Consider the following 144,179-nt stretch of genomic DNA (forward strand, 5'->3'; position numbering starts at 1 on the left):
GACGGTGTGCTTCAGTGCCATTAAATACACAACAGTGTACATCTAAGTCACATATGGAGCTACATGTAGCTTGTCATCACCTTGTTCGCACAATGCTGGCTGTTGAGCGCCACAAGCCTCACAAGAAGTGACTCTCTGTGCATGCAGTGTCAGAATCCAGCCTACTTTGATTTCTGATAATTTTACAGCTCGTCACTTCTAGCATTGAGTGCAACACTCATGACTCACTCACATAAAACACTTCAACACTACACAGGACAGACAAAATCACACTTACTGGATACATCTAGGTCCTCAAATCTGGACACTTTGCCTATGGTGTAGGGGGCAGCTCCACCTCAAATATATGGATGGAAAACAGTGGGTAGTATCACATCACTGTCACTACTCGTGCACTACATGTGGCAGTATGTACTATTTCAGAGGAGTGAGGTAATTATCCAGGTTGTGGACAGTGCAACAGACATACCACTGCAAACTCACAATGAGACTGACACTCATGTAAATGAAAGCCATACATCTGCACTCTATCACTGCGCCTGAGACTCATGTAGTGCTACACCTTGCAACACCCATTTGTGGCCAATCTACATAAGATGGAACTCCATGGAATGAGGGGGAGTTGGGTGACAGATAAATGACACTACCCTTGTGCTCTGCAAGACAACTGACTCAGGTATTCTGGCTTGTCCTGCAAGGCACACAAAGGCACTTTGTGGAGGACAAGTGGCTAAATAGTTAATCTACAACTTTCATGCATTGAGTAATCCATGAATGATGTGTCACTGTTGGGTGATAGCATCAAATGCCCCATTGCCAGTGGCCCCTAAGGCAGGTATGCCCCCTTTGTAAACATAATGGCAGAGATGATGTATGTAAAAATCTGACATTGTTGCACCATACATGGATTGTCGTACTTTGTTATCACAATCCACTTACATATGGTATGCTGGCAGTGTCTGGGCTTATCATACTTGACACAATGCTGGGGCACAGATGTTGCCATGGCCCATGAATTGTGTGACTTAGTGATGGACGTGCATGACTCACCTAACATCTGACTTGCATTGGTAAAATGGTTGGATTTGTGAAGCCCATGTCTATGCTGGCAAGGTGACACTTCATTCTGGTTGCATGCAACCTGTCCACAAGCATTGCATGCAGCACGCCAACACATCAGCTACTATTATTGAAGTGCAGTGAACAGTAATTAGGTTTTCAATGGGGGACTCACCAACAGGGCCACCAATCACCACACCAAGATTATCCAGAAGATCCTGTTCCCTGGCCACCAATTCAGCCCAGCGATGCTTGAGCTGCTGGTCATTGTGCCTGCTTCGGTGCACCCTCTTCAGGTGGTAGAGCACCTTGTCCCACCGCAGCCACCTCGCCCCCGTCCGGGAGCCCTAGTGCACATGGCCACCCATCTCCAGCATCTATGGGAGATAGTGGGCTACCAGCCACACAAATCTTCCCAGCTCCTCCTCCGCTATTCTGGTCTGCCTCCCCCTGCCAGACATTGCACTGGGGTACAGGTTGAAAATAGTAAAATGTTGTAGTAATATATAGAATTAAGGAAAGGAAACTTAACACCCAAAAAATAACTAACCCAAATAACCCACCTATAGAATTAACCCAGACAGACACCCCACAGCATAGGTACAAGTTACAATACAGTAGACACACAAATTCACTGCCACTGGGACAAATAACAATCAAATAAAACAGAAACACAACAGGAGGGACACCACAAGATACAAAAAAGAGCAAGAAGACACCACCAACACAAAGACACAACCACACAGTCAAAAGAGGCACAGACTGTAAAGGGAAAGTGAAAGTAAACCCACTGTACCATGCCTGTAAACAGGATATCCTATTACATCACATCCTGTGCCCTTGCATTACATTTTCTGTTAAGCATGAATTGTTTTGACGCATCTGATAGTTTTTTTCAGGAGCACTAGTTACATGCATCTTTTTATATTGAGGCATTACCTTAATGAGTTGATTTTACAGTAAATCAGCATTGCAATGTGTGCTAAGGTGTAAATCACGCTAAGGGCCCATGGGTCATGTACTTTGTATTTGTAGATGTTTTCGACGCATTATCATACTTTTTTTAACTCAATTCCTGATTGTGTGATTTTGTCAGTTGTTGATGAATGCACCCTGTATCAACATAATAATTGAATGGGCAGAGCTTCAGTTTGGCATTTTGTGTATGGCCACATGTGATATTCCATTGAACAATGTGATTTGTGTGTGATTGGTCTGTTATACCAATGTGTGTGTTACAGAATCAACAGCATGCAAATGTATACAAGTCATACATTTGTATGTATGTGTGACAACAGTGTATCCACATATGTATGGCAGTCAGTACTATGCAAGAGTCATGGTATGTGATTGGGAATTGTGTTAACGTATGTGCTGTGTGTTGTTGTCTTATAGAGCATCACAATTCAGACAACATGCACAGCTCAGACATTGATGATGGCTGATGAATACAATCTGGCAACTGTTACCCGACATATGTCTCCATATGTTGCTCTAGAGTATATGGATGACTTGTGTGTGGACTACACATATGTTGGACATGTGTACATATTTGTTAAATACTGCGATTGACACACTCTACCTACATTCCAAACATATAGGGGGTCATTCCAACCCTGGCGGTCATCGACCGCCAGGGTGGACGACCACGGAAGCACCGCCAACAGGCTGGCGGTGCTTCCTTTGGTATTCCGACCGCGGCTGTAAAGCTGCGGTCGCCCAGCCGGGTCCGGCGGTTTCCTGCCGGATTTCCCCCGGCTGGGAGAATCCTCCATGGCGGCGCTGCAAGCAGCGCCGCCATGGGGATTCCGACCCCCTTCCCGCCAGCCTGTTTCTGGCGGTTTTCACTGCCAGAAACAGGATGGCGGGAACGGGTGTCGTGGGGCCCCTGGGGGCCCCTGCACTGCCCATGCCACTGGCATGGGCAGTGCAGGGGCCCCCTAACAGGACCCCACCATGATTTTCACTGTCTGCATTGCAGACAGTGAAAATCGCGACGGGTGCAACAGCACCCGTCGCACCCCTACAACACCGCCGGCTCCATTCGGAGCCGGCTTCAATGTTGCAGGGCCTTTCCCGCTGGGCTGGCGGGCGCTCCTTTGGCGGTCGCCCACCGGCCCAGCGGGAAAGTCAGAATGGCCTCCGCGGAGTTCTGACCGCGGAGCGGCCATTTGGCGGTTCCCGCCAGGCGGGCGGCGTCCGCCGACCCGCCCGGGTCAGAATGACCCCCATAATGTATTGAACACAATGGACAGTTGAAATTCATAACATTTTGCATTGCAATAAAAAGTAATTTGCGGTGGACCTGCAGCCCTTGCTGCATATGTTCTCATCTATTCTGATGTGCATTCCGCAGATGTGTCCGTCCAAAGTGTGAGTACCCTGTAACAGGATTGCTCCCCATCGTAATGGCAGGAGTGATTTCCATGGATGTACTGCGTAGGATCCATTTCTCCCATTGCTTGTCATACCTGTCTAATCATGTTGAGCATTGTCACCAATGATGTCTCCCCCTTGTCACACATGCTCCATGCAGCCATTGAAATTCTCACACTGAGTTGTGTTAGTGCCCTGTTCAAACATTACAGTCTCACCATATGTTGACATCCACTGCCTCATGTGTGCCCCCCTTGTGTTCCTCCTATTTGGATATGTTGTTGTTGTATGTGATGAGCTATTGTTGTACACGTTGGCAAGGTGGATGTTGTGATCCATAGACTGTGTCCTTCAGTTGTCAAAATCAAGTGATGTGGCTAATTGTGATGTGTGTGATAGTAGCAGTTCGCTCTTACACTTCACAGTTACAGTACTCTTCAGATTAGTGTTTGTGACATGCTGCCTGCGGTGAGACTCATAAACCCTAAAGTATATGTTTAAAAGATTGAAGACACCAAAGCCGGATTGTGTGAATAAGTGAGGTGATTATTGACAAAATGACTATTGTGTTTGTCTCAAGGACCTGGAACATATAATTTGGATTCCACACTGATAGGCATTATGTATGTACCAGACGTAGTGTAGTGCACCTTTGTATCAGTGTGCTTTCACTAGAGGGGACATGACACATCCTCACAACACAATGGGGTCAGATGTGTTGGCAACATGGTAGTTCTACAGAGCCTGGCCATCCCATCCCTTTTGACATGTGTCATTGAGGATGAGGTGTGACACTATGGGCCTCTGAAACTGGTCTGCGAGAATGCATGTTTCACTGAAGATGAGGTCTGACACTATGGGCCTTTGAAATTGGTTTGTGAGAATGCACTATATGTCTCCAAAATTGCCTGCACTGTCCTGCAACATTTCAGCTATGCAAGAATGCCCCATGTGTGACATGTTACTTGGCAAACCTTTGTTGTCCCCTGCAGCAGTTGTTCATGTGTAGCCATGCACCAACACTACCTAGCCTGCACCAGGATACTTGGCTAGCTGCCTTGTGGAGGTGGATATATCTGTGCAGGACAGTATACCATCCTGTACATATGCTTTATGGATGGCCAATTGGCTCTTTCTGTGTGTGCAGCTGCAGCATGCATTTGTGTGTCATTCATAGTACAGTCTACTTCCTTTTTACAACCTGAATACAGCACCTCTGGGGCAGTATTTGTTATTGGCACTTCCTCAGGTTTTAGGGGACAGCTACATGTGAGTCTGCATCATCATGCTATGTATCTTGTGGTGACAGACCTGCAGCGAGAAACATTGCACACCCCTTTCACGCTACATACAGCATGGGAGGGTGGCCAATTTACAATGTGGCTTGAAGTCATCATGAAATGGTAATCTGCCAAGATGTACATACAGAGCAGGCCATGAATATGGAACTGTGGCCGATTACATTGTTCCCTTGGTGTTCTTGAGTGGCAGCTAATGTTTGTGTCAGCCATGAGGTGTCCAAGGGTGTCTATCCTATTGTCACAGGATGATCAACATAACTAGCAGTGTGTCCCCTATCTTCCTAACCCTTAATGTGCTTTTATTCTGTTGACTCATGCACAGTGCAGGCTCTGGGATGGAGCTCAGCTACTTGGCAAATGTGTCCCTTGGCACAGTGAATGTAAGGTCAGTGATGTCTTGTTTTCTCCTACAGGGTCCTACTGTGACATCCATGATCTGAACTGTCTGACTGTGTCTCTGCCCCCTGTTAGGCCATTTATCGTGTCTGTTACAGACATGATGGTGTTGTGAGTCAGTGAGTGTTGCATGTGATGTTGCACTACAGTAGGTGTGGTACCACTTTTAACACATCTGGCACATGGTATGTGATGGGCATTTATCTTGTATTCCTATGTGTGTGAGCCAATGCAACAGGCAGATGTCTCTGCGCACCACAGGCAAGTTAGGCATTTGTTGATTTGCACAGCATGACTTGAGACATCTGTGCCTATTTGGAAGATACATGAAATGTGCATGGTGTATGCCTTTGACATTTCTGTGCTATTCTTGTCTGGTGTTGTGTGTGTCATGTGTGAGTAGTGGACAACCTGAGGGCACTTGTAGTGGTCTGTGTAGTTCTGCTATTGTCAAAGGGTACATGTCTGCACCTGTCCTTCCCGTGGTATGCCTGTCAAGTTGTGGGTGTGTTACATACATGTGGGTGTATGTATTAGTGTTGTGAAGTGATTGTGCTGTACCGCAGCATGGTGCATATGTGCTATCACCTGTGCATTATCACCTATGGCCATATGTCACTGTAGTGGTGTATGCATTGTGTCTGACAGGGTTGGTGTGTTGTGTGTACATTACTAGATTTGTTCACTTACCCACAAGTCGGCCATTTCCAAACTGTCCATCCTGGAATTGTTCATTGATCCTGCTGTGCCGGAACATGAAGGCGTCATGGACGCTCCCAGGATACTTGGCCAAAATGTCTATGAATGTTCTGCGGTGGTCCACTATACCCTGCACATTAATGGAATGTGTGTGCTTGTGATTCCAGTATAAGTGCTCTATTGCTGCAGGTGGTACAAGCCTGACATAGGTGCAGTCAATTGCACCTAGCACATGTAGAAAGCCATGGATTTGATAGAACCTCTATTTGTTCTCCTGCTGCTTTTGCTGGGTTTTGGGGAAGCTGATGTGGTGGGGTGTCAGGAAGATGATGGCGTCTAACACCTTTGGCAGATATACAGAGAACAACGGCTGTGAGACACCAGCAACCAGTGTACCTGATGTTTGGAAGGAACCACTTGCCTGCATGTGCAGGACAGCGAGCAGCTTTGTCATGGATGGAATTTTGTGTGGGGTCTGCATGCTGGCTGCAGTTTGTGACTCAATGTGGTGCAGAAGGTGCAGTATAGCTTGCAGTTGAATCTGTAGGTCCTAATAATGTCCAGGTCCCCGAGGCCAAGGAGGGTTGTCCTGGTTCTGAACACCCTCTCCTGCCTTTGGTTTGCTTTTGTGGGCCGCGTTGTTGTAGTGGTGTGTGCAGGAGTTGTTGCTGTCCTCTGCGTCGTCTAGCAAGCTGTATCCATGTCACCTCCATCTTCTCCTGTAGGTTGTAATGTTGTTTTGGTGTGTTCTCCTTTAGTAGTGGTATAGTTGCCTCATTTTAATGCCGGCCCTGGCCCAGGCATTACATTTTGGCACAAATCGGAGTTGACATCATTTTTTGGGTCCGCCTCCCACCCGTGTGTCATTTTTGCCCAGGTGGTTAAATACGGCGCTAGGGTGTTTGAGTCATTTTTTGGACGGGTACGCCTACCTTGCATCTCATTGACGCAAGGAGGTTTGAAAAATGACGTTAACACCAACATTTTGATGCTAGATGGGTCTAGCATCAAAATATGAATATGGCGTTGGCTTTGCGCTGAATTAGCATAAGAAATAATGACGCTAATTCAGCACAAAGCAAGCATAAATATCCCCAATAGAAGTGCTTTCCCAAGGCTTTTACTGCAAATATTTTTTTCACATAATGTTCTTAATATTTGATCCTAATCAGTCAATCATTGAAGGACCAGATGCATATCTGCCTACTCTCTCTCATAAATTTACCTATTTGTCTTTGTCAATTGAGGGTTTTTCTGTAGATGATGAAGACCCACTCTCTAACAACCAGTTCTTAACCCTTCCCTACAGAGTACAGCTTGAAGCCTTCCTCTGCCAGGGTGTACTTGTGCTGAGGAAGACTCTGAGTCATCTTCATACCCACCAGTTTTGGGGGTGCTGGCACTTCCCCATGGGCCCCCTTCAACCTGCCCCCTCCAGGGATGGTAGTGGAAGGGTTTTCGCTGCCACCCCTGATCCCTTCCCCGGTGATCTGATGATGTCAGCACGCATGCCAATTGTCAACATCATCAAAACATGCCAGGGATGTGGGGGAAGCCACTTGCTCCCAGCAAGTCGAAGGAGGAAGTTAGGTTTTCCTCTGGGGAGGCATAGGGAAGGGCAGAGAGGCAACATGGGAAAGGAAAGAGTTTTCTCTTCCCAGGAATCACAGGTGGGAACCACAGTCACTCAGCAGGAATGCATCCAGTAGCCTCCAAGGATTTTCTTTCCTTTTGTGGAGTGGGCCATTAGGCTGGGGTTCGCCCCCTTTTATTGGGGAACATATTTTGTCTGGTTCTGCCCCCCGGGGATGGTGGGTTGGCTATTTTGATTGGCTGATATGCCCCCAAAAGGGGCAGAAAGGCTCTAGACACCAGAGATAATTTTATATGCATGGCAGGGAGTGGACCCTTGTGTGAGGGTTGGCTTCCTATAATGGAAACACTTATTTTGGCCATTTTCTGCCCCCCATGGGGTCGATCTGTCTTATTTTTATACCGATTTGCTCCCAAACAAGACAGAAAGCCACTAGGCAACAGGGATTATTTGATGTACATGTCAGGGAGTGGCCCCTTGATGAAGGCTAGCTTCCCATTATTTGGTCACTTTTTTCTCCCACCCCCTGGGGACAGATTGGACATATTTGTAGGCCCATCTGCCTCTAGGGGAGGGCTGAAAACCACTAGACACTAGGGTGTAATTTTCTATGTGATTGTGAACTGGAGTTTGGCTGATGTACTGCGTGTAGTGGCGTGTGGCTGGCTGTGTGTGTACTGGCATCTGGTTGTCAGTGTGTGTGAACTGGCATTTGATGATAGTTTGTCTGAACTGGGGATTTAGCTGGCAGTGTGTATAGGCTGGCTTCTAGTTAGCAATGTTTATGACTGGAGTTTGGATGGTGGTGTATGCGAAGTTGAGTTTGGCTGCAGTAAGGGTCACCTCTCAAGACAAGTCAATTCCTTGCCTTTGCTTTGTGCCCCTCGTGGAGGCGGACTGGATGTTTGTGATGCTGATATGCCTCCAAGGGCAGAATTCATAGTGCTTTATAATGTTAACTGTTTTATTTCTTGTCATTAGTTCGGTTTGTGATCTTAAAGGTTTTTTTCACTTTTTTATTCCAGTGCAAAGCTTTTAATTTCCTTGGTGGCAGCTCCTGCTTGCAGTTTAAGCACTGGTAGCTCTAGAGTTTATGTCGTTGTATATGTTTGGTAAGAAATCATTTTTTGCACTGTTTACCTCAAATGAGTATCACTGCCCTCTATAAATGTGTTTTATTTCAAAGGATGTAACAATTGCAGCATATTTAGCTTCTGTTTTAAAATTCTATTTGAATTTAAAATTCTATTTGAATTTGTGCAAGGTGTGTATTGTGTTGTCCTGTTTGAAATTTCCTTTGGTTTTTCATTCCAGTGGGCTATAGTTGGTGCTTGCTGTGTCTGTGCAGACTAGTTGCCGGTGATGTTCAGTCTAGCTGTCTCTGGCAAGTGAGTGGTATCATTTTTGTGTATATAAGTCTCTGCATGCTTTGTATTGATTGACTTTCCCTTCCAGATTATTATAAGCCACTAGTTTTACTTTGTGTTTTATGAAGTTGCACTTTATTTATTACTTATTTCATACAGTGTTAGTTATTTTGACTTATTTATCATGTTACTTTTATTAGTATGGATTATGGCTAGATGCAGGATTACTGCTCAGCGGGTTGTTGGTTTGTTTTTTTAATCTTCCTGTGACAAATTCAGGCAGGGACTTTTCTGTCTGAGAGGAAGGAATCATCTGATGACGAATCTAATCTCAGTGCAGAGGAAGTGGCCTTTTTAGAGGTGGACATTGATATGCTGATAGTGCAGCAGGAGAAATCTGGATTGCAGCTTGGGCTGATGGCTTCCTATTGGAAGTACTGTACTCTGGGTTGCCCTATGCAAGGTGCAGCCTGTGTTGTCTGCCTTTAGTGGTGTTGCAGGGTGTAGAGTCAAAACTGAAAAACTTTTACCTATAAATTTCTTTCAGTTGTTTATGGATAGTAGATTTTTGGACAAGATTGTTGACCAGACTATTTTGTCCTTGATAAGTTTGTGAACCACTTTTGAGAGATCAATGTTCCAGGGAAAGAAATGGCTGTGGATGAGTCTTCGGTCCTGTTCAAAGGCTGTTTGTTTTTTAGTCAGTACATTCTTTGCAGTCGGCCACATTATCGAATTAGGATGTATGTGCTTCCTGAGAGCAGTACTGGATATGGCCATAATTTCAGAGTATAAACTGGTAGGGATTCTTCTATCGAACCGTCCCCCAGTTGTCCATACACTCTTGGAGTCAGTGAGAAAATTGTGCGGGACCTTGTCAGAGGACATTTTAACATATTTCACCATTTATACTTTGCTAACTTCTACACTGATGGGCAATTGTTCAAAGAATTGTTCAAAGTGGATATGGTTGCTTATGGCACAATCCACCCTAACCATAAAGGTTACCCTAGAGAGCTTGTATGTACCAAGCTTTAGAGGGGATAGAGCAATGGCTTGCATAGTGATGAGCTTTAAGCTGTTAAATTTTCAGACAGGAAAGCTGTCCACATACTGGCAACCATTCATGATGAAAGTTCTTTACCTATGACTGTTTCAGGTTAGGTTGCTGAGGTTTGCAAACTGTGTGCATTTTAGACTACAATTTGCACACGTGGGGTATAGATAGAGTAGATCAGAGGTTGGAGCCGTACACTGATCTTCGTAAGTTATACATTTGGTATAAGAAGTTGCCTGTCCATTTGTTTCATTTAGCAACCTTCAATGTTTCTGTTGTATTGTTGTATTGTTGTACAGATTCTAAGATGACTTTAGGTTAGTTTCAACAGTCCGAGATAGGCAGCCTTGGTGTAGTGGAGCAGGCAAGCATTCCTAGATTTGGAGTGGTGGAAGATGTGGCTGGATTGAAAGATTACCACATTCCTGATTGTAGTCCTCCCATGCCCCAAAAAAACTTTCCCTATAGGAGATGTGGAATCTATATCCTAAGATGCATGCCAAAAGACATTCATATGTACTGCTTCGAGTGTCTTCCTAATCCTGGGCTATGTGCACTTGTAAGCTTTAAATTGTACCAAACGCAACTAAAGTATTTGGAGCAACCATGAGTGTAAAAGTTGCTTGATTCAGAGTGGGTGGTAGTTTGATGCATTTAGATAGACCTGTTGTGTTTGTAGTAATAGTTGGTTTTTCATCTCCTTCAAATTGGTTTATGTTTTCTTTTTGGTAAAGAAAAGAAATTGAGAGTGGTGTGTGTGGCCTGTCACTTGGCTGATAGTGTGTGTGGGCTGGCATTTGGCTGTTGGTGTGCGTCTAGTGACTTGCTGCTGGTCACTACAAATAAATTACCAGCCAAATGCCAGTCTACACATTCAATCAGATGACAGGCAGTGTGATTCCTGTGTCAGTCCTGTGGGTGTATGAAAGTGATGGGCCCTTGAATGGCACTGTCTGTTGATGCAAGTGTTGTAATGTGCTTGGCCCACAGCTAGCGGTGTGAATGGTTTTGCATGTGTCACTCATGAAAGGTTTGTGAATGGCCTGTATAATGGCTGGTGCCTTGTCATGGTTTTACAGCTCACGAGCTGTGGGTCATTGTTTTTGTTTTTTAACTTTAACAGCTTATTCATTTTTGTGAAATCTTTTGTTGATAAAATTTGCATTTTGAGCCTTTCACTAACCCTTGTGCCAAATCTAGCCAGTATATGCGTGTACTTGAGGAATAGATGGTTGTGCACTAATATTTGTCTTTTATGTCTTTCCCTGCCAGGGTGTACATTGTCTCTAGGGAAAATCTACCAATGTTTCATAAACTAGTCTCCAGGGGCACTCAAGGGTGGCCTGTGTGGATCCCTCAAAGTACTGGAATCTGCTGGGAACCACAAACTTCCTTCCACTCAACATTGCCCTTATTCTTCTTATAAAAATGGTACCTCACCTCTGTGGGTTGGCCTAGTGCTCCCAATTGTGCAGGTCCAAGACGCAATGTGGCAACATTAACAAATAGGGGAGCTGCAGTTTTGGGCCTGGGTTGGACGGGTGCCCAGAAAAACCTACCAAACTTAGGCATTTCTGAAAACTAGACACCTAGGGTAATACAGGGTGATGTATTTCTCATGGATCCCATACATTTTTCTCACCAACAATGCCCTGCAAACCTCAAAATGTGACCAAAATCACACATTTTCCTTTAATTTCTGTGTCAAATTCTTTGAGAATCAGAAGGAATACACAAAATCCCTACCAACCAGCATTTCCCCACTTGTTCCAGTGAAAATGATGCCCCACTTATGTAGCTTGGTTTAGTGCCTGTGATATGAACAGATCAAACTAACATCAATGGGAGTCCTAGTAAGGGGTTTCTCATCAACTTCAATTTGATATGTCATTTTGCATGCACTAGGCCTAGCCACACAAGTAAAGTACCATTTCTATCAGAAGACTTAGGGGAATGCTGGGTGAAAGGTAGTTTGATGCTCCCTACAGATTCCAGAACTTTCCGTCACAGAAATGTGAGGCAAATGTGTGTTTAGTGAAAGTTTGAGGTTTGCATGGGAATTATGGATATTACAACCTGGTGAGAGCCATCTAAGTCACCACGGCCTGGATTCCACTCTATGCATAATTTTCTAAAATGTATAGGTTTTGAAGGGATCCCTGGGTGCTGACTGAGCTAGGGCCCAAAATAAACAGGTAGGCACATTACAAAAAAAGGGTTAGTTTTCAGTGGAAAAATGTGATGTGCCCATTTTGCAATTTGGGCCATTCCCTGAAGCATGCACTAGGCCTACCCACACAAATGAGGTACCAGTTTTTATCAGAAGACTTGGGGGAGTGTTGATTGGACAGAAATGTGTGGCTCTACACAGATTCCAGAATTTTCCATCAAAGAAAAGTGAGGAAAATGTGTTTTTAGTTAAAGAGTGAGGTTTTAAGGGTTTCCGAGTAACACAATTTGGCGACAGCCACGCAAGTCTCCGCAAGTCACCACCATCCTGAAATCCACTAGGTGTCTAGATTTTCAAAAATGTGAAGGTTTCCCTAGGTGCCAGCTGAGCTAGGGCCCAAAATACAGAGCTAGGAATATTAAAAAAGGGTCAGTTTTCAGTGGAAAATGTGATGTGTCCATATTGTGTTTTGGGCCTTTTCTTACTGCAGGCACTAGGCCTACCTATGCAATTGTGGTACCATATTTATCAAGAGAGTTAGGGGAGCAGAGAACAGTAGAACAAGTGTAGTTACACGTTGTATTTCTCTGCATTTATGTTTTCCAAATGTAAGACAGTATGTAGGAATGAAGACATTTTGAGAAAAGCCCTCTATTTCTCATGCTGTTATGGGTAACGACAAATTCAGAAACAGGCACATAAACACTGCTTTTAAACTTCAAATCCTTTGCCCATTTTGGAAATACATACATGTCTTTGATATCTATTTTTCACTATTTATATTTTACCATATGAATGGCTCTACACCCGGTACATAATGGAAAAGTATTCTAAGTTGTAGCTCAGTTATTAGCTCTGGGTACTCTGAGTTCTTGGAAAAAACCCAAACCCCATATATTGCTACAACCAGAAAGGTCGAGCAGATGTAATGGTATATTGCTTTTGTAAATAGCCCATTGTGATGAAAAGTTACAAATGAAAACGTTGTCACAAATGACAGTTTTATAATACAATTTTTTTTTATTTCAACACTAAGGCCCTCATTACAAGTCTGACAGATGGGAAGCCTGTCTAACTCCTGAATGAATGGCCACCGCCGTAGTGGTGACCACCCTTTCAGACCTATTAGGTGTTTCCTGCTAGTCTGACAGGTGGAAACTGTGGTTTCCACCTGTCACTCCAGCGGGAAACAGGCAGCAACATTGTCTCCTGCTCGTAAAATAGCCAGTGGCAATGTTTCCACTGCAGGGTGCACAAGCACCTTCCCAATGTGCATTGCAATGGTGCTGGGCAGAGGGACCCCTGCACTGACCATGCCAAGAGCATGGGCAGTGCAGGGCCCACCCTGTGGTCAACTGAATCTGTTCTCTGCCAGCCTTTTCATGGCAGTGATAACGCCATGAAAAGGCTGGCAGACGACAAGGTTATAATCAGCAGGCTGACTGCGATCTCTGCCAGGCTGGTAGGATCATGGATCCCGGAAGTGCTGACGGTACCCTGGTGGTCTAATCGCCAGAGTCTTAAATTGGCAGTCCGACCATCACAGCTGCGGCGGTCCTGACCTGCATTGCAAGACTGGCAGCCTGAAGACCGCCAGCCTTGTAATGAGGCCATTTGTTTCTTTGGGAAACCTTGAAAGATCTACACATATGACTTCTTTCTGAATTTAGACGTGTGCCTAGTTTTCAGAAATGTGGAGCTTTCTGGAATCCACCATGGTATTCATCCATGTTTTCTCCACAAACTGAAAAGAGGCTTAAAGCACACAAAAAGGGAAAAAGGGATATCTCCCAGTAAAGTGTCAAATACTGTGTTAAAAATGTGGGTTTCTGAATCAAGTCTGCCTGCTTCTGATGGCTGGGAAGATGGTGATTGAAGCACCACAAATTTTCCATTGATTGCCATTTGCAAGAAAAAAAGACATGTTCTTCTTCAGCAGCCTTGTACGTATTTCTTTCCCTAAAACAACTAAAATTCAGTTATATTTTGGCTACATTTTCAGTCCCCTCCAGGTAAATCCGAAAACGTTTGTACCTTCAGAATCCCATGGATGTTGAAGAAAAAAAACACAAAGTTTATGTGAAAAAAGCTTATGGAGCCCTAAGAGTGAGCTACCCCTAACAGCCAACAGAAGGCTTAGCACAATATTCTTCAAACTAATAAACACTTTGTAAGGCCTTCAAAGCATAGATGAGAGAGGGTGTGTGTGTCTTTGTCCTTGTGGGCACCTAAGAATCACAGGTTAAATACGCCAAACACTTCATATTACAAGGCTGAAGTACTTGTCCCCAACTATTTAGAATAGAATACATTTTTAAAAGAGGATTGCACCCCAAACAACCCCCCTGGAGCTATGCTCATGCTATTACATGGATTATGAGAACCCAGATCTGAACAGGTTCTCAGTATCTTTAGTGAAAGGTCCAGTCACCTACTTGAATTGTTCATGGTCTTTTCACAGGCAACCCAGTCAGCAGAGCACTCTAGCGGTCGATAGATCAAGCTTATTGTTCCTTCTTTATATTACACACCACAATAGGAGCAGTACAGCATAAAAACACAATGCAAAGCAACAACAATGCAATACTAACACATAAATACATCACAATAGACTGCACCACTATAGTGCAAAATACCATCACATTGACAGCATACAATTCAGTTCAACAATAAAATGGACCAATATAACAAGGCAAGTCAACAGAATACATCTACATAATAACACATCACAGCAAAACACCTCCACTAAATAACACAAAGGCACAAATTTGCAATTGTGCTGCATTAGGTTGTGTTAGGGTTTTGAGGATATGAATACAGAAGATCATCCTAATAACATAGATGGGACACAATATCGAGAACAAAATATCAAAACAAATATTAAAGGGTCTAGCTTTTCTGTACCTAACCAAATGCTTATGCACCTGTGCGGTATATATATATTTAAAGTACACATATGTGGAGCTGGGAATAGTAATTCAATACTTCACTATATGCATTTAACTTTCAATATTTTGTATCTCAAAATTCTGTCCTTGATATTCTTCTATTAAGGTATTCTGGGTTGATATTTATTACTAGAATCTTTTTTGACTTCTAGTGTTATGGACTGCTATTGTGTTGTGTCTTTGCTTTCAGTTGTTGTGTGGGGTTGCTTTGCAGAATATTTATGCATTTTTTCAAAAGGGTGTTATTGTATTATTGTGTTGTTTTGTGTTGATGGGCATGCCATGCTATTGTTTTCTTGGTTGTTAATGTTCTGGGGGTTAACTATGTTTTTGTTTTATAAATCACCATTCCAATGTATTACTTTTGGGCTACATTGTTTTTTGTGGCTTATGATTTGTTGTGCTTTAGGATATAATGCAATATTCTTTTGGTTGTATTTTGTTGTTTTGTGATGTTTTGTTTTATTTGTTGGCAGTGCTCATGTGTAATGCAGTTGTGTGTGCTGTAGTGTATGTGTGTTGCATGATAGCATTGTGTGTTTGTGTTGTACTATTATTGTGTTATGTTGTTTATTACTATTGCTGTTGTACACTATCATGCATTCGCTGTATAGTTACTTTGTTTATTGTTATGCTAATATGTTATGTTGTCCTCTTTAGTTCCTTTGGATATGTCAAAAATGCTGCTGCATTTCCAACCAAAAGCAGCACATTCTGTTACGTGCCAGAGACGTACAGACATTTACTACTTTCAAAGGTGACAATATGCCACTGCACCAGCTGTTTAAATGTTGGATATTCCAAACCTTTGGCATAGAGCTTTCTTTAAAAGAGGACTATCGGTTTTCACATTTTATGATCTGGATGCTTGTTAGACCTGACAGCCTTAGGGTAGTCACCCCTAACTTTTTGCCTGCCTCCCTCCACTTTGTGGACACTGTTTTTGCTGGTTTTTAGACTCTGCGCACTTTCCACTGCTAACCAGTGCTAAAGTGCATATGCTCTCTCCCTTAAAACATGGTAACCTTGAATCATACCTGATTGGACTATTAATTTACTTATAAGTCCCTAGTAAGGTGCACTTTATGTGCATAGGGCTGGTAAATTAAATACTACTAGTGGGCCAGCAGCACTGGTTGTGCCACCCACTTAAGTAGCCCCTTTTCCTTGTCTCAGGCCTGCCATTGCAAGGCCTGTGGGTGCAGTTTCACTGCCACCTCGACTTGGCATTTAAAAGTACTTGCCAAGCCTAGAACTCCCCTTTTTCTACATATAAGTCACCCTTAATGTGTGCCCTAGGTAACCCCTAGAGCAGGGTGCTGTGTGGGTAAAAGGCAGGACATGTACCTGTGTAGTTATATGTCCTGGTAGTGTAAAACTCCTAAATTCGTTGTTACACTACTGTGAGGCCTGCTCCCTTCATAGGCTAACATTGGGGCTGCCCTCATACACTGTTGAAGTGGCAGCTGCTGATCTGAAAGGAGCAGGAAGGTCATATTTAGTATGGCCAGAATGGTAATACAAAGTCCTGCTGACTGGTGAAGTCGGATTTAATATTACTATTCTAGAAATTCCACTTTTAGAAAGTGAGCATTTCTTTGCACTTAAATCCTTCTGTGCCTTACAATCCACGTCTGGCTGGGCTTGGTTGACAGCTCCTTGTGCATTCACTCAGACACACCCCAAACACAGGGTACTCAGCCTCACTTGCATACATCTGCATTTTGAATGGGTCTTCCTGGGCTGGGAGGGTGGAGGGCCTGCTCTCACACAAAGGACTGCCACACCCCCTACTGGGACCCTGGCAGACAGGATTGAACTGAAAGGGGACCTGGTGCACTTCTTAGCCACTCTTTGAAGTCTCCCCCACTTCAAAGGCACATTTAGGGTATAAAACAGGGCCTCTGCCCTACCTCATCAGACACTTGCTGGAGAAGAAACCTGAACCAGAAACTACATCCTGCCAAGAAGAACTGCCTGGCTGCTCAAAGGACTCACCTGTCTGCTTTCTACAAAGGACTGCTGCCTTGCTGTTGGCCTGCTGCCTTGCTGAACTCTTGTCTGGCTGTGAAAGTGCTCTCCAAGGGCTTGGATAGAGCTTGCCTCCTGTTCCCTGAAGTCTCAGGACCAAAAAGACTTCCCTTTTTCACTTGGACGCTCCGTGCGCCCAAAATTTTGATGCACAGCTTGTGCCGCGGCGAGAAAAACGCCGCACACCGACGCTGATCAACGCAACGCTCTTGGGACGACCAGAAATCCGACGTACGGCTTCGCAAGGACAACGCCGCCCGACCTCTAGAGGAGAAATCGACGCGATGCCTGCCGTGAGATCTTACTTTCAACGCGCAGCCCTGCAGAACGACGCGCAGCCGGAAAACAAGCAGGAAAATCCACGCACAGACCCGGGACATCTGGTAATCCTCGCGATCCACAGAAAGAGACTGTCCGCGTGCCGGAAAACGACGCACGACTTCCCCGCGTGGAAAATAACGACGCAAGTCCGTGTGTGATGAGGAGAAATCGACACACACACCCTTTTTCCACGCACCTCTTCTTTTGTGGCCCTCTAAGGAGATTTTTCCACGCTAAACCAGGTACTTGTGCTTGAAAGAGACTTTGTTTATATTCTAAAGACTTAAGACACTTTATATCACTTTTCAGTGATATCTCTACAATTTTCCATTGCAACTTTATTCTTTTTGACCTACAATTATCCTGATAAATATTATATATATTTTTCTAAACACTGTGTGGTGTATTTTTGTGGTGCTATATGGTGGTATTGTATGATTTATTGCACAAATACTTTACACATTGCCTTCTAAGTTAAGCCTGACTGCTCGTGCCAAGCTACCAGAGGGTTGGCACAGGATAATCTTGGATTGTGTGTGACTTACCCTGATTAGAGTGAGGGCTTTTGCTTGGACAGGGGGTAACCTGACTGCCAACCAAAAACCCCATTTCTAACAATGCCTAAAATACTAACATATGTATTCGCTCAGTGACCTAGAAATTAGTTTCTATCCATCTTTTTGGGTATGTTCAGGTTGATTGTTTATGGTACTCTGTATGTAAAACATCCTGAACCAGATATCATGAAAGGGTACTAAAATGTTGTATGTTTTGTTGTGCCAGCAATTTTGTGATGTTTTGTCTTTACTGCAATGTGAAATTTCAAGTGCCATTTAAGTTACAAAACGCAAGGACAGACATTCATTAAGATTTACATTATCAGACCTGAGACAAAAATCTGAAATATTGTTCTGTAGGAGTTGGATTTGCCTTTTTAAATAGTGGGTCCTTGTTGTATGGATTCTGTTGTGTAAAGTTAAACTCTGAAGAGCACAGATAGACATGTAAACACGAATGCTTCTCTCCTGTTCTCAGATTCTGTTGCTAATAAGAATGGGGAAAGGGGTGACCTGGACCCTGCTCGCAGAACAAGCTGAAAGACACTACTCATTTATTACACAGTTGGATCTGACAGAGAGGGCAGGCAGACATTCACAATATAACATGGTAAAAAGTAAAGCTGTTGGTGCTAATGATATAAAGCTAATGATGCTAATGATACAAAGCCCAACTTTGGGGTTGCATGTGTAATGGTAAGCATTAGGACTCCCATTTATGGTTCATATCTCTACAGGAAGGATTCCTTTATTAAAAAAACATTGGCAAAACTACATATTAATTTGTGATTCCAATTTACTATTTATTAGTGATGTTTCCGTTCCTTTGGATTTTTTTCTCACAACGATCTTTGGTACTCCACTATCATTATTACTTTGCAATAGGCTTGGCTTCAGTGAAGTAGGAAACTTTAAATAATAATGGGTCTAAATTTAATTATTAAGCATTATGAAGTGTTATCCTGATTCTAGATCGAGAAAAGCACTTCCCAAACTTGTGTTTGAAAGTGAACTAAAACGTAAAGAAATCTTTTGAACTGTGTTCTGCTCAATTCATTTTGGACAAGTTGAGATATAATTCTGAACTGAGGTATTGTACTGTGAATTTTAACAGAAGTACAAACGTGTTCCTGAACAAGTGTAAACAAAGAGTTGGCAAGATAATCAGTGCTGTGATATGGTATCTTTTTCTGCAATATTACTAGGAGAACCATAACACAAAGCACTTTTTTCTCCGGCCTTAACTTATTTATCAGAAGAAGAAGAATGCACAAGAGTTTGTAGAAATCTTTGACATTTTGCTATAGGAAGTATTTGGTAATAGTTGGATGATTTTGTGTGTAGTGCCTCAGCTTTCCAGGTTGAAATAAGATCCTAAAATTAAGCAACATCTTGGGCTATAACAATATGGAAGCTGAGAGTAGGACCCTTCTGATGAAAGGACTGAATTTGCAGAATGTAAATTGGCAGTCAGATCAGAGGAAGCGGAAACCCAACTTTAGTGATGCAGAAGTGTGTGTAGTGGGATGTTTATTACCATTTTCAGAATGATCAGGGATATCACAAAGACAAGTAGGTAGCCAGTTCAACAACAAGACTAATATAAATAATCTCAGATAGATTAGCACCTTGGGTGCGGTCGTCGGGCACTGGCCGACGCCCACACTACCTCCCTGGTGCGGGTCACGACCAGTGGCCGACACCAGGGAGGGGGTTAATAAATCATAATTTTTTTTTTTTAAACCCCAGGAGGCACGGAAGCTTTTCCGTGTCTCCCCCCGTACCCCACCCGCCCCACGCTGACGTCACTTTGGCCATTTTGGCTCCCAAGGAAACCATACAACTACAAAAAGAAAAATATATATATATATATATATATGTATATATATATATATATATATAGATAGATAGATATATATATATATACATATATATAGATATATCTATGAAGATATATCTATCTACATGGATATATCTATATATATATATATATATATATATATATATGTATATATATATGTATATATATATATATATAGATCTATCTATAGATATATCTATGTAGATAGAAATATATAGAGATAGGTCTATATATATATATATATATGTATATATATATATATATATATATATATATATATATATATATATATATATATATATATCACTTTTGTCAATACGTGTGCGGTTTCCCTGGGGGCTGCGATCGCCCCCCAGGAAAACCCAGACCCACATATAAAAGTGATCTACATATATATATATATATATATCTATATGTGTGTGTATATATATATATATTTGCCACCAGTTGTCTTGCAGTTGCAGCTTGCATCTTCAAAGCAATGCACATACTTCAACTGACGCATTTCAACTGCAGCCTTTAGGCAGCAATAAAAAAGTCAAGTAAGTATTGTGATTATGTTTCTGCTACAAAAGGATCAGACTTTTGTCTAGTGGCAGTTTTAGTGCCATAAAGAAGCGCAGAAGGTTTATATGCCTACTGCAAAGAGCAAATCTGTATTGTATGTAAATAGCTGAGTACATTAGTAAAGTCAGCCATTACCTGTCCTATAATACAAATGAAATGTATGTGCAGGGTGGAGGGCGGCTATGGAGAGATGAAGGGTGGTAATGAGGGAATCCGAGGAGGAGGGAGTGGGAGCACCAATAATGATTGTTGGACTGGGCACAGAGGGTGCTAAAGACTGTGACGAATGGTATGTGACAAGGTGTTTTTTTAGTGTCTTGAAAGAACGTGCTGATTGAGGGAAGAAGCGCAGGTAAGGTCGCCTCTACTGTTGCTCGTATCTCACACACACCATCAATTTTGTAACTGTCTACGTAGGCTAGTGTTTTAGAGCAACAGTTTAGCCAATAGCAGAGATGGCATCTTGATGGATGGCTGCTGCCGTCACTCGGGTTGTAGAGGACAGCTCTGACATAAGATTAGAGACTGAGACATCAGATACTGAGACAGCATCTGAGGGATAGGACAATTGCGCAGACTCTGGGAGTGATTTTTCAGTCAGAGGAATCCCATTCGATAACTCCTCTTCCAGTAAATTATGAGGGAGGTGATGAGGACAGTCCTGCTGTCCCTTCGCAAGCACAGTCTGTGCAACGGGGTAATAGTGGGTTAGCCCAACCCAGAGAGCAGGTGAATGCGGTGGCAAGCAGAGAGAGAGAGAGAGTGCTCTCTTGGGAGCTCCCCAATTTAGTTCAGCCCCAAATTCCACCGCCCAAATCATATTGTGGAGACATCAAAATTATCTATCACAAAACAAACTGGTTTTGTAAGGCAGGCACCTGTGTTTTTGGTCCAGGGTTCGGTGGCCATATAGAGAAACATACTAAACCCAAACATTTCTGGAAACTAGACATTCAGGGGAGTCCACAGAGGTGTGACTTGTTTGGATTCCCCAAAGTTTTCTTACCCAGAATACCCTGCAAAACTGAAATGTTGAATTAAAACTCTATTTTTCTCGCATTTCTGTCACACAAACTACAGGAATATGCTGGGATCAACAAAATTCCTACCAACCAGTGATTCCTCACCTGTCCTGATAAAAACACTACCCCACTTGAGTGCCTACACCTAGTGCCTGCATCAGGAATGGATCACCCCAGGGTCAACAGCTGCCTCATGTAAGGACCAACATTGACCGTTGTGTGATCTATTCCTGTTGCGGGCACCAGCCCTACCCACACAAGTGAGGTACCATTTTTATCGGGAGACTTGGGGGAACGCTGGGGGGAAGGAAATTTGTGGCTCCTCTCAGATTCCAGAACTTTCTGTCACCGAAATGTGAGGAAAATGTGTTTTTTAGCCAAATTTTAAGGTTTGCAAAGGATTCTGAGTAACAGAACCTGGTCAGAGCCCCACAAGTCACCCCATCTTGGATTCTCCTAGGTCTCTAGTTTTCACAAATGCATAGGTTTGGTAGGTTTCCCTAGGTGCCGGCTGAGCTAGAGGCCAAAATCTACAGGTAGGCACTCTGCAAAAAACGCCTCTGTTTTCTGTCAAAAAATGATATGTGTCCACGTTGTGTTTTGGGGCATTTCCCGTCGCGGGCGCTAGGCCTACCCACACAAGTGAGGTATCAATTTTATCGGGAGACTTGGGGAACGGTGGGTGGAAGGAAATTTGTGACTCCTCTCAGAGCCCCACAAGTCACCCCATCTTGGATTCCCCTAGGTGTCTAGTTTTCAAAAATGCCAAGGTTTGCTAGGTTTCCCTAGGTGCCGGCCGAGCTAGCGGCCAAAATCTTCAGCTGGGCACTTTGCAAAAAACAAGTCAGATTTCAATGTAAATATGTGATGTACCAATTTTGCGTTTCCTGTCGCGAGCACTAGGCCTACCCACGCAAGTGAGGTACCATTTTTATCGGGAGACTTGGGGTAACACAGAATAGCAAAACAAGTGTTATTGCCACTTGTCTTTCTATACATTTTTTCCTTCCAAATGTAAGACAGTGTGTAAAAAAGACGTCTATTTGAGAAATGGCCTGTAATTCACATGCTAGTATGGGCACCCCGGAATTCAGAGATGTGCAAATAACCACTGCTTCTCAACACCTTATCTTAAGCCCATTTTGGAAATACAAAGGTTTTCTTGATACCTATTTTTCACTCTTTATATTTCAGCAAACAAATTGCTGTATACCCGGTATGGAATGAAAACCCTTTGCAAGGTGCACCTCATTTATTGGCTCTGGGTATCTAGGGATCTTGATGAACCTACAAGCCCTATATATCCTCGCAACTGGAAGAGTCCAGCACACGTAACGGTATATTGCTTTAAAAAATCTGACATTGCAGGAAAAGTTACAGAGTAAAACATGACTGTTTTTTTCAGCTCACTTTCAATATTATTTTTTTTCAGCTGTTATTTTCTGTAGGAAACCTTGTAGGATCTACACAAATGACCCCTTGCTGAATTCAGAATTTTGTCTACTTTTCAGAAATGTTTAGCCTTCCGGGATCCAGCATTGGTTTCACACCCATTCCTGTCACTAACTGGAAGGAGGCTGAAAGCACCAAAAATAGTAAAAATAGGGTATGTCACAGTAAAATGCCAAAATTGTGTTAAAAAATGTGGTTGTCTGATTCAAGTCTGCCCGTTCCTGAAAGGTGGGAAGATGGTGATTTTAGCACGAGAAACCCTTTGTTGATGCCATTTTCAGGGGAAAAAAACACAAGCCTTCTTCGGGAGCCCTTTTTTCCCATTCTTTTTTAAAAAAAACGAAATTTTCACTGTATTTTGGCTAATTTCTTGGTCTCCTCCAGGGGAAACCACAAACTCTGGGTACCATTAGAATCCCTAGGATGTTGGAAAAAAGGATGCAAATTTGGCATGGATAGTTTATGTGGACAAAAAGCTATGAAGGCCTAAACGTGAACTACCCGAAATAGCCAAAAAAGGGCTCAGCACTGGGGGTGGGGGGGATTGGGGGAGGCCCAGCAGCTAAGAGGTTAAGAATTACATTAATGTACAGCCTAGTGCAGAGTCTGCTATCCAGTAAGTAAGCAAAAGTTCTGGTACATATCCTAGGAAGGACACATTTTGTAGGTCTCAGACCTTGATAGCCATACACTTGACATAGTGTGATCTGACAACATAGGGCTTTATTAATAATTTTGCATTCACATAAACCAATAGCTTTTCAAGAAAATATGATATATCAAATAATAAACATTTAGGAATGCCTACTTTCATGCATAAATAAAACAAGAGGTACAGAGCAAATTAAGGAAATAACATGACATTTCTGTAACAAATAAAAACAATAAACAGAACAACTGAAGAATGACTCCTAGAACATACTCAGATAAGAACCCTTGAATTTGCTACAAATAGAGAAACATTCCGCTCATTGCCTTCTTCTTGAGGAGCACAAATTAATACATTTCAAATTAACAAGCATCATGAAATGAATTCTATTTTGCTCATTTTCTGAAATGGAAAGACACAGAAGGGAAACATGCATCGAGGAAGTTCATTCATATATTAAGAAAACTTTGTCCCTGTACATTGAGTGCCAATACAAGCAAATTAGGCCTAGCCATGTCACCTGAAGCATGGGTATGTTCAACAAATCTCATTTAAACTAAGCATTATTTTCTATCAATTATGTGTTCACAGTAGGTTTTTGAATTATCACTGTAATCTTCACTTTCAAGTCTCCAGTATACTACTAGTAATTATTAGTAGAAACGTTTGTAAATACACCTCCCCTCCTTACACATTGTGCCTTGTCCTTTTCTTTGGGCTGTGCATTGGATAAGGTTTTTCTTTTCTTCTCCGTCAAAGATGTGCTCTGCAACAATTCACTTCTTTTCTCAATTGGATGATCTCCCTACAATTACATTTTTGAATGCAAAGGAAACACTAAGAAGCCAAAATGATGATACCTTATAATTATACTTTCCCTGTGAAGCCTTTAATTCACTATACCTCTCAATTTAATGGATACTTACAGGATGTGTCTACTGTGTCTCCCAATCCTCTTTGTCCACACTTAGACATTCAATTCAGTATTATTCCACTTGCATTTGAGTTACTTGCCTGTTCTATGAGCCATCCCTGTGCCACTATCTCAACTAGGCTGGTTTTCTCCTGGTAGCAACCCATCTTTCAGCTTTTACTCTACTTGTTATCCTTGTCCTGGGTCTCAAAATTATCTTTGGTGGGCTCTGAAGCCATCCCATGTGTGGATTACTCTTCAGTACCTGACAATGCCCATTCTACAGGTAGGTAGCTAGCACTGTTCCCTCTAATCTGGGCACCTGGGTGATTGTATCTTTGAGATATATCTCCCATTCAGTGGGCTATGGGCAGTGTGCAGTAGAAACGGTCCTTAATACTAAGGGCCAGATTTAGATATTGACAGGGGTTACTTTGTCACAACAGTAACTGATATCCCGTCCGCTGAAATCTAAATGTCATTATGTCCCATGGGATTTAGATTTTGGCAGACGAGACACCCGTCACCATTGTGACGGAGTACCTCCTCCACCAATATCTAAATCAGGCCCTATGTGCTGAAAGTCCAATTCTAAAGGAAAGTAAAACACTGTGATAGCAGAAACATGACAAATCAACATGGAAGTGTAGCTTTCTAGTTGCCTGAAGTACTTTAAAAAATCTTGCGTTTCAATTGTGGGAATCAGTTTAACCTGCTGCATTTCTTGCTGGATTTTATAATTTTCTCTGCATATTTTTCTTTTGTCAGACGTGCTACAGCTAAGATCAAAATAGAAGAGGTTGGAGTACTGTAAATTAGAAATATCTGCTTAAGAGGGTAACACATACATTAAAATGACTAAGGTCCTGATTTAAGAAAATCGAAATTACTGATTCATAATTTGCAACTCATACTGAATCACAAAAATAGTAAACAATATTGATTTATAAATATTCCTTTTGTTCAAATAGGGATTCAGTATTTAAAATGCTGATTCAGTAAATTTTATTTAGCATGAACTGCAAATTACGAAAATCACAACCAGACCACACCCAGTTCAGGAAATGTTTCTTACGGGAGGAGCAGAGCACAGTCTTTGTTTACTTTTCAGCTACATACTTTCATTGTGGAAAATGTCAACACAAGAGCTACAGGAGAAAGTACAGAGGAAGCGGAAACCCAACTTTAGTGATGCAGAAAATTACTACTGTCTTTGATTTGCTGCGACCTATAACACACAAAGATGACCAAAAATAAAAGAAGGATAAAAAAATAAAAGAAAAAAACGCTTGCATATGAAGTATTAGCGCAGCAACCTTGCCAATAAAGATACTTAGGGGCATATTTATGAGCTCTTAGTGCAACCTTCCACCACATTTGCACCATTTATTTAGGCGCAAATATGGCATTAATGTGGCATTTGCCAAGCGCCATATTTACAAAGTGGTGCAATGCTTGCATTGTGCCATTTTGTAAACACTTGCGCCACATTATGCCTGCGCCAGGCAAAATGTATTCAAGGGGGGCATTCTTCCGTTAGAGGGGCTGAAAAAATGGAGCAATAAATCTGTAAGATTTCCTTGCACAATTTTTTTCAGCACTTTTAACGCCTGCTCAGAGCAGGAGTTAAAATGGGGCTCCCATTATTTCGAATCGGCCCTTATGTACTTTGCAGGTGTAGCGCCAACATTTTGGTGCTACTCCTGCAGAGTACATCAATAGCGTCACATAGAATGACGCTATTGCCCCCTACCATGGGCCATGGTGCGCCGTATCTTGAATACAGCACAGACATGGTGGTGGTAGAGGGGCGCTGGGAAAAGTGGCGCTGCACTCAATGCAGCGTCACTTACCATAAACCTGCACCTTATTTCTACGAGAATGTGCATGTCATCAAGCAAATTCCGTACCGCACACTAAAAGGGAGGCAATGGCTGAAGTAGGCTGATTCATTGTCCCATGGTGGATGAAGTGTCGGGCGGAAGCAAGATGTGATTAATGACTGAACACACAAACGTACTAAAAGTCAAAATCTTCACTGCAGTATGGAGCAAAACTGGTAACACTGCTCTAGGGCAGACCTAAAAAGGGTTGTTCAACTTCCTTTCCTTAATAATAATTTAAGAATTATTTAGATTGGTCTTTATGACTTTGTACGGGGTGCGACACACAAATGCCACCCATGTGAAAACCCCTACCGAGAATTCAATGCCTAAATATGTAGGATCGCTATAGCATTGTAAAAAGTACATTTTTCAAACAGAATGTATTTTGGTAATGTCTGTTTGTGTCAGTAAGAAGGAACATACACCCAATGCTTTTGAAGGAGGACATACATCCTTTTTGTTTTGATGTAATTAAGAACATTGCCAGTTTTACTGTGAACATTTGAGCAGACTTTCCTTGAAGGTTGACAGGTAACATTTGAGGGAAGGTATACATTAGCGTATTTCCATAGTCAGTTTTCTTGTACAGTGTAGGAGGTTGGTCTGGCTTATAGTGGGTACCTTGTGGTACTTACACCTTGTGCCAGGTCCAGTTATCCCTTATTAGTAGATTAGTAGTGTTCTAGCAGCTTAGGCTGATAGAGGTAGCTATAGCAGAACAGCTTAGGCTGAACTAGGAGACATGCAAAGCTCCTACTATACAACTTATATCATATATCACTATATCACAAGAAACACAATACTCAGTGTCACTAAAAATAAAGGTACTTTATTTTAGTGACAATATGCCAAAAGTATCTCAGAGGATATACTACCATAGGAGGTAAGTAAAATACACAAAATATACACACAAACCAAAATCAAGTAAGTAAAACACTTAGAAAAGTAGTGCAAACACTGTAGAACACAATAGAATGCAATAGGAGTAAATAGGCCAAGGGGCAACACAAACCATATACTCCAAAAGTGGAATGTGAACCACAAATGGACCCCAGGCCTAGTGTAGTGTGTAGAGGGTCACTGGGAGTGTAAGAAAACACTAAGGGTATCCAAGATACCCCACCCTAAGACCCTGAAAAGTAGGAGTAAAGTTACCCTACTACCCCAGAAAGACAGTAAAGTCGGGATAGGGGATTCTGCAAAGACAACAACTGACTGCAAAGCACTGAAGACGGATTTCTGGACCTGAGGACCTGCAAAGGAAGGGGACCATTTCCAAGAGTCACGCAAGTGTCCAGGGGGGCAGGAGACCACTACACCCCAGATGAAGGTGCAAAAGGGCTGCCTCCGGGTGGAAGAAGCCGAAGATTCTGCAACACCGGAAGGAGCCAGGAACGTCTCCTTTGGTCAGAAGATGTCCCACGGCGTGCTGGAGGATGCAGAGTTGTTTCCACGCAGAAAGACCGCAAACAAACCTTGCTTGCTGCTAGAGTCGTGGTTGAAGATTTTGGGTGCTGCCAAGGCCCAGGAAGGACTAGGAGGTCGCCCCTTACAGGAGGAGACAGAGGGGGCACTCAGCAACAGAACCCATGCAGAAGCAGGCAGCACCCGCAGAAGCACCTGAACAGGCATTCAGGAAATCTGAGCATGGCAGTCGTCTCAGCACAACAAAAGAGGGTCCCACAAAATCGGAGGTCAACTCAGCGAGTTGAGTAATGCAGGATGGAGTGCTGGGGACCTGGGCTATGCTGTGCACGAAGGAAGTCTTGCAAAAGTTCACAGAAGCCCTAGAAGCTGCAGATCACGCAGTACACAGGATTACTGTCTGGCATGGGGAGGCAAGGACTTACCTCCACCAAATTTGTACAGAAGGACCACTGGACTGTCGGGGTCACTTGGATCCAGCTCCTGTGTTCCAGGGACCATGCTCGCCAGGATGAGAGGGGACCCAGAGGACTGGTGATGTAGAAGTTTGGTTCCTGCATTGGCAGGGGGAAGATTCCATCGACCCACGGGAGATTTCTTCTTGGCTTCCAGTGCAGGGTGAAGGCAGACAGCCCTCAGAGCATGCACCACCAGGAAACAGTCAAGAAAGCTGGCAGGATTAGGCGCTACAATGTTGCTGTTAGTCTTCTTGCTACTTTGTTGCAGTTTTGTGGGCATCCTGCAGCAGTCAGCGGTTGATCCTTGGCAGAATTCGAAGAGAGAAGTGCAGAGGAACTCTGATGAGCTCTTGCATTCATTATCTGAAGAGAAACCCACAGGAGAGACCCTAAATAGCCCTCAGAGGAGGATTGGCTACCTATCCATGTAAGAGTCCATCAGGAGGGGTCTCTGACGTCACCTGCTGGCACTCACCATTGTGCCCTCACACCTCTGCATTCAAGATGGCAGAGGTCTGGGACACACTGGAGGAGCTCTGGGCACCACCCCTGGGGGGGTGATGGACAGGGGAGTGGTCACTCCCCTTTCCTTTGTCCAGTTTTGCACCAGAGCAGGGGCTGGGGGATCCCTGAACTGGTGTAGACTAGTTTATGAAAGGCGGGCACCATCTGCGCCCTTCAAAGCATTTCCAGAGGCCAGGAGAGGCTACTCCTCTCAGGCCCTTAACACCTATTTCCAAAGAGAGAGGGTGTAACACCCTCTCTCAGAGGAAATCCTTCGTTCTGCCTTCCTGGGACTGGGCTGCCCATACCCCAGGGGGGGAAAAACCTTTCTGAGGGTCGGCAGCAGCAGTAGCTGCAGAGAAAACCCCAGAGATCTAGTTTGGCAGTACCCAGGGTCCATGCTGGAGCCCCGGGGATGCATGGGATTGGCACCCTAATACCAGATTGGCATTGGGGGTACAATTCCATGATCTTAGACATGTTACATGGCCATGTTAGGAGTTACCATTGTGAAGCTACACATATATATTGACCCATATGTAGTTCACATGTGTAATAGTGTCCCCGCACTCACAAAGTCTGGGGAAATTGCCCTGAACAATGTGGGGGCACCTCGGCTAGTGCCAGGATGCCATCACACTTAGTAACTTTGCACCTAACCTTCACTAAGTTACGGTTAGACATATAGGTGACTTATAAGTTACTTAAGTGCAGTGAAAAATGGCTGTGAAATAACGTGTATGTTATTTCACTCAGGCTGCACTGGCAGTCCTGTATAAGAATTGTCTGAGCTCCCTATGGGTGGCAAAAGAAATGCTTCAGCCCATAGGGATCTCCTGGAACCCCAATACCCTGGGTACCTAGGTACCATATACTAGGGAATTATAGGGGTGTTCCAGTGTGCCAATCAGAATTGGTAAAATTAGTCAGTAGCCTGACTCTGCAGTTTTAAAAGCTGAGAGAGCATAAACACTGTGGTTCTGGATAGCAGAGCCTCAGTGATACGGTTAGGCAGCACACAGGGAACACATACAGGGCACAAGTTATGAGCTCTGAGGTCCTGGCTAGCAGGATCCCAGTGACACAGGCAAAAACAAACATACACACAAGTAAAAATGGGGGTAACATGCCAGGCAATATGGTACTTTCCTACATGCAGGGCAAGATGTCAGCCAGCACTATTCCCATCTTCCATGCGGCCAGCCAGAAATTAACAGAGCGTAGTGACAGTCGTCCATCCCATTACACCCAGCAAACATACTTGTGATGTAGAAGAAACCTTCAACTTAAGAACTCCAAGGGCGACTGTTTTAAATAAATACATGGTTACTGTTTTAAATCAGTACATGGCAAGAAGAATGTACATACATATTTATTTTGCTGTGGAAATTAGACTGTCTCTAGAGCAAGTTTCCAACACTTTGCTGTCAAGTTGCTATGGGAGCACCAAGAGCACTCAAAAGGCCATGCCAAACAAGACTAGAATCTACCCCGGTTTTGTCCCCATCAGCTGCCCCCACACAAGAAAAAAGGACCGTTTATTCTGAGTCGTCTTTTGAGAAGGTTGTCAGACAGGCACAGTTGTACACATCTCCATGGGGGTGAGGGATCATGAAAAATGGATTATGAAACAGGGAGTTCATAGACACTTTTGCACTGCTGGACCTTGCACAAAGAGCAACATATGCTCTTTAATGTAGCAAGAAATATAGGGTAGAGAGAGTAGACATAAGGTCAAGCCTTGGAAGAACATCACAGATAATGTACACGCTTTTGGTATGTTGAAGACCATCACTGTCAAGAAATATGTATCAAGAAATACCCAAAATATGGTATTGCATCATGACGTGGTTACAATACGAGCAGGTTTTCAGACAGCACATGTACGAGGTAGCAAACATACCGTAGGATCACAAGGATTCATACGAACATGAAGACATTTTCTGCCTCAGAGCAATAATATCTGGGAGATTTTTTGACAGACTTTGAAATATTGGATTATTCATTAACCAGGATCACCCAATCCGGAGTATTCTATAAAATACATTGATATCAAAAATTACCTTTTATCCACTAATTTAAATAAATAAAGTTTGTTGTTTCGTTTTGATCACCCATAAAAGAGTTAGCATACCTGCATTCATGATGACTCAAGTTATATATCAGATCCGCAAGTAGCACGGACGAATTTGCACAGAGGCAGTGCATTACCACACATTCTTTCCTTACTCTTGGCTCTGGCGTCTTTCTACTGGGAGCAACCTCCTTCGATGTGGAACTTGTCTTCCTTGGGGAGTTCTCCATCGACACAGGCTTCTCCCTCTGGAAGACATTTCCCTCTGTAGCAACACTGGCCTTTTGAGGTTCTATTGCCCTTCTCTTCCACCTAGAATTATGGTCGTGCTTCCAGGTGAGATTCCCAGATCACTTTCTGCTCTGGATCCTGCCCGGTCTGTGGCTCCTCAGAAATAGATAAAATTGAAGTAAAGTGTGTTACCCATTCACAGTTAGATATACTCTACCCTCACATAAGATGGTTATGAAGAAGGGTCATAGGATAACATTTGATTTAAGTGATGAAGCTAAATACAAATACAATAGTGAATACGTTTGTTTGAACTGCAAGCATCACCTGAAATAACGTGTACCGCCACTGGAAATATTTGGTGAAACACTATACTGAAAACCTGGTAATTAAATAGTTAATAAAACTGAACTTAATACACAATGTTGTGTGTCTTAAGTGTTTCAGTTTTTTTCACATCTGTTCCAGGAACCTGAATAGGCGGTCTGTACATAGAGGCCGGCAGGGAAAGACGGAATGCTAACTTTGGGATCTTTGTCTCGTACATGCATAGACTGATTATAAACGAAATTAGTAAATCCACACAGGCAAATGAATCTATGTCCTAATATAAATGTACTGTTTTATGCAATTCGGTAAACGCCTCAGGAATTTGCATTAAATGCTGCACCAGATGCTGGTTTCCATGAGAATCAAGGGCCAGATGTAGCAAAGGGTTTTTCCCATTCTGTGTCAATGGGAAAATGTGTTCGTACATATGGCCCCAAGTTCTATTGGGGGTGACTGAACAGAAAGGCCAGCTGCTCACGCACCAAGACCTTTTCCTCTCCAGCTCACAATTAAACCAATGTACAACAATTAGGTGTGAGGAGCATATAGTACAAAAAGAAACTACTGTACCATAGTTAGTAACATTATTTCCTTTGATTTGATCATCTAATATTAAACATAATAAAATATAAAGCACCATGCAATGAACTGTAAAAGGTGTGGAGTCACAAATTTGGTCTGCATAAAAACATCGGGTTAAATGTGTACAGCGAGATTAGGGATTCTGATTAAGATCTTCAACATGAATGATTCATTATTGTTAAATATAACACAGTTTGGGGCTACTTTGTGAGAAGTCAGTGAGGACAAAAACGGAGGAAGGAACTGTGTGGATCTCTAGATTGGGAGATAAGTAGGGGTCGAAGCTGAGTCTCAACAAAATGCAGTTCATTTTGTATTCTTTTAATTTTGGTGGTTTATATTATGGTTTATTTGGTTTATTTCCTTGGTTGTCAAATTCGAATGAACAGATCCAATTATTCAACTATTCGATTCTCTAATTCAGTAAAATATTGTTTCCAGTATGCTTCCTTTGGTACCTTTAAACTTGGTATGTGGAGGAAAATAAACTATTCAACAGATTCTCCTCATTTCAGTTTCTTTTTTTATTTCGGTTAATGTGAGATTCTAGATTTAATGGAAATGATGTTTAAAGCAGTGTTTAAGAGGTCAAGTTACCCTGGGTTCGGTATGCAGCTCTTTTTTTCTTATAAGATGTAATAAGCACTGTACACAGGTGAGAGTAGAGAATCTTAAATATGGAAGTTGGAGAATTTTAGAGGTATTTCTTTTGGAGAAAAACACATTTGCCTTGGAACTCAGAATAAGTGTAATTTCAGAGGGTTTTGCAAAATGAACGTGTAACCACTGTCGAGGAAAACAATGTAGCAAAATGTTTATGAGTGATCCAATATGAGTATGTTGGTGGGAGGGGCATGGCCAAGATGGTGGGGTGTACCCTTCGTAATGACGCTCTGCATTTTTCTGGGCCCAGCCCTGTCCTTCCTGCATGGATTCTGCCCACGATGCGGTGGAGTGGTGTCCAAGTGGCCCCATGGCAGCGGGGGCTGCGGAAAACATGGTGGTGGCCTTGCTGAGGGCCTGCAGTTGCGGAAAAGTGAGGAATGACAGCGGTGGCCTGGGCCATTGGGTGGGATGCTGCAGCCGTGCCTGCTTGCATTGCACGAGGAGTGTTGTGCCTGGCGGAGATCCTGCCTAGAGAGAAGATCCTGAGATGTGCGGGAAGTGCTCCCCCAGAGCCAAGGAGTTCATCTCTTTCCCCACTGTGGAGGGTGGGCCTTGGCGCTTGAGTCCTATGCATCTCGGATGCTGCTCCTCCCTGGGTCCTTTGGACCATTTTGCCTACCCTGGCTGAGCGCTGGGATTATGGAGGGCCAAAACGTATTACCCTCATGGCAATTTGAGAAATCGACTGAGCGCTGAGGGTTGCAGAAGCTTACTGAATGGAAGCGTGGACAGACATGGTGCTAGAAGGTATGTGAAAACTCTGTAAACACAAACATGAATCCATCATATACCTACACCCTGTGAACTTAATTAATGGACATTCCACCTGTGTCTGCACTCCTCCAGATATCACTGCACATCATCTGGGGACGCGGACCTGCAGACTACCAGAGGTGTGTACACCTAGAAAGGGGTCTGCCCCAATTCTAGCCCAACTGCAGAGGCCAAGTGCTGTCGGTGTGGTTGATTGCTGAGCCCACGACCCTGTGGCAGCCTGTAGCGGTGTTTCACTGTCCCTGTTCATAGACTGGCAGCCATGTAGAGGCATACTTCCCACCTCAGGATACTCTGACTGCCTGGGGTGCAGATTTGACTATAATTTATCAGCCTATGTGGGTGTGAGTAGAGTCCTGGTGGTGTTGCTGTGAGACATACCTTTTGGCCCGGTGCGACCTACACACGGGTGAAGTGGGACCCCCTGAGGCCATGCTGCACTATAGGCCACGTGGGCCTGCCACAGAACACTGGACCATCCTTTACACTGAAATGCTCTCAGTGTTTATATAGACCACCACCTACTGTGCCTCCTGCTGAGAGACCGACCTGAGCACTGCTGCATCTTGGTAACATGCCTTTGCTAGTAATGACCATGATTGCAGCATGAAATACACCTCGAGCACTGTTGACTGCCATTGACTGGAGAACTACGAGTGGTGCCTGGGGTAAGACCCCCCTTGCCCCTTTCCGGAACACAGTGTGGGAATGGTGTGTCCTAAGTCCTCGAAACCAATGCCTAAAAAATCCATTGTGGCCTTATTGGTGGCCACCCCAATGCAGACAGACCCAATTCGCCAACCGGAAAGTACCCTGGAAAAGCATATATGGAAGTTAGACAAAATTATGCAAGCTACACAGGAGTCCAAAACTGCAATCAAGTTGCAGCTGGGTGTGATTCAGGAGGAAACTAGACTGCTGAGAGCTGATCATGCTATACCTGCTGAGGGTGTCGATGAGACGGAGTCATCTCTCACAGCACTCTGGCTCACATTGCTCTCTATGCAGGACCAAATAAACACCCTGCAAGGAGAGGTGCAGATCCTACAAACACATGCAGAAGGGTGATCCTGCTGTAATGATATGCAATTCCTGGGTTTCCTGGAAGGCACAGAGGGCCTGAACACAGAACTCTTTCTGGATAAATGGCTGATGGACATGGTCCTTGCCTACAGGATTCTGCAATTCGTTTCCATTAAAAGGGCTCACAGGATTCCTGGCTGTCCCCCACCACCGGGGGTGCCGCACCACCCAATCATTGCATGCCTGCTTATCTTTCGAGACATTGATCTTTTCTTACAGCTGCTATAATGGTCCCTGGGATTAAAAGACACTCACAGAATGGCATCCCCAGACTACACAGCCAAAGTACAGCAGAAACGTGGCACGTTTGGAGCGGTTACGGCACAGCTGCACACCTTGGGACTGGCATATGCGTTGTTATTCCCAGCTCGACTAGTTGTGGTGGATGCTGACATGACCCATTTCTTCTCATCCCCTAACAAAGCTCATTCCTGGCTGTGCACTAAGGGGATCACTGAGCTCAGCGGCCTTTATCACAGGGAGATGATCCCTCATAGTAAGGAGATGATCTCAGTGGATGGTCGGATGGTAAATCCCACCATCATCGCAGCCAGTGGAAGCCAAAATCTCACCTGACAGTTGAGCAAGCAGCTCTGGAATGAGAACGGAAAGTGGCAGAAGCCTCCACATCCATCTCCAATAGGTTCCAAACATTGGCCCAGGGCACTGATCTCGACTCAGAGCGAGAGGAACCATTTCTGAACTTTGGTGGCCTAGCAGTGCCCCCCCCCACATGGGTAGTTTGTGGCCCTGGTCACCATGCTACAGCAACAAATAAATCCACTAAACCTGATATAATACATGGCTGGCCTCAGTGAGGTCTTCACGGCAGGCTGTTGCAATACTCTTTGTTGTCTCTGGCCAGCCCCCACCAGTAATGCCCGTAAGGAAATGTTTTGGTTACAGATATGTGTTAGTTGCAGTTTCTATGTTTGGGGAGATATAGCACGATGTCAGTGAGCATTTGGGCCTGGGGTAGGAGTGTTCTTCTTCACTTGTTGTTCTTAATTGTTTTTTTCCTGTCTGCAACAGATATGGGCCGGAGGCTGTGGGTGGATTGGGGTGACAGGGGAGGGTGCTCTAGGGGAGGGTAGCAAAAGGGAATTATGTACAGGCCCATGGATACCACTAACAGAGCCATAACCTGGAATATCTGGGGCATGGCAACCCCTTTCAGGCAACATAAAATGTATGTCTACCTTAGACACAGGCATGTTCATTTCGCCTGCCTCCAGTAGACCCATCTCATCAAGGGAGAGTTAGAGAAGGTTTGCAGGTGCTGGAGTGGTCAGGTCTTCTGGACCTGTTACTTCTCATGTGCATTAGGGGTGCTGATTTGGGTGGTCCCAGAGATGTCAGTTGTACAAACCAGGTGACTCGTCGATAGGGAGGGCCAGTATGCGGCCTTGGAGGGGACTTTAGATGGTTGTCCCATTTCAGTAGTTTCCCTATATGCACCCAACATTTGAGAGGGAGAGTTGGAGAGTTCTTGGATACCCTCACACCATTTCTGTTACATGACCCCACTGTCTTGTGGCTATGGGGAAGCAACTTTAATTGCATACACAACATTGACCTAGATCACTCATTGCCTCCTCTCCCGGGTTCACAGGGAGTCTAAGCAACGAGATGCTTCCAGCTTTGGTTAGGGGATTCAGACCTGTATGATCTTTGGCATTTTGGGGCACCTGGGGGAGACGGAATACTCAGGCCGGGTGCACACCAGATAATATATCTCCAGCTCTTCTTCTGTGTATAGGGGCACCAGTCAGGATTTCTGTCGATCACCCATCCTTTTTATTCTCACCATGGAGCCCTTGCAGCGGCATTGCTATTGAATAACCCAGTCTGGGGTATATGAATAGGTATGGACTGACAAACAGTCTCCCTATATGCAGGCCACATAATGGTATATTTAAAAGACCATGCTAACTTTTTTGGATCTCTGTACACTGGTGGATCAGTTTGAGGACCTCAGCATTAATTGGGGAAAGTCCTGTGTCTTTCCCCTGCAGCAAGTAGAACAAGAACATAGGGATGAGATCCCACATAAGTACCTTCCCTGGAATTCTGAGACATTCAGTTATATAAGGGTGAACATCTACCAACTGACAAGGAACTCCTCAACGAGAACCATGGCCAGGTACTGACCTCAATTAGACAGTATATGCATTTTTGGACACAGTTGCCACTCTCACCCATGGGCCGAGCATCAATTGTGAAGATGTCGGTCCTTCACAAGCTCCTTTATTTGTTTGTGCACTGCCAGTACAGCTGACAAGAGTGTACTTTCGGGGTCTGAAAGGGATGGAGTCTGACCCGTTATGGGTAGCTGCTAGGACGTGAGTCTTGGTTTATAGGCTTTAGCGTCCAGTGCTCTAGGGCCGCCTGGGGATGCCAGATTTAGAGTTATACTTTGCAGTTGCACAGCTACAATGGCCCACGCGCTGGATAGTGGGAGATTGACTGGGTGAGAATAGACTGCTAAGGGTTGACATTGCATTTTGGATGAACTGGAAAGGCTGCTCACACAGGGGGATCCGAACCGTGAGATGGGGAGGTAGGATCATGTAGCCAAGCAGGTTTGGAACGGATACATGCAACCTCACAGAGCGTGGGTCCCCTATGCCCCACAACATCCTCTCTAGGGTATACTGGCTTCCAGGACACTGATGGGAGCCCATGACCTGGTGCCCTGGTGAGAAGCAGCGATACAACAAATGGGTAATCTTTATGCGGAGGGCACCCTGCTCTCATTCCAGAGCCTAAAGGAACTCTATGGTCTTGGCCCTGGCTTTTTCCTGGCAGACACTTACTTGTGCAGATGATTGGTGACAAATAGGAGCTGGGTCAGAGTGAGCCAGCAGTGCACCTAGGCCTCCAGTGTCTCCTGACACATGAGTTGGGCTGCAAGGCAGTTTCTGAGTTATACCCAGCACTGCAGGCAGAGGATCAGACATACATACAACATGGTAACTGTAGATGGGGCGATTCCCAGGGTACGCAGTTGACTTCCAAACAGTGGGTTATGACAGCGGAACAGGTGAAATGCATTTCTCAGAAACCGCGGGTAAAGTTCACACAATTTAATTACTTCCACCAGACTTACCTTACACGCCACCGCATACATGCAATGTTTCCAAGAATTCCTCCAGTTTGCCTGTGCTGCGGTTGTGCTAATGCCACATTTATACACATGGTTTAGGAGTTCCCACTGCTGTCCCACACCTCCACCAAAGTGATGGACCACATATCCACAGTGGTGGACATAGAACTACCACCAACCCACTTCCCTGTCTTCTTAAGGGTTACTAAGCGCACTAAGCACAATGAACTCAATCTCAAGTTAGTAGACTTTGCATGAGCCCTTTTCAAACACCTGTTTGCCATTAGCTGGAAGGCCTCACAGCCCCCAGTGATTGATTGCTGGCTCTGATATACATATAAGTGGTCCCTGGCTGAGGCAAATGTTATGTTATATCCTGTGGACACACTTTAGAACACATATATTCCTAAATTGCACAATATGACGCACAACCCCTAACATTAGTGCCTAAGCCCTGCAATCATGGGGTAGGTACTAATGGCACAGCGTACTGGATGTCAGCTGGTGAAGATGACCCTTGCCATAGACATCTCGATACACCTCAGAGTGCATGGCCCAGGGCTGCCCCAACACCTGGCCACCTATCTCCTGCATTTGACTGTTACTTGCCTTACTACATAACACTCTCTAAAAGCCCTGATCTCTCACTCACCAGGTACCCGCAGTCCCATCTAAGGGCTTGTTCTTGTTCCTCGATTAATTGTAGGAATGACATCATCCCTGTCAGCAGTCCATTCAACTGGAGAGACTCAGGTGTTGTGACCCAGAGCAGTTTTCTTTTCCTCCTCCTACCACAAGGACATTGCTTTTACGCTGATGTTATGCTATGTTTTTTCTCATCTGCCATGCTGGATTCAGTTTTATGTATGGAAGTCTCTGTTTTAAACGCCCATAAAGAAATGTAAACAAAAAAATAAGCATATTGGTGGTCTATTGTAAAAAATTTGAAATTGCATAGATGCTGATGAGTGTAAGGCTTGACATCTATTACTTGGCAGGACATTCCAGGTTTTGCTTAAATAAGTTGATCTATAGCAAAACCTAACACTAGAGTGTGTTTTGAATCATGTTTGGTGTAATTGAGAGATACTATATAAATATTTTTTGGTAGATTCATGTCTTAGATAAAGTAGGTCTGTGGAATTTGACTAAATGTTATTATATAAGATTATAGGAAAAGTGTAGCTGAGCATTTGGAACCAACTCAAATTTGTGCATTGAATTGTGTTTTAGATGTAGAAATACACTAAAGGGATTATTTAGGAGAGGCTTGCGCCGCCGGAGTATCACTTTTTCTGATGCTGCAGAGGTACATACCTCTGAACTATATCTATGAGGCCACGAAAAAACTCTTTGCATGGCTTTAAATGGCCTCATAGATATAGAGAAAGACAACACAGCACAAGTCTCTGCTTTGTCTTAATCTGCACCAGGGAGACATACCATGGATGTTGTGGTGAGATTTCCCATGCAATACCAATGGATTTTGATGCTGTCCCCAATTTACTTAATCATGTAAACCTTGGGAAGCACCAAGGGCCAGATGTATGAATCTGGCCCATTGCGATTCGGTAATTGCGATTTTTAAGAAATCGCAATTACCGACTTGCAAAGGGCCATGTATCACATTTGGCAAATTGCGATACTGGCCCCATTCGCAGCTATGGGCCTTTTGGCCCATAGCTGCGAATTGTTTGCATTTCCTAAATTGCGATTTCTGAAACAGAAATCGCAATTTGGGAAATGCAAAGGGCCAGGGTGCTGGGGGCCTAAGGCCCCCTCTCCTGCACCCCAACATTTTTTTTTTTTCCATGTAAAGTACACACAAAAATGCAGTTTTACTGCATTTTTAAATTTTGCACCAGGTTACCACCTGGTTGCAGACAATGGTATTTTACATGTGCAAAATACCATTCTGCGAAAAATCGCAATTTGCGATTTTTTGCAGAATTGTCTTGCGACCTGGATTTTGCGAATCACAAATTGCGATTCGCAAAATCCAGGTCGCAACGCAGAAAATCGCAATTTTTGCGATTTTCATTTTGTGATATGCGAATACCTTTGATGCATTGCAGACCACGATTTTGCACTCACATACGGCCGATTTCGCAGTTTGCGAGTGCAAAATCATTTGATACATCTGGCCCCAAATCTTTATGCCACTCAAGGTGATGCACAGAGGGAAAGAGGAAAAGGCCTTTCAGGATTATTTTTGTGCAGGACAATGCCTCTTTCTGCACAAAAACCATCCTGCATGCAACACAGACACCCTTGTATCATGGTGCCTGCATTGGCGCTAGGCAGCTAATTGTGCGCTAACACAGTGGGAAAGGGCAAGAATGCACTGTATTACATAAACACATTGCATTCCTGCCCTTTCACATTAGTGTAGGGCAGTGCAGCAAAAAGACTTCAAGTGCTGCCCTACATAAATTCCACATAAATCAGCCCCTAAGTTGGGAGCATTCATGCAACTTCAGCCGCTGTTTAGAGACTTGACATGGATCTTGTTTGAAGTTTATTTTAAAAAGTGGTGTAACAACCTAGGGGCAGATTTACTAACAATTGACGCAGTGTATGAAAGGAACTTGTTGTGCTAAATTGCATGAAAGGGAGACATTAGAATATGCCATATTTACAAAGATGTGGCACATTTCTGCTGCCTCCTTCTGCTGGCGCACTGTACGTAGCTCAACGAGCAGGATCGTTCTTCAATCCTTAATGGATTTTCCTTTTTCTATGTATCATTCAGAATGCATCACAGATAGAAAAAGAAAGTAATAGACGAAATAAAGATATTTATCCTTGTTACGCCTGGGACTGGGATGCGCACCATTCAGACGCATTCCCAGGTTTACTACTCTTTGTAAATCTGGGATTGCACCAAAATCCATGGGTGAATGTGTGGGAACCCTCCACCCATGAATGCCTGACTGACTCCATCAAGGTAACGCAAGGCAGCAAAATGTGCTGTCACCTTGATTTGAAGTTACCCTTACTTTGATCGGAGAATGTCGATGATGGTGATCAAAAATATTTCTTCAAACATAACCCTAAGTGATATTATCCAGAAGCTAGAAATACACTCATGTAATTATGAGAAAAAAACATTGGTGTCCTTCCTTACCTACTAATCCCCATTCAGCAAAATCGGGTCCACATTTGCTAAGGGCTTGCACTGCCCTTGGATAACACAAGGCGACACAAGCCCTTAACTGGTATTTAGCAAGCCAAGCAAAGCCACCTTTCATGGCTATGCATGCTTTAGTAAAGCTAAGGTAATGTGAGGCAGGTCAATTTGGTGCCTTGCATTGCCTTGAGGCAGGCAGACAGTGCACACAGCCATTGGGGTAGGGGGGGAATGAGGGAGAGGGCTGAGGATTAGGTGAAGGAAGTGGAAAATATTTTCCCACAGGGGCCCTTGTCACAAAAACAATGGGAAAGACCCTTGGCTGCTGCTGCAGTCAGTCTCATCTGATTTTAAAATTGTGTGTAGAAAAACGTAACTACTGAGAATCAGGTGGAGAGAAATTCCATTAGGTAATTCCTCTCTACCTTACTCATAATTAGTCTATTTGTGATTTGTGCATTCTTTGTAAAACTGTAAAGATTGTTGTTGGGTAGGATGTACAGTCTTTTTTATAAAAGGCCCTTAGGTTACAGCAACAGCAAATAGATCATGCCAGGGCTGCCCCTGTCTCTTAGCTTGCACATCACACTACAAACAAACATTCCATCATTCAAGTTCAACACTCCAAACACAGGCATGTAGGGAATAGGGACACACATGACACTATTCAACTTCCCTTCTTACAAACAACATAAAAACAAGCCATCCCTTGCACATAAAGTACAAGGACAATAATTCACAATTGGTGAATATCCATCATATCTAGCTTACACATTCACCCAATATCCACAAGTTAAACTTTGCAGAATCAACAAAGACATAAAGCCAATAAATAGCAGTCACATATTATCTGAAATTGGGGAATGCATAATGCTCCCAGCACCACATGGTATACAAATAAATATGACAACAGCTAATTTGTGGCTAGCATTGGAATATGCTCCAAGATGTGCAAAGCTTGTGACCTTCTCAAATATGGTGCTTTGCCTCCATGTCTGTACACCCAAAATGACCCCTTTCAACATGTGTGTAGGAGGCTGGACTGGCTTGTAGTGAGTACCAAGGGGTACTTGCACCTTGCACCAGGCCCAGTTATCCCTTATTAGTGTATAGGGTGTCTAGCAGCTTAGGCTGATAGATAATGGTAGCTTAGCAGAGCAGCTTAGGCTGAACTAGGAGACGTGTGAAGCTACTACAGTACCACCTAGTGTCATATGCACAATATCATAAGAAAACACAATACACAGTTATACTAAAAATAAAGGTACTTTATTTTTATGACAATATGCCAAAGTATCTTAGAGTGTACCCTCAGTGAGAGGATAGGAAATATACACAAGATATATATACACAATAGCAAAAATATGCAGTATAGTCTTAGAAAACAGTGCAAACAATGTATAGTTACAATAGGATGCAATGGGGAAACATAGGGATAGGGGCAACACAAACCATATACTCCAAAAGTGGAATGCGAACCACGAATGGACCCCAAACCTATGTGACCTTGTAGAGGGTCGCTGGGACTATTAGAAAATAGTGAGAGTTAGAAAAATAACCCTCCCCAAGACCCTGAAAAGTGAGTGCAAAGTGCACTAAAATTCCCCTAGGGACAAAGTAGTCGTGTTAGAGGAATAATGCAGGAAAGACACAAACCAGCAATGCAACAACTGTGGATTTCCAATCTAGGGTACCTGTGGAACAAGGGGACCAGGTCCAATAGTCACAAGCAAGTCGGAGATGGGCAGATGCCCAGGAAATGCCAGCTGCGGGTGCAAAGAAGCTTCTACTGGACAGAAGAAGCTGAGGTTTCTGCAGGAACGAAAAGGGCTAGAGACTTCCCCTCTGGTGGACGGATCCCTCTTGCCTTGGAGAGTCGTGCAGAAGTGTTTTCCCGCTGAAAGGACGCCAACAAGCCCTGCTAGTCGCAAATCATGCGTTTGGCGTTTTTGGACGCTGCCGGGGCCCAGGAGGGACCAGGAGGTCACAAATTGGACCTGAAGAGAGAGGGGATGTCGAGCAAGACAAAGAGCCCTCACTGAAGCAGGTAGCACCCAGAGAAATGCCAGAAACAGGCACTACAAGGATGCGTGAAACGGTGCTCACCGAAGTTGCACAAAGGAATCCCACGTCGCCGGAGACCAACTTAGAAAGTCGTGCAATGCAGGTTAGAGTGCCATGGACCCAGGCTTGGCTGTGCACAAAGGATTTCCGCCGGAAGTGCACAGGGGCCGGAGTAGCTGCAAAGTCGCGGTTCCCAGCAATGCAGCCCAGCGAGGTGAGGCAAGGACTTACCTCCACCAAACTTGGACTGAAGAGTCACTGGACTGTGGGGGTCACTTGGACAGAGTCGCTGGATTCGAGGGACCTCGCTCGTCATGCTGAGAGGAGACCCAAGGGACCGGTAATGCAGCTTTTTGGTGCCTGCGGTTGCAGGGGGAAGATTCCGTCGACCCACGGGAGATTTCTTCAGAGCTTCTGGTGCAGAGAGGAGGCAGACTAACCCCACAGCATGCACAAGCAGGAAAACAGTTGAGAAGGCGGCAGGATCAGCGTTACAGAGTTGCAGTAGTCGTCTTTGCTACTATGTTGCAGGTTTGCAGGCTTCCAGCGCGGTCAGCAGTCGATTCCTTATCAGAAGGTGAAGAGAGAGATGCAGAGGAACTCGGATGAGCTCTTGCATTCGTTATCTGAAGTTTCCCCAGAGACAGAGACCCTAAATAGCCAGAAAAGAGGGTTTGGCTACCTAGGAGAGAGGATAGGCTACTAACACCTGAAGGAGCCTATCAGCAGGAGTCTCTGACGTCACCTGGTGGCACTGGCCACTCAGAGCAGTCCAGTGTGCCAGCAGCACCTCTGTTTCCAAGATGGCAGAGATCTGGAGCACACTGGAGGAGCTCTGGACACCACCCAGGGGAGGTGCAGGTCAGGGGAGTGGTCACTCCCCTTTCCTTTGTCCAGTTTCGCGCCAGAGCAGGGGCTAAGGGGTCCCTGAACCGGTGTAGACTGGCTTATGCAGAATTGGGCACATCTGTGCCCAAGAAAGCATTTCCAGAGGCTGGGGGAGGCTACTCCTCCCCTGCCTTCACACCATTTTCCAAAGGGAGAGGGTGTCACACCCTCTCTCAGAGGAAGTTCTTTGTTCTGCCATCCTGGGCCAGGCCTGGCTGGACCCCAGGAGGGCAGCTGCCTGTCTGAGGGGTTGGCAGCAGCAGCAGCTGCAGTGAAACCCCAGGAAGGGCAGTTTGGCAGTACCAGGGTCTGTGCTACAGACCACTGGGATCATGGGATTGTGCCAACTATGCCAGGATGGCATAGAGGGGGCAATTCCATGATCATAGACATGTTACATGGCCATATTCGGAGTTACCATTGTGAAGCTACATATATGTAGTGACCTATATGTAGTGCACGCGTGTAATGGTGTCCCCGCACTCACAAAGTTCAGGGAATTGGCTCTGAACAATGTGGGGCACCTTGGCTAGTGCCAGGGTGCCCTCACACTAAGTAACTTTGCACCCAACCTTTACCAGGTAAAGGTTAGACATATAGGTGACTTATAAGTTACTTAAGTGCAGTGTAAAATGGCTGTGAAATAACGTGGACGTTATTTCACTCAGGCTGCAGTGGCAGGCCTGTGTAAGAATTGTCAGAGCTCCCTATGGGTGGCAAAAGAAATGCTGCAGCCCATAGGGATCTCCTGGAACCCCAATACCCTGGGTACCTCAGTACCATATACTAGGGAATTATAAGGGTGTTCCAGTAAGCCAATGTAAATTGGTAAAATTGGTCACTAGCCTGTTAGTGACAATTTGAAAGTAATGAGAGAGCATAACCACTGAGGTTCTGGTTAGCAGAGCCTCAGTGAGACAGTTAGGCACCACACAGGGAACATATACATGCACACCTATGAGCACTGGGGCCCTGTGTGACAGGGTCCCAGTGACACATACATATAGGCCACAAACCTATGAGCACTGGGGTCCTGACCAGCAGGATCCCAGTGACACATAACAAACATACTGAAAACATAGTGTTTTCACTATGAGCACTGAGGCCTGGCTATCAGGATCCCAGTGAGACAGTGAAAACAGTGACAAACACCCTGACATACACTCACAAACAGGCCAAAAGTGGGGGTAACAAGGCTAGAAAGAGGCTACCTTCTCACACAACCCCCCCCCCCAAACGAAGGACAATAAGGCTAACCTTGGCCAGTTGAGACTTTATTGTCTAAGTGGTGATAAGTAGAGAGTAGCTCTGCAATAGACTGGTTACTCCCTTTATCATCCACTATATGGTTACTTCCCTGTGGGGATGTAAACCACCCTGTTTGAAGTTTTTTAGCTAAGCAACAATGTGAAGATGTATTTTCAGAGTTTCTATCAGTAAGTTTTAGTTTAGAGCAGTGGGAATTGTCCACTGAACCTATTTGTAGTGATGGAAATGCCAGACAGGGATGCTGTCTCAATAAAGCCATAGCTGGGCAAAAACTTTGTCCATTTGGCTGGAAGAGAGAACAGGGATGCTGTTTCTCTTGAGTTGGAGCAGGGCAGGGATGCTGTCCTATGAGCTCCACACTAGGGCAGTGATGCTGTCCTAAGTGTTGTGAGGCAGTGCAGGGTTTCTGCACTAAAGTTTCTCTGGGAGGGTTGGAGGGATGCTCCATGTTAACTAAAATGGTGCTCTTTTTGTCACCAATGTTAGTTATCCCACAGAGAGGTACTTCTACCTCAGGGAGTCCAGCTTTGCCAGCTGATGATTCCCTTGGAACAGGTGCCACCCCAGGAGAGGTTTCTCCCACCACAGGAATGGTATCCTGAATGGTAGGGTGGTTAGGGGATACTGTGATACCCTTTTTACCTGTTGATGGAGAGGGATCCTGAGTTTTCAGTCCTTCTCTCCTTTGCTTTTTCATTTCAGTAGAAATGAGAGGGAACAATTCCTCAGGGATGCCCAGCATGGCTGCATGGGCATAAAACTCTACATCAGCCCAACCTGAGGCCTCAAGGTCATTACCTAAGAGACAGTCTACAGGCAAGCTAGGTGATACCACCACCTGCTTAGGGCCAGTAACTCCACCCCAACTAAACTGAATTATAGCTAAGGGAAGAAACTTAGTGGAGTTATGGACATCAATAATCTTATACTGTTGTCCAATGATGTGTTGATCAGGGTGCACTAGGTTTTCAGTCACCAAAGTGAAACTGGCACCTGTGTCCCTGTAGGCCAAGGCCTCAACACCATTTATTGTAACTGTCTGCCTGTACTTATCCATTGTAAGGGGACAAGCAGCCAGTGTGGCAAGGCCAGTGCCACTAGGTGTGACAGAAACTGTCTTGGGACTGATGACATCCGTTTCCACTATGGACCCATAAGTGAACCCAACTACACCCTTTGCTTGACTGTTGCCAGCAGTCCCACCACTAGTACCACTACTGCTAGGGGCACTAGAGCTTGATGTATTAGTGGTGGTAGGCTCAGGGGGTTTACCTGGACAGGACTTATCCCCTGGCCTATGGCCTCTATTTTTACACACAAAGCACCAAGGCTTTTTAATGTGTGCAGGTTGGGAAGAAGATGAAGAATTTGTTTTATCCCCACCCTCTGAAGAGTGTTTAAGATTTGAAGTGGGATCTTTGGTTTTACCCTTATCCCCATGCTTATCTTGAGATTTTTCACCATCTTTCTTCTTATTGCCATCTTTGTCACCCCCTGTATGAACTTTTCTGTTAACCCTTGTTCTGACCCATTTGTCTGCCTTCTTTCCCAATTCTTGGGGAGAGGTCAGATCAGAGTCTACCAGGTACTGGTGCAACAAATCAGACACACAATTATTAAGTATATGCTCTCTCAGGATTGTGTTATACAGGCTTTCATAATCAGTAACTTTACTGCCATGTAACCACCCCTCCAAGGCCTTCACTGAATGGTCAATGAAATCAACCCAGTCTTGTGAAGACTCCTTTTTGGTCTCTCTGAACTTTATCCTGTACTGTTCAGTGGTTAAGCCATAACCATCCAGGAGTGCATTCTTAAGAACTTGGAAATTATTAGCATCATTTTCTTTCACAGTAAGGAGCCTATCCCTACCTTTTCCACTAAATGATAGCCATAGGATAGCAGCCCACTGCCTTTGAGGGACATCCTGTACAACACAGGCCCTCTCAAGTGCAGCAAACCACTTGTTAATGTCATCCCCCTCCTTATAAGGGGGAACTATCTTGTGCAGATTCCTGGAATCATGCTCTTTTGCAGGATGACTATGGGGAATACTGCTGCTGCCACCATGGGTATCTAAACCCAACTTCTGTCTTTCCTTCTCTAATTCAAAAGACTGTCTATCCAAATCCAGCTGTTGCTTTTTAAGCTTCAGTCTGGTTTGTTCCACCCTCAACTTATTGAGTTCCCTCTCTAACATTCTGTCATCAGGGTTGGTGGGAGGGACATTTCTAGAAACAGAGCTATGATGGGAATGAACAGAAGGAGACCTGTCCCTTACAGAAGCCACCCTAACAGCTTGGTTTACAGAAACATTACTACCAGTATGGTGAGAATAAATGCTTTTGCTATGGTGTGAGACAACACTATTTATATGGTGTGGCTCATCATCATTACCATCTATGCTAGATTGTCTAGTAATGGGCAGGCTAGGAAGTTTCTTTCCTGAATCTTTTCCTGGGGGAGTCCCTGAATCAGATTGAGAACTATTAGGTACTTTTTCAACAGATGAGGCACCTATGGCCTTATCCTGTTCTCTAAGCATGTTAAGTAACAGTTCCAAGGAAGGATTCTTCCCTACACTCAAACCTCTCTCTATACAGAGACTCCTTGCTCTTTTCCAGCTAAGGTTGTCATATGCAAGTTTGGACAGATCAACACTTTGGCCTGTGCCAGACATTTTTTAGAGAGAGTTAAAGTGATAGAAAAAGAGAAAAAAGTTTTCAGAACTTTTTGGAAAGACAGAAAAAAACTTTTTAAACTTTTAAGAACTTTTTGAAAGTTTAGAAGTACTTTTCAGCACTTAGAAAAGAGTGAAAAGAGGAAATGCAAAACTTTTTGGCTATGTGTATATACACTGACCTTGTTTTGTATATTTTTCTCTTATGAAAATTACAATGACAAGAGTGGTAAGTAGTCTCAAGCACTTATCCCACCACTGCACAACCAATGTAGGAGGCTGGACTGGCTTGTAGTGAGTACCAAGGGGTACTTGCACCTTGCACCAGGCCCAGTTATCCCTTATTAGTGTATAGGGTGTCTAGCAGCTTAGGCTGATAGATAATGGTAGCTTAGCAGAGCAGCTTAGGCTGAACTAGGAGACTTGTGAAGCTACTACAGTACCACCTAGTGTCATATGCACAATATCATAAGAAAACACAATACACAGTTATACTAAAAATAAAGGTACTTTATTTTTATGACAATATGCCAAAGTATCTTAGAGTGTACCCTCAGTGATAGGATAGGAAATATACACAAGATATATATACACAATAGCAAAAATATGCAGTATAGTCTTAGAAAACAGTGCAAACAATGTATAGTTACAATAGGATGCAATGGGGAAACATAGGGATAGGGGCAACACAAACCATATACTCCAAAAGTGGAATGCGAACCACGAATGGACCCCAAACCTATGTGACCTTGTAGAGGGTCGCTGGGACTATTAGAAAATAGTGAGAGTTAGAAAAATAACCCTCCCCAAGACCCTGAAAAGTGAGTGCAAAGTGCAGTAAAATTCCCCTAAGGACAAAGTAGTCGTGTTAGAGGAATAATGCAGGAAAGACACAAACCAGCAATGCAACAACTGTGGATTTCCAATCTAGGGTACCTGTGGAACAAGGGGACCAAGTCCAAAAGTCACAAGCAAGTCGGAGATGGGCAGATGCCCAGGAAATGCCAGCTGCGGGTGCAAAGAAGCTTCTACTGGACAGAAGAAGCTGAGGTTTCTGCAGGAACGAAAAGGGCTAGAGACTTCCTCTTTGGTGGACGGATCTCTCTCGCCTTGGAGAGTCGTGCAGAAGTGTTTTCCCGCCCAAAAGGACGCCAACAAGCCTTGCTAGTTGCAAATCGTGCGTTTAGCGTTTTTGGACGCTGCCGGGGCCCAGGAGGGACCAGGAGGTCGCAAATTGGACCTGAAGAGAGAGGACACGTCGAGCAAAACAAAGAGCCCTCATTGAAGTAGGTAGCACCCGGAGAAGTGCCAGAAACAGGCACTACGAGGATGCGTGAAATGGTGCTCGCCGAAGTTGCACAAAGAAGTCCCACGTCGCCGGAGACCAACTTAGAAAGTCGTGCAATGCAGGTTAGAGTGCCGTAGACCCAGGCTTGGCTGTGCACAAAGGATTTCCGCCGGAAGTGCACAGGGGCCGGAGTAGCTGCAAAGTCGCGGTTCCCAGCAATGCAGCCCAGCGAGGTGAGGCAAGGACTTACCTCCACCAAACTTGGACTGAAGAGTCACTGGACTGTGGGGGTCACTTGGACAGAGTCGCTGGATTCGAGGGACCTCGCTCGTTGTGCTGAGAGGAGACCCAAGGGACCGGTAATGCAGCTTTTTGGTGCCTGCGGTTGCAGGGGGAAGATTCCGTCGACCCACGGGAGATTTCTTCTGGTGCAGAGAGGAGGCAGACTACCCCCACAGCATGCACAAGCAGGAAAACAGTCGAGAAGGCGGCAGGATCAGCGTTACAGAGTTGCAGTAGTCGTCTTTGCTACTATGTTGCAGGTTTGCAGGCTTCCAGCGCGGTCAGCAGTCGATTCCTTATCAGAAGGTGAAGAGAGAGATGCAGAGGAACTCGGATGAGCTCTTGCATTCGTTATCTGAAGTTTCCCCAGAGACAGAGACCCTAAATAGCCAGAAAAGAGGGTTTGGCTACCTAGGAGAGAGGATAGGCTACTAACACCTGAAGGAGCCTATCAGCAGGAGTCTCTGACGTCACCTGGTGGCACTGGCCACTCAGAGCAGTCCAGTGTGCCAGCAGCACCTCTGTTTCCAAGATGGCAGAGGTCTGGAGCACACTGGAGGAGCTCTGGACACCTCCCAGGGGAGGTGCAGGTCAGGGGAGTGGTCACTCCCCTTTCCTTTGTCCAGTTTCACGCCTGAGCAGGGGCTAAGGGGTCCCTGAACCGGTGTAGACTGGCTTATGCAGAATTGGGCACATCTGTGCCCAAGAAAGCATTTCCAGAGGCTGGGGGAGGCTACTCCTCCCCTGCCTTCACACCATTTTCCAAAGGGAGAGGGTGTCACACCCTCTCTCAGAGGAAGTTATTTGTTCTGCCATCCTGGGCCAGGCCTGGCTGGACCCCAGGAGGGCAGCTGCCTGTCTGAGGGGTTGGCAGCAGCTGCAGTGAAACCCCAGGAAGGGCAGTTTGGCAGTACCAGGGTCTGTGCTACAGACCACTGGGATCATGGGATTGTGCCAACTATGCCAGGATGGCATAGAGGGGGCAATTCCATGATCATAGACATGTTACATGGCCATATTCGGAGTTACCATTGTGAAGCTACATATAGGTAGTGACCTATATGTAGTGCACGCGTGTAATGGTGTCCCCGCACTCACAAAGTTCAGGGAATTGGCTCTGAACAATGTGGGGGCACCTTGGCTAGTGCCAGGGTGCCCTCACACTAAGTAACTTTGCACCCAACCTTTACCAGGTAAAGGTTAGACATATAGGTGACTTATAAGTTACTTAAGTGCAGTGTAAAATGGCTGTGAAATAACGTGGACGTTATTTCACTCAGGCTGCAGTGGCAGGCCTGTGTAAGAATTGTCAGAGCTCCCTATGGGTGGCAAAAGAAATGCTGCAGCCCATAGGGATCTCCTGGAACCCCAATACCCTGGGTACCTCAGTACCATATACTAGGGAATTATAAGGGTGTTCCAGTAAGCCAATGTAAATTGGTAAAATTGGTCACTAGCCTGTTAGTGACAATTTGAAAGTAATGAGAGAGCATAACCACTGAGGTTCTGGTTAGCAGAGCCTCAGTGAGACAGTTAGGCACCACACAGGGAACATATACATGCACACCTATGAGCACTGGGGCCCTGTGTGACAGGGTCCCAGTGACACATACATATAGGCCACAAACCTATGAGCACTGGGGTCCTGACCAGCAGGATCCCAGTGACACATAACAAACATACTGAAAACATAGTGTTTTCACTATGAGCACTGAGGCCTGGCTATCAGGATCCCAGTGAGACAGTGAAAACAGTGACAAACACCCTGACATACACTCACAAACAGGCCAAAAGTGGGGGTAACAAGGCTAGAAAGAGGCTACCTTCTCACAATGTGTGCATGCAGGTTATGCCTAATTAGGCAGCAACCGGGGAGAGGAATCCACATACTTCTTTTATCACATAATTGCACTCTCATTTCTAAGTCTTTACATTAAAGGCCCTAAACAAAACAAAAATGGAAAGTCTAACTATACATCTCAGCACCAAAATCTTGAGGTTAGTGGGCAAAGTCTTTGTAGAATAATATATAAGTTTCTTTATTACATGCCAGGCCCTTTGGTTACAGCAACAACAGGTCTTTCCTTTAATGGCTTCATTCTCCCTACTGTGTCCACCTTCTAGCTCCAACTCCACACCACACACTGACATTCTATTGCATCATTGATTCTCAGCATTCCAGGCACCAGCTCAGACATACAGATAATGGGGACACCCAGGGTTCTACAATTCACAATAAAGTTTCTTTGGTGCCTCTTTGGTCCACACCTAGATTCATGTCATGTGTCCTTACATACATACTTACTTGCATATTCTTTGTAGACCCCACAAAAGCCAATGCCATCTGTAATCACATGAAAATTGATGGCAAAGTTCAGGTGGACTAAGACAGCAGGTCTAAGACATTAGCTATCCATTGCCCGATTTTTTGGTGTGATAGATAAACTTGAGCAAATCTACTTTTCTGCTATTTTTCTGTTATTATGTCTTACGTTCCACAGTACTGTGTATTGAGATGACACGAAGAAGCATTTACCTCAAAGGAATATGTAGAATATATCACACGTGATAAAATCCCATTTCCTGGATTTAGAATTAATCAGGTTCCATAAATATAATGTATTTTTATTATTTCCTCTTTAGTGGGGAATAGCAAGCAGATTTGAGTGCTTTCTACAGCATAAAAATAGCATGTATTCGTGGGCACCCTCATTAAATCTCAGTATGTTTGACGGGCCAAAATTCTATTCCCTGGATTTGGATTTAATGAGGGGTGATACATTTCATCTATTTTGTGTATCTTCCTTTTAAAGGAGAATGACATACAGATAAACCTATCACCGCAACAGAAAAAGGAGCACACGGAGTGCTGAAACCTGTACCCCACCCCCTCCCACTTGGAGTACATAATGCGTACTTTCCCAGCATTCCTTCTGAACTACGAAGCTCAAATAATGAACGCCGGCTGTCCGAGGGGAAGTTTGGACGTAATGAAAGGGACATTGTCTACAGGACCAGGAGTAATGAAGATTACCTGTAAGTAATGGGACATTAAACCCTGGTCCCTCCAGTCCTCATCCCCTTCATTGCTAGTGGTTATACCAAAGCCAGGAACCCAGCCTTGAAAAACAAGAAACATGAAATCGCAAAAGAACACAACACCAGAAAGCAGCACCCAAAAGAGATTTAATAATAGAAAAGCAGGCACAACACAGCCAGATCAGGAGCAGACAGAACTCCTAGCCCAAAAATGAATATCCTCCCCTAAACTTTCTTGAGACAATAATGCCTAACAAGGGTGTTGGAGGCTGCCCAGGTAGCCACTCAGCAAATCTAAGAAGTGGACACCCCCTGCAACTCAGCCCAGGAAGCTGCCATCCCCCGCTGAATGCCCCAGCACCCCTTCCATAGGAGGAACCCCACCCAAAGCATAGGCCAACTCAATAATATGCTTGATCCTTCTGCTTATAGACAAAGAGGAGGCTTTATACCCCCTAGAGAAGGACCCAAAGGACATTATCAAAGAATCAGACTTCCGGAAAGACCTGGTCTGTTCCAAATAGACTTGCAAATCCCTCTTCAAAGCCAACAAAAAAACAAGCTGAGTCCCCTTCATTCTCAGACTCAGCTATCAATGCAGACAAAACCACATCCTGGGATCTCTTCACTCCCGCTTAGGAACCTCCTGGATATAGGGGTGTACAGTTACATCCATTGGCATCGTGCTCTGAAATTGATGGAGCAAGGACCGAGAAGACGTTTCCGGCATCTCCTCATCTGGAAACCCCATGTTAGGTTTAATGTTTCTAATGAGGTCCAGCAACATGTCTTTGGAAATATACTGCCTCTTCTGCTCTTCAGGGGCCAGACCCTCCTCATCGGACCCCAAGGACTGGGAAGCAACTGCAATAACAGTACCCCTTGGCCAGAAGGGATCCCCCTCTCAATCAAGGTCTCTTGAATCAGGCATTTCAGACAAGACTCCTCATCCTGTTTGTACTTTTTAGAATGAAGAGGTAAAGGCGAGGATGGCAAGGAAGACATGGAGTCAGAAGACGTGTCCACAACATGTCTTCTTTTATGTGTACATTCCCCCATTGCCAATTTAAGCACACCACAGACCACAAAAAAGTTCTGCTTAAGCTGCAAACAATGCGTACAGAGAAATGAGAGAATCTACTATGTGGTATTCCCCGGAGGACCCTGCTTATCAGTCTTCCAAATGCCACCAAAAGGAGCAGCTGCCATAACTGCAGCACTTGCCGGGGCACGACCCGCCTCGCATCTTTACAATAGTGGCCCATCTCACACAGAAGTCAGGCACTGTACCTGACCACAGTGAGTGATAGCAACAGTGCGTTCCCCAAGCCCACCCTGCAGCAAAGGAGACATGCAGAACGTCAAAGACCCAGTGTGCAGCTGAACACGGCCAGAATAATAGGCCAAAACAGCGGCTGTCTGGCCTATGCCAACATGCAACTCCCTGTGACAGGTATTCTGTAGAAAAACACATATTTTTCTCTGCTAGTAATACTGGCCTACACTCCACTTCCTATCTGCAAACTTGTTGTTCTGCATCTTAGAACTTCTTAGATGAGACAAAAAGGGAATCTTAGCCATTATGAATATTTTAGAGTAGATTCTAAGCTGATGGAACTAAAGGGGAAGGAAAAGATGAGTGCCAAATGTGGAAGTGAAATCCTGTAGAGAAGAAAATGGAGAGAATATCTCAGAGAGGCGTTGAAAGTGTCACTAAATGACAATTCTGCAATTGAAATCTATTGTATTTATCCTTTTAAACCGGTTCATCAAAAACACCTTTGATATTCTTTAAACCTCTGATTTAGGATCTAGCGGACGGGGTTACTCCGTCACGAATGTGACAGACATCCTGTTCTCCGTACCACAATTCCATTGTATCCTATGAACATCATAATATGGTGGACAGGAGAGCCGTCACATTGTGACAGAGTAACCTGTCTGCCAAACTCTAAATTAGTCCCTCAATCTTTCCATCTTTCTGACTGTCTAGGGATGATAGTTTGTGGACAAAAAATGCACTGCCTTAAGTTGTTTTCAGCAGGGTTCTCCAAAATCTTGCTATTAATTGAAACCTTCTATAATAACTACATGGGGAGGTCCATGCAATCTAATTTCTCCCTTGAGAAACACTGAGGGAAGGGTGGGCAGGGTAGGGAACTTGTTCAACAGAAAAAAGTACCTCTTTTTTAGTAAAATAGTCGATGATCACCAATTACACAGCCTTCCCTTCTTACAGGGGTAAATCTATAATAAAGTTCATTGATATCTGTTACCATGGTTCCTAAAAGGTTTGCAATGGTTGTAACAATCTCCATAGTTTTCTTTGAATCTCCTTACTCTGTGCACAGATGCTGCATTGTTGTACAAATGTCCTAATGTCCTTGGTATTTTGTGGCCACCATAATTGGTGGATTATCAAGTTTTTTTATCTTATGTGTTCCTAAATGTCATGCTACTGATTCATCACCTACAGTATAATTAGTACTCATCATTTTGAATCTAGAAAGTAGATCTTATGTTTGTGCTGCAAAAGCATATTTTCGATCCTTTGGTGTTCCAGACTTTGTGCAATTCATTCTTTTACATTGCGTCTCATATCTTTAATTTGAGTAGTGTAACAATGTCTCAGTACATGCTGTTTTTTCCTGTGGTAATACATATTGAGGGGGATTGATGATTGGTCCTTTCCCTTGTCTGGACAAAGCGCCTGCTCTTAGATGTCAGTTGCCAGGTCCCTAAGTGATCTTACAGTTGAACTTGGAAAAGAAGGGATAACAGATATCATGGTTTGGCTTAATCCACTCATTGACTTTAGGCACTGTGCATTTTTATTATCAGTACAAAACGTAATCTTATGTTGAGCCCCTTCGAGGTAGTTTTGCCAATGAGTCAAATTATGTTTTACTGCTAAAGTTTCTCTATCCTATATTGTATATTACTCCTGGACTGTTGTGGATTCTGTGAAAATAGGCTACCAGATGTACAGCGCCCGTCTGCCATTTGTTTTGTGAGAGAATTGTTCCTTTTGCAAAAGAAGGAGCATCTACATCCAGGATACAGGTTAATTCATTGTCTGGAGGTTTTAGAATTGGAGCAGTAGTGAAAACTGCTTTAAATCTCTTGATTTTGTCTCCGGTCAAGTAGGATCTCTTTTTGTAAGGTAGAGTCTTTGAGAACACCTCCCAAAACATCTGTAGTATTTCGCAAATCCCAGAAATGTTTGAATTTCTTCCATAGATTTGGGAGATGGCCAATCCTGTACTGCCTTAAGTTTGACTTGGTTCATAGACATTCCTTTAACAAAGATTTTGAACCCCCTCAAAAGCACACTTTAGTAACTATAAACAAATATTTTTCAATCTCAGTGAACAAGGAGAATACTCATAGCCTCTTCCGGACTTTTCCAACATGATCATGGTCTTCTTGAGGAGATTGTGAAAATATTAAATTGTCATGAAGGCAAATGACAATGTATTCCAATACATCTCTGAAAAGTTAATTGACAAAATGTTGGAATGCTGCAGAGGCACTACCTGAATCAACTGTGATGACCAGGTATTGAAAATGCCTGTATTGTGTATTAAAAGGTTGTCTTCCATGTATCTTTTTGATTATCATGAATGTATAGGCACCTCCCACATCTGATTTGGGAAATTTTATCTGGTCTAAAAGAATGAATATGAAAGGTAACGGATATCTATTGCGGACTGTAATTGTATGTTCTCTGTTGTAAATCGATGGCCAGTATACCCATCCTGGTTTTGGGATGAAAAATGTAGCAGCATCAGCTAGAGAAGCAGTATTTCAAATGAACTTCTTCAGCAGAATTTCCTTTAAGCGATCACAAAGTACCTCATCCTCTTTCACTGTCAGAGGAAAGGTTCTGTGTTGCTAAAGTTGCCCTAAGTGGGAAGGGTATGCCCAGTTGCTAAAGTTGCCCTAAGTGGGAAGGGTATGCCCAGACGTGGGTCCCTTGCTCACTGTGCCATTGGATTCAACTAGCCTGGCTGATGAAGGGTGATACCCTGAAACCGGTCCCAGGATGCTTATTTCTGGTCCAGGGAGGACCTGGCATGGCAGTTTGGGCTGGACTGTTCCCATGAGGAACAGGGTCAAGACTGATTTGCATATGGCTGGGTCCAAAGTGGGGTGGCATGGTGAGCAAAAGAATGATGGATTAAACCCAGATCTGTGACTGGGGGTGAGTGTTTGCATTGTTCAGCACTTCGTCCATCATCCTTTTGTGTTGCTAAAGTTGCCCTAAGTGGGAAGGGTATGCTCAGACGTGGGTCCCTTGCTCACTGGCCACTGGATTCAAGCTAGCCTTGCTGATGAAGGGTGATACCCTGAAACCGGTCCCAGGATGCTTGTTTCCGGGCCAGGGAGGACCTGGCCTGGCAGTTCGGGCTGGACTGTTCCCATGAGAAACAGGGTCAAGACTGATGGGCATATGCCTGGGTACAAACTGGGGTGGCATGGTGAGCTAAAAACAATGGATTAAACCCAGATCTGGGGGTGAGTGTTTGCATTGTTCAGCACTCCGTACATCATCCTTTTGTGTTGCTAGAGGATAGGTTCTGCCGGAAATAATTTTAGCTTCCAAAGAAGATCCATCGGACAGAGTGGTGGTTACTGGGCTGTCTCTTTTTTACTGAGCACATCCTTGAAGTCTTTATAAGGTTCTGGGACAGGGATTGAAGGTGATTCTATCTTTAGTGCGCTGCAGGTTAAGTACATTTATTGTCTCAGTCCATGAGGTTGAAAATACTTCTTATTGTGCCATTGGGAAGAAAAAGCAAATTTCTGTTCTTTCCAACGGTTCTGAGAATTATGATTGTGATGTCATCTGGTTCCTAAAATCACAGCCAAGGTAGGATCATCAGGAAGATTAAATCTATATTTTCAATGCGTCCACTTTGTAGAGCCATCACCAATTCTGCTGCTTTGTAACAAACTAGCAGATCTTTGATATAAATTCCCAAAATGGCTTCTGATTATCCTTTTTCTTGTTGACAAGCCTGTGCAAAGTATGAAATGACTGTTCCATAAAGTACTTAGAGCCCCCAGAACCTAATACTGCCAACCGTCTTAGGCACATATCTACAAAGGTTTTGTGTTAGATTTAAGTTTAAGAACCCAACTTTAAAATAATTTTTCTTTTTCTTTACAAACCCGTGCAAATTGGTATGTGTGTGTTGGTTTGTAAGAAAACACAATGGAAACCAGCGTGACCTGCTGCTTTGCATTACTCTGCGTCAATGGGGCATTCAGGGCAAAATAGAAGTAGATAGGTTTTAGATTCAAAATTAACTCCACTTGAAAGCAGATGTTAAAAAGAGAAATATTTATCCTTCCTTTTCTGATTTTGCATATATTCTGCACTGTTCAGCGCACATACAAAGTAGGAAAAGTTGTAGAGTTAGTCTAAGCATAGTACTTAGTACTCGAACAGTATCCTTCTAGTACAAGACCTATAATAGTCTCATGCAGATATCTCTTCACTATACAGCAAAGGTGTGAACTTGGTTCTCAACAGCATAATTCTTTACTGGCAGTGCAACCACTCCAGACTATGTGAATCAATCTCTCTGCCCGTAGGGTGGATTGAGTGTATTTACTAACATATGGCTCGGGGATAGAATGGCCACTAGACACCCTGGAAAAGGTATTCCCAAAAATAAGAAAAGGGGGTGAGGGTCACTCATCCAGGCATCATGCATGTTTTCACCCCATACCAGGTGCATTCATTTTTCTGGCCCCTGGGGGTGGATTGAAGATGTTTACTCAAAATATGCCCTGGGGACAGAAAGGCCACTAGAAAATAGGGGAAACACATTCTCCAAAATAAAAAGGGGTGGAGGTGGCACACCCAGGCATTATGCTATTTTCCTACTGCAGAATGGGTGCATATGTTTTCCTGTCCCCTTTTGGGTGGATTGAGGGTGCTTACCAAATATCTGCCCCTGGGTGACAGAAAGGACATTAGAAAAAAAGAGGAAAATAGCCCCCAAACTAAGAAAAAAATGGGGTGAGGTTGCTTACCCAAGCATCAGGCCATGTTCACCAGAACAGGCGCAGACTATCTGCCTCCTGTGGGTGGATTTGGGGTGTTTACTCAAAATTTGCCCTGAGTGACTGAAAGGCCACTAGACAGCAGGAGAAAATATTCTGAAAAATACAAAAGTGGTGGGAGTGACTCACCCAGACATCGTACCACTCTCCCACCCCAGCAAAAGTTCATCATTTTTTCTGTCTTTGACAGCTGGATCGATGGTGTTTACTCAAAATCTGCCACCAGGGACAGAAAAGCCCCTAGACACCGGTAGAAGAACATTCCCCAAAATAAGAAAAATTAGGTAAGGGTGTCTCACCCAGGCACCAGTCTAAATTCTCACCCAAAGACAGGTGCATCAGTCTTTCTGCCCTCTGAGAGTGGATTCACCCCAGGTGGACATAAAGCCTACTAGACACCTTGGAAAAAATATTCCTAAAAATTAAAAAGGTGACTAACCAAGATATTGGGCCAAGCTCCCATCCTAGAAGAGGTACATCAATCTTTCTGTCCTTTGGGTGTGGATTGAGTGTGTTTACCAAAAATGTTGCCCTACAGGATAGAAAGGCCATTGGACCCGAGGGAGTAAATTAGCCCAAAACCAGAAAACGGTTGAACTGACTCCTTAACCCTAGTCCAGAATGGGCACAGCTCTATTTCTGACCACCTAGAAAAAATTGTGGGTAAGAACACTCTGATCCCAATTTAATATGCCACACAAAAATGCCTGGTGTCCCCAGGGCCAGATTGGAGACCTCATATCTGCCTTTGAGACGGCAGAAAGACAGTCAAGACATTTTTCTGTTGGTAGGTCTTGATTCAATTTCTGGGCAGGCCACTCCCACCACTGACAACAATAAAAACATGTCACTGTCGTCTACTGGGCTTACTGCCCCCTCACCTCTGGGGCACAGATTCCAGGTAAAGAACTCCTATCTGCTGGAGAGGGGCTTGCAGAAACACTATTGGGGTCACTTTAGGAGTGGGGCCTTGGTCCGATTTCTGGGCAGGCTACCCACATTCCTGTCATCAATAAAAAAAAATCACCCTGGTGTCCAGTGAGCTTTCTGCCCCCTCCCGGCGGGGAGATATGAGGTAAAGACCACCTCTCTGCCTCCAGAGGAGCAGAAAGACTGTTGGGTTATTTTGGAGGTACGGCTGGGCCCGATGTCTGGGTAGGCCGCCCCACCCCAAACAGAAATGAAATCAACATTCTCCCTTGTGTCTAGAGGGTTTCCCTCCCAGGGGGAATGGCAGAAAGACTTTTGTGTTTGGGAGAGAGTACCACTAGCCATTGCCAGGAAAGGGTTGCTCCCCTCTCCAAAGGGTCTAGTGGACTTTCTACCCCCCTGCACAAGGGTAATATTGAAGGAAAACACCCTCCTATCTTTCTGTGAGTTGGGGCATAAAAACTGTTACAGGGGATATAGATGGAAGGGGGTTATCCCCAATGCCTGGGTGGGCTACCCCACCCATTCAAATACATACAAATCTCTGGTTTCCAGTGGGATTCCTACCCCTAGGGGACAAAAATACCTTTTTGCTTGGGGAGTAGGAAGAGCATTAGACCATTGCAAGGGGGGCACTTCCCCTATCAAAACAAGTCCCTGGAGTCTAGTTGGCTTTCTGTTCACCTGCTTGGGCAGAGTGGATAAAACAACTCCTATTTGATCCTGAGGAATTGAAAGACTGTTGTAGGGGCTAAGGAGGGGGTGGGGGCAAGGTCCAATGCTTCAGTGACCTGTGTATACCCACTGCAGCACAGAAAATCAACCACTGGTGTCTAGTGAACTTTCTGCCCCCCGAGCAGATTGGAGGTAACAACTTTCAATTTACTCCTGGGAGTGGCAGAAAGACTTGGGCCTGGCTAGAGCACTAGGCCTTTTCAAGGGGTCTTCTCCCCCCTCAAAATGTTTCCCTGGGGTCTTCTGGGCTATCAGCCTCCTGCCGGGGACAGCCTGGAGGAAAACACCTCCTACCTGCCTGTGAGGGGGGATCAGAAAGACTGTTATAGGGAGGATGGAGTGGTGGGGCTAGGTGCAAAGCCTGGATGGGCCTCCCCCACCCACAGAAATACAAAACAATGGTCCCACATGTTTAGTGGGCTTTCTGCTTCCCCTGAAGAAGACTGAAGGTAACAACCGGGGGGAGGGGCTAAAAACATTTTGGGCCTTGGGGAGGGTGAAGCACTAGGCAATTATGAGGGGGCCTCTCTCCCTTTAAAATTAGTCCCTGGGGTCTAATGGGTGGATCCTTGCATGGGAATCACAATCTTGTGGGCATCCCCAAGCAGGAATCCACTAAGAACATGTACGATTGGAAATGGGATGTCCTACCCTTTCCAATGATACAGAATCAGTGGTCAGGGTGTTGAGATATGCCCCCCAAGCACCGACACAGTGAAAGTGAAATAAGCTGATCTTCTCATTCCACTTTCACCTACACGTGTAATTATGTCAGTGTGCCATGCAAGCCAGAAATTACAAAATAAAAAAAGGCTCTGGGCTACTGGATAAGCACTTCTAGTGGAAATTTTAAAAAGGGAAATAATTCCGATTGCACCAGAGGGATTTCATGCCAAAGGTGCAAGACCACTGGTGCTGTGGAGATATCCAGCAATTCAACAGCACTGAAGCAGTAAAAGATAAAAATTGTTTAGGATATTCTGAGAATTTTTCAGGTGATGCAATGACTGTGGTAAGAAGAGGTACAAGGAAAACCTGCATTGGCGCGCTGTGCTGGGAAGATTTTTCTTCCCGCTTTGGGTTCGGAAACCACAGACGCGCAGGTGGGACACTATTCCTATTTTCACCTTTAAAGGTTGACTAGAACTTTGGACTTGGCAAAGAGTATAGTAGTCAAAATCATTCAATCACAAATCAATGACATTGAACCATAAACAATTCTAGACACGATGAAAAATTTAACACTAAAGCAAACTCCAAACTGAATAAAGTTTCAAAGCTTTCTTACAATCCCAAACTCAGGTGTTCATTCTGACTTTGGCAGTAACTGAACTGCAGCACCGATGGCGATCTTGTGACCGCCGGCAGGGTGGCAGTGCAGACTGCCAAACAACGAGTAACGTTGTGAACCCAATGCAATACAGACAACTCACCGCCAGCCCCGCCAGCTGCATCCACTGGTGGAAGACAACTTCAGGCAGGAGGCAGTCAACCTCCTGCCCTCCATATTCTGAGTAACCACTCCACCAGGATATCCATGAAAAACCTGGCAGAAACAGAAAGTAAAAATGGAAACACCCACCTTCAGGCACACAGACGCCACGGCGGCTGTAATGGCAAATGACCTGCTAGTCTTCCCAGCATTGTATCTCGCCATATACCTTCAGGACCACTGATGAAGATGACAACCGTAAGTATGCCTAGCACTGAGGGGAGGGAAATGGCAGTGATACACTCCCACACAGAACACACATACCCCACACACACAGTGAAGGCCACACACACGCACACACAACATACCTCAATGACAAATACACAATATACATACAAATACATGTAGATATGTGCCAATCATACAGCACAACACACAACAACACCACCAACACACCCCATAACCACACAACGACAACTACCCCACAAACACCTCAATGATGGCATAGACAGGCATGTTGTGTGACACCACACATACACACACACCATGAACTCCATGAGCAATGACACATGATCAATAGCTGTGAACACACATTCAAACAATCATACAGGTGATACAACACGTACAACCATCAATCAAGGAAATACACACATGCAGCACTGGACACACGGACGTACACAAAACCCCATACAAACACATAAGCAAGCAGACACACAAATCACGACATCCCCATGGCCCAAATCATCTACCAAGCGCATGCAACAACACAGACACTATCCACACACAGACACCAAACACCTTTGTATACAGATGTTACACCACAATGTTGAAGGAAACCAGGACAAGCATCTCATCTTGCCAACCACAGCAATGTGGGAAGTTATATTTGAACAAAAAACTATATACAAAGTTGCCAATGGCAAGTTGAAATGTTCGATTTTGCAGTACACATGGTCCATCAAGAATGGCCCAACCTGACTCCTGACTGAAGCTAGTCCTCCACTTCATAGGGGAAGCAATGGGACAGGCAGGCACCTCAGGGGTGTGGGGTGGTGGTGGAGGCTTGGAAGAGGAAGAGGCACGTTTTGGCTTGTGCTTGGGAGGGATGACCTTGGCACTGGGAGGGGTGGATTTTTTGCTGGGTGGAGGAGCAGGGCAAACATCAGAGGGGGGACCGAAGGAACGGGAGGTGGAAGGGCCTAAGAGGGGCAGGGGGACACACTATTTATGTGGAAGATGGGGTGGGAGATGAGTAGGGAAGAGGTCAAGTGCGGCAAGGAAAACTCTCTTAGGTACACAGGGCAGTCACATGATTGAGGGAGAGGAGTGGAGGTAGAGGGAATGGTCGTCTGACATGTCTGTGTGCTGTACGTGGATGCTGGTGTGTGCAGTGTCTGAATGTGTGTGGAGGCTGAATGTTGAGTGGGTAAGTTGGTACTTATGCATTTCTTGGGAGGGGGCAGAGAATCAGGGAGAGGGAATGGGTGATGAGTGAGTGAATGTTGAGGTGTTGTGTGCAAGTGAGGTGGATGTGCTGCCGGTGGTAGATACGGTAGTCGTGGTGAGTGCAGATGTGGTGTGTGGGGTGTGTGACTGTGAGTCTGCTGTTGGGGTGATTGTGGGGATGACTGGAATGACAGCAGGACCAGTGTGAGATGATGCTGTGCTGGCAGGTATGAGTGTAGATGTGACTGTATGGGAAGAGGTGGTGGGAGAAGTGTCAGTTGTTATATTTGCAGATGTGTGTTCTGTGTGTGCATGCCTGTGTGAAATTTTTGGATGCCCATGTCTGTCTTTGTGCACCTTGTCTGTTGTAGTGGGTGTATGCGTGTGTTTTGGTGTGCCATGGAAGAGTGTAGAGAGACACTGGCTGCCATCAACGAGGAGGCCAGAGCCTGAAACGATCTCTGGAGGCCAGACAATGCACCGTGAATGCCTAGCAGGAACGCATTGGTCTGCTGCATTTAAGATGCCAGTCCCTGGATGGCATTCACGATCATTGTCTGCCCCACAGAGATGGACCTCAGGAGGTCAATAGCCTCCTCATTGAGGTCAGCAGGGCTGGCTGGGGCAGAGGTGTCTGCAGCAAAGGAGACGCCCACCCTCCTGGGTGAGCGGGCACGAGCAACTGGGTGGGGTGCTACGGGGGGCGGTGCTGGAAAGGGGGTGGAGGACAACAATGATGTTGGTGTGGTACCAGAATGGCTCACCACTGCCAGGGAGCCACCATCGGAGGAGGATACTGAGTCAGATCTTGTGGTAGCTCCAGTCTCTGCCATGGTGCTCCCCTCACCCTCTGTCCCACTGGTCCCCTCTGCTTCACTGCTGGTCGCCTCCTGGGTCCCATGGGCTGCAGCATCCCCACTCGTTGGTGCCCTTCCTCACTCGCCAGATGATGCTAATGCACACATAGACCGAGGAGGAGAGAGAAAAGGAGGGTGGCAGAAACAGAAAGGGAGAAAAATACTACCCACACATCCACTTCACAAACAAACAATGCAAATAACAGTTCTTGCCTGCCAAACATTGGACAATATAGCAATCTTTACCAAAAAGAGTCACGCAAGCTCCATCCAAACCCATTACAACCCTGCAGACCAAACCCCTGCATGGAGACACCTACATGCCCATCATTGCCAAAATGACTACTCCTAGATTCAAGACTTGGACTATAACCAATCACGTGTCATCCACTTCAGGATGATATTAATCTAATTAGAGAGGGACTCGGACACTAACTGACTGGCAGGAATGTGAGGATTACATGTGGTACAGAGGATCCATTGATGTTGGAAGTGATGCAAATGCAACCCTCACGTAAAATGCCTGTCATTATCTATATAGAGTGCCATCATGACCAACTCAAACTATTACAGTACACACAGAGATGGAGGATGCAGCCATTGACATGATAACAGACTAGAGAGACCCATATCTACAACAGAACATGTGTCACTGAACCATTACTCATCCTACATGGCTCAACCTAGCATCCATCACACATTCCTACCAGATGGGTGTGGCAACCAGGACTGTACATTTCCTATATCACATCTGACTACATTCATTCCAAGTCCAAGGAAGGTGACAGTGCACAACCATACAATAGTGACCTGACAGTCCACACTTACCTCCTTTTGGCTGCTGTGCTGCCTTCAAGCGCCCATCCAAATCAAGGTATTCCACAGCCAGTATGCGTGCCATTAGGGGGGTCAGGGTCCGACATGTACCCCTCCCACATTGGGAAGGCCATCCCCAGCTGGGCCTCTGCAGTCTTCCAGGCCCAGCATCGCAGGTCCTCCCACCACTTCCTGCAGTGGGTGCTCCGCTGGCAATGGACCCCCAGGGTCTGCACGTCCTTGACGAAGGCTCGCCACAACCCTTTCTTCTGGTGGGCACTGACCTGATTGGGAAATCATGAAATAAGGGGGGACATGATGTAAATGATACCAATCCTGCAGTGAGCGTAGGCGACACACTACAAACACTGCTCATGCACACTGACAATGTCCCACACATATCATGTGAATGCTACACACCTAGTCAGTCATGACATGTGAATGAGCACACACAACTTGTGGAACCATGGACATTGTAGTGACCTGTTGTCCTGGAGTGCCATACAACTGCCCATACTGGGGTAGGACCCCTTCCGCCATTTTTTCCAGCTCCTCTGTTGAGAAGGCTGGGGCCCTTTCCCCTGCAGTGTGTGCCATCATTGCTCCAAGAGACAGGACACAGCAGCACACAAAGTGGTGGTCTGTATCGCCCAAATGCCAGGAGTCAAGTGAGCTGTCTCACTCAAAACGGAGGTTATGACTGCAGCGGTCATGACCGTCACTGCCAGCAGTGATCGTCATTGGTTCCAGTTTTCCATTGACATCAATGTTAACCAATGAGGAGTTGCATGGCAGTTCTGACCACACTCTGCCATGACGACTTCAGCCGGCGGAACAAGATCACTCCCAGCAGTCCAGTGCATGCCAGACACGTGGATCCCATTTTAGTTTGTTACATTACTGTCCTGAGTTTACACAGCTTTACTACCTGCCTGTCAACACAAAACCATACTGCAGGTCTGACATGGTGAATATGGACACATGTAGTGCGTGTCTCGTGAAATGTACAAACTTGGCACAACAATTGTCAGCATATTTGACCAGTAAGATAAAACACAGGAAAGGTGTAGGTGTACATGTCCTATATACGTACATCCACATAGTAATCATGCACCATCGTCTGGTTAGGTATGGACGGTAGAGTAATGTGTACTGACACATTACAGGCAACCTACATGACTATTGCATAATGACTGTCGTGTGTCATATTGTATAACCTACATTGTGACAGACATCCTGATTGTTGTTTGTATCCCAGCACAGATTTGGCCAGAATGGAGTGAGGAGGAATGCACCAATTATCCGGCCCCTCATTGACCTGGAAACCATGGAAGAGCACCACATCATCCTGACCTATCGACTGAACTGTTTTTGCATCAGGGAACTGGTTGCCCAGTTGAAGGCAGACCTCCTGCCAGGTTTGAGGAATCCCCATGCCATCCCTCCAGCAGTCCAGGTGTTGTCAGTCCTGCATTTCCTGGCGAGTGGCTCATTTCAGAGCACAGTGAGACTGGCTGCAGGCTTTTTGCAGCCCCAGTTCTGTAAGGTGTTGCAAGATATGCTGGATGACCTACTCAAGCATGTGCACGGGTACATTAGTTTTTCACTACCTCCAGATTTTCCCACTGTGAAAGCAGCCTTCTACAACATCTCAAATGTCCATTGATGGGGCTCAAATTGCCCTGGTACCCCAAAGGATCAATGAACAGGTTTATAGGAACAGGAAGAGTACATATTCACTCAATGTACAAGTGGTGTGTCTTGAAGACCAAACATAACACATGTGAACGCTAAGGCCCATATTTATACTTTTTGACGCTAAACTGCGCTAACGCAGTTTAGCGTCAAAAAATTTAGCGCCGTCTAACGCCATTCTGAAGCGCCATGCGGGCGCCGTATTTATGGAATGGCGTTAGCCGGCGCTAGCAGACCGGCGCTGCCTGGTGTGCGTGGAAAAAAACCACGTAGACCAGGCAGCGCCGGCGTAGGGGGAAAATGGCGTTAGGGCGTCTTAAAATGGGGCAAGTCAGGTTGAGGCAAAAAAATCGCCTCAACCCGATTTGCGCCATTTTTTTCGACGCCCAGACGCCATTTAAATGACTCCTGTCTTAGTAAAGACAGGAGTCATGCCCCCTTGCCCAATGGCCATGCCCAGGGGACTTATGTCCCCTGGGCATGGTCATTGGCCATAGTGGCATGTAGGGGGGCACAAATAAGGCCCCCCTATGCCACCAAAAAAAAATTAAAAATATAAAAAATTATACTTACCTGAACTTACCTGAATGTCCCTGGGGTGGGTCCCTCCATCCTTGGGTGTCCTCCTGGGGTGGGCAGGGGTGGCAGGGGTGTCCCTGGGGACAGGGGAGGGCACCTGTGGGCTCATTTTGAGCCCACAGGCCCCTTAACGCCTACCCTGACCCAGGCGTTAAATAGTGGCGCAAATGCGGGGTTTTTTGACCCGCCAACTCCCGGGCGTGATTTTTGCCCGGGAGTATAAATACGACGCATTTGCGTCGCCGTCATTTTTTTAGACGGGAACGCCTTCCTTGCATCTCATTAACGCAAGGAAGGCGTTCACGCAAAAAAATGACGCTTTTTGCCCATACTTTGGCGCTAGACGCGTCTAACGCCAAAGTATAAATATGGCGTTAGTTTTGCACCGAATTTGCGTCGAAAAAAACGACGCTAATTCGGCGCAAACGGAGTATAAATACGGGCCTAAATTCCCTGGATCAGTACATGATTATCACATCCTGAGCAACAGCAGTGTCCCTGCAATATTGTCCCAGCTACAGGGTAAAAGGGCCTAGCTTATAGGTATGTGTAATTCTCTCCATGTCAGATGTGTATACCCTCATGAGCTAGTCAGCACTCCGCCAAGCAGTGTTACCCATGGCCATGTTTCCATTCCCACACAGGTGACTACGGATACCCCAACCTGCCCTGGCTCCTGACACCTGTGAGACATCCAACTACATTAGAGGAGAACAGGTACAATGAGGCACATGGCCGGATGAGGCGTGTGATTGAACGTACATTTGGTGTCTTGAAAGCCAGATTTTGTTGTCTCCATGTGTCTGGTGGTGCACTACAGTACAATCCAGGGGAAGTGTGCAAGATCATTGTTGCATGCTGCATGCTCCATAATCTGGCCATCAGAAGGCACATCCCACTGTTGGAGGAGGGGCACATTAATGCTGGAGCTGTATTTGTGGCCAGTGACTCTGATGCTGAGGGGTAGGCTGACGAGGATGAAGCCGTGACAAAAGGACTGACATGATTCGCCACTACTTTCCTTGATGTACGGGTATGTCTGCATTACATATCATCTGTGCATGTTAGATGTAGTGTTGAAGGCAGTCTGTGGGTAGTATTTGCATGCATTAAAGTATGTGTGGGAACTGGAGCCTTACATATTGGTTGACAACCTTGAAGGGTAGGTGACTCGCCATGAGGAGTAGTGGAAATGCAAAACTGCTAACTACGTTTGTGGTATGCTGGTGCTATTGTGGTACAGCCTTAAAGTTGTTGTGAAGGTTTAGGGTCCCCAGACTGGCCACTTGGGGGACTTCTCACTCTTGTCCTGCTGCGTAGGCATATAGGCGGTCATTCTGACCACGGCGGTCGGCGGTCGCCGCCCGCCAAGCGGTTCCCGCCGAAAGACCGCTCCGCGGTCAAAAGACTGCGGCGACCATTCTGGCTTTCCCGCTGGGCCTGCGGGCGACTGCCAGAAGACCGCCGGCCGGCCCAGCGGGACAGCCCCTTCAACAATGAAGCCGGCTCGGAATGGAGCCTGCGGAGTTGTAGGGGTGCGACGGGTGCAGTGGCACCCGTCGCGATTTTCACTGTCTGCACAGCAGACAGTGAAAATCTTTGTGGGGCCCTGTTAGGGGGCCCCTGCACTACCCATGCCATAGGCATGGGCAGTGCAGGGGCCCCCAGGGGCCCCATGGCAGCCGTTCCCGCAATCCTGGTTCTGGCGGTGGACACCGCTAGAAACAGGCTGGCGGGAAGGTGCTCGGAATCCCCATGGCTGTGCTGCAAGCAGCGCCGCCATGGCGGATTCCCTGGGCCAGCAGGAAACCGGCGGGAAACCGCCGGCTCCCCTTTTCTGACCGCGGCTTTACCGCCGCGGTGAGAATCGCCCAGGAAGCACCGCCAGCCTGTTGGCGGTGCTTCCGCCGCCCTCCGCCATGGCGGTCATGGACCGCCAAGGTCAGAATGACCCCCATAATGCTTTGACATATGCTGGGTGTCAGGTACCTGTTCATGACTACTCAGGGAGTTGTGCAATTGAGGATGTGATCTATGTATTATCTTTCCTGTACCACACATGTGTGAATGCCAATCCAGTCCTTCATTTATGGTGCAACATAGTTGCTGGGACAACCATCCTGTGTTTGTGCTCAACTGCTTTTGATGTATGACTGTAGTTTACATTTCTACCACCTTGTACCTCATTCCATTTATTTATCCATCTCTGTTTGCAGTCTGCTTGCTTGCTGATTTGCCTGTTGGTGTAGTTGACAGTGGATGTTAAAACAAAATGGATGTACTTACACACTTGCTGGAGTATAACAATTCATATGTAACTTGGACATCTGTGTTTTGTAGACCTGTGTATTATGTTTTTGTTCTTCAATATATTTGGAAATACTAACAATAAAGAGACATGCACCATGACTTGTGGTTATAGGTGTTTATTTAGTGTAGCATTTCACAGAGGACTAGGGTAGTGGTATAGGTGATGATCAGAGTGGGTGGTCCAGCTGTTAGGCTCATAGGTCCTGTGGCCATTAGCCTCGGAATGATGTGACCTTGGTGTTGGACAGCCAACAGGTTGTAACAGTGGCACACAAGGGTGACATATCAGAAGAGGGATCACTTCCTAGTGGGGGGATTGCTCTTGGCCTGGGGTCCTGCAGGATGTCTGGCTGGGCAACCTCTTTTACGTAGGTGTTCCTCAGCTGCAGGGGTAGGGGTGCTGTTGTCCTATGGGTCCTTCTGCTGTACCTCCATTCCACTAGCAAGTGCTGATGTTGAGGGCAGTGGTGTTGACTGACTACTGGATGGGGCCTGCTGTTGGGTGGAGAATGTCCACAGGATGCAGTTGAGTTCCTTGAACTCCCCTAATATGGAGGCCATGGTGGCATTGTGTGCCTGCCACTGCTGCCTGGCCTCCTGGTGGTATTCCTCCTGCAGCCTCTGTGTGGCCTGCAAGATGGTGAGTATCTGGCCCAACTGGTCGTGGGTTTGCTAGTAGGCTCCCGGGACCCTGGAGACGGCCTCATGGCCAGTCTTGTCCTGGACCTGCCTCGTCCCTTGTCCCACGAATGTTCTCCCACTGGCCCTTGCCCCACGTGCCTGTACCCATGGTGCAGTGTGCCCCTTCTGACTGACACCAGGACAGTTAATGTTTTTGGGTTTTCACCGTTGACTCCTGTCCCTGTCCTGTGGGGCCCACTGATGATTGATGTGACCTTGGGACACAGGTATGGGAAGGTGGTGTGCACTGGCTGCCACAGGGGAGGTGGTTTGGGTTGTAGGCAGGGTAAGGCTGGTGGTGGTGGCCTGACCACTCATGCCTGATGAGCCAGATTCATTGTCTGAATCCAGACTTGCATGTGGATCCCCCCCCCCTATTGGTGCTGCATCCAGGCCTGGGCTTCCTGTCACTGGGCTCCTCTGTTGTGTGTCAGTACTTGGGAGACCTGTGAGATGAGTGGTATTGTGTCAGATGATGTTATTTATGCGGTGACACACATGGTAGTATTCCCTCATTCACTGTATTTGCAGGGCAGTACTGGCATTGACAGGTTGCAGTCGACTGCTTGTGTTCCCATCAGTGGAAGGTTACAATGGTCCTAATTTGGAGTACAGTTTATATTTGTCTTGCTACTGCCATTGCCATGTACTGATGTGCATTCCTACCACATAATGCTGATGGGGAGTGACATGGTTTAACATGCAATTTCAGAGATGTGAGATGGACATAGCAGTCAGGCAAGAGTAGGGAGTTTTGCATTGTGGTAGTTGTGGTACGTTCTGCTGTGTGAGGCATGCATGCACTAGGATTGGCTGTGAGGGAAGGGTGTCAGTGGGGAGATGTGACATGCAAGTGTGGGTATGGGGCCAATGATGGGATTGTGCACGTTTGTGTGGTTTGAGGGAGTGAGAAGGTGGTGGGGGTACATGCTGTGCACAAGGACATGGTGGCCAGTGAATACAGAGGACTTTCCAGTGTCCAGTCCAGTAGCAATTCCAATCAAGCCTTCTGGATATAGTATGGCCAGGACCATCTCCTTCCACTGTTCCATTTCTGGAGGAGATGGTGGTGGTCCGCCATCAGTCCTCATTACGGCCATTTGGTGCCTGGAAGCCATGGCCTGTACCTTCCCCCTCAGGTCGTTCCACCTCTTCCTAATGTCCTCCCTTGACCGTGGATGGTTCCTCACTGCATTCACACTGTTGACTATCCTCTGCCACAAGTCGTTCTTCTGACCTCTGGATGTCTGCTGGACCAGTTCTCCAAACAGTCTCGGCTCCACTTTGACAATTTTCTTGGACCATTACCCTGAGCTCCTCTTTAGTGTATCTGTTTTTTTTGTGGTGCCATGGGGGTTTTGTTGTGGGTGGGGGTGTATGCTGTGCAGGGATTGTGGGTGTGCTGTTTGTAATTGTGAATATGTGTAATGATATGTGCATGTGCTCTGTGATGTTTGTGTGCAGTAGTGTGTTGTGTGCTGCATGCTTAATATGATGGTGCCTGTGGTATCTAGGTGCAGTGCCTCCTTTCAGTGTGTCCTTTTCTCGCTCTGTCTGGCTTTCAATTTGGAAAGCGTTCTGGGTATGTGTGGGGGTGTGATTTATAGTGCTGTGGACAGGTATGTGTATGTGTTTCAGGTGTTGCTATTTGTGTTCTCCTATCTGGTGCAGTGTTGCTGCAGTGGTGGCTACTTATTTTCCCGCCGCTGTTTGGACCGGCAATGGATTACCGCTGTGTTGGTTTCCGCGTTGCTGATTTGTGTATCGGAATTTGGCAGACGGCATTTTCTCAGGGTGTCGGTGGTGGGGTTGCAACCACCTCCTTCTTTCTGTCATTTGGGCCGACGGTGTTGTTTTTCTGATCAAAATTTGGTGGTGTTGTGTTGGTCACTCATAATACAGCGGGCTTCACTCCGCCATCACTGGCGGTGCTTCGGCTGCCTTTTACACTGCGGTCTTTGGGTATGACTGCTAAACTTGGACTGAGCACCTGAATGTTCACATATGGTGCGCAAAACTAAATTATAAACATACATGAAAACCATAGGCTGACCGAAATGTCTGAGAAGATTTAACCTACTAAACATCAACTCTGTTAAACACTCTAAAAGAATAATATAGATTAACAACAACACAACATGCACATTAGAATCAGGCCCATATTTATACTTTTTGACGCTAAACTGCGCTAACGCAGTTTAGCGTCAAAAAATTTTGCGCCGTCTAACGCCATTCTGAAGCGCCATGCGGGCGCCGTATTTATGGAATGGCGTTAGACGGCGCAATCAGACCGGCGCTGCCTGGTTTGCGTGGGAAAAAACCACGTAGACCAGACAGCGCCGGCGTAGGGGGAAAATGGCGTATGGGCGTCTTAAAATGGGGCAAGTCAGGTTACGTCGAAAAAATCGTCGTAACCCGACTTGCGCCATTTTTTTTCGACGCCCATCCCCCATCAACATGACTCCTATCATTGTAAAGATAGGAGTCATGCCCCCTTGCCCAATGGCCATGCCCAGGGGACTTCTGTCCCCTGGGCATGGTCATTGGGCATAGTGGCATGTAGGGGGGCACAAATCAGGCCCCCCTATGCCACAAAAATTTTTTAAAAAAATACTTACCTGAACTTACCTTAATGTCCATGGGATGGGTCCCTCCGTCCTTGGGTGTCCTCCTGGGGTGGGCAAGGGTGGCAGGGGGGGTCCCTGGGGGCAGGGGAGGGCACTCTGGGCTCATTTTGAGCCCACTTGTCCCTTAACGCCATGCCTGACCCAGGCGTTAAAAAGCGGCGCAAATGCGCCGTTTTTAGCCACGCCCACTCCCGGGCGTCTCTTTTGCCCGGGAGTATAAATACCACGTAAAGGCCTGGGAGTCATTTTTTAGACGGGAACGCCTCCCTTGCATATCATTAACCAAGGAAGGGGTTCACGCTAAAAAATGACGCACATTCCGGGAACTTTGGCGCTAGACGCCTCTAACGCCATAGTATAAATATGGCGTTAGTTGGCGTTAGTTTAGCGTCGAATTTGCGTCGAAAAAAACGACGCAAATTCGGCGCAAACGGAGTATAAATACGGCCCTCAGTTTTCAAATCAGGTGGTGGTGACATCAGTAAATCATCAAAATACAGTTTTCAAAATCAATTTCAGAATTCAAGACTGGGCCATCCCTATCACTAACATAAATTTAGACTTGCATGTGTGGGAACAGACATGCAGGCAAAAGCAAACATAATTTGAAAAAATCATCTAACTAGTGCAACTCATTATACAATTATGCTGGTGTAATTATCTAACTGAAAGGGAAACAAGAAACCACATTTAATTATACCTCTGCTCATGGGACAGCAGACAGCAATGTTTTGTCAGGCAAAACTGTCAATTTCTTCCGGCATCAGTTGACAGCAACATCCGGGTACTGTAGAACACGGACTGCACATAGGACAGATCAGCAGTTCAGAATAAGTTGGGCATACTAGTACTGAGCCACATAACAGAATAGGGCAGTTAAGACTAAGATGAGAAATCTCATGAAGGGGCTTAAATAGACAGAGGGTGACAGGAGAATTAAGACATAAGTAGACAGACTCTGGAACTCTCATGAACTAACGCAGATTTTCCAAATTTCCTTACTAATTAGAAGTATGCACAATCCACTTATTGATCCTTCAGGAAGGCTCTCTTCAGGCATCAGATTCAGTGTTCAATGACTGCCGATGGCACTATCAAATTTGCAACAATTTCTGACTTTCTCAAGAGAAGTACATTGTCAATTCCATAATTTCACACAGTTCTGACAAAATATTATATTATCTAACGTCTTGCAACATTTAATTTTTCTCTCATCCACCAAATAACTGATACAAGTTTCATGAGAATCGTAGGTTTCCTGTCTTGTTCGACAGCTAGAAAAACTAAAGCAACATTGTTAATGACAAAAATCTCTGCTCCTTCAATACAAGAGGAGCTTCACCATCACGTCAACAGCCTACAAAAATAATTCAGGTCAGAGGGAACAGAATAAACAAGAACTTTTCATTACTGCGGCAAATCAAATTTTTCATGCCTAGTCAAGCTACAAAAGCCTTAATACACATTAATACATTGAATGCATTAATAGGCCTGGTTGCGCACCTTACAATTCAAATCAAATATGCAAAGCAAATATTTAATTGCAACCCTTATTTGTAACATGTTAGAATAATTTTAAATGTGCATTTATTTTTCTGCACACATGAAACTCTCATTAATAAAATTCACTTAAATCAGTATAAGTTTGATTAATTCATGTTCATTTAATACTTTCAATAACATTCTTAACATTAGATCACATTAGTACTTCATTGGGGCGCGCTGTTGCTGGGTGTGAGCCAGTGAGGGGACTCCTGCCTCCAGAATCCTATGTTGTCATGGGGGAGGAGCCGCTTGATGTGTGCTATAAAGCAATAGATGGACCACGGCAGCGTGGAATGCTCTGTTGCTGTTTGCGGGCCAGTGAGGGGATTCCTGGTTCCAGAATCTTGTGGTGTTGAGGGGGAGGAGTTGCTCGATGTGCGCTATTAACCACTAGAAGGACCACTGCAGCGTGGCACACGCTGTTGTTGGGTGTGGGCCAGTGAGGGGACTCCTGGTTTCAGAATCCTGTGTTGTCATGGGGGAGGAGCTGCTCAAAGTGTGCTATAAAGCGCTAGAAGGACCACCACAGTGGAGGACGCGCTGTTGCTAAGTGTGGGCCAGTGAGGGGACTCCTGGTTGCAGAATCCTGGGTGGTCCTGGGGAATGAGCTGCTGCTGACATGCGCTATAAAGTGCTAGAAAGACCACTGCAATGCGGGACCACCTGGGCAAAGCCCAGGCCAAGAGGGGGCCGTCAACACCTGTTGGAGCCTGGAGGACACGACGTCGTGACGGAGTCGTTCCCAACAAGCCGACACCAGCGGTGCCGGACACGGAGTCGTGTAGACCCCCAAGTACAGTACCTTTGGTGAAGAGTGAAAACAAGCCGATGCGCGAAGTCGGGGATCGCGGCGTCTGTGCGAAACGTTGAATCCACGCACTTCGAGCGGCGTCGGTCACGACGTGGTGCGGCAACTTCCACGGAGCCGCGGACTTCAGCGGGGCTGCAGCGGAGTCTGGCCTGCGAAGAGCATCGCGTTCCAGCAAAGGTCACGCGTCGGGTGCAGGCTGCGTCACCGGATTCAGCAGCGGCGTCAGTCCGGAGTCGTCCGAAGTCGATTTCCTTGGATTTCCACCAGCTTTCCTTTCAAGGGCCCAGGGACTGGATAGGGCACCACTTGTCAGAGCAGGAGTCTCTCCAGAGACTCCAGGTGCTGGCAGAGAGAAGTCTTTGCTGTCCCTGAGACTTCAAACAACAGGAGGCAAGCTCTAAATCAAGCCCTTGGAGATTTCTTCACAAGATGGAAGGCACACAAAGTCAAGTCTTTGCCCTCTTACTCTGGCAGAAGCAACACTGCAGGAAAGCTCCACAAAGCACAGTCATAGGCAGGGCAGCACTTCATCCTCAGCTATTCAGCTCTTCTCCAGGCAGAGGATCCTCTTGGTTCCAGAAGTATTTCTAAAGTCTGTAGATTTGGGTGCCCTTCTTATACCCATTTTAGTCTTTGAAGTCACCTTTCTTCAAAGGGGACTCACACCTACTTGTGAAATCCTGCCTTGCCCAGGCAAGGCCTCAGACACACACCAGGGGGTTGGAGTCTGCATTGTCAGAGGCAGACACAGTCCTTTCAGATGAGAGTGACCACTCCACCCCTCCCTCCTAGCAGAGATGGCTAATCAGGAAATGCAGGTTACACCCCAGCTCCCTTTGTGTCACTGTCTAGTGTGAGGTGAAAAACAACCCAACTGTCAAGCTGACCCAGACAGGGAATCCACAAACACGGCAGTGTCACAGAATGGTTTAAGCAAGAAAATGCTCACTTTCTAAAAGTGGCATTTTCAAACGCACAATCTCAAAATCAACTTTACTAAAAGATGTATTTTTAAATTGTGAGTTCAGGGACCCCAAACTCAACCTGTCCATCTACTCTCTACGGGAATCTACACTTTAATCATTTTTAAAGGTAGCCCCCATATTATCCTATGAGAGAGACAGGCCTTGCAACAGTGAAAAACGAAGTTGGCAGTATTTCACTGTCAGGACATATAAACCACATTACTATATGTCCTACCTTATCCATACACTGCACCCTGCCCTTGGGGCTACCCAGGGCCTACCTTAGGGGTGGCTTACATGTAAGAAAAGGGAAGGTTTAGGCCTAGCAAGTGGGTACACTTGCCAAGTCGAATTTACAGTGTAAAAATACACACACAGACACTGCAGTGGCAGGTCTGAGACATGATTGCAGGGTTACTTGTGTGGGTGGCACAATCAGTGCTGCAGGCCCACTAGTAACATTTGATTTACAGGCTCTGGGCACCGCAGTGTACTTTACTAGGGACTTAACTGTAAAACAAACATGCCAATCATGGAGAACCAATTACGTACACATTTTAAACAGGAGCACTTGCACTTTAGCACTGGTAAGCAGTGGTAAAGTGCCCAGAGTAACAAAACAGTAAAATCAGAGTCCAGCACACATCAACAACCTGGGGAACAGAGGCAAAAAGTTAAGGGAGACCACGCCAAGGATGAAAAGTCTAACAATGGGCAAGAGAAAACAACTCCACACGAAACCCACAACACCCCTAAAGAACGTGATTCTATATTAAAATACATTGAAGGTGCAATGGGGGCCATAGCAAGCAAATTTCATACATGAAAGAAAGGTTGTTGATGTGGGGGGTCTCTATTGGCGCTATTAATGCAGATTAGTCCCTCTAACCATGACTCCGACTGCCGGGCTATGGCAACCGAGAGAACGACCACTGGCAAAGATAGCACTGGGTGTGTACAATTTATCGCTGATGCATTATCAGCTTCAGATGCAGATTCACCCCCCCACCCAAATGCACCAGGAAGCCTCAGACACACCTGGCTGTTAACCATTCAAATAAAGAGAAAGTATCTTCTGAAACAAAAAGCAAAACAAATAAACCACCTAGCAGACTGGCTTCAGACAAAGCTAGTATAAGGAAAACTGTGCAGAAACCGACTGAAAGTACTATAAAACTGCTTGCAAACATCCACAGCATGGTCAAAGCTCTGGAAACATCAGTCAAATCGACATTAGACTCTCTTTCCAATCGAATAAGTCAGGTAGAGAGCAATGCTGTGAACGGTCTAGACCTACTAAAGAACTTGTTGGTAGATACAGCCCATACAATCGCTCAAACCAATGGCACAAGCTACTCAAATATAACCACTCTAGGCGATTCACAACCTTCATCAACATCTGGCCCGGTAAGGCAACTTCAGGCTGAAATGTACACCAAAGAGGGATGCCCAGATAGGCATTCCTGCCTACCACTGTAAACAAGAGCCTGAGTAACTCCGGAAGGGAAAACTCGTCAAATTTACCACTGAACACATTGATTCTGCCAAGTGACTTCTTACATCTTCCTCCTGTTATGACACCTTACGTAGTCATTTTGGCCAATGTTCCTACCTTACCTGACCATAACCAGAAATCGTGGGCAACATTGAGGAACAAGTCCCTGAACTGAATCAAAACCAGAATGGAAACTGGCATGGTTGGCTCCCTCTTTGAAGATATAAAGATGGTGCAGAGAGTTAAATCGGTAGGCAGGAGCTGGAAATCATTACTGGGAGATTGCTTTCTTTTAAAAACCCAAGCCTGTTAGAAACGATTCTGCGACAGGTCAGCGTAGGGCATGTATCCTCACATGACATCACATTACTGCTGCAAGGCTGTTTCTACCAAGCAAACGCAAGGCAAAATCCACCCAGACCCCAACCACACCTATCAGTGGAAATGACCGAGACTAACAGTACCATACCCACTCATAAAAGGTATCATTTCTGGCATCTCTAGAAGATTTGGACTGACTGATCTGCCACATTGCAAGGCCCTGCAAAAAGGATGTATCAGTGGCAAACACACATGATAGTAGTAACAAGGGACGTGAAGAGCGGGCAGAGGGTGAAGCCGTTCAACATCCTATTGCATACATCGTCCCTGTACATAGTGGTGTCTAGATGGCCACTCTCAGTATACATGAAGCAAGAGCAGTAACAATCAAATCAGGCTTTCTATACTGGAACATAGCAGGACTCTGTAATAAGATCAAGAACACAGTGGGTGGATTTGATAGGTGATTTTTGCTGCTTATGTTTACAGGAGACATGGATTTTTAATCCTATACATATCAACGGATTAAGAACATTCCATACACCGGCCATTGCTTTGAGACATGGGAGGCCAAAGGGGGGCTATGTACTTACAGTTTAAACAAGCTCCCACTAACTAAGACAAACATGCTAACTAGTAACCTATGCTACCAGATGATTGTTTGTAATGTGCGTAGATCGATTCAGCTAGTGATCATCAACTTTTATAACAATGCTTCTTTGTGTGGGGCTTCTAGCATCACAAAGCGGCTGGGAATTGACTTAGAAAATGTCTAAGCTGGCACCAAGAGGGAGAAAATTATTTTATGGGGTGGTGATTTTAACATTCACTTATGTAAGGAATCCTCAGAAAAAGTCTGTGGTTTACATGAAGGGGGTCAAATGGGTTCAATCCCATTTCACACATAATCAATATGGAAATGCTATGAAGGAATTAATGTAGAAATTTCACTTGTCTTATTTAAATTACATTTGTGCTAATAACCCCCAATATAAACCCACCTTTAATGGCAAAGGCGCTTGCACCGTGCTAGACTTTGTACTAATGTCTAACCATTTCTCTCACAGTATGTGTAACCATCAAACACATGATATAGCGATCAGTGACCATTATCCCCAGAGCATACCCCTCTCTTTATTTTCAGGTAGGCAGGTGCCAGAAGGAAACCCTTGAGGTGGCCGATAATATCCAACTAGCATTACGAAATGGGTACTCATTACGTTTGACCCAGATTGAGCGACAAGGCTTCTTCAAACAGTTAATCAGTGATCATACTGAAGACTTATTGGTATGTCTAGAGGATGATGTAGACCCAATGAAATGCATTAGCACCTTTACCTCGATTACACGAGGGGTAAAAAAGGGTCTTAGAGCGACCAGGGGAAGGCCAGGGCACCTAAAAACAAAGGATGGTTTGACACTGCATGCACGAAGGCCCAAAAAAGGCTTAAGAAGGTCCTAAGTGAACCACGTAGATGTAAGAACGAGGTCCAAATACTTAGACTAGAGTATAAGCTTGCAGTTAAAAAATGATAGAAAGAATGCCTCAAAGTAGTCTCGGGAATTACTCCATGTAGCAAGCCTTATAAACGATTATATAGCATTCTGGAAGGTACTCAACATTCCACTGCTGGGGGCGACAGAAACTCCTAGAATGGAGATTGCCATAACAGAGGGAGAGTGGATTGACTACTTTTCCGCTATATATATACAGCCAAGCTGGAAGTGGCTTGGCATGCTCCCTCAGAGGATGTAACCAACTGCATAAACAATTCTTCCATCATTACGCCCCAGTTTAGTTTGGACAAAGTCGTGGGTGCCATTAACACAACCAAGGGAGGAAAACCTCCAGGCCCTGATGGTGTCCAAGTGGATGTGAATAAGGCCAATATTCCAATATGGGGCCCTTTGTTGACTTTGGTTTTTGAGTGCATGCTGTAGCTCAGGGTTTATTTCAACCTGGACAGAGTATATTATTGTCCCCATATTGAAAAAGGATGATCAATTTACTAGCTAAAACAGCCTGACAGATAATCTTGAATAGACTACAGTGTCGCATAGGCTCTCATTATTCTTATGAGACTACTGGATTTGAGGGACAGAATCACATGCGCTGTGGGGACTGAGTCTTAACCCACTACAGGTGACACCTGTTAGCCTAATCCGGGATTTGCTCCGGCTAATTAGCAGTGCCTCATCTCTATCCAAGGGCAGGGATGCTTGGGTAGCCAAGCGCATAACACAATTGATTCCTCAGGGAAATAGTGGTCACTCAGATCACATCTGTTTCTCTCATTTACATTAGTCTCACATATCCAAGGTCAGTCAGAGGCAGTATATGTTTCAATAAGGTTTTATTGAAGCAACTGCATCTTAGATAATAAAGCATGTACTGCAATAACAAGGACGATGAGGGATTAAAATAGTGACGAGGAGAGTAAAGCATAAAAATAACACTACCATATTGTCAGTATAATCATTAGAATAATTCCTACCTAGGCTATGTTAGAGCACAGCATGTTAAGCTCTACTTCTGCCCTTCAGGCTCCCCTGGGAAGACATCATCCCTCATACTTGAGCAAGAGGCCTGTAGTCTACATAATCAGCTGTAGCGAAGCATTCAGCAATCAGCATACAGTCGTGGTCATCTGGCTGGAATCTCCCTCTAATGTGTATGGGACACAGAAGTGTTTTTATAATAAAACAGCTGGTTTTCTGAGAAAATGTCCCTACGTAAGGATGTGTATGTTTCTGTGAACACTAGAGACAAAGTGTTACCACGTTTACAAGCAACCTATCTTACTGCAGCCTTGAGAAAAGCACAGAATGAAAGAAATATCTTGTTTAAGAATGTAGTGCTGACCTAGGCAAAGAACAGCTAAATAGAGAGAATTAAACAAGACCGCAAATGTGGCTATTGTTAAAATAATAAACAAAGCTGAATAACATATATCTAGATTAAAGTGCACAGCTTCAGGCCTAGTTCGTTAAACTAAAGTATAAATCTATAACTAAAATGGCTACACAACAACAGGACTGGGCGGAAACAAATAATATCTTGTTGGATTTGCAATGTGGCTTTTGCCCTGGGATAGGAACGGTGGAGCAGGGTCTGAACCTGAGCATTCTCTTTGGGAAATATACCAAGATCATAAAAGGGAGTCTATACTTGGTTTTCATAGACTTGTCCTCAACATTTGAATGTGTTGTTTGTGTCACGCTATAGAGTATTATGGAAGATCTGAGGGTAGATCCGACAATAATCCATTTCATAAGGGAATTGTACTCTGGATGCAGTGCTAAGGTCAGATACGGGGAGTGTGGTGAGTGCACTAGATCATTCAGTATACAGAGAGGGGTACGACAAGGCTGTGTATTAGCACCCTTCGATTTATACATAAATAAGCTAGAGACAGGGCTAGTAAACAAGTGTAAGGACCTCCCTCAAATTGGGCACTGTGTGATTCGGGATCTTCTCTACGTAGACAATGCTGTCCTCATGGCACAGACTCCACTGGCCCTCCATCAACAAGTTTTGTCAACCAGATGCTAAATTTAGAACTCAAATTGAATTGCTCAAAAACGTATGTCACGAAGTGTGGTAGGAAGACAGCTAGGTGCCGCGACATTACATTAAATGGTGGGAAAATTTACACCACACCAACTTTCTCTTACTTGGGAATCCTGCTTGATAAAGAAGGCACTTGGTCACAGTGTTTCAATGACAGAAAATTATAGTTCATGAAGGCCAACAAAGCTGTGAAGAACTTTTCCAAGCTGCTGGTAACGATTTCGCCTAAGGCTATGCTAAAGATTTATAGAGCAAAATGCATCCCTACTGCTATATACAGGGCGGGCGTCAGGGGATACTCTAAGTGCCACGCACTGCAAATGGCGAAAAATGATTTTCTGAAATCCCTTCTATCTGTTCCAAAAGGCACCTCATCATTTATTTGCCAAACAAAAATGGGGGTTACTTTTATAACAGATTTAATAATGATATAGCCAGTACTGCTGTGGCAGGAAGTTTGGACATCGGAACAAGCCAGTTTAAACCGTGATATTCTGCGAGACTATCTGGACTCGAGACTTTCCCTGAGAATCCCAACGTTGAAGTATATTAAGTACTTCTTTAACGACCTGCATCACCCAGACTACTATAAGATGCCAGGATTACTGGTTGTAACCAGTAGAAAAGATCTGGGAACTGAGTGCCTTACTCATTTAGCAGATCTCAGGTGGTTTGTGGAAGCCCGTATACCCAGTGTTATGAGGAACCAAGTCATGTTGGCCGTGGATGGCATGCAGCTTGTTCTCACCGCCTAAGATTGGACATGTTCCATCACCTGGTTAGCTTTTCTACCATGAACGATTGGAGTGTGACATTCACAAACTGCCCATGTGATTCTGCTTTGCTACAAAGTACAATGCATGTTGTCTTATTTTGTAAATTGTATGTTAGGAAGAGAATTACATTTATAATGCCATTATTAAGATCTTTTAACTTTTGCCAATGTAGCCCAGACTATTTATTTTTACAAACTCTTCTGATTATAGAAATATGCTGTGGTCTTTCAAGATATCTATATTCCGTACTTAATGTTAGAATGAGATTAAATTAAACAAAGGTGGACATGGCCAGAGTGGATATTGAAGCTGTAAGACTGAAGAATGTATAACGAGCGTAAATATTAAGAATATATAACGTATTTTTTAGGACCGATTTTATGGACATATATAACTAGTCTTATGTAACTTTTAACTGATTGTGCTGTTATGATTTCTATTCAAAATAATTGAATAAAGCTTATTTATATATAGTACTTAATTTACTATGAATGCAAAATCTTTCATGTTAAAACGTTGTGCCTACTATGAATCATGGCCAAATGGTCCACCATATTTCAAATGTGCACATTTTACAACTTCTGTTATTTTCTCAGTTAGGCTTTTAAATGTAGGCTAATTAGTCACTCTATTCTAACTTCTATGCCACTAATAGATTAATCAAATGTTATCTCTCTCACCTAGTATGGAGCTCTGCCAAACATATTAATCTTACCTGCACTGAAAGTAGGCCATGTTGGAGGCAGAGTTCCTGTTGGCCATGAGCTAGTTTGGTTTTCACCAAATAACTGACTGAGTTAAGAATTACTCTTGGAGAGTTTTTTGTAGTTCCCTTGAACCGTATTAATTGCTGGCTCCATAACCTGTGAAGGATTATCCTTGCAATCCATAGTAGGTGTTCTGACAAATTGTCATTATCCTTGTAATGTGAAGCATGGAGTAGCAAAGCTAATCCCACTTTTTCTACTTATAGGTGACCCTGCTCCCTGTATCAGTATTTAGGAGATTAGAGTGCAACCATGATGATTTAGAGGAATAGAGGTTAAGGGATAGTGATCATCTCATTTCCAGCAGGATGGTTGTTAGAGGACCTGGACTAGACTCTCTGATGTGCAGGATGGCATAACATTGCATAGGTGTACTATGACTCACTGCAAAACAAGGGTAAGTGAGCATCTGAGTAACTGTGCTGAGCTCAATAATTGTTAAGTATAATGTCAGAAGGACAAATAGCTTACCCAGTGTGTGAGACAGAGACATTTTAACTATTCACTAGGCAAACCAGGAAACTTGCCTGAGACACCTCTCTATCAGAAGGTAGAACCCAAGTCAAAATTGCCAAAAAGAGGATAGGAGTGCACTACACGTAATAATAGCACTAATCCTGTTAGTTTCAGTGCAGGTTTCAGTAATTTAAGCCAGAGCTACCTATGGTAGCTATGGCCCTGAGGCGCGGTTAAGGCAAACAATGATGGAGCATGGTTGGGATACAGAAACCAGGTTGGAAGTTTTACCTTCTGACTTGGGGCCTGATTTATATTTTAGTGGACGTGATGGATCGCCTGTCCACCATATTGCAAATGCCATTGGATAAAATGGATTTGTAACATTGTGGAAAGGTTATCCATCATCTTTGTGATGAAGTATGCTGCCTGCCAAAATATAACTCTGATGTTTATGCTCTGAAATGGAAGTCAGATTTTCTAAGCGGAGTACGGCACTGGGTTGTCACTAAGAAGGGTGCCATGAGGATGGATACCTGCTGGACGAGCTCCCAGTAAAGCTGTTGACTTTGGGTGTGAAATCTCAATTTCTTCAGAAGGGCATGGCTGAAATCTGCAGTCGAACAGGGTTCGCTGGAACTCAAATCGCTACATACATTTAAATATATTCTAATGGATTGGCTAGATTGCACCATAATCACTATAGAGTGCCAATCTGTTCAAATCGGAACATTCACTGCATCTGGGTCATAATTTAATGCTTATTCAAATTGTTCTGTCATTTCCACTTAATTTCGCCAAACAAGTTATGCCCTACAAAGTAGTACCAATTCAACATTAAACTCACGAAAATCCTGTTTATGTGCAACTTTAGTATGTGGTGAATATTCCTAAGGGCATGCAGTGAAAAACTGTAGATACAATCCTGATACATTTCCCTTCCAACCAGTTGTATCTAACTTTTCAATCGGCTCAAAGCAAACATATTTCAACATTGAAACTGGATGTGTACTGTCACTACTATTAGGAGTTAGTCGGACATATAATATCAAGGAATATTTGTCATCCACACTTTTGATTATCAATCATGATGATATGGGTTTGTCACTTGCCAAATCACAAACAAGAAAGAACATTTACTGCTTAACATTTTCCTGGAAAAGCTCTAGAAATTGCAGTCATTCTAAGTTCAAGCATTTGAATATCAATCTGCAATAGAAACCCCACAAAAACCCTTATTATTCCATGTCTAAACGTCTCTAGTTTTACTTATAGGTCATGCTCTTTCTATCATGACAGGAAAGTGTTTCAGACCTGACCAAGAGCGGATATCACACTTACATAATGCTACCAGAAGGACGCCGTCCAACATTCTACCCGAGCATCCGACTGTTCAAACAAACCGGCACTCAATTTCCACTTCAAGTATTCTTCACTTGACAAATATGAGAGAAGCAAGATCCGCATGCTGGCAAAGATATTTATTCAAATTGGTGAATTTAAACATTGGCATCATTCATTCCAAAATAACGTCACAAAGAATGTCATGATATGATCGTCCTAAAACAGAAGGGTCCCTTCAACTTCTTGTTAACATCCAGATTCAAAGCCTTGACATCTTGCATGATATGAAACCAGAATGATACCAACATCCATCCTGTCCAGACTTTCATGTCTCATAATTGTAATGCTTAATGAAATCCTCAGCCATATCCTTTAAAGGAAAAACATCAGTGTATTCTAGTGAGAACGGAAACTTCCATGTAATGTTGGGTTTGGCAATTACAAGACATTCTTCATGTAATAATCCAAATAAGGAACTCCAGACTCCAGATAAACATGTGACTTAAGTTTCCTGTGGGAGCTATATCTATCCACAACTTTGATTTCCAATTACAAGGCTCTACCACCATGCACTATTATATTAAAACTAAAGCTATATAAATGACAAAAATAATCAATTCCATAGATTCATTACATATGATGAAGCACGAGTAAATGACGTTCAGTTGCATGTTGGTGCCCCGGATAGAACCCTAAGCACCTCACTTGATATGTAGTCATTACAATCCCTAAACCCTTCATATTTACTCATGATGATCCCATTCATTTTTCGTTCTCTACATTCTTCCTTTGATCCATCAACATAAGAAATCCAAAGCCACATTCCTATAATGAGGTACAGACCACAATTCTTTGTAATTTGTAACAGATTACCGGCACCCCTTGTATCTATCTCTTGATATTCATTGTTCAACCCTGTGTACTTTCCTATAAATCAGAACTTAGTGATTGACAACATTCATCAAACACTCATCTCATCAATACTCCAAATGAGACATCAAATCTCCAAATAATGCATAATATATTATTATAATAACACAACTCAAATATCAAGAAAATACTAGAGAGAAAATGAAGTATATTAGCCACACTTCATCATATTAATGCTAAAATCCAACTCCAAGCACTTCCAAAGTACAGAGCTTGTGATTTGCAACATTCACATGGCACTCATCCCCTGCAATGCTTCTTAGTTGACAGCATTCAAGGAGACTTACTCAATCATGCTTGCCACCCAATATCATGTTGAAGCTTAGAGTCAAAACCTGAGCACAATGTATGATGTCTAGCCATGTCAAAACCCAAATGCGCCATGTTTTCACTTATCCATATCTTAATTTATATGTGCCATACGGAATTAACTTAAATGACCAACAAATATTAACCCCTAAAACAAATACCAATCAGAGATACCCATCACTATATTTCATAATTCAGACTGGTCAAACAACCTTATGTATGAGACTCCTCATTGCTCAGCCTTACCACTTCAGCTGGAAATATTCTCACAGTTACCTTGGCATAAACCATATATAGATCCACATGATCTCTAGGAGTCCATATCTCAGTCCTTCATAGTGTTATCTTTATTTCAATGTGGTACCTTGTAAAAATGTACAGCATACTTTGTGGTTCTCAACAAAGTTACAATCCACAATATTGCTTCAAGACAGTCTATTGCTCCCTATACCCTCCTCTATGATGTTTTGGAATATTGTGAATCCTTAGCAAACGTTCCTATTTATTACTGCTATACAATATTTGACAGAAAAATGGAAACTAATGTGAGACTTTCTATCTCCATTCCTTATTGATGCCAAATGTTCTTTTCACCTCTCTTTGAGTGTCCGTATTGTGGAACCTACATATTGTATGGAACAGACATGGCATACTATGTAAATACCAATTTAGTCTTGCAACTGAGAAACTCTTTAACCTTGATTCTCTTAGATTTATCATAGTTCTCAAATGTTACAGTTGTATCCTTTGCTTGCTTACAACATACCCAACTATGGCATCTATAACACCCTAAGGACTCCCTGGAATGCCAGTTCATGTACTTCTTTCACATAAACCTAATATTTTCAGTTGGACTGTGTAAGTTCTTACATTTTTCAGCTTTTATCTAGGCCACCAAGGAACAATCAGCAATAAAATCAAACAGGTCCTTATCAATTCTCAAGACTGACCAATGTTTTATAATATATAGATCTTGCCATGATAGGACTTGTGACAGACAAGCCTTTAAAAGTACTGGGTGATTATTTGTGTGAACCTTGGCAACTAGCTTTTCTAGGGCCCTTGTAGGATACCCATGCTCTTTAAACCAGCATACAGCTTTCGACGTTTGCTTCTTACATTCATCATATTCAGTACAATTTTGTTTGTGTTTTAATAGCTCTCCATAAAGGATATTAGTCTTTTGTTTGTATGAATGCCCAAAGTCAAAGTGTAATATACTATTACTGGCCTTTGGTTTTCTATGTTATCGACCTACAACTTCTGGTTTTTCAGCTCCAGATCTTAGAATAGCATTGTTCAAATTCAGGAAACTATGATAGCTGTTCAATTCCAGTCATGCCCCCTCTCATACAATCCATAAAAGATTTGGCATAAGAGGGAATAAACCTCTCACCCATCGGAGTTCCACAAATAGGGTGGAAGAAATCTCCATGATGCAAATGTAGTTATTATTGTACAAAGTATTTCATGTCCAGCAACATCCTTACATGTTTCAAAAAGCTAGCAGATGTGGATGCAACAAAATATTACAATATATTGATGTCATTCTTGTGCCTAATAAAAGTGTACAGCCTCGTAACATCTATTGTTACAAGTAAATAGAAACTTCCCACAAAATCTCAGATAATTTCCTCAATAGATCTTTTGTAGCTCTGATATATGAAGCTAGCCTATTGAACAGTGCTGTTAAGGATATGTCTGGTCTGTCTATTCAGATAGTTAATTCAAATGTTAATTAGTTTCCTTGGCACTGCTCTGATGGTCATCCCGTTAGAGAAACAGAACAGCTCCTCACAACCATGGCCTTTGTTTCAGCTTTGGGAGCAAGTTCACAACTCATCAATGTTGCTATTCAGCTCTTGGGTGGCAGCTGAAAGATCACGCAGATGAGCTTCTTTAGGCGGCCTTAGACCATAAATGAATGTGAATTAATTTGCAACAGCTAACCTACAATTAAAATACCTTTGGGGCTTTGCCATGATAAGTGCAAGTTCTACATGAGTCATTGACACTTCTACTTTTAACCCCTTCACATCCGCACACCCTCCCTGATGCATCTGTCACCCATTGGCGGAAACGGGAAAGCACTGAAAGGCACCTCTTGTGCTTAGCACCAGAGGGAGTCCATTATGTATATTGTTTTATCAGACTGCTCTGCAAAACCTTCTAGAGCAGTCTGATCCTTCTTCTAAGTTGGTTAGATCTTCATTGTTGAGGGTGACCAGGAATTATGGAACATCAGTCAAAGGTTAAAAACACTCTAGTAAAAGTACATTAATAATTGTGGTTTCAGCACTGTGGCATGACCTAATTCAGGGTTCTTCAATGTCGGTGAGGGAGAGCTGGATCCATGCCAGATTTTAAGATAACTACATTCATCTCAATGTGGATATGCTAAAACCTGCCATGGATTCGGCTCTCCAGGACCGACATTGAAGAACCATGACCTAAATCATCCTACTAGTCCAGGAGGTTAGAATTAGAGATTTTGTTTTTCAGTGGTACGACACTTAGGGGCTCATTTACAAGCCCCTTGGTCCACCATGGTGTCATATGTTTTGATGCTGCAGGGGCGCAAACAGTCCTCCACACATCACCTCATTTACAAACTGGTGCAATGATACCTTTGCAACTGTTTGTAAAGCCTTGCATCATATCATCCCTATGCCAGGTATAATGTATGTAAGGTGGGTGTTCTCCCACAAAAAGGGACACAGAAATGGTGCAGTGACATCTACAAGATATAACTGCGCTATTCAGGGTGGTCACAGCGTCATTTTTGTAATGCCTGCTCAGGGCATGCGTTAAAGTGATGCTGTGTTGTTTTCAATGGGACCCCCTTACCATTGCTGGGCTAGAGTCAACATTTTGACGCTTGTTCAGCAATGCTAAGGTTTAGCGTAACAACTGCATCAGAATTTCTGATGCAACTTTGGACACTATGCACCATGGAGGACTGTACTGTAAATGTAGCCCTCACATGCCATTGTTAGGAAGGTGCAGGGCAGTGCAAGAAAACTGGGGCATCGTTCACGATCCCCCAGTTTCTTGTAAATGAGTTCTTTATTTTTTTTATTCTTTGTAAGGATGGTTGGATGTTTAATGGATCAGTAGATGGGAAAGTTGTGGGGAATATCATCTAAATCACATGAAAAATTGTCAAGAAACTATGGGGCATATTTACAAGAAATTTCTTGCGTCGCCCCTGCCCCACTCAACAACACTATATTTGTGCCATATTTACAATATGGTGCAACATGTCAGTCATTAGGACAATAGTATCAAACATTTCGATGCAATGGTGGCCCTTTGATGCAGTAGCATCAAAAATGCTGACACTAGTGCAACAAAGAACAGGGAGTCCTGCTGATTAAAATGGGTACGTCATTTTAATGCCTGCTCTGAGCAGGTGTTAAAAATGATGGAAAAAATGGCTCACTGAAATGTTGTAAATTTCACTGTGCAGGCATAATGTGGCTCAAGGCGTTGAACTCTGTAAATATTGCACAGGTAAAAAGCCACCTTAGCACCGCCTTACCATAAAAAAGAGATGCTATGGTGGCACAAGGTGGCACTAAGGGCTTGCAAATACGTCCCTTTGATTTATATACCAGTCATATGTTCCTCTCCTCAGCATTGTAATGGTACTCTATGTTACGAATCTTATTCAATCCTAATTATTTCTAAATGTGACTTGACTATTACACTTTTCATTGATACTAGTGATTAGTTTGCTATGAATATTTTACTTTTCATTGAGAACAAAATTTAAAACAAAAAAATTCAATAACCTTTATAAAAAAGATAGACGCACACTTTTAGACACCAAGGGGCATATTTATACTCCGTTTGCGCCGAATGTGCGTCGTTTTTTTCGACGCAAATTTGGCGCAAAACTAACGCCATATTTATACTTTGGCGTTAGACGCGTCTAGCGCCAAAGTATGGGCAAATAGCGTCATTTTTTTGCGTGAACGCCTTCCTTGCGTTAATGAGATGCAAGGAAGGCGTTCCCGTCTAAAAAAATGACGGCGACGCAAATGCGTCGTATTTATACTCCCGGGAAAAAATCACGCCCGGGAGTGGTCGGGTCAAAAAACCCCACATTTGCGCCACTTTTTAACGCCTGGGTCAGGGTAGGCGTTAAGGGGCCTGTGGGCTCAAAATGAGCCCACAGGTGCCCTCCCCTGCCCCCAGGGACCCCCCCTGCCACCCTTGCCCACCCCAGGAGGACACCCAAGGATGGAGGGACCCATCCCAGGGACATTCAGGTAAGTATACATTTTTTTTTTTTTTTTTTTGGGTGGCATAGGGGGGCCTTATTTGTGCCCCCCTACATGCCACTATGCCCAATGACCCTGCCCAGGGGACATAAGTCTCCCCCCCTGGCCATTGGGCAAGGGGGCATGACTCCTGTCTTTACTAAGACAGGAGTCATGTAAATGGCGTCTGGGCGTCGCTAAAAATGGCGCAAATCGGGTGGAGGCGATTTTTTGCGTCAACCTGACGTGCACCATTTTTAAGACGCCCTAGCGCCACTTTTCCCAATGCCTGGTGTACGTGTTTTTTTTCCACGCACACCAGGCAGCGCCGGTCTGCTTGCGCCGGCTAACGCCATTTAATAAATACGGCGCCCGCATGGCGCTTCAGAATGACGTTAGCCGGTGCAAAAATTTTTGACGCTAAACTGCGTTAGCGCAGTTTAGCGTCAAAAAGTATAAATACGGGCCCAAACGTATCTCAGTTTGACCTCTGTACCGTACAGTTGAAGATAAGTTAGAATTCTCTTTGGTTGCAAGCAAGCAAGCAAGATGGGAATTTCTTTCTGTGTCCACTAGCTCGCTCAAAGATGGCTACAACTGGTCCCTCAGCACAGGAAGAATGCACGTTTTGGAGCCCTGCTGCCTTCACGCAGTGATTGGCAGTCTTCAAGTCTGTTATGGTTCCAAAACATTCCATCCTCAAAAGATGACAGCTAAGGCATTTAAATGTTCCCCGCAGTAGAAAATCACATAATTATGCACCCAATGTGCCCTTTTCTTGACATATTGCAAAATTTGAATTACATTGGGTGGAAGCGAAGCAGCATTCACTCCCTAGTTGCTACCCAGTGACATACTGTCACATTTGGCACATAACTAAGGCTGCGGCAAGGGGAATATAGGAATAGGAAAGTGCTGTAAAAGAACATTTCTGTTCATCACAGCCCCATATCCACCACACAGGCCATCCATCTTCGCTGGAAGTATGCCCTATAGAGAGATAGAAGTTGAGTCTTGTGCTTTCAAAACTGTCAAAATATTATGCTTAAAACAGTTGACAGAACGCCGATAACATCGTGGGAAGATTGAAAGAAGCGAATAGGAGACATTTTTCAAAGTAACTCATGCTTGCATTACTATTGCTTACATTTTCAGAAAAATACATATATAATGTATATTCTGATTTCACAGCAGAAATAACACGATAACGTAAAAATGTAGAAACAATTGTATTACGTCACAGGTTCCAAGGTGTGGTAGAGCATCTAAAGTGATCAACTAAATGACAGCAACGCTCTGTCCAAATGTTTTTTTAATATTTTGAAAATGTTTGAACTGATAACAGACTGGAGAAGAGAAATTAAGCCTCAGAGGAATCTGAAACGCCCGCTGAATCCTTATTGCTTCCAAATCCTGTTACCATTCCGTTTTTTAGGCAGTGTTTTGCCTTTAACATCATCCAATATTTAATTGTATAGTGCACTGAAGGAGATAATGGTTTCAAATGAGCAACACGGCATGCAATGACAAAATCACAAACAGGATACAATGTAAATAACCCAACAAATTTTATAGTTGTCATAGTCGAAAAAATTATGGTCTGGCTTCCGAGAGCTCACGAAACACAAAGGCATATTTCCAAGCCCTTTGCGCCACCCGTGCATCCCTTTTGTGACACTGCGGTGGCATAGAGTGCAGACCCATTTCGACGATACCACACAAAGTAATTTTAGGTAGCTTAGGCAATACTGTGCAAGTAACTGCATTGCTTTACACTGCATCAGGGGGTGTTCAATGGGGGTTGCGGTGGGTTTTCCCATGCATCACCCATGGAGTTTGATGCATTCCCAAATTTACAAGACTCCGTAATCCTGGGAGTGCATCTAAACCATACCCCTCCCCAGGAGACACATAAGAAAGACGAATATCTTTATTTCTCCTCATATGGTCATCTTTGTACGTGTATTAGATTGTGCTGCATAAATAGAAGTAGGAAAAAAGCCTCCATAGATTGTTTCTATCCAGGAAAGTGCTCTTTTATGCATAGAACTAATCCTGCTAACAATCCACACCCCCTTGCGCCGTGGTGCAAGGGTGCCTACGTTAGCACTAGGCACCAAATTGTGCACCGGAGCTGGCTGAAAGGACAGAATGCACCATGTCTTGTAAATACGGTACTTTCCTGCCAGTTCAAATTAGCCTAGGGCAGTGCAGCAAAAAGACTTGCAGCGCTGCCCAATGCCAATTTATAGTAAATATGCCCTGCAGTGTATATCATCAAGGAATAGCCTACCATCACACTTATTATTGTTTAGTCTGATAGAATAAGTGCAAGGAAGTACATTAAAAATGTACAGTGAGAACTACATAAGGATAATAGGTGTATGTAACGTATATCTGTGAATCACCTGGATAACAAAGTCATTATCCTCAATACACTAGACCTATAAGTGAATACATAAAATTAAAGGGCTAAACCCCCGGCAGCAATACCATCACCAATTCCATAACGCCCGTTTCATTCAGAACGTTAAAGTTACCTAGAAAGTGTGACTTTAGAGTTTTGATAAATCTGTATTGTTTGGAAGTATAAATACAGCATAAATCATAGTTCTCATTTAAAGTGCCAGTTTTTTAAAGGAAACAAATCTTGGATGATGCCATTGATAGTAACAGATATATTGTTCAATGTGTTAACAGTAGCAGAATTTGTACTCAATACTTTGTGTGGATTAGGAATGCAGGAGAAATATGTAAACACATGTGTGACACATCATGAAAATTATAAAGTTTAAAAATTCCACAAGCACTGCTATAAAAAAGCACAGTCACGGCTCGCGGGAGGGAATAGGGGTGGGTGGGAGGCAGAAGACTATATATATGTAATGATTTTTTTTTAAAGTTACATTTGTCGCCGTGGCCGTGGTCCTTCACTGCAGGCACTGGCCATAGCGGAGGAGCCGCCCCTGCAAAAGCATGATTGTGAATGTTGTAAGAGAATTACAATTTGTGTCCCAACTTCCCTTTATATATTAATTTATGTATGTATTTATTTATTAGTTGGCCCTCTGGGCTCGAGTTACATATCAGTAGCAAGGTCCGTGTGTGTGCAGTTTCGCATCCTTAACTAGATGCCTTTCTGCAGACCGGACGGTGCATTAATTACACATAATAAAGTATCGTCTTCAGTGCAAGGGTAAACGCTGAGAAAAGTGCTCTAGTGAAGGAGATGGCCGCAGCATGAAACTACAGTTCACTCTTTCACTGGAATCGCAATGGCCTGTGGTTGAAGAGGCTGAAAAGCATGTCCTACGGGTCGGTGCAGTGTGTTACTACACACCCCAACAGTGGATGCCTAATAGGTTCCTCTTCCTTCCGTGTCCTACTCTCTAGAAGTGCTCTGGGGCTGCAATGACTGTGCGCAACCTCTATATGGTGCACAATCAGTTCACCTCCTATCATGCCTTCTTGCTTCTGAATTACTGTGCAGGCACATAGGTAAAAAATACCTCATTATTTGGGATGATAATCAAACAAGAGGCACCCTGACATTTCTTGGAACCTGGGTAATATGACCCTGTATTTGTGCACAATTTTTGTTTCGAACTGGCTTCCACTCAAAATTGAGATTTTAGGTATCAGTTAATGAAATTACTAAATCACAAAAGTGCACAAAGAGAAATAAAACATCAAAGCAGGACACAATCAGTGACTTCAGAGACATTTTCACGAAAAGTGAATCATGCTAATATAGTTATGTTAAAATTCATCTTACAAATTCAAAAATGTGCTACGTGAATAGGTATCGTGTGAAATGATCTTTTTGTCTTTTAAATGTTTGATTTCTGTGTCTGATTTTCTTAATTTCGTATTTTTTAGTTTTTATTAATTGTATTTTAACATTATTATTTCGTTCCTCGATGTGAACAGCATGGGCTTTCTCAAAGGTAGGACCTGCTGTTTTTGCCAAGATATTAAAATGATCTGGGGATCCGTCACAGAAACCAGTTATCTTTGTTGGTCGGACCGTTTGGTCGTCAGGAGAGTTCAATCACAGCTCAGTATAATGCAGTCTTTCTCCTTATCGTCTAACACTCCATTTCCTTCATTCACCATATATTGAACACAGTTTCGTTTACACACGTCCACATCACCCACACAGAAATCATCCCCACTTGACAAATGGTGGCATTCAAGTATCCTACTCCTGAACATTTTTGCTGTATTTCTCTCCAGATGCTCGGTCAATAAGTAATGTGACCAGAAGTACAGCACAAATAAAGAGGACGAATGTTGCCACGGACAGTTCTCTTTTGATTCCCGCATACGGCAACCCTTTTAAACACTGATACAGAAACACATAAATGCAGCATGACGAAATCTCATTTAAATTTCGAAGGCTCACGGACCAGATGTATCAAAGGATTTTGCATTCGCAAACCGAGCGAAACAGTAAATTCCACCATTTGCGAATGCAAAATTGCCTTTCACAATGTATGAAAGACATTCGCAGTGCGCTTTTAAGTAATCGCAAAAATAGTTATTCCTTAAAATTTCACCTAGATTTTGCGAATCGCAGTCTGCAAATTGCAAATAGCGAATCGCAAAACAATACATCAAGCATTTGCAAATTGCAATTAGTCGCAAAATGGGTTTTTGCATGTGCAATTTACCACAGATTGAAATCAGGTGGTAAACAGGTGCAACCTACATAAAGAGGCCCAGAATGCATCAGCCCTTTTCAACAATGGCTGCACTCTACATCATGGCGAGGAGGATGAGGATCCTGGCAGGTTTGAAGAAAGGGAGGAGGAGACAGGAGCCCATTTTCAGAGCGCACATAACCCTATTTGATCAGACAGAGGAGGAGATGTTTGAGAAGTACAGGTTGAACTCTGCCATTACACTTTACCTAATAGCTAATTTACAACCCCTACTGCAGTGACACACACAAAGAACCAATGCCATACCCACTCCAGTAGGTATTATGCACCCTGCACCTCTTAGCCCCAGGAAGCTATCAAGGGGTCATAGCAGCAGCTGGAGGTGTATATCAAAGTGTGCTTTCACACTTTTTTATTGTATTCCTAAATGCTATGTTGACAAAACTTCATCTGCACATAAAATTCCCCAACACCCCACAGGATTTGAAAAAAACTAAATTTTATTTTTACCAGGAAGCCCAATTTCCACACATCATTGGCTGCATCGATGGGACACATGCAGCAATCTGTCCACCATCTGCAACAGAGTATGTATATAGGAATAGGAAAAGTACACATTCTATGAACTTTCAGGTCATATGCAATGCCTCCAACTTTATAACTGATCTTGTGGCCAGATACTCTTGTAGCACACGATTCATACATATTCAGGCACAGTGGAATACACACAAGACATCTTGCTGGGGAGTTTGGTCAAGGATACCTACTTGGTAAAGTAACAGTGAACAATGTTGCATAAAGTAAATGCGATGCCGCAGATAACAATAAATCATTTTACACTCCTGTCATTCTAGGAGACAGTGCATGTGCAATACGGTCCTTCATCCTGACACTGTACCGCAATCCAGCCACACCAATTGAATGGGGATACAATGCAGCACACAAAGCATGATTGAGAGGACCTTTGTCCTGCTGAGGAGTAGTTTCTGATGCCTACATAAGAGTGGGGTGCACTGCAATACAGTCCAGAAACCACCTGCAAGATCGTGGCCTCATGTGCAAAACATCGCAACAACAAGAGGCATACCAGTCAAACCTAGAGAGACAGACTCCAATGAGGACCCCTTGCCTCTCCTTCACCCAGCAGACAGAACCAGAGCAGCAGAGGGCAGGCAAAGACGTACTGAGATTATACACTACTATTTCTGATGTAAGTAATGACAACACCACGTCTACTTTCATTTTTTGCTGTAGGTATTACATTTATTGCCATGACTTCATGAAATATATGTGTGAATAGGACATAGGTATTCAAAAGACACATTCAGGTCCCAATTACAGTGTGATGCTATTGACATCATAGTATCAATGCATTGGTACATATTATGCAAGGCCCTAAACTTGTCGACATTAAATTTAACGTCCACACACTCCACATGAACGCTCAGTAGGCTCTGTGGCACCTACTGGTGCAGGTTCAGATACCGAACTTTGTCTGGAACTGCGACGCCTAGGATCCATCACAGGGGCGGTGACACTGCTGAGGCTAGAGAACTCTTCACTGTCCCCACCACCCAGATCGCTGTTTGCAGCACTCTGGTGTCTGTATTGTCTCCAATACATTGGTGACTTGCACGAATCCACGTGCAATGTCTTGACTGCAATGTGCCCTTTCCACTTGCATGCCCACAGCACGTCGTGATAGCAAAGCAGTTGTGTTAGTGAGCCGATTGAAGATCAGCTGAACCCATCCAACTTACCCGTCAATTGAGGATGGTGCCTATGGTGGGTGACATGCTCCTGCTGCATTACAGTGCAGAGTTCCTTAATGGCATTTGTCATCTCCCTTAAGTGTTCAGCTGTAGCTTGCTGTCCCTCATGCAGCTTGCACATGTTGTGATTGAGAGACACCAACTGCCTCTACATTGATCTCATGTGCTTACATTGTAGGCACTGCACTTTCAACATGTATGCCTCAAGACCACAAACAGTGTTGGGCCCTCACCTTCCTCTGTGCTCTTTCTGCCTTCTTCGCAACGCCTCCTGAGGGGAGTAGACTGTTGCTGGAACAGGGTCTGCTGTCTGTGGGTGCTTCAACCCACTAACTTTGGTATGGGTACATCTTCCTGCAATTCATCGGAATCCAGATTAAACTCAGCGAGGGGGTTCCACTCTTGCCTGCGTCTGGTTGGAACTAGTATGATGCACTCACTGGTGTATGAATCTGACAGTTGCCAACTTCCGTCAGTCCACCCTTTTTATACGTTCTGCTACCTCAGGGTCCGTAACATCTGCAACAACAATGCGCAGCATGTCATTCATGATGTTCACATTGCATTTGTGATCTTACATTTACTTTTATGATAAACATTTTCCCTGGCATAGTTTCTCTAATTGTCTGTTGTGTTGTTTCTCTGTTTGGTTTTACAGCATACTGCTATATATGTAGTAGATTCACTTTTGGGGTATGGACTACCACTCCCATAAGGCATTGTTGTTTTGAATGAAATACATGGCATGGACTATTGATCACAGTGTATAGTGCATTGCAGTTTTCTAAGGGACATTTGTACGTGCACATATGGTGATTCAAATCATTACTGCCCTTACCTTTGCTGGTGCCGGGTGTGCCTGAGGTGTCTATGTCAGTGACATCACATACTGTTTCAGGCAATGTATATACTCAGGCACACATCCAGCTAATATTTATTCACAGTCTTTTGTGTTTTGTAACATATTACCACTATATATTAAATAATGTTCATTCCTTCCTGATAAATCTTCTAATGTAATTGAAATAATAAGGTCTTTGAACGTTTGCCTTTCAAATACAGACCGTGAAAAATCAGGCAACCTTTTCTGATAAACGTTTTTGTTTTTTAAACAAAAAATAACAGGCATGGAAAGCGCTTATGATGCAGTCTATTTCCTATTTTTGAGGTGGGCTGATGTAAAATTTTTCCTTTTCACAGCTTCAGTAACACGACAAAACATCATGGCAAACTATTAAAACAAGAACCCATCTGTAAAGTTATTTCCTCTATTAGGCTTTGGTTCCACATTGGAGCTATGCTCTAATTCATCACTAGTGTGTTTAATTTGACTTTGTATTATTAGATATCCCACATTATTTCAGAGTACATCTATTTTTAACCTATGGTATTCGTCTAGTTTGAGCATTAACTTTTTCAACTGTGTCACATTATGAGATATTCGTCTACCACTTGAGTCAATTCTTTGTCCTTCACACATACAAAACTGTGGCTGGATTATTTTTTAAGCCCTAAAGTATTAGAAATATGGGGGCACAATTATGAAAAGTGGTGCAGCACCACTTTTCTTACACTTAGTAGTGTCCCCCTAATGCCACCACATGTGCGGCATATTTAATATACAGCGCTCCATGGTGAAATTTAGGGAACTAGCATCAGAATGTTTAATGCTAGTTTGGCGCTTTGCAGGATTAATGTCAAAAATGTTGATGCTAATCCTGCAAAGCACCCAGAGGCCCATTGTAACCAATGGGAGCCTCCTTTTAACACCTGCTCAGAGCAGGCATTTTTTAGGCCCCCCTAACAGGAGAACACCCCCTTGCATATATTGTGCCTAGCGCAGGCATCATGTAGCGCAAGGGGTTACAAAATTGTGCAATACATGCAGTGCGCCATTTTGTTAATATGGAGTGGCTTTTTTGGCCATCTAATGCCACATTACTGTGAAAAAAGTATGCTAATGTGTCGTTAGAATGGTGCTAGGCTGTCTTAAATCTGGATCCAAGTGTTTATAAAGCTGCACTCTATTATGTGTTATAATAAATAAAACACCTCTTGCTTGAATCATATTTCTTCATAGTGCGCTCACTTCAAATATATGGTGTCAAGTTACCATGTTGTTATAAAGAGCAGGCATTAAAAGTGCTGAAAATAATAACGCAAATAAATCTCTTAGCTTTCTTGCGCCATTTTTTAGGCCCCCCTTAACAGGAGAACACCCCCTTGCATATATTGTGCCTAGCGCAGGCATCATGTAGCGCAAGGGGTTACAAAATGGTGCAATACATGCAGTGCGCCATTTTGTTAATATGGAGTGGCTTTTTTGGCCAGCTAATGCCACATTAGTTTGAGAAAAGTATGCTAATGTGTCGTTAGAATGGTGCTAGGCTGTCTTAAATCTGGATCCAAGTGTTTATGAAGCTGCACTCTATTAGGTGTTATAATAAATAAAACACCTCTTGCTTGAATCATATTTCTTCATAGTGTGCTCACTTCAAATATATGGTGTCAAGTTACCATGTTGTTATAAATAATGAAGGATGGCACAGGTACTTGAACCAAGCAGCATACTTTTGCCACAGTTAAGGAAGGGTATGCTCCTCATATTGGTGACTGATCGGGTTCAGTAGGTTCTGCATCAGTCTTACAGGTAGAAAGTCTGATTAGGGTGCAGTGAGGAAATCAGTCAACAGTGATGATCATATTACAAGGGCTCCACCGAGAGACCTATTTAATCATGTTTGGTAGGTTTCGGTGTTTGATCAACAGAGCATACCTGTCGAACGCACTCATTTTTACTGTAGTGAACTTTCATTTAACAATCTGTGAGCGGTAATGTTTGCTTTTATTGGAATTAACTGCATGAAAGCACTTGTAAATAATGATTTCGAAAAGAATTGTTCTGTTGACGTGAAGTGATCTTTCAACCCCAGACGGTCGTGGTTGAATCTGGCTTCTGGAATATGATAATAATATGATAATCAAGTCTTCAGCCTGCCACAGTATGCTGAAATGCACAGCTTTATCGAATAGTATTGAGGACGATTATTCCATTTCAGAGCTCTGCAGAATTATATCCAATGGACACAGTAGTGTTTCTAGTTTTTTCGTGTCACCATAACACAAACTTTTGTATGGGTATTACTTCTAGCAGACGACATTTGTCATTGGTATTACGTTTTCCATGGTTCAGTGTCTCAGAATAAGACAATTAATGAAGTGAAACCTACAGATTGCAAAATGTTTATTTCTGTTGGAAATTGTCAAGTTTTAAATAATTTGTTTTGATGTTACTGTGTGCCCCCTAATAGTTTGAGATACATTGAGAATTATTGAGCCGTGACCAACAGAATAGTGTCAATCATTTTCACAATGCAGTATCAATATGACATATCCCCATCGGTATAACTTGTGCCACACGTTTTTGCTCGGAATGGTGGAGAATAGATGGATTTGCATACACGAGAAAAAGTGACAAGAAATAATATATTAACCCTCGTGTTCCCTATACTCTCCCGAGAGCCACACTCAACTGATTTTCTACCTGTGTGAAAGCTGGTTTTGGTATGATTTCCTCTAAAACACAAGAGGGCAGAACACACCAAACAAAAGTAAGATTTAGACAACGTTTCAGATTTTAGATTTTTAAAGGGGTGAGGCGTATTCAACATGTGTTTTTTTTAATTTTTTTATCTTGGCCCTTATTATGAGTGAAACAGTGGCTGCGTAAAAAAAGATAGAAAAGTAATTTAAAAAAATAAATTAAAAAAAACTTGCACAGAAAAATTAAGTTAAAGTTTGCAAATATGCCGAGAAAAGCTTTGCAAAAGTTAAAGTTGCGAAGAAATGCAATTTCGAGCTTCACAGAATTCGATTTCAATGTAAGTCTTTATAGTCAGAAAAATATGTTGCTCAGCCAAAAGGGAACTTAAAAAGGTGGACTTCGCCATCTTTGCTTCAGTCAGAAATTTGGAACTTCGCTGATGTAAAAGCACAAACTTTCCATGCCGCTAATATTTATGTGGACCAATCACCAAAGGCGTTGGGACAGAATATGTCAACCCTGACGCCCCAGTTTGAATTCAGGCACCATAATTCTCTAGGATGGTCTCTAAAAATTTTGTAAAAATGATCAAGTAATTCAATTTGCCAATTAAATTGGATTGTTTTTCCCCTGAAGAACGTTTTTGTGTCTCTAGTGCTTTATCAGCATGCAAATCGATTACAATGAAAATTGTAATATTTGTAAATTTTAATATTTTTCTGCTCAAGATTTTATGCATATATTTTTAAAAATAAACAATATCTGAAATGGGGCGCCAGGAGGAGAGGGGGGTTCGCAGTAAGAAAAAAGCAGTCCCAGAATATAAATTTCTCATTTTAATTCCCATACAAAATTTTGGTCTCCCATACAGAAATACAGGTGAGTGGAATTACACCAAAATTGGCAAAATGTCAGAATCTTCCTCCAAAAGCATGCTCTTCAATGTTTGGTGTAAACCCATTGAGCAATTTTCAAGCAATTACTGTTCAAATGGATGCGTTAGCAGGTAAGAAGAGGACTCACCACAAAAAGTTAGGAAAATCTGGTTGTTGATATTCGGATAAATTCTTACTGACAAACTAAAAGTGGAGTGGTCAATCCTGATTGGCTTACCACAAAATTAGCAATATGTTGTGACAGCCAGTACAGGGCTAGGGAACATGATGCCCACTGCCGTCCTCATGTGAACTCATGGAGAAACCATGGATTCATTGTATTGCAATAAAAAAAAGCATTGGAGCATGGTGTTGCTCAACCATGTGCTTTGGCTGATCGTTGGGTGTTGCGTATGACCTTACATACTACATCCTTACAGTATTGCAGTGTGACATCACAAATAACATCACTGAACATATCGGAACTTACATCATTGGTGCCAACATTGTGTATGGAGGGAGTGCGAGTTTTAGTTTAATCAATTAAATGTAACTTGAGAATGGCGATTCTCCAATTAACATACAGCGAGAATCTTGGTTTCATAAAGACAACGGAGGCTAACATTATGCAATAACTCTTTTTTCTGCCCCAACATGCAGCCCTTTAAAAAACATAAATACATCATAAATAAGACATTCCAGTTTCGAATTTTCAAACAATATATATAACTCTTTGTCACTATGCATCTTCCTCTTTAAGCTGATGAAACGATTAATGGCTCTTTGGCTTGACTGTGAAAATCTCTTACTGCAAGCAAATATCTAAAAGAAGTAGAAACCAAGTGATACCACTAACAAATTCAATCTAAAGAAAAATACTAATTTACCTGTGTCACGAAAACACATTAAGTTAATGATGTAGACAAAATAATTCATATTGAACAACTACTTAAAATACAGAAATGTAAAAATAATTCAATGGGATGGAAGTGGTGAGTGGCATAATATTAGCCTCCATTGCCTTTAATAAAATCAAGGCTCTCTCTGTCTGCTAATTGGATAATCTGCATTTCATTATAAGACCAGAGGCTACCATTCTGCATGTTTAAAGCTCCCCAGAGCCACACCAATCACATGCTTTACTGGTTTTATGATAAAAAGTCACACATGTGTTAGCATTTGACCAGTCTTTCAGAATGTCTGCAAGTGTACCACCTGCCCAAAACACTTCACTGGCCATTGCACCCCTAAAAGAATGAACCTCAAACTTGGATTAATCAATTCCTGTTTCTGACATCACTGCCCTCACTCACTGTTAAATTGTAGCTGTTGAAACTGCCCGTAGGGTTTAACATACAAAATTAGTAGCTGATCCTCGCCATCTGGTCTAAATACCAGCAATCTTTGTTCATAAACTATCGCACAACTTATCACATACAACTTCTTGCAGTCATTAAAAAATTAATAAAAATATGTTTTCAGGCATGGTTTCAGTCCTCTACCAAATCTCAAAATGGGCCCATTCAGAGGAATAAAACCTATTACAGATTTCTAATGCCTTAACATCCGATACTCATCTAAAATATGTTAGACAGAGTAAAGTAGCCACCTTCTGTGAAATCTGTCTCCTGGAAAGTGAGTAATAATCAGGCCATGAGGCAGAAAGGTCATAAACAAGATTAACATTCCATATAGAATCATACCTAGCCCTACGCATATGACTAAGATTTATTCCCTTCATTACCCTGCAGATTACAGGATCACTACCAATAGTTAAATCATTCACCAAAGAATGCCCTCCTGAAACACCAGATCTGTAACAGTTAATAGTTCCATGAGAAAGGCTTGTTTTGAACAAATGTTCAAGGTAAATTGCCACTTCTACTGTAGGAGCCTCTATGGGATCGAAGTTCCTTTCCAAGCACCAACTACACCACTTTCTCCTTATGCCTGTGTATCTCTTCATGGTACCTGGTGTGCTTGAATGATAAAATAGATTTTTAGCCTCGCCTGAAAGGCCAGAGTATCTGCCAGATCACCAAAAATCCTCCAGACAAGAAGGTTCGAATTCCAATCTAGCACTAAAGGATGCTCCTCTCCTTCTTGCCCATCTAAAATACCTTGACTCCATGGAATAAAACGAGGGAATTCCACAGCTAGCCTCATTACCCTAAGGAACCAGACTAGCAAGTTCCAAAATGGCGTTACCAGAACAATGCTGCATCGTTCCTTCCAGACTTTTATTAACATGCTCTAGGTCAGTGTGAAAGGAGGGAACGCATAACAGTTCTCTCCCTTCCAAGTCTGTAGCAAAGCATCCACTGGCAACGCCTTGGGATCTGGCCCCCAATTGTGATAATGATCTATCTGAAACATCATTCTGTAGACAAACAGATCCATCTGAAAAGGACCCCACAGGTTCTGAATCTTTTGGAAATACACTGGAGTCAACTTCCAGTTGCTAGAGTCACTTAAAAATCTTGAGTTCCAGTCTGCTCTCTTATACTGATGGCTTAGGATAAATTCTGCTTTCCAAAGAATTTTCAGATTCCAACAAAAATACCAAAGTTCCCTGGCTCGATCTGCAATTTGTTTTGACCTTGCTCCCCCTAGACGATTGATATAGGATACTGTGGTGAAATTGTCTATTAAGATCATTACCACACTTTGTTAGAATGGATCAGAAACTCATCAAGAGTTCAGGCCTGCTAACATCTCCAAACAATTGGAGTAGGTTTAATTCCTCCCTGAACCATTTCCCCCCCAGTTTCTATCTCTCCGACTCTTGCGCCCCAGCCAAGGTTGCTTGTATCAGACTCTACAGTAAATTCAGGAAAGTTCCCAAAAATTGCCTTGCTATTCCAGCTCTCCAGATTGTTCTACCACCATTGAAAGTCCTCTCGAGCCTCCTGGGGCAGGGGAATTGTATGTGCATACTACAGACTTTTTCTCAAACCCAACGATGTAAAGCAATGTTCCTGGGAAACTCCTGAATGGAAGATGACAAAAGTCTCATTACTCTTGCCAGACCTCTCAAAGTTATCACTCTCTTTATTAAGCCATGACTTATCATATTGGTATCCACCTGAAACCCCAAAAATTCCAAGTTGTGTGAGGGAATGATGATTGACTTCTCTACATTGATAATGAACCCTAACAACCATATGTGACGAACCAAGGGGCTGATGACAGACCAAAGAGAAGACAGAAGAACTGGTACAAAATACCTCTCCAACTGAACCGTAAATACTTCTGAGATTCTAGATCCATAAGAATTGTGAAGTAGACACTTTTTAGATGCAACTTCACAAGCCAGTCTTTTTCCTGTAAAATGTCCCACAAAATATGGGTCCTTCCATATTGAAGTGCCTGTAAATCAAAAACCTGTTAAGTTCCTTCAAGTTTATCACACGTCACCAGCCTTTGTCCTTCTTCCTCACAAGGAAGACAGTGCTTATGCCACACCTTTCTTAGCCCACGACCTTGCAAACTGCCCCTTTGAGCAACATTTGTACAATCTCTGTATCTACCTATAGTGACATTTGTTTCTAATCTAAGGACAACTCTGTTTGCTGACACACTTGGTAAGGAACCTGACAGACCTCTATTTTGAAACCTTTCACAGTTTGTAACACCAAAGAATCCTTTGGTATGGCAGACCAATTTTGGGTGAAAAAATATAACCTTCCCTCTACATTTGAATGAGAAAAACCAATTGGATAAGTGAGACTTACCTTGAACTCCAGATCCCGGGAATCTGCCCCTGCACCCTCATGAGCGAGGGGTTCGTCCTCTTTGCTGGAATAAACTGTTGTTTGCACAGAAACTCCTTCCGTATCCCTGCTGGTACTGATGGTACTGATGGTACTACTAGGACCTTTCTAGCCGCGGCTGACAGCCAGGCCCCTCCTGTCAGCCCTTTCAAAAACTCTATCATTGAACATTTGTCTCATGCTCGTTTGCACCTTGCAAAAGGCAATAAAAGTTAAGACATATTTTCCCAGCTTTTTAATAAAACCTCCAAAAAAGGCCTTTCGGGTCCCCTGGTGTTTCTCCATTGGCAAGATTGCACAACTTTGGGTTGATCCTCATCAGGATAGCCCTCCTTCTCTCAGCGATTAAACTGCAATTGGCATTGCCATGCAGGCATACGGCTCATTGACTCCAGCCTTGGAGAAACATTACATCTGCAGGTATGCTCTTAAAGGAGGCCTCTTCAGCCATATCCAAAATTCTGGCCAGTGGATTCAGGGTGTATAATACTCTATCTTAGCACTGCTTAAAGAAGCACTCAAGACCTTTTCTAGGACTTTTCCCAGACTTAAAAAGGAAAGTCAAGAGTTCTGGGTCCAAATTAGGAGGTATTCCTGACTAATTATCCAGGAAAGGTCTGGGACATTCAGCTCTCATCAGAGTCTGTGTCTCTTTATCAAGAGACTTGAGATCCAGAATTTAATAAAGGAGGTTACGTGGTCCATAGGTCACCAATCTGAGCCCCTTCAGTGTGTAATGCAGGTTGAATTAAACATTTCCATTTCCACACCTGAAGGATCTTTAATAGGCTTTGAACTTTAAGGCTAGTCTAAATCATCACCAAAGAAATCATTTTCCAAATCTCCAGAGGATCGAAGACATACTCATCCGCCTCGTCCTCTATTTCATCACAATTTGAATAATTGTCAACAGTATCAAAACTGTGGTCTTTTATGCCATGAAGACCACTCACTCTCTCCGTGCTGTGGGGGACACCTATATCAATTGTGCCAACATAGTTTCTCCTGCTACTTGTGCCGCTATTGGCATCACGCTCTTTTGTAGAGCTCAGGCTATGCAAGTATTGTTCACAGGGTTTTGCAACTCTTAAGAGTGCTCCTCATTTGTAAGGTGTTTAGTTTTTTTAGCTACCTTGCCTGCCTTCCTAACTAGTAAAGACATCTCTTCCTCTAAAAATGGAGAAACAATCTTCCTCAGAAGGGGAATCCCTTTTCCTTTTTGTGAAAACAGCTTCTATTACCTCTTTCGGACAAAATATTTGTAGGAATATCCTCACTCAGATGAGGGTTCAATCAATCAATCAATCATTTGGTAAAGCGTGCTACTCACCCGCTAGGGTCTCAAGGCACTGATGGGGGGGTAAGGATTGCTACTGCTTGAATAACCAGGTCTTGAGGCATTTCCTGAAGAACAGGAGGTCCTGGGTCTGCGTAGGTGGGCGGGGAGGGTGTTCCAGGTCTTGGTGGCGAGGTGGGAAAAGGATCTGGCGCTGGCTGTAGTTCGATGGATGCGATGGACAGTGGCGAGGTTGGCGGAGTGGAGTTGGTGGGTGGGAGTGTGGAAGATGAGTTGCTCGTTGAGGTAGGCAGGGCCTGCGTTGTGGACAGCTTTGTGGGTGTGGATGAGGAGTTTGAAGGTGATCCTCTTGGTGACGGGAAGCCAGTGTAGGTCTCTGAGGTGGGCTGAGATGTGGTAGCCATGTGGGATGTTAAGGGTGAGGCGTGCAGAGGCGTTCTTTCTACGTTGTAGTTTCTTCTGGAGCTTGGCCGTGGTTCCCGCGTAGAGCGCGTTGCCGTAGTCCAGTCTGCTGCTGATGAGGGCATGGGTGACCGTCCTTCTGGTTTCGGTGGGGATCCATCTGAAGATCTTGCGAAGCATGTGGAGGGTGTTGAAGCAGGAAGATGAGACAACGTTGACTTGCTGGGTCATGGTGAGCGATGAGTCTAGGATGAAACCTAGATTGTGGGCGTGGGTGGTGGGTGTTGGTGCGGTTCCTAGAGTGGCTGGCCAACAGGAGTCATCCCATGCAGAGCGGTTGGAGCCGAAAATGAGGATCTCAGTCTTGTCTGAGTTAAGTTTGAGGTGGCTCTTCTCCATCCAGTTGGCAATGGCATGCAGTCCGTCGTGGAAGTTGGTTTTGGCGGTGGTGGGGTCCTTGGTGAGTGAGAGGATCAGCTGGGTGTCATTGGCGTAGGAGACGATGTTGAGGTTTTGGGATTGGACGATATTGGCGAGAGGTGCCATGAAGATGTGAAAAAGGGTTGGGCTGAGAGAATATCCTTGGGGAACGCCGCAGATGGTCTTGGTGGCTTCTGACAGGAAGGGAGGGAGGTGGACTCTCTGACTTCTGTCGGAGAGGAAGGATGTAATCCAGTCCAGGGCCTTGTGGCGGATCCCGGCACTGTAGAGGCGAGTGCAGAGGGTGTGGTGACAGACGGTGTAAAAAGGCAGCTGAGAGATCCAGGAGGATGAGGGCCGCGGTTTCGCCTTTGTCGAGCATGGTCCTGATGTTGTTGGTTGCGGCAATGAGGGCGGTCTCGGTGCTGTGGTTCCTCCAGAATCCGGACTGGGAGATGTCCAGTGTGTTGTTGTCCTCCAGGAAGCGGGTCAGTTGGCCATTGACGATTTTCTTGATGACCTTTGCTGGAAGGGAAGGAGGGAGATGGGCCGGTAATACTTGAGGTCTCCGAGGTCCGCTTTGGGTTCCTTTAGCAGGGTGTTGAATTCAGCATGCTTCCAACTCTCCGGGAAGGTGGCGGTCTCGAAGGAGCTATTGATGATCATATGGAGTTGGGGGGGCGATGATGGGGCTCGCTTTGTTGAAGACATGGCGGGGTTTGGGTCGGAGGGAGATCCAGAGTGGATGGTGCTCATGGATTTGATGGTGTCCTCGTCGTTGATGTGGGTCCAGGAGAGCAAGAGGTTTGGGTGGCTGGATTTGTTGGGGTCAGTGGTGGCCGTGGTGGTAGTGGGAGGCAAGGAGTTGAAGCTGTCATGGATTTCCATGATCTTGTGATGGAAAAAGGTGGCGAGGGAGTCGCAGAGGTCATGCGAAGGAGGGGGGTCGATGAAGCATGACCTGGGGTTGGTGAGTTCTTTGACGATGCTGAACAGCTCTTTGCTGTTTGGTGCGTTGTTTTCGATGCAATCTTTTTAGAAGGATCTTTTGGTGGTCCGGATGAACTGGTGGTGCTTGCGGATGGGTGTCTTGAGGGCAGCGTGATTACTCTCTGTTTGTTCGTGGCGCCACTTCTTTTCGATTTTCTGGCACTCCCGCTTAGAGGCCTGAAGGTTGGCGGTGAACCAGATGGCCTTGGTGCTGGTGTGGTTGTTAGAGGATTTCATGAGCGGAGCAAGGGTGTTGGCGCAGTAGTCTATCCAATGTCTGAGGTTGAGGGCGGCTCTGTTGGGGTCGGTGGTGCTGGGTGGCGGAGCCCGGGTGAGGGTGGAGATTAGCTGGTCTTCCGAGATCTTGTTCCAGCTGCGGCGGGGGATCTGTTGTGGGCAGTGGTGAGTGGCGGGTTTCTGGAAGGTGAACTGGACGCAGCGGTGGTCTGTCCAGTGGAGTTCGGTGGTATGGCTGAAGGTGACGTGGCTGCTGGCGGAGAAGGTCGGGTCGAGCATGTGGCTGGCGTAGTGGGTGGGCATCATGACCAGTTGTTTGAGACGAGGTTGTCAATCAGAGTAGTGGAGTTGCTGTCTTTGGCATTCTCGAGGTGAAAATTCAAGTCGCTGAGGAGAATGTAGTCTGCAGAGGCAAGGGCCTGGGTGCTGATTATGTCAGCGATGGAGTCACTAAACTGAGGTCGGGGCTTGGGACCTTGTAGACAAGGGTTCCTCTGAGGGTGGTGTTGGAGTTGATGTGGATCTGGAAGTGTAAGTGTTCGGCGGCATTGAGGGTGTCATCGGTGTTAGTTGAGATTATGATGGTGTTCTTGTGGACTATGGCGATTCCTCCTCCCAGTCTGTTGGTGCGGTCTCTGCGGGTGATCTTATAGCCTTCGGGGATGGCTATGGTGATGTCTGGTTCCGAGGAGGGAGTTATCCAGGTTTCGGTGAGGAAGGCGACGTCTGGGTAAGATGAGATGAGGAGGTCCCAGAGTTCAATGGCGTGCTTGTGGACGGAGTGGGTGTTGATGAGGATGCAGTTGAGGAGGTTGTGTGTGGTTCTGGCGTGGTGCTCAGCGGCTTGGGGGCAGGTGAAGCTGCAGATCCGACAGAAGAAGGGTCCGTGGGTGTGCCTCTGGTGGCTTGGACGCAGGTGGTGGAGCGGTCTGGGTTGAGGGCGTGGAGTTTGTGGCACTGTATTAGCATCTGGCAGCGTGGGGAGCTCGCAGGCCAGGGGGACTGGCGCTGGGCGTGGTCCTGGGCAGGCGGGTGCACATGGGCTTGCATCTGGCGCACCAGTGGCTGCCATTAAGAAGGGAAGGTGGAAGCGAGAAGCAGCTTGGAGGCAGGAGCAGTGGGCAAATGGAGGCATAAGGGGGGCGGGCCGCAGGGACGCAGCAGGGGGAAAAGAACGGCTTAGAAGAGCCAAAAACAGGCGGAAGGGGCGCAAAGGCACAAAAAGGAAAAAAGGAAAGACAAGTACAGAAAATAGCACAAAACAAGGGAAACAAAGGAAAAAGGCTAAACAAGCACAGAAAAATGGCACAAAACACAGACAGATACAAAACAACACACAATACTTACAGAAACCCACTAAACGTCAGGGGTGAGATGCAGGTGGGTGCCTGCGGGAGGTGGAGGGCCTCGAACTCGAGGCAGCAGCGAGGGTGAGTTAGAGGGCACGGTCACAGTCTGGTGGAGCTGTGTGGCGTGTGGAGCAAGCTCTGACCTTAAAAGCAGGTCAGGGTCACTCTGAGCACCGCGCAGCGACTGCCATTAAGAAGGGGAAGTGGGAGGGAGGAGCAGCTGGGAGGCGGAAGCGGTGGGAGAATGGGGCATAAGGGGGGCGGGGCCGCGGGGATGCAGCAGAGGGAAAAGAACAGCTTATAAGAGGCAAAAACGGGCAGAAGGGGCCTAAAGGCACAAAAAAGGAAAAAAGGCTAAACAAACACAGAAAAATGGCACAAAACAAAGACAGATACAAAACAACACACAATACTTACGGAAACCCACTAGACACCAGGGATGAGGCGCAGGCGGATGCCTGCGGGTGGTGGAGGGCCTCGAACTTGTGGCAGCAGCGAGGGTGGGGAAGAGGGCAGGGGCACAGTCTGGTGGAGCTGCGTGGCATGTGGAGCGAGCTCTGACCTTAAAAGCAGGTCAGGGGTCGGGTTCTGTACCTACTGACTACTGGTCCCAGACATTGCTTCAAAAATAAAAAAATAAATTATCTCTTTTTAAAAATAAGTTATTAATTAATATTCAACTGTTAGAAACACACCCTGCCAGCTCAGTTGCCATACGAGAACTGTTGGCAGAAGCTCACGTTGCTATGACAACATAGTACGTACACTGAGTGTTTCTTAATAGGAAAAAAGTCCCTACCCAAAGGAAGGGGGTCGCCGTAAAGCAGAGTCCTCTTTTTACCTCCCTTTGAGGGCTTGGCTGAAGTGGAGGTTTGGGAACACACAGAAGACCGAGGCACTTCTCCTGAACATGAGGGAGCACTTCTGATGCTTTCAGAGATCCCACCGTTCTCAGTGTGTGTCCTTAGGCTTGAGGTCCTTAGCCTGTGCATCTTCTAAAGGATACGTGACTTGAGGAAAAAATCTACCCGGAGGCTATGGAGAGAATCCCATGCCTCTGCTGTAATTGGGAATAGCAAAAAGTCTCAACTCTTGAAGTGAGCAGTCTCCTAAATTAAAATACTATGTTTTGCAGTCTTGTGATAACATAAAAGGAGCGTTATGAGAAAAAGAACCCCAGCCATAAATTGGAAGGGCGAAAAAGCACCAACGCTGACTTTCCTAGTTATTTAGGACTGTGTCCAATCTGCAAAACTTGTAAATATATTAAATAACCATTAAATGCTGAAACAAAGCCATAGTACTCGCCACCTGGATGAGAGAAAGCTCCCTCAAACTCAACTCTGACAAGACTCATCATCTTCGGAAACGCCACCTCAGCTTGGGATGACACCTGGTGGCCCACATCGATGGATGCGATGGACGGTGGCGAGGTTGGCGGAGCGGAGTTGGTGGGTGGGAGTGTGGAAGATGAGTCGCTCGTTGAGGTAGGCAGGGCCTGCGTTGTGGACAGCTTTGTGGGTGTGGATGAGGAGTTTGAAGGTGATCCTCTTGGTGACGGGAAGCCAGTGTAGGTCTCTGAGGTGGGCTGAGATGTGGTAGCCGTGTGGGATGTTAAGGGTGAGGCGTGCAGAGGCGTTCTTTCTACGTTGTAGTTTCTTCTGGAGCTTGGCCGTGGTTCCCGCGTAGAGCGCGTTGCCGTAGTCCAGTCTGCTGCTGATGAGGGCATGGGTGACCGTCCTTCTGGTTTCGGTGGGGATCCATCTGAAGATCTTGCGAAGCATGTGGAGGGTGTTGAAGCAGGAAGATGAGACAGCGTTGACTTTCTGGGTCATGGTGAGCCATGAGTCTAGGATGAAACCTAGATTGTGGGCGTGGGTGGTGGGTGTTGGTGCGGTTCCTAGAGTGGCTGGCCAACAGGAGTCATCCCATGCAGAGCGGTTGGAGCCGAAGATGAGGATCTCAGTCTTGTCTGAGTTAAGTTTGAGGTGGCTCTTCTCCATCCAGTTGGCAATGGCATGCAGTCCGTCGTGGAGGTTGGTTTTGGCGGTGGTGGGGTCCTTGGTGAGTGAGAGGATCAGCTGGGTGTCATTGGCGTAGGAGTCGATGTTGAGGTTTTGGGATTGGACGATATTGGTGAGAGGTGCCATGTAGATATGAAAAAGGGTTGGGCTGAGAGAATATCCTTGGGGAACGCCGCAGATGGTCTTGGTGGCTTCCGACAGGAAGGGAGGGAGGTGGACTCTCTGACTTCTGTCGGAGAGGAAGGATGTAATCCAGTCCAGGGCCTTGTGGCGGATCCCGGCACTGTAGAGGCGAGTGCAGAGGGTGTGGTGACAGACGGTGTAAAAAGGCAGCTGAGAGATCCAGGAGGATGAGGGCCGCGGTTTCGCCTTTGTCGAGCATGGTCCTGATGTTGTTGGTTGCGGCAATGAGGGCGGTCTCGGTGCTGTGGTTCCTACAGAATCCGGACTGGGAGATGTCCAGTGTGTTGTTGTCCTCCAGGAAGCGGGTCAGTTGGCCATTGACGATTTTCTTGATGACCTTTGCTGGAAGGGAAGGAGGGAGATGGGCCGGTAATTCTTGAGGTCTCCGAGGTCCGCTTTGGGTTCCTTTAGCAGGGTGTTGAATTCGGCATGCTTCCAACTCTCCGGGAAGGTGGCGGTCTCGAAGGAGCTATTGATGATCATATGGAGTTGGGAGGGCGATGATGGGGCTCGCTTTGTTGAAGACATGGCGGGGTTTGGGTCGGAGGGAGATCCAGAGTGGATGGTGCTCATGGATTTGATGGTGTCCTCGTCGTTGATGTGGGTCCAGGAGAGCAAGAGGTTTGGGTGGCTGGATTTGTTGGGGTCAGTGGTGGCCGTGGTGGTAGTGGGAGGCAAGGAGTTGAAGCTGTCATGGATTTCCATGATCTTGTGATGGAAAAAGGTGGCGAGGGAGTCGCAGAGGTCTTGCGAAGGAGGGGGGTCGATGAAGCATGACCTGGGGTTGGTGAGTTCTTTGACGATGCTGAAGAGCTCTTTGCTCTTGGGTGCGTTGTTGTCGATGCAATCTTTTTAGAAGGATCTTTTGGTGGTCCGGATGAACTGGTGGTGCTTGCGGATGGGTGTCTTGAGGGCAGCGTGATTACTCTCTGTTTGTTCGTGGCGCCACTTCTTTTCGATTTTCTGGCACTCCCGCTTAGAGGCCTGAAGGTTGGCGGTGAACCAGATGGCCTTGGTGCTGGTGCGGTTGTTAGAGGATTTCATGAGCGGAGCGAGGGTGTTGGCGCAGTCGTCTATCCAATGTCTGAGGTTGAGGGCGGCTCTGTTGGGGTCGGTGGTGCGGGGTGGCGGAGCCCGGTTGAGGGTGGAGATCAGCTGGTCTTCCGAGATCTTGTTCCAGCTGCGGCGGGGGATCTGTTGTGGGCAGTGGTGAGTGGCGGGTTTCTGGAAGGTGAACTGGACGCAGCGGTGGTCTGTCCAGTGGAGTTCGGTGGTATGGCTGAAGGTGACGTGGCTGCTGGCAGAAAAGGTTGGGTCGAGCATGTGGCTGGCGTAGTGGGTGGGCATCATGACCAGTTGTTTGAGACGAGGTTGTCAATCAGAGTAGTGGAGTTGCTGTCTTTGGCATTCTCGAGGTGAAAATTCAAGTCGCTGAGGAGAATGTAGTCTGCAGAGGCAAGGGCCTGGGTGCTGATTATGTCAGCGATGGAGTCACTGAACTGAGGTCGGGGCTTGGGACCTTGTAGACAAGGGTTCCTCTGAGGGTGGTGTTGGAGTTGATGTGGATCTGGAAGTGTAAGTGTTCGGCGGCATTGAGGGTGTCATCGGTGTTAGTTGAGATTATGATGGTGTTCTTGTGGACTATGGCGATTCCTCCTCCCAGTCTGTTGGTGTGGTCTCTGCGGGTGATCTTATAGCCTTCTGGGATGGCTATGGTGATGTCTGGTTCCGAGGAGGGAGTTATCCAGGTTTCGGTGAGGAAGGCGACGTCTGGGTAAGATGAGATGAGGAGGTCCCAGAGTTCAATGGCGTGCTTGTGGACGGAGTGGGTGTTGATGAGGATGCAGTTGAGGAGGTTGTGTGTGGTTCTGGCGTGGTGCTCAGCGGCTTGGGGGCAGGTGAAGCTGCAGATCCGACAGAAGAAGGGTCCGTGGGTGTGCCTCTGGTGGCTTGGACGCACGTGGTGGAGCGGTCTGGGTTGAGGGCGTGGAGTTTGTGGCACTGTATTAGCATCTGGCAGCGTGGGGAGCTCGCAGGCCAGGGGGACTGGCGCTGGGCGTGGTCCTGGGCAGGCGGGTGCAGATGGGCTTGCATCTGGCGCACCAGTGGCTGCCATTAAGAAGGGAAGGTGGAAGGGAGAAGCAGCTGGGAGGCAGGAGCAGTGGGCAAATGGAGGCATAAGGGGAGCGGGGCCGCAGGGACGCAGCAGGGGGAAAAGAACGGCTTAGAAGAGCCAAAAACGGGCGGAAGGGGCGCAAAGGCACAAAAAGGAAAAAAGGAAAGACAAGTACAGAAAATAGCACAAAACAAGGGAAACAAAGGAAAAAGGCTAAACAAGCACAGAAAAATGGCACAAAACACAGACAGATACAAAACAACACACAATACTTACAGAAACCCACTAAACGTCAGGGGTGAGATGCAGGTGGGTGCCTGCGGGAGGTGGAGGGCCTCGAACTCGAGGCAGCAGCGAGGGTGAGTTAGAGGGCACGGTCACAGTCTGGTGGAGCTGTGTGGCGTGTGGAGCAAGCTCTGACCTTAAAAGCAGGTCAGGGTCACTCTGAGCACCGCGCAGCGACTGCCATTAAGAAGGGGAAGTGGGAGGGAGGAGCAGCTGGGAGGCGGAAGCGGTGGGAGAATGGGGGCATAAGGGGGGCGGGGCCGCGGGGATGCAGCAGAGGGAAAAGAACAGCTTATAAGAGGCAAAAACGGGCAGAAGGGGCCTAAAGGCACAAAAAAGGAAAAAAGGCTAAACAAACACAGAAAAATGGCACAAAACAAAGACAGATACAAAACAACACACAATGCTTACGGAAACCCACTAGACACCAGGCGGATGCCTGCGGGTGGTGGAGGGCCTCGAACTTGTGGCAGCAGCGAGGGTGGGGTAGAGGGCAGGGGCACAGTCTGGTGGAGCTGCGTGGCATGTGGAGCGAGCTCTGACCTTAAAAGCAGGTCAGGGGTCGGGGTTCTGTACCTACTGACTACTGGTCCCAGACATTGCTTTAAAAATAACAAAATAAATTATCTCTTTTTAAAAATAAGTTATTAATTAATATTCAGCTGTTAGAAACACACCCTGCCAGCTCAGTTGCCATACGAGAACTGTTGGCAGAAGCTCACGTTGCTATGACAACATAGTACGTACACTGAGTGTTTCTTAATAGGAAAAAAGTCCCTACCCAAAGGAAGGGGGTCGCTGTAAAGCAGAGTCCTCTTTTTACCTCCCTTTGAGGGCTTGGCTGAAGTGGAGGTTTGGGAACACACAGAAGACAAAGGCACTTCTCCTGAACATGAGGGAGCACTTCTGATGCCTTCAGAGATCCCACCGTTCCCAGTGTGTGTCCTTAGGCTTGAGGTCCTTAGCCTGTGCATCTTTTAAAGGATACGTGACTTGAGGAAAAAATCTACCCGGAGGCTATGGAGAGAATCCCATGCCTCTGCTGTAATTGGGAATAGCAAAAAGTCTCAACTCTTGAAGTGAGCAGTCTCCTAAATTAAAATACTATGTTTTGCAGTCTTGTGATAACATAAAAGGAGCGTTATGAAAAAAAGAACCCCAGCCATAAATTGGAAGGGAGAAAAAGCACCAACGCTGACTTTCCTAGGTATTTAGGACTGTGTCCAATCTGCAAAACTTGTAAATATATTAAATAAGCATTAAATGCTGAAACAAAGCCATAGTACTCGCCACCTGGATGAGAGAAAGCTCCCTCAAACTCAACTCTGACAAGACTCATCATCTTCGGAAACGCCACCTCAGCTTGGGATGACACCTGGTGGCCCACATCCCTCAGGGTCCCCCGTACTGACTGAATTTAGGAATCATCCTCAACTCCTCCCTATCCACGACCCACCAGGCACACACTCCACAAACTTCAGAAGATCTTCAGACGGATCCAAGCAGACTGTTGCAGGACAGTCACCCTTGCCTTAGTCGCTAGCAAGCTTGACTACAGCAATGCCCTCTATGTCAGAACCTCAACTAGGACCATCAAAAAACTACAACTCATCTTGAAAACCACTGCCAGACTCATTCTGGACCTCCCTTACTGAGAACAGATCTCCCAACACCTGAGAACCTTCCACTGGCCACCAGTCGAGAAGCGAATCACCTTCAAGCTTCTCACCCTCATGTACAAGGCCATATACAACGCAGGGACAGCCTACTTGAACCACTGCATCTCCTTCCACACCCCCAGGTGATCCCTCTGCTTCACCCAGATGGCCCTGGTCACCATTCCCCGCATCCACAAAACACTGCTGGAGGACAATCCTTCACCTACACAGCAACAAAGAGCTGGAACAACCCCCCTCCTGCACCTCAGGACAAAGCCTGTCGCTCACCATCTTGAGGAAGACCCTCGAGACGTGGCTCTTTGGATGAGTCCACTATCCCAGTGCCTTGGCACGCTCATGGGTAAGTAGCCGCACTGTACAAATATTGATTGATTGATTGATTGAGTACTGAAGTGTGCAGGATCAGCGAATAAAAGAGGAAGATGCATAGTGACAAGGAGTTATATATTGTTTTACTATTCTAAAGTGGAATGTCTTATTTACTATTTATTTATATTTTTTAAAGGCCTGCATGTTGTGGCAGCAATAAATGTTATTGCATGATGGTAGCCTCTGGTCTTGTAATGAAATTGCACATGTATTTAAGTGCTGAAAAGGTTTTTTTTAACTGACTATTTCACCTAACTATAATGAATATAGTGATACTATAGCTGTTGTTTTCTGTCAGCTAGCATATTAGCAGGCAAGGAAAGAGATGAAATCTCAGCTTTCAGTAAGCGGGAGCAGTTTGACTGCTCCCATTTTCTTAAATTGGAGTGCTTGCTTTGCTTGACAGGAGATGACAGCTCCTGCCAAGCAAAAGCAAACAGCTACCCCCTAAGGGTGGTCACCTTTGGAGGCAGTAGGAGCCTGGCCTGGGGGGTGGAAATCCCCAGGGGCACAAATGGCTCCAGGAGAGTGGCTGTGTGGCCGACTCCTTATATTGTATTTGCCCTGTGGAGGTAGTGGTCCCCAGGTTGATGGTGGCCACTCAGGTCCCCCGACATATTATAAAGCATTTGCCCTGGGGAGGTGGCAGACCCCAATGCACAGGGGCCGTGAGGTCCACCAGCATACATTACACAGCATTTGCCCCAGGAAGGTGATGTTCCTTAACTGCGGCTAACGTGTTAGTCTGTACCCATTGTTGGCACAGTTTACCCACACTGTATGTTGTAACTATACCTGTAAGTTGACTCGATACAAAGCGAAGGTCTGGCCTGTTAATTGAAAAAAACCCTGAAGCGTTCAAAAAACGCGCTTGACACTCATTAGTGCCAGTTGGCCATATTAACCACGCGCCGGGACTGGAAAGTGAAGAATTATAGGTACCAGCCCTAACCATTGCATCTAGTCTTTCCCCGGTGACATTCAGGAAATATTGCCAATCTTTAAACCTTGCCGGAGTGGGGATACTGGGCGCATTCATGTCTTTAATTTTTGCTAACCCCAGACAAGGTGTCTGCTGAATAGTGTCATTTAAGAAAATCATTTGCACAGGAATCAGGCATGCTCGAAATAAAGCCTCCCTACCCTGTATCTGCCAATCTTGTGTTCCCCATACACTTTTCAAGTCAATAGTGTTCTTCCACTATTGGTAACCTTTAACTGCGAGCCGGGAAACGAAGGGATCTGAATAAATCAGTTTTGTGTCAGTTAGCAACATTTTCCGAATTTGTGCTGGAGGTCATGCCCAGAAAAATATGTAAATTTATCAGTATAGTATTTTGGGCTCCCCACTGGTGGTGTTGAACAGTGTTCCCACTGTGTGTAGTTAAATACTGGCCTGTGTCTAGTGGCATGGTGTAAGTAGTAATGTCCCCAGTTGTTGTAACAGAACATTTCCCCATAAATCAGTGTATGTTCATATACATCATCACTTTCAAAAACACAATAGTCCTTCATTTCAGTTAGCATGGAATCAACTGTTTGGACGTCCCAATCATCAGATACAACATCAGGTGTAATTACATCTGTCATAGATATTTTGAACACGTGTGGTATTTGAATAACCTCTGTAGGCCCGTATATATCAAAGGGAACTTTGTCCACACAATCCCAGCAGAAATCGGTATTGCTTTAATATTTACAAGGGACAAGTCTCTTCGGACCTTATGCGAGGAATTATATGGAGTTAAGACTTCATCAACAGGCTCAACAGAGGAGCGTTCAGGAATATAGTGACCATTTATGAGAAAAAAGAAAACAGTCACAAAACCAACCCAAAAAAAGTAATGCTAAAAATGTCAAACAAAACCAAAAATAGTTCCATGGGTAGATTAAATTGTTCTTTTTAAGTCATTGATACAGCTTACTGCTTGTTGAAACATTGTCAATCACATAGTGGATGAGTCTGAAGAAAAGTCATCAATGTCTACGAAATAGCCAGAGGCAGTCTCTGGAAACACGGGAGCCTGTGCATTACTTGTACTTCGGTCCACATCGCATGGAGGCTCTTGGTAGACAGTGTCATCAGTCTGTGAAGTGTTCGTGTAAAAAACAGCCAAATCTTGGACAGAAGTTGTCATTGAAGTGGTGACCGGAACTAGCAAAAGTTCATTTTCTGCCCTCCCCATGGCCGAGGAGGTTTCTGGAACAGCATTGGACATTGTTGCATAGTCCGTAGTAGTGTTGTTCATCCTACTATGTAGATGTATGTCCTGTTGGGTAGTGAGAGGGGATTGGGAACAACCCAAGGGACCTCTTGGTCTACTGTGAAGGAGCGGCCACATGGTGTAATTTGATGTCATCAATGGAAATTAATCTATTTGTTCGAGAACCAGACAGCGGTGGTAAGATGACAGTCCTGGTACCTTGAATTCCTAAGACCGGTACAGGTGCTCTGTATGATGGACCGAATTCCTTCTTCACAGCGATCTTCTCATGAACCAGATCCCCAACTTTAGGAATCTAGCCAGTTGAAGTTTTTGCTAAATCCCTTATTCCTAATGTGGCAGCACTGGTAGATGATTTATCATCACAAAATTGCTGAAGCTCCTGTAAGACAGTGAGACGTTCATTTATGTCAAATGGTGTTTCTGCTGCCACCAAACCAGAGGCATCAAGATCTGAGACATACATAGGTATCCCAAAGAGAACCTCATAAGGAGTGCGTCCCTCCCAAGGACCGTCTTGGAAGATTATTCAGTGCACTCTGGACCCCATATAGGTGATGAAGCCAACTGCGGCCTGAACCTAATACCTGAGCTGTTAAGGACTGCTTTAGATCACGGTTCTGCCTCTCCACGACCAAATTTCCCTCAGGATGGTATGGTGAGGAGTAATGGAGTTCAACACCCATTGTCCCCATGGTGTCCCTGAATGCCTTAGAGGCAAATGCAGAGCCCTGGTCCAAATGGAATGCTGCAACCGCATATGTACCGATAAAGATCAGCAAGTCTTTTATAACTGTTCGAGCGTCAGCCGACTGCTGTGGCCATATCCACAGGAATCTAGAACAAGAATCTACAGTGACTAGAATATATTTGTATGCACCATCAGGCTATAGGGGACCACAGTGGTCCAGGTACACACACTGTAGTGGCCTGCTGGACACTAAGAGGGATGTCTGCGGTGGGCGTTTGATATTAGAACCCTTTATCTGCTGGCAAATGTCAAAGCAAAGGACATATTTCTTTGTCCGTCTGCATAGACCAGGCCACCAGAAGCGGTTCTGTAGAAGTGTTACTGTGGCCTATGTACCAGCATGTGCAGAAGCGACACACTCATGCACTGCTTTTACTAAATCTAATCTCTGGTCTTCATTGGGGATCACTCGATCACCAACCCCAGGAATTGTTGCGTAGGCAACATTCTGTGCACTGCTATGGTAAGAATAGTTTGTAGGTTATCCCTTTGGAAGGGGCTTGCCTGCAGCCGAAGCTTTCACGGCAGTCAGTATTTCATTATCCAATCTCATTTGTGAACGAGTCACTGCAGCCACAGAAGCCGTAGCTACTGCTGATTTGGCTGCTTCATCAGCCAAGGTGTTGCCGGTAACGTGTACTCCTACACGTTGATGGCCCAATGTATGTACTACATGGACACATGGTAGCTTATCCTTAAGATCAGCCCCCCCCCCCCACAATGTCTTGTGTTTAATAGTGTTCCCTTTTGAAACTCTAAACCTGTTCAGCTTCCAATGATCAAGATAATTATTGTATGACTGGACGCAGTAGTATGAGTCACAGACTATTAAAGTCAGGCATCCTGGCTCTGTGTGCTCTAGCACTAGTATAACAGCTTTAAGTTCAGCCAACTGAGCTGTGCAGCCCCCTAAGGTCTGCGTGTAGGTATTGTGAGGGTGGAAGACACCATCTTCCATCACTCCGCTCACGGCTGCGCAAGCGGCTGAGTATTGATGTTTAGTACCTACAGTCGGTTGCGCTGAACCATCAGTGTATATGACAGTATGGTATCTGTCTAGTAGCAAGATATTTAGAGGAGCGGGGTACTCCTGTTCATACTGGAGAAACTCTTGTATCTGAAGTTTTGGATCCAAAAATATAATCGACACCAGTGGCGGTCAGAGACGTTGCCCATTGTATCCAACGAGGATGCAATGCTTTAGCATTAGGAACGCTCGCTTTGGTGATGGGCTCTAAGGCCGGCACTGGGGTAACAACAATAATGTGTTTCCCCTGGGCAAGTGGCCTCTCTTTTATGACAGCCATCTGAACTGCCGTCAGAATCTTTTCTGTAGGTGCAAAACACAGTTCTGCATTAGAGTATAAATGTGATTGATATGCTATGGGTACCGTGTTACCCTCGTTGAAGGTGACATAAGTAAATCCAATGGCACCAGCAATTATTCTGATGACCAAATTTGTTTTATTGTCACGTGTGTACAAGTGTTTATTTTCTAGCATGTCGTGTTGCATTTCCCTAAGGATGCATGTCTCTTCAACTGTCCAGTGTCTGCTAGAAAAATTGGGCTGAACCAAGTCATAAAGTAGCTTGATACGTTGTGCATAGTCTGGAATGTATGTTCTGCCAAAGTTAAAGAAACCCAGTAATGACTGTAGTTTCCTAAAGGTGTTAGGAGGGTGCAGTTGAGCACATTTCTCTAGAAAGTGCGGGGCCAGGCTCTTCCCCTCGTTTGGTAGCTCATATACCAGGAACAATATACTGAGAAAGGCAATCTTACTTTTCTTAAAGTTGAATTTGTAACCGAGGTTTGCAAATTCCAAAATGATCCGATCGGCCCTTACAAGATGAATGTCGAGGTTGTCGTCTGTGAGATATATGTCATCCACGTAGGATAACGCCTTGGAATCAATATCATGTAATATTGATGTTACATGGGCTGAAAATAGCCCTAGGCTGTTCTTATAGGATGTATGTCGGAACAATGCCTACCGGAACATCGAATGCCTGAACAACGAGGTCGGAACAACGACCTCGTTGTTACCACTAATGCCTTTACCACGAATGCCTTAACAACGATTTTTCGTTGTAAAGGCATTCCTGGTAAAGGCATTAGTGATAGGCATCCAGTGTTCCTGCATGCGTCCCCCCGGCCCCCCTCCCCCACCCCTAAAAATTACCACAACCCCCTCCCCCTAAAACCAAGCCCACCCCCCACCCTTGTCCCTAAAACTACCCCCGCCCCACCCCACCCCTAAAACTGACCCCACCCTACCCCCAAAACCTAAAACAACCCCAACCCCCATCCCTGAAACCTAAAGTACCCCCACCACTAAAACTTCTCCGAGCCCCCCACCCTGCCCCTAAACTTAAACCCTCCCAACCCCCCACCCCGCCCCTAAAATTACCTGACCCCGAACCCACCCCTAAAACCCCAACCCCCCACTGCTAAAACTGACCCCCACCCTACACCTAAAACCTAAAACAATCCCAACCCCCACCCCTGAAACCTAAAGTACCCCAACCCCCACCCCTAAAACTACTCCGAGCCCCCCACCCTGCCCCTAAACCTAAACTCCCCCAACTCCCCACCCCGCCCCTAAAATTACCCGACCCCCCAACCCACCCCTAAAACCTAAAACCCCAACCCCCCACCCACGGCCCGAAACCAGAAAATACCCCGACCCCCCACCCCGGCCCTAAACCTAAAACCCCGACCCCCCACCCCCAAACCAGAAAATACCTGATCCCCCATCTCCAGCCCTAAACCTTAAACCCCGACACCCCACCCCCACCCCCAAACCAAAAAAATACCCTGGCCCTAAACCTTAAACCCGACCCCCCCACCCCCACCCCCCGGCCCCAAACCAGAAAATACCCCGACCCCCCCCACCCCCGGCCCTAAACCTTAAACCCCGACCCCCCACCTCCACCCCCACCCGGCCCCAAACCAGAAAATACCCCGACCCCCCATCCCCAACACTAAACCTTAAACCCCGACCCCCCACCCCCGCCCCCGGCCCCAAACCAGAAAATACCCCAACCCCCCAATCCTGCCCCAAAAACTAAAACCTCGACCCCCCACCCCGCCCCACTTACCTGAGTCGTCGCCTCATCCTCCTCAGCTGACTCCCTTGTTTGTGCCTTAACCATGCATGTGCGTTGTTCTGCACATGCGTGGTTGTAGGCGCAAAACAACGAAGTCGTGGTTAATGAAAGCGTTGTTCCGCTTTCGTTAACCAGGACTTCGTTGTTTAGGAGTCGGCGTTGAGGGCGTTTCCCGCTCTTATAGCCTTGGGTAAACAACAGATGCGTTTCTGGGAGCTAAATGAGAATGCACTCATGTCCCGACTTTCATGTGCTATCCAATGTTGTTTTATATTTTTTACGCACTATATTGTTTATTAGTGCCGTGCTATGTGAGTTTTGTATAGCATATATGCGTGTGTGACTATTTAAATAATCAATGACTATTCTGTAGGAATGGTCTGGCTTTGCAACATGGAATAATGGGTTATTCATTGCAGGTGTACAGGGCTCAATTAATCCCTGATACTCGAGCTGGGTGAGGATCTCTCTCACCGGAGCTTTTGCTTCATGTTTAACAGGATATTGTGGCTGCGGTTGGGCTGTAGATCTAACGGGAATAACATGACAAGGAGACTCCTTGTCCCAACCTACATGATTGCAGTATAACGCAGGTGCCTGCGCTAAAGCCCATTCCGCAGCATATGCTTCTTTTTCTGCTTCCGGAACAAGATTAGAGAAAGAAGGGAAAATGACATCTTCCCTATGCTGGAGCTTACGGACGTGCTCAGGTGGCCCGTCTCTTTCGGCCAATAGGATGTCACTAGTAAATTCATCCCAAAATATCACACCAATAGTGCGCTCAACGTCTCCCTCTATTTGAATTTTTAAATCATAAATCCTGTCGGGTGGGAGTACGCGGCCGTCCACCGTTTAAACTGCAAGAAACTCGCTAGTTGCTGTCGCACTCAGATGATCTTTCACACTCTGGCGACATATTGTGACCTCTGCTGCGTCACTGCCCACGTCTTGCTCCTCAACAGTGTTCTCAAGTGTACAGTGCTGCCACCTTTTTCTTTTTAAACTGTGGCTTTTGCTGAGGAGCCTTTTCTTCTTTTTTAATGGTAGACTGCGGCAAGTCTTTCTTTTGTTTCATGTATTCAGGACATCGATCAGGATGGCCCCCTCTCTCGCTACGTCTATCCGGTGCTTCCTGAAAGGAACAAAAGGGACGTGAATCAGTATATCTGTCTTGAGTTTTAATATTCTCCCTATTTCTGAGATTGGATCTCCTTTTGGAGTTCTCCGGGTGTGGAGAATCAGCTCTCTTATTTCTTCTATCCTTAAATTCTTTTTGTTTTTTCCCAGTGCTTTTCAGAGTCCTCTTGTGCCTGCTTTGTACCTTCCTTAGGGGTGGTACCTTGTAACTCCAATTTCTTTGGTTTGGCTCCCAAACTATCCCACTCTATACTAGTATAGGTGTCGGAAATTATTTTTGGTAGCTGTCTCTTTTGTTCCAAGTGTGGAGTTTCCCGGAGACACTGGTGTATTGCCAGGGCTACCGCTTCCCCTTTAATTTTACTGAGCATTATTGAGGAAACCGCGTCAAAGTTATGCATTAATTTCATCCCCAAATCTAAGGCTGGTGCAGACCCGTGCTCACTCTGTATTTGTTTTAACACTTCCGGTAAATTGGCAAGTGTCGGGGTACCATGTGTGGTAGAGTATATAGCAGCGAAGACTGTACCCCATGTGGCACAGTCATCCACTGAGGGAACCATCTCAAGGGGCAAGCACATAGTGAGCAGTCTATGTTTTTCCTGTGGTCCCATATGGGGTAACACAGCTCCCGGCTGATTCGTTTTCTGGGCAATCCAGAACGGTATTTTTTCCTGTTCTGTGGGTACCTTACCCATAATAGTATGCATTGTTTGTGGATTAATCCCATTAGCCAATTGGTATCCACCAGGTGCTGACGGTGCTGGACGGGCTTGTGTGGTGTTCAACGCTGGCATTACGAACTGAACTAATCGTCTATATAATGTCACTAATTCATTATATGAATCTCATAGATCTGCTATCAGCATATTTAGAATGTCTGGGTGAGGTGTGTATGTGGCGAACATAGGCCACGTCGGTCCGTCATTATTTAAAGGACCTAGGGGGTGATTCTCACCCTGGCGGGCGGCGGAGGCCGCCCGCCAGAGTTCCCCCTCCAAAATACCGCTCCGCGGTCGAAAGACCGCTGAGGGTATTTTGGGTTTTGCACTGGGCTGGTGGGCAACCGCCAAAAGGCCGCCCGCCAGCCCAGTGCAAAACACCCTTCCCACGAGGACGCCGGCTCAGAATTGAGCCGGCGGAGTGGGAAGGTGCGACGGGTGCAGTTGCACCCGTCGCGAATTTCAGTGTCTGCAAAGCAGACACTGAAATTCTTTTTGGGGCCCTCTTACGGGGGCCCCTGCAGTGCCCATGCCATTGGCATGGGCACTGCAGGGGCCCCCAGGGGCCCCGCGACACCCCATACCGCCATCCTGTTCCTGGCGGGAGAACCGCCAGGAACAGGATGGCGGTATGGGGTGTCAGAATCCTCCATGGCGGCGCAGCTTGCTGCGCCGCCATGGAGGATTCATTTGGGCAGCGGAAAACCGGCGGGAGACCGCCGGTTTTCCACTTCTGACCGCGGCCGAACCGCCGCAGTCAGAATGCCCAGCGGGGCACCACCAGCCTGTTGGCGGTGCCCCCGTCATTTTAGCCCTGGCGGTCTTGGACCGCCAGGGTTAGAATGACCCCCCTAGACTCACTCTTGGTAATATGTGTGGTAGGGCGCCTTCAAACCAGTTCTGATGCTCTTGGTATGTGAGCGATATTTCATGATACTGGTATGCTTGGTGCTGTGGAGATACGTTTGCAATTTCATATGTGTGGCATGTATGTGTTCTTTGGTCTACCTCAGGAAAGGTGACCCAACAATAAAATGTTTCTGTTTGGTATGCTTCATTAGCTTCTATTATAAGAGTAACATTCCCGCCCTCTTCTGCAAGGCCATGCACTAGTAAATGTTGTGTTAGAGCTTGTCTAGAATTTTCAGGAATGTTAATGGCGTTAGCCATATTTGTTTAGAAAAACGGTACACCAAATGGGGAGTAAAGTCCTTTTATGAGTTCGAGCTCGAACAACCTACAGCTTAATCAGGTGTTACCTTTTCAGCTGAAGAGGAATTTTCCAAAGACCACAGACGTCTCCGTTTGTTGGTACTTAGGGTACCTGTTGTCTGTGAGACAGTGATAGTCAGGGTATCAGTAAATTAGTGCCTAAACACCATTGTTGGTGGTGCCATGTTGTTGTTTGGACTCTTGCTCTGGGCAAGACTGCTGGTTTAAGGATGACAGTACTTATGTTTGTAGGCGACTATGCCTATCCTACAACAAGTCACAGCTGTCGTCCTAACCCTTCCGGCTCACTAGGAGCACCTCACCAAAAACACAATAGTAAAAGGTGATTTGTGGCAGCCTTTACGCATGGACTCGAGAATAAGACATCTCAGGGAGTGTCGTGGTTAAACAGAGATTACCCCTTTCTCACAGATACATCATGTCTGAACCAAACACAAGCAATAACGAAGATGCAGTAAAGTTTCAATAGTATTTATTCAACACAACTGCAATCTGCGATATGTTTCATGGGCTGCAATGATTACGATAATGAACAGTGCAAGAAACAGAATTGGGAAGACAAGAGTCATTATTACAAAGCCCCCCACCGTCTTGCAATAGCATGTAAAAGACATAAGATGTGTAATATGTCCTAATACCCTGATATGATAGGCCTAACCTCCTACCAAAAGGAGAGCTGGATTTGTTAAACCTAATCTGCCAATGCCATGTCCATGAGAGGAGCCCCCAACCCTTGTTACCTTGGAATGAGGTCTCTATCTCAGACTCCGCAGGGACACGAAGACTGGATCAGTGTCAAGGCGACGTGCAGCATCGATATCAGCGATAGTGGCAATGCCCTCTGGTCAGAATCCCTCTGATTATCTATCTAAAGTGTGATGTATTTATACAGTTCTACCAGGACTTCTGACATAGGTGTGTTCCCAAACAATAGATAACAGAGATGCTTGGGGTGCCAATTATTATAAACAAATCCCTCGAAAGTATAGAGAGGGAAAGTCCCTAAGTGTGAACACCTACTGTTTGTTCGTCTTTGTCACTTGATGTTGACGCCTTAGCGCGGTGGCACTGACAATGCAAAGTAGAACAAGTGGCCTAACTATGAACAAGGCAGCAATCTTAGATTAATTAAATAATTAAATGGGCTAAGACAGAGCAAGCTTAGTAGGTTAAAAGTCACTAGGTGACGGGCACGAGTCTGCAAGCCGAATGCTAAGCTAACTCCTGTTATCCCATTAAAACAAACTAGGATTCACTACATACACTTGTTTAAAATTAAGTTGTGGGTAGCACAGCAGCACCACATTGCTGGTCCACTAGGGATTTTGGAATTTGATATGATTATGGTTAGGAGAATCACAGGGCCAATTTTACCCACACATGCCTCACATAATGCCTTTCCCTTTCTAACCTGACTCCAAAGAGGCAGACAAATAATGAATAAGATACTATATCACATACATATAAAATGTAGATATTATTATCCTGTCTGCCATAAGTAGACAGTGGGGCAAACAATGCACTGCACTACAGAGATATGAACAGGCTATATAGATTGTATTTGGAACTTTAATCACAAAGTATTCTTTCTGCCAAAATTTAAATCAAATCAAGCACTTACTAGTCCCACTTTACTCACTGGCCTTGCCCACCTATACAATTATTTCCAACAAATTCATTCACTGGGCAGCAAGGAAAGGAAACGTGACGGGTAGGTAGACCTTTTGCTATAGAATAGAGGGGTGTCACTGAACATCGATTCATAATATGCCAAAGCTTTTGCTTATTCAGTCACTATAATAGACAAACGCCTAAAGGGAAAAATCCAAACAGGCTTAAGGTAATCTGCTATGGGAAACCATGCAATATATTTTGAAATCAATGACATGGCCATAAAAATGTGGCACATGCCAAGAAAGGATTTTTCATTTTTTTTTGGTAGGCTGAGATGGAAAAATGTAAGAAAGAATAAAGTAGGAGAAGGGAAACACACCTTGTGTGTTCTGTTTGTAATGCATTGAAAACATTGCAAATGCTGCATTAACTGAAACAGAAGCACATTGCACAGCCAACACTGCAATCATGAATTGAACCATACTGCACTTTTTCGATCATGGGTGGCGAAATGCCATAGGCAGGCAGGGAGTTGATGAATGAAGATCGATGGGATACACACCTGCCTCACTTAACAACTACAGTGAGTCAAGGGATTAGAACAGAAATTAAAATACCCCCCACTTTGAACCATAGCTTTAATAACCATAAAACAAAGTAATCAAAGTAGGTAGCAGCATGCCCTTCTTCAGAAGAGCTCACTTATTCATTCATCCAAACAATTATTCAATCAACCTTTCATTCTTCCTACAATATTCACTCATAGCCACCATGATTTAATCTTTACTTTCTCTTATCCAGACTGCCATCAAATGTTCCACTCCATTACCCATCCATTTAGTATCCACCCTTTCTTTCAATCATCCTTTTACCCATCCATCCATTTAACTAATACTCACCCATGCATCCTTTTACCCCCACCCTCACATCCTTTCTTTTCAAACATTTCACCCATCCTTTCTTTTAACCTTCCATTCTTTCCTGTTTCCATCAAGTTTTAGCGTACATTATGTGAGGTTTTGCTGAGTTGCAGCTAGAAGAGGCCATAACTCAACCTCTGCTGTAGCTGCTAAAGCAGGGGGTTCACAATCATGAGTCATGACTACACCCTTGTAGCTAGTGAGTGTAATAGTAATTGTCAATAAGCAAGCAATGTGACTCACCACCAACCGTCCCTGCCGCCACTCCTCCCCTTCTAACTGAATCTTTTCCTGCAGTGGCACATCAGCCAGTGGCACTCTGTGTGACTAGAAGAAACATTTTAAATTGTTTAGATGCCAGATGTGTCTCCCCTTATTTTTGCTAATAGAAAAAATACAACTGCATTGCATTGCTACAGTTCGGTTAGTACTGCAGTATCACTCTGGGCATTTTGTTGGTTCCCAATGCTACAAAAGCCAGGTGCACAAGCCAACCAAAAACATGTCATAATGGAGAGGCAGAACAATAGCCTATGATGATGATGACTCTGAATTGTTGAAGCACAATGAAGGGGAGAAATAATAATGGTAAATAAAAGATATATGGTGTTTGTTGACAAATGCAATGGGACCTCATATCATACTTTTCAGCCATGCTGCACTCTCATTGGAATTGTTGGTATACTGTATAAATGAATTGCACAGCACAATTTTGGGGGCTGGCCCATGACAATGGCCACTCTCTCGTTAACCTTTAGAGCATGAGAAAGAACAAGAAAGCCTTCTCAGCAAACTACCGTGGTGAATACTATTTATAATATTAGCTTAGTTGGGCCTACAATCTTCACAGTAGACAGGAGAGTACCAAAAAATCCGTTCTTAGTCCTACAGTGCCACAAGCTATATAGGGGAGAGAAAAAGATTACCACCAAAGCTGAATAAATCTACAGACTAGTACAGACCAGAAAAAATCAGCTACCAAAAGATCATGAAATAAAAAGAAAAAAAATTAGGGATAACAGGAATTAAACAAAAATTGGATAGGGGAGTTGGCAAAAAAGGAGACAGTATTAAAAACTAAATTAAAAAAAGAAACAAGGCAAAATTAAAAGTAGTATCATAGTAGGCAGAGTTAAAGGTTAAGGAAATACTAATAATAATAATAAGACTTACTGGGGTGAGTAAAGCCCTCAGCAGTGGTGGTTGGTGCCTCCTCCTCTCCAGCTCTTGGCGCTTCCCCTCAGCTTGCCCTTGGGTGCTGATGTAAGAAATAAAGAAGATAAAAAAATAGATTGGTGGTACAGTTAATCTCCACCAAATTGTTATAACGGGCAAACACAGTAACATCGTACTTATCTAAATCAGATCACCTATGGTACTAGTATCAACTATTGTTGAGATGGCTATACTATTCCTAAAATTCCTATTCCAAATGTTCTTAACAAAATCTACTTGACTGTGCCACCGGCCGCAAGTTAGGTGGCTTCTGGCTGCTCATGGGGGCCTGGTGTCACCTCTCTCCTGGTCACTGCCTTGCTCTGCCATGGTGCTGGGTGGGGTAAAGAAAAGAAACAGAAAACAGAAGGAAGAACAAGGGAAGAAAATATAAGGAAGTAAAGGGAAAAAAACAAAAATATAAACAATATCACAAAAAATGAAAAAAAATTAAAATACACTGACACAAATACACACACTAATACAATAACTAAAAATGAGGGGTAGATTAATTAGGAAATTAGGAGGGTGGAGGATTGAAAAGATTAGGAAGGGATTCAGAAAACAGGCCTAGCACCATGAACAGAGTAAGAAAAAAAGATGACAACACAAAAGGATGATGGACAGAGTGCTGAAACTTTTCAAACACTCACCTTCAGTCACAGATCTGAGTTTAATCCATTGTTCTTTTTTAGGGTCAATACTGATTTGCATATGGCTGGTTCCAAACTGAAGTGGCATTGTGAGCAAAAAAACAATAGCTTTAACTCAGATCTGTGACTGAGGATGAGTGTTTGAAATGTTTCAGCACTCCGTCCATCATCTTATTGTGCTAAGAAAACAAGATGGCCACACTCATGGAAACAGTGTGGTGCCGTTCTCACACAGTTTTGAACATAAAAATGCATGTCACATTGCATTTGATGTAAAACCCAATGCAAACAGGTGTGACGGAGAAACTCCCCTCGGAACTCTGCGTATCATGGCAGAGTATTTTAGAACTTTGTGGACTTCTGCATAGCACGAATCCAGAAATTCCACTTAAACCTAGTATATATGGCCACGCCACAGGGGTGGGTTCCCCCGGGCCAAAATCGGCCTAGAGAAGAGGACAATTTCACCCCACTCCTTTTTGCAAAAAATATTTAGCTATGGGAAGCTAGTGGTCTCCTGGGCCCTAGAGAGTTCTAGTGGCCCCCCTTATAAATATTTTTAAAAGTAGCCCTGGGGAGGTGGAGGACTCCAGGGCCCAGGTGGGTCAAGGAGACCTCTCCATATTTTTTAAATGTTGACCAGGGGAGGTGGTGGTCCCTGGGACACAGGAATTCTCTTTTTTTTAAATGTTAAGCCCCATTGAGGTGGTTATCCCCAGGGCCCGGGGGTGCACGTGACCTCCCACACATGTTAGGTGGTGGACCCTGTTACTGGGTTATGATCTGAGTGGCCCCCCTATGTTTTTTAATGTTTAGCCCCAGAGAGATGGTGGTCACCAGGGCATGTGTGCCCCCCTAAATATATATAAATATATAAATATATTTAATGTTGCCTCCTTTAAGTTCCAAACCCCTCTAGCCATGCATGCCACAGGGTTTAGAGCATAAATGGAGTTGACTGCAGGTCATGGCCGCAGGGCAGGCACTGTGGCCATTCCCTTCAGCACAATTGCCAAAGGTTATGCATGGTGCAGGGTTGGATGGTTATAGGGGGTTGACTACAAGTCCTGGCTTCAGGCCAGGCTCTGATGCCAACTTCCGCTGCACACAGCCAAAGGCCAGGTGCAGCAGTGGTTGGATTAATATATAGTAAAGAAAACTTTACGTTAAAAAATTGAAAATTACTGAAAAAAACAAAAGTTACAGGGATGTTATAGTTAGGCTCACATTTTGCTATAGAATTTCAGCAGTTAGATTTAGAGGTGTTTCAAGTAACTATAACTTGTGCCCTGAAGTAACTATAACTTGCACCCTAGCCATGCACTGCTAATTACCCCAGATATTGCAGCACTCATTACATCTTTTATAATATCATTGATAATATCACTGTTAAATTTGGAAGTAAAACAATTGATGAGAAATCTGTGCATGGTGAATGCATTTTACAAACACCACCAGTAACTAGCTCTGTTATGAGAAGGACCTACTGAATAAAACAACATCTTATTTATGTAATTCAGTGCCTATTCTAAAGCTGTAGAAGACAATATGTAAGCCATACAATGGCTCACCTTGGTACACAATTCAGTATCCACAAACCAGCAACAATTAACAAGAAACTTTACCGGCCTACGTGGCCAATCACTTTAACAATGTGGACCATTTACTCTCAGGTTTAAACATTTCCCCTATGGAACATGTCTTAAAGGAAGAACTACTGGCCATCAGAGAGAAATTCTAGATGTACAGTTTAAAATCACTGCATTCAGATGGACTGAACATGATTCACAATACCACTTGATTACTGCATATCTGAAGAGTTCTCAGGACTGCATTGATTCCACATTCCAAATGAAATCTTCACTCATGATGTTTTCTGAAAATTCATTAGTGTCAGCTGTGCAGCCACTGAGTAAACCATCTTGTACTACCTGAGGAAGGCGGAAGGCGGAAGCTAAAACGTCATAGTGGGAATATATTTGTGTTCTTTGGTGAGTACGTTTGTTTGAGTCACTTCTTTCTTTGAAATTTTATTTTCTTATGACTCGTATCCTTTGTCATCCAGATTTTTTCTTAATTGACATCGATGACATACTTTGCGTTTGTGGAGCAGTATTTTAAAAGCTGTGCAAATGTGCAAGATAAAATATTTTACCACAACACATTTAAAATTATTCCCAATAATAGTTCTTAAATAAAGTGCTCAAAAGCGATTGAATCAGCAAACCAATCAAAACCAGCTAAGTATCTCAGCGGGCCTGCAGACTGATCTGGGGCACATAGTAAACCATGGTGTCAAACACTTCACAACACACCTATGACTGTGAGTCAAAATATTCTGTTTAAGACTAAAGTAAAATCCAATTAAATTAACTTAAAAAAGCAAAATAAATAGGTTCTGCCATAAACATATATTTTTTATATATATATATGTATATATATATATATATGTTTATATATACATATGTGTGTATATATATACATATAAGATATATATCTATCTATCTATCTATCTATCTATGTTTATATATATATATAAATATATATAGATATATAATCTATCTATCTATCTATCTATCTATCTATCTATCTATCTATCTATCTATCTATCTATCTATCTATCTATATAGAGAGAGAGATAGATAGATAGATAGATTGATAGATAAAGAGAGAGAGAGAGAGAAAGAGAGTAGCCTTAGAAATTAACTGCAAAAAAACAAAGGTTAAAGTAATGTTATGGTTAGGTGAATTAACATTTTGAACTAAAAAAAAACTAAAATTACCAGTTATAGGTAGCAGAACTAACCATAACTGGACTCCCGTCATGCAGTGCTTGTGACATCACATATAACGTCACTCATGACATGTTCTATGACATCATTTATCGCATCACTGATGACATTTGAAAAGACTTCATAGATTAACTTACCACTTTGTTACTTTAACTTTTGTTTGTTTCTCTTACTTTTTAAAAAAGAAAAGAGCTTTTTATCAAACCTTACAATAACGTTACTATAACCTTTGCTTTTTTCTGTGACCTTTAAGTTTTTTTTCAATGTAAGCCACTACTCACTGCCAAAAGATGTGTGCAGCAGGGATTTGGCCACAGGTACTGGCCTATGACCAGGCCCTGCTGCCAAATCCTGAGCTGGCAGCCAACCCCATACTATTCATTGTCTTTTTTGTTTGTAACATAAGGTTTACATTTGGGTCCCAGGGACCCAGTAAGGGCCAAAATGCAAGAATAAAGGGGAGAGGGCCATGCACCCCCCCTCCCTGACCCTTATTAGGCCCTGGGGATCTCAACCCTAGGGTAATACCAATAAAATGAGGAGTGGCCTGCTTCCTCGAGCCTCATGACACCCAGAAAACACATACCCCAGGTCCTTATTTATTTTGAATGGGAGAGAGGCCTCATGACCCTCTACTCAAGCCTCATTAGACCCTGGGGTCCCCAACCACCAGGGCTATATATATTTTAAAGAGGACGGGGATTGCATGGCAACCCTCCCTGAGCCTCTCTTGGCCCTAGGGATCTAATTCCCCAGGTATTTTTTTAGCATGGTGAGGGAGGCCACGCATCCCTTCTTCGTGCTTATCATGTCCCTGGAGTCGCCATCCCCAGAGACACATATATTTTATGGTTCAAATCTTTTTATTATTATTATGAGTACACACAACCACCAAGAAGAGATACATCAAACTTCACAACAGCAAGAATAATCATTGAGATTCTTGTTACAAAATCGTATCCCCTCCCTCCCCAATTCCTCCCCCCACGCTAGTCTTAGGCCATTGTATTGGAAAAGGGGTTTAAGTGTCAAGTGTGTGGTCTTCATCAGAGTTAGTAGGTAACGATGTTGGGGTGGTAATCTCCGAGAGACGTGGCAACTTTAGGTATTTAGGGCATGTTAGTTCTCAGAACTATTGGGATAATAATGGTATATACGGTTTCCACAAATCGGTATATGTGTCCCCTTGGGATGTCAATACCAATAATAGCTTCTCCATACCCAGGATATACCAAATTTGGTGTAGCCAGGCCAAATGTGTGGATATCGTGTGGGTAGCTGTGTCCCAGTGTGCTAGGATCATCTGGTGAGCTGCTCCTAATGCTTATCCAATTTGCCAGCCCTTACAAGATTTGAGTGGGAATGTGAGTGGGTTGGAGATGCCTAGGATTGTGTAAGCAAGAAATATGGGCAGTTGTGCATCTAGGTTTTTATCTATATCTCGTAATACCAGAATTGAGAAAGTTTAGAGCATTCCCATAGAATATGGAGGAGCATGTCCGGTGAAGTGACTGTCGCCAGCAGTTGGGCAGCTTGGTAGTATGCTTTGAGATTTGGGATTCCCAGCCCGCCCACCTAGGAGGCCGATAACTATTTTTGAAGTTCATTTGCGGACCTTTGTCCATCCAAATTGGAGCATCACCTGTTGCAGTGCCTTGATCGTGCCTGGCAGTGGCTCTACTGGAAGGGTTTGAAACAAGAAGAGAATTTGAGGGAAAGTGATCATTTTATGCACTGCTATTCGGCTAAGCCATGAGAGTGGCTATAGACACCACTGGGTGAGGTCACACATGTTCTTCCTGGACAGGGTGTGATAGTTCATTGCAGCATTATCCACCACTATTGGGGCTAGTTGGATGACTAAATAGGAAAAAGCGGTCATGGACCACTGAATTGAGATGTTGCCAGAGAGTTGTGCTGTTTTGTGTGGGGAAAACAAGAGATTTAGGGCCTGGGATTTTTTAAATATTTATCTGAAAACCTGCAAGTAAAAGTACCCAGCCTCCTCTAAGAATTCTTGTAGGGCTGTGCATGGGTTGTCTATAGGGTACGATAAAGTTATCTGTCTAGAGGAAGATGACATGTTCCTCCCCACCAAAGTGGACCCCAGTAATATTTGTGTGGTCATGTACCCTTTGAGTGAAGGGCTCTATATAGAGCACAAATAACAGAGGTGACAATGGATTCTCCAGTCAAGTCTTTCTACTGAAGGGGAAGGTCGATGTATGACCAGTTACCCTGACGGTTGCTCTTGGATAGCCATATATACTCAATATCCAGTTGCAAAACCAGAGTCCAAAGCCAAAGTGAGTAAGAGTCGCTGTCAGGCAGGGTCAGTGGACGCAATTTGAATGCCTTTTTGGCATCTACAGCTAATAGTAATATTTTGCTTGGCTTTATCAATGATGTGGAGAATTCTCTTAGTAGTGTCACTGCATTGTCTGAGGGAAACAAATCCCACCTGGTGCGCCCTTTCTTTGAATGCTGTGCTTTCTGACAGAGTACAATGTAACCGGGGCAAATTAAATAATCTGTATACCAAGTCTCCTAGATGCAGATTAACTCAATATTTGACGAACCTAGAAAATCTATTTTTCCAATAAAATTCACTAAACCTGCTGCATTCTCAGAAGCCACTCTAAATTTGTTGCTAGTGGCCAGAATATGTTATGTTACCCATCAACCTGGAGCAATTTAGTGCTTCAGCTAACCAGCTCCATTTCTCCCACTCAATTTCACTCAGGGGAGAGGGGAAGACATTATCATCTGTCCCTACATATTTTGCTAATCTCTCCCCATTTGAAATTGAAATATTCAGATTTTTCAAATTGGCGATTACTGGATCACATTTGGGGTTCAACCAACCCACCTTTAGCCACCCAAGGGGAGCACTAAGACCATTAAGAGAGGAGCTTCCAGTTTCTACTGGAATTACATCAATATCTTTACTTGAAAAATGGTCACAGTTATGAATAATTAACTTTGCAATGATTTCAAAGTAGAATCAAACCCTTGATTTACGTGCTCCAGGGCCTTGCAACAGCTGAACAAGAGATATAGCTTTACTCTCTATCAACTTTAAAACATCAATATCTTAAAAACATAATAGCAAAAAGGAACAATTCAGAATTAAATCAAAATCAAATAATGCAATAAAATCAATACACAATGGGGGTCATTTTGACCTCAGCGGTCTTTTTTAAAGACCGGCGAGGGACCGCCGTGCGGAAGACCGCCAGTGGTGGCGGTTTGCCGCTCGGCCTATTATGACCGTTGGCAGCTCTCCGTCCTTTTACGGACGGAGAGCCGCCAACAGCCATACTGGCGGGAGGTGGGGAAGTGGAGGTTGCTCCACCTCCACGCCAACAGATCAAAGCCCAGCGAATCACGTCCTGTGATTCGCTGTGGCGGTGTTCTGTTGGCGGTTTGGTGTCGGCCGAGCTGCCCCCATGGCTCCCGTCCCCTCCCGGAGGATCGTCGGACCAGGTAAGTCGATCGTCCGTGAGGGGAGGGGGGTGGGGGGGGGTGTGTTGTGTGGGTGCATGGGGGTGTGTGTATGTAGAGGGGGTGTGTGAGTGCGTGTATGCCTGCGGGGGTGCTGTGTGTATGGGAATGAGTGCGTATATGTCTGTGGGTATGTCTGTATGGATGTGTGCGTGTATGTTTGAATGTGGGTGTGCGTGTATGACTTTGTGTGTGGATGTAGGCATGTATGTCGGCATGTGTGCATGTAAGTATGTAGGTGGTGCCTGCGTGCGTGTCGTGTGGGTATGGGTGAAGTGATGTTGGGGGTCGGGTGGGGAGGGGGGCCCTGCCACCTTTGGGGGGTGGCAGGGGTGGTGGGGGGGTAGGGGAGTGAGTCGGGGTGGGGGTGGGGGGTGGGGGAGACCCCTCTCAGGCGGAACGGAGAACCGGCGGCTGACCATGGCGGTAACCGCCATGGTCATAATTCCACAAAGTAAGATCGCCAGCCTGTTGGCGGTCTTACCGGCGGTTCTCCGCCTTCCGCCAGGGTCATAATGACCCCCCATGTATCCAACTGCTTCAAATCTTAGTCCACTGTCCCAGATATAAAAGAATTGATAGAGAGGTCTGTATGTTGAGGGCCAAGGATTTATTTCCAATGTATCCAACTGCTTCAAATCTGCTGCCCTGGATATAAAACAATTGGTAGAGTGGTCAGTGTGTTGGGGACCAGGAACATTTTTTAAGACCTCAACAATTAATGAAGCTGAAGTGGAGGTAGCCACAAAAATATCAGCCTTAAGGTTTAATTACACAGATGGCAACTCTCTTTTCCGGAGAGCTCATCCCTCGATAGTCTTGACCGGCCTTGAATCAGTGATGCACCTTGCACAGTATCAGCCTCCAAGGACAATGGCTCTTAAGTTCCCTGATCCTGGAATCTTATCTTCTGTGACCTTTTTGTTAAATCCCCTATTTTTCCCTTTTCCCAGATACACTTTCCCTTGTTTTCTGTTCCTTTTTGCTGATATGTTCATTTTCGCCAATATCAACAGAAAGAGCAGTTTATGATGCAAAATGAAGTCAAGGTCCAAATATGGGGAATGGAGTCACTGCAGAGTTTCCAATATTAGGAGAAGAATCAGCAATAGAGGAGGGAGGGACACTAGAAAAGAGCTTTTTTAGGGAATACATGTGACTATGCTGACTAGATATATTCTTATCAAGGGATGCTTTAAGAAAAGCAAATGGCTTACCAGCCCTAGACCCTTGTTCAGAGATAGAAGGTCGATTTTGTGAGGCTTGGGCAGAAGTATCATCCAGGTTCACAAATGAAGAACTAATTTTTGGACATTCCAATTCTTTACAGGCCTCACTAATAGCAGCATGAAGGTTTCCTCCTAAAGTTAACCCCTCGTCCCTCTGTCCTATCAAAACTTGCAAAATATCAATAAATTATCTTAGATATGATGAAAAATTACGCACCGCTTTTTCCGAAAAGTACAGAATAGAGAATAAGATTCTTTCCAAACATCTTAATGTCTATGACAATAGAGCTTGCTGATCAGGGAGCTCAGAAGACAGTTTCCAAGGAAAAGATCTGGTAAGACAGAAAATTAAGGCTTAGGACACTTGGTTGGAAGCAATACTACTAAAGAGTTTCAGCCCCAAATTCTGCCTTAGCCCATCAAGGGGCTTGGCCGCCCAACAGTGGACGAGCTCCTTGCCTTAGTGATGGCATCAATATAAATATCTGGAAGAGTAAAATCCCCTATAAGAGGTTAACCTGAGGTCTTATGGGTAGAAGATGTATTATTCTCCATTTCCACTTCTGTTCCCCATCAGTTATTGCCATAGGTTTTAGCTGAAAAATGTGTTTGAATAAAGGAGAGGATGGAATTTTACACTTTGCCTGAATCTGGCCAACCCCCATATTCCTAATTGGATTTGACTTTGTCTTTTTACATGCTCAAATAAAAACAACTTTACTAGAGTGGAGACGCCAGGCCATCATACTTAGCCCATTCCTAAAACAATTGTCACAATTTACCCTGAAATGTGTTAACTAAAAGTCACACACTGCAAAAGGTGATATTACACCAACGCGAGGGGGAAAGGAGGCAAAAGCAAATGCTCATCCTAGAGGCATGAGCTGGGCACAACAGGAAGTCCACAAGCCTCACCCAGTCAAGGCTGGGCCACTTCTGCAGGGAACCTAGGCTCGCTCTCTGCAGCGGTAAGCTAAGGTGTCTGCACTCACCAAACAGTTAAGCTAATGAGTCCTCCTTCAATCATTCAATATGGACTCCTTACTAATCCTGCACAAAGCACTGGGACCTAATCCTTGGACCCCGAGCTGATCAATTCTTTCAGAGCTTTTTTCAACCCTCTTGGAATACCGAGCTCCACAGAAAGGGAAAGGAGAACCTTTAACCAAATTGGGAGCAAGAGAGTACCATGCAAACATAAAACATTGGTCTGCCAGAGCTCCTCAAAAAATAAACCACTTTACCAGTGCTCAACAAGTGCCAAACAAAAGGGCAGAAGCCTCAAGGTCCCCTATGGCCCTATAGGTCTAGCAGGTGCCAAGGCACACTTCTGTGGTCTGAGGTGTCAAAGGGCACATGCACTGTGGAACTGCAGTTATGAAGCTTTCCTGCTTTCCATTTCTCTGCTTCTTCACTGCTTCCAACATGCGACTGAGTACCACAGTCTCTCGTCCGCAGAGCTCGCCTAGCCCAGCAGTATCCGCCCAGCAGCTCTGGCCTCCATGTCAGCGTCGCACATCAGCGTTGCGTCACATGTCAACACCTCACTCTCATTTGATAGATCCAAACAGCACAATGGCTCTACCATGATCAATAATCACTTACCTCACCCTTTAACTATCCTGAAGCCACTGCCTCCACCCACACAGCCAATGTCGGAAAAGCAGAAAGAAGACAAAACCTCCACTTCAATATTTCCATTCTCAGGGTCCTGGTACACTTGACTAGTCCATTTTGTTAATCTAGGTAGTCAATCATAATTATTCTGACCACACCTGCTCAAGGAGGTTAATGCAGGTTATTAACAGCATTACAGGATAACCTGTTGTTAACAGCTGAGCTGAGCAAATACAAAGTAGTGTTCACCACAGCATTGCAAAGAGCTCAATAACATTTGCTGAGATAGCTCAAGGTTTTTCAGGTTCTCCTGGTATTCAAAATATTAAAAACATCTCAGAATAAGGCCCCAGTGGCCCCTGCAGTCCAGACACATAACAGCACTGTTAGACTTTTCATCCTTGGCATGGTCTCCCTTAACTTTTTGCCTCTGTTCCCCAGGTTGTTGATGTGTGCTGGACTCTGATTTTGCTGTTTTTGTTACTCTGGGCACTTTACCACTGCTAACCAGTGCTAAAGTGCAAGTGCTCCTGTTTAAATTATATGTAAGTGGTTCATCCATGATTGGCATATTTGAATTACTAGTAAGTCCCTAGTAATGTGCACTAGAGGTGCCAGGGCCTGTAAATCAAATGCTACTAGTGGGCCTGCAGCACTGGTTGTGCCACCCACATAAGTAGCTCTGTAATCATGTCTCAGACCTGCCACTGCAGTGTCTGTATGTGTATTCTTACACTGTAAATTCGACTTGGCAAGTGTACCCACTTGCCAGGCCTAAACCTTCCCTTTCCTTACATGTAAGGCACCCCTAAGGTATGCCCTAGGTAGCCCCAAGGGCAGGGTGCAGTGTATGGATAAGGTAGGACATATAGTAATGTGGTTTATATGTCCTGACAGTGAAATACTGCCAATTTCGTTTTCACTGTTGCAAGGTCTGTCTCTCTCATAGGATAATATGGGGGCTACCTTTAAATATGATTAAAGTGTAGATTCCCCTAGAGAGTAGATGGACAGGTGGAGTTTGGGATCCCTGAACTCACAATTTAAAAATGCATCTTTTAGTAAAGTTGATTTTGAGATTGTGCGTTTGAAAATGCCACTTTTAGAAAGTGAGCATTTTCTTGCTTAAACCATTCTGTGACTCTGCCTTGTTTGTGGATTCCCTGTCTGGGTCAGTTGACAGTTGGGTTGTTTTTCACCTCACACCAGACAGTGACACAAAGGGAGCTGGGGTGTGATCTGCATTCCTGATTAGCCATCTCTGCTAGGAGGGAGGGGTGGAGTGGTCACTCTCATCTGAAAGGACTGTGCCTGCCTCTGACAATGCTGTCTCCAGCCCCCTGGTGTGTGTCTGAGGCCTTGCCTGGGCAAGGCAGGATTTCACAAGAAGGTGTGAGTCCCCTTTGAAGGAAGGTGACTTCAAGGACTAAAATGGGTATAAGAAGGGCACCCAAACTTACAAACTTTAGAAACACTTCTGGAATCAAGGGGAACCTCTGCCTGGAGAAGAGCTGATCGCTGAGGAACAAGTGCTGCCCTGCCTGTGACTGTGCTTTGTGGAGCTTTCCTGCAGTGCTGCTTCTGCCTGAGTAAGAGGGCAAAGACTGGACTTTGTGTGCCTTCCATCTTGAAGAAGAAATCTCCAAGGGCTTGATGTAGAGCTTGCCTCCTGTTGTTGAAGTCTCAGGGATAGCAAAGACTTCTTCCTGCCAGCACCTGGAGTCTCTGGAGAGACCCCTACTCTGCTCTGTGGTGCCCTTCCAGTTCCTGGGACCCTGAAAGGAGAGGCTGGCAGCCTAAGGACAAAAATACACGCACCGCGCACCGTGCGGAGAAAAGATCGACGCGAATCCGATCGCGGCTGAGAAAACGACGCGACGCCGGCTCCGCAGCTGAGAAACGACGTCGCTGGAGACGCGACCGGAGAATCGACGCCCGGAGCAGGAGAAACGACGCGCAGCATCGCTGACGAAGGCTGAGAGATCGCAACCAGCGCCGCGGGACTTCGGACCGTCGCGTGGCTGGCTTTTTCGACGCGCCTCGCCGAGCCGAGCTGTTTTCGACGCATATACCCGTGCCGGGTTATTTTCGACGCACACCGCCCGTGCGGGGTTATTTTTGCCGCAAACCAGGTACATTTTCACGCTAGCAGCGCTAGTGTGGTGTTACACCTACCTAAAGACTCTTTTTATTTTAAACCTTAAAAAAATCATAACTTGACTTGTGTATGTTGGATTTTTGTCGTTTTGGTCTTGTTTTGTCTAGATAAATATTTCCTATTTTTCTAAACTGGTGTTGTGTCATTTTGTAGTGTTTTCATTAAGTTACTGTGTGTGTTGGTACAAATACTTTACGCCCAGCACTCTGAGGTTAAGCCTACTGCTCTGCCAAGCTACCAAGGGGGTAAGCAGGGGTTAGCTGAGGGTGATTCTCTTTTATCCTAACTAGAGTGAGGGTCCTTGCTTGAACAGGGGGTAACCTGACTGTCAACCAAAGACCCCATTTCTAACATTGGTGACCAGCGGTCGGGATTTGGACTTGTATTTGTACTTGACATACAGTAATTAAGTGTACACTACTGTTTTGATCTCAGACCACTACGTGACCACATACTACTAGTCTTGTGATTTTTGTTTTTTACTTGGACTGTTTTTCTCTGCATTCAGTTTCTTTTTTTTCACTGATCCCGGGATTGACTTTGCTGAAACTTCATTTGAGAACTTGCTTTTCTGTTTTTGGAACTGTGCATATTTTCTTTTTAACCTCTCATCATGTCTCAGTCTGGAGATGCCCTAGCTGAAACTGCTTTTGATTTGGAGAAATTGGAGAGCTACAAGGTGGCTCAGTTGAAGCAGTTTTGTAGGAATGTTGGCTGTCCCCTTGAGAGCTCATCCAAGAAGGTTGAGCTGCAAAAGGCGCTGAGGGCCTGGGTGGCAGCCAAAGCAGCTGAGGGACACACAGATGAGGAGCCAGAGGGGGAAGAGGAGTTGCAAGTCACCCACACTGATGTAGTGGGTGGGCCTGCTATGTCTCAGGGGAGAATCTCCAGGGCAGGTAGCAGTGTGTCCTCCAAGAGTCTGACACCTGGAGAGTTACAGGACAGACAGGCAGAGAGGGAGTACCAGTTGGAGTTGAAAAGGCTCAGTCTAGAGGTGGAACAGAGAAAACTGACCCTTGAGGGGGAACAGAGAAAGCTGACCCTTGAGGTGGAACAGAGAAAGCTGGCCCTTGAGGAAAGGAAGATAAACATGGCTCATGAGCTCAGTTTAAAAGAGATTGATCAGAGGAGTCAGTCCAGTAGGGATGGTGGCAGCAATTCTACAGTGCAGCCTGAGAGAAGGGTACACATCCCAAAAGACCTTGTGAGGGATTATAAGAGGGAGGATGATATCTACTTGTGGTTCAAGGGTTATGAGTCAGCTCTCCACATGAACCTGGTCCCTGAAGCTCATTGGGGGGCAGCCTTGTGGAAGCATTTTGAGGCAGAGGGGAGGGACACACTGACGGCCTTAGGGGATGCTCAGAGTCTCACCTACCCTGCCATGAAGGAGGCCTTACTTACCAGGTATGGTCTCACCCCTGAGCAGTACAAAGAGAAGTTTAGATCCTACAAGAGAAAGGAATCCCAAACATGGTTGGAATGTGTTGATTCTTGTTGCAGGTCACTGGATGGTTGGGTGAAGGGCAGTAAGGTAAACACGTATGAGGGGCTTTACAATTTAATTGCTTGGGAGCACTTGTACAGTTTATGTTTTCCAGAGCTGCGCCAGCACCTCATTGACAGCAAGCTGACTGACCCCAGGAAGCTTGCACAGGAAGCGGACCGCTGGGAGAGCACCAGGGTCCAAAAGAGGTATGGGGGAGACCACGCCAAGGGTGGGCAGGGTCCCTCCCAGAAGAAAGGGGGGGGTAAGGGCAAACAGGATGAGTTCTCTAAAGGGCCCCAAACTGACTCCCAGGGTAAGGATTCCCAACCCCCCAGTGAAAAGAGGCCATGGTTCTCCAAAGGGAAGCCAATGGCAGGTGGTCCCCTACGTAAGTGCTATTCATGTGACCAGGTGGGTCCTGTGAGGGGGGACCCCAAATGCCCCAAAAGTACACCGGCACCCACTGGTGCACCGTCCCAGGGTTTGGCCAGTGTAGCGCTTGGGGAGGAGTTGGTTTCAGGTGGGTGGGAACCAGCAGAAATGACCCTTGTCTCACTAGGGGACAGTGAGATGGTCCAGAGAAACCTAGTGCCTGATAACACTAAGAAGTACAGGCAATGGGTGACCATCAATGGACAGAGGGTGGAGGCTCTGAGAGACACAGGAGCCAGTGTGACTACAGTGAGGAGTCACCTGGTGTCTGAAGAGCAGATTGATCCCCGGGTACTTCACCAAGTAGTTGCAGTAGACAACTCTGAGCGCCTCTGCAGAGTGGCGCAGGTTCCCTTTGAATGGGGGGGGGTCTCAGGTTCCTGGAAAGTAGCTGTGAGTCCAACCATGCCTGTTGATTGTTTGCTAGGCAACGACCTGGAGGATTCCCCTTGGAAGGAGGTGGAACACAGGTCTCACTTGGAGATGTTGGGTCTGCCTGGGTGGGTATGCGTATCCACCCGGTCTATGGCAGCCAATCAGGGTAGTCAAGAGCCCCTGGAGCCTGAAACAGTGGCCCAGGGGACCGCCAAGAAGAGGAAAGGCAGGAGGCGCGGGAAACCCGTCCCAGAAGTTCCCACGGTCCGGGAGGAGGCAGAGCCTGAGGGTGATGCCCCGGAACCTACAGGGGAACAGGTGGCTGAACTGGGGGAGGTCCCTGAGCTGTCGCAGTGGCAGCAGGAAGGGGGACCCACCAGGGAAGTATTCTGCACAGCGCAGAAGGAATGCCCTACTCTTGAGGGACTGCGGCAGCAGGCTGCAGCCCAGGCGGCTGGCGGGGCGCCAGGTACTCACCTGATTTATTGGGAGGATGGCCTCCTGTATAGTGAGCCTAAGGTTCCTGAGCCAGGGTCAGCTCGTATGCTGGTGGTACCCCAGGGCTTCAGGACCTTCCTACTGGGTTTGGCTCATGATGTGCCTTTGGCAGGACATCTAGGGCAGGACAAGACCTATAAGAGGCTTGTCTCCCACTTTTACTGGCCCTTGATGAACAAGCAGTCAGCTGCTTATTGTAGATCTTGTCAGACTTGTCAGGCAAGTGGCAAGAGTGGGGGGAAATGCAAAGCTCCCCTCCAACCTTTACCGGTAGTCAGTACTCCCTTTGAAAGGGTAGGAATTGACATTGTGGGGCCTCTGGATCCCAAGACAGCTCTGGGCAACAGGTTCATCCTGGTCTTGGTGGACCATGCCACACGGTACCCAGAGGCTATTCCTCTAAGGACGGTCACCGCCCCCGTGGTGGGACGTGCCTTGATGGGGGTTTTTACCCGCATGGGGTTCCCCAAGGAGGTAGTATCTGATAGGGGTACAAACTTCATATCCACTTATATGAAGTCTCTGTGGAAGGTGTGTGGGGTAACCTACAAGTTCACCACCCCTTACCACCCCCAAAGTAATGGTCTGGTTGAGAGATTCAACCGCACCTTGAAAGGCATGATTCAGGGCCTGTCAGAGCCCTTGAGGCGTAAGTGGGACGTCCTCTTGCCATGCCTTCTGTTCGCTTACA

Source organism: Pleurodeles waltl, chromosome 2_2 (genome assembly GCF_031143425.1).
Source record: "Pleurodeles waltl isolate 20211129_DDA chromosome 2_2, aPleWal1.hap1.20221129, whole genome shotgun sequence".
NCBI classification, from domain to species: domain Eukaryota; kingdom Metazoa; phylum Chordata; class Amphibia; order Caudata; family Salamandridae; genus Pleurodeles; species Pleurodeles waltl.